The 121,896-nt window shown below is 42.6% G+C and overlaps 5 protein-coding genes across 14 annotated transcripts; 3 read left to right on the forward strand and 2 right to left on the reverse strand.

Annotated features, from left to right (window-relative positions):
• The first annotated feature begins 3,243 nt into the window (after positions 1–3,243).
• LOC112221746 (natural resistance-associated macrophage protein 2) lies at positions 3,244–12,425 on the forward strand. Its single transcript, XM_024384031.1, has 15 exons — positions 3,244–3,453; positions 3,931–4,014; positions 6,079–6,224; positions 6,454–6,576; positions 7,202–7,321; positions 7,518–7,624; positions 7,718–7,856; positions 8,052–8,207; positions 8,446–8,604; positions 8,742–8,828; positions 9,791–9,910; positions 10,193–10,342; positions 10,767–10,840; positions 10,993–11,146; positions 11,877–12,425. Exons 1-15 carry the CDS (start codon positions 3,408–3,410, stop codon positions 11,982–11,984), a joined length of 1,773 nt encoding a protein of 590 aa, XP_024239799.1. The 5' UTR covers positions 3,244–3,407; the 3' UTR covers positions 11,985–12,425.
• A 3,133-nt stretch (positions 12,426–15,558) lies between these two features.
• Positions 15,559–30,174, forward strand: LOC112221747 (carboxy-terminal domain RNA polymerase II polypeptide A small phosphatase 2). 2 transcript variants are annotated; one of them, XM_024384032.2, is made up of 7 exons: positions 15,576–16,195; positions 20,264–20,418; positions 22,025–22,129; positions 23,943–23,999; positions 24,782–24,874; positions 25,782–25,967; positions 28,077–30,174. In XM_024384032.2, exons 1-7 carry the CDS (start codon positions 16,135–16,137, stop codon positions 28,200–28,202), a joined length of 783 nt encoding a protein of 260 aa, XP_024239800.1. In that variant the 5' UTR covers positions 15,576–16,134; the 3' UTR covers positions 28,203–30,174. The 2 variants fall into 2 exon arrangements, with proteins under 2 accessions (XP_024239801.1, XP_024239800.1); XM_024384033.2 differs by lacking the exons at positions 25,782–25,967; positions 28,077–30,174 and adding an exon at positions 25,013–25,365 and having other exon boundaries at positions 15,559–16,195.
• Positions 30,175–30,327: 153 nt separating this feature from the next.
• Positions 30,328–38,487, forward strand: LOC112221749 (probable Bax inhibitor 1). 6 transcript variants are annotated; one of them, XM_024384041.2, is made up of 10 exons: positions 30,328–30,663; positions 34,961–35,048; positions 35,139–35,247; positions 35,367–35,487; positions 35,618–35,666; positions 35,763–35,860; positions 37,633–37,712; positions 37,854–37,954; positions 38,081–38,156; positions 38,273–38,487. In XM_024384041.2, the coding sequence occupies exons 2-10, from the start codon at positions 34,993–34,995 to the stop codon at positions 38,294–38,296; spliced, it is 714 nt and encodes a 237-aa protein (XP_024239809.1). In that variant the 5' UTR covers positions 30,328–30,663; positions 34,961–34,992; the 3' UTR covers positions 38,297–38,487. The 6 variants fall into 6 exon arrangements, with proteins under 6 accessions (XP_024239809.1, XP_024239808.1, XP_024239806.1 ...); XM_024384040.2 differs by having other exon boundaries at positions 30,328–30,632; XM_024384038.2 differs by lacking the exon at positions 30,328–30,663 and adding an exon at positions 30,673–31,478.
• A 656-nt stretch (positions 38,488–39,143) lies between these two features.
• On the reverse strand, positions 39,144–94,365 carry nckap5l (NCK-associated protein 5-like). Of its 2 annotated transcripts, none has more exons than XM_024384035.2 (13): positions 94,174–94,365; positions 72,700–72,792; positions 63,527–63,661; positions 63,245–63,352; positions 63,005–63,124; positions 62,110–62,208; positions 59,042–61,732; positions 58,516–58,928; positions 58,215–58,353; positions 43,779–43,854; positions 41,174–41,467; positions 40,795–40,943; positions 39,144–40,561 (listed from the first exon to the last, which is right to left on the reverse strand). In XM_024384035.2, exons 3-13 carry the CDS (start codon positions 63,659–63,661, stop codon positions 40,298–40,300), a joined length of 4,488 nt encoding a protein of 1,495 aa, XP_024239803.1. In that variant the 5' UTR covers positions 72,700–72,792; positions 94,174–94,365; the 3' UTR covers positions 39,144–40,297. The 2 variants fall into 2 exon arrangements, with proteins under 2 accessions (XP_024239803.1, XP_024239802.1); XM_024384034.2 differs by lacking the exon at positions 94,174–94,365 and adding an exon at positions 78,883–79,124.
• A 362-nt stretch (positions 94,366–94,727) lies between these two features.
• kansl2 (KAT8 regulatory NSL complex subunit 2) lies at positions 94,728–121,667 on the reverse strand. 3 transcript variants are annotated; one of them, XM_024384042.2, is made up of 10 exons: positions 121,605–121,667; positions 120,244–120,502; positions 119,867–120,039; positions 104,591–104,705; positions 102,334–102,497; positions 101,848–102,014; positions 100,283–100,379; positions 99,048–99,307; positions 97,573–97,767; positions 94,728–95,187 (listed from the first exon to the last, which is right to left on the reverse strand). In XM_024384042.2, the coding sequence occupies exons 2-10, from the start codon at positions 120,492–120,494 to the stop codon at positions 95,101–95,103; spliced, it is 1,509 nt and encodes a 502-aa protein (XP_024239810.1). In that variant the 5' UTR covers positions 120,495–120,502; positions 121,605–121,667; the 3' UTR covers positions 94,728–95,100. The 3 variants fall into 3 exon arrangements, with proteins under 3 accessions (XP_024239810.1, XP_042159644.1, XP_024239811.1); XM_042303710.1 differs by having other exon boundaries at positions 121,616–121,637; XM_024384043.1 differs by having other exon boundaries at positions 121,306–121,621.
• Positions 121,668–121,896: the final 229 nt, after the last annotated feature.

Genomic DNA, 121,896 nt, shown 5'->3' on the forward strand with positions numbered 1-121,896 from the left:
TCCTGACTGTCTTTTTTTTGCCATTAATGAATGTGTTATTAATGCATTTCTATTGGCTATAGTAGAAAAGGCCAGATCATTTATTTACCTAAAGTGGTCCTAAAATTGTAAATCAAATAGCTAAATGATCCAAGGTATGACCATCTTAAAACAATTCCATATGTCAGCTTAGAACAGAGAGAGGGTGTTTGTGTACTGTAGGATTCTTTAATTAGTTTGGTTCATTGGACAGTTCGGAGTCTATTTTTGAAGTGAGTGTTTTTGGCAATACACTGTATATATATTTGCTCCAGAGTAGAGAGTATGGTTCCATAGTAGAGAGCAGAGAGTTCCAGAGTAGAGAGTTCCAGAGTAGAGAGTGGAGAGTTCCAGAGTAGAGAGTTCCAGAGTAGAGAGTATGGTTCCATAGTAGAGAGTAGAGAGTTCCAGAGTAGAGAGTTCCAGAGTAGAGAGTAGAGAGTCCCAGAGTAAATAGTTCCAGAGTAGAGAGTCCCAGAGTAGAGAGTTCCAGAGTAGAGAGTCCCAGAGTAGAGAGTATGGTTCCATAGTAGAGAGTAGAGAGTTCCAGAGTAGAGAGTTCCAGAGTAGAGAGTAGAGAGTCCCAGAGTAAATAGTTCCAGAGTAGAGAGTTCCAGAGTAGAGAGTTCCAGAGTAGAGAGTGGAGAGTTCCAGAGTAGAGAGTTCCAGAGTAGAGAGTATGGTTCCATAGTAGAGAGTAGAGAGTTCCAGAGTAGAGAGTTCCAGAGTAGAGAGTAGAGAGTCCCAGAGTAAATAGTTCCAGAGTAGAGAGTCCCAGAGTAGAGAGTTCCAGAGTAGAGAGTCCCAGAGTAGAGAGTAGAGAGTTCCAGAGTAGAGAGTCCCAGAGTAGAGAGTTCCAGAGTAGCAACTGTAATTGAGTACTGGCAGTGTCTGCTGTGGCAGGTGGGCATGAGGCATTTATAAGTTATATTCTTCAAGATTTCAATGGGTACAATTTCATAAATTCAGAAGTCCAAAAATGGATGTAGCCCCTTTAACAATAACCCTTACCTAATCCTAACCTTAACCCAACTTCAATGGGGGGTGGGGACGTCCCAAGGATCCCATATTTGAAAGGCCATTTTAGGCTGTCAATGATTAGAATGGTTTTTGGGGGGGCCTCCCGAGTGGCGCAGTGGTCTAAGGCACTGCATCACAGTGTTAGCTGTGCCGCTAGAGATCCTGGTTTGAGTCCAGCCTCTGTCGCAGCCGGCCGCGACTGGCTTGGCCGGCCGCGACTGGCTTGGCCGGCCGCGACTGGCTTGGCCGGCCGCGACTGGCTTGGCCGGCAGGGATGTTCCTGTCCCATCGCACACTAGCGACTCCTGTGGCGGGCCAGTCGTGGCCGGCTGCGTAAGCGCAATGCACGACACGGTCCTCCTGGTGCAGCTGGCTTCCAAGGTTAAGCGGGCGTTGTGTCAAGAAGCAGTGCGGCTTGGCTGGGTTGTGTTTCAGTAGTGATGGGACAAGATTGTAAGTACAGTCGTGGCCAAAAGTTTTGAGAATGACACAAATATTAATTTCCACAAAGTTTGCTGCTTCAGTGACTTTAGATATTTTTGTTACTATGGAATACTGAAGTATAATTACAAGCATTTCATAAGTGTCAAAGGCTTTTAATGACAATTACATTAAGTTGATGCGAAGAGTCAATATTTGCTGTGTTGACCCTTCTTTTTCCAGACCTCTGCAATCCGCCCTGGCATGCTGTCAATAAACTTCTGGGCCACATCCTGACTGATGCCCATTCTTGCATAATCAATGCTTGGAGTTTGTCCAAATTTGTGGGTTTTTGTTTGTCCACCCGCCTCTTGAGGATTGACCACAAGTTCTCAATAGGATTAAGGTCTGGGGAGTTTCTTGGCTATGGACCCAAAATATAGATGTTTTGTTCCCTGAGCCACTTAGTTATCACTTTTGCCTTATGGCAAGGTGCTCCATCATAATGCAAAAGGCATTGTGCGTCACCAAACAGTTCCTGGATGGTTGGGAGAGGTTGCTCTCGGAGGATGTGTTGGTACCATTTTTTATTCATGGCTGTGTTCTTTGGCAAAATTGTGAGTAAGCCCACTCCCATGGCTGAGAAGCAACCCCACACATGAATGGTCTCAGGATGCTTTACTGTTGGCATGACACAGGACTGATGGTAGCGCTCACCTTGTCTTCTCCGGACAAGCTTTTTTCCGGATGCCCCAAACAATCGGAAAGGGGATTCATCAGAGAAAATGACTTTACCCCAGTCCTCAGCAGTCCAATCCCTGTACCTTTTGCAGAATATCAGTCTGTCCCTGATGTTTTTCCTGGAGAGAAGTGGCTTCTTTGCTGCCCTTCTTGACACCAGGCCATCCTACAAAAGTCCTCGCCTCACTGTGCGTGCAGATGCACTCACACCTGCCTGCTGCTATTCCTGAGCAAGCTCTGTACTGGTGGTGCCCAGATCCCACAGCTGAATCAACTTTAGGAGACAGTCCTGACGCTTGTTGGACTTTCTTGGGCGCCCTGAAGCCTTCTTCACAACAATTGAACCGCTCTCCTTGTGTTCATCGGATCTTGATGATCCGATGAATGGTTGATTTAGGTGCAATCTTACTGGCAGCAATATCCTTGCCTGTGAAGCCCTTTTTGTGCAAAGCAATGACCTGTGTTAACGAGAGAATCACTGACATGATGTCAGCTGGTCCTTTTGTGGCAGGGCTGAAATGCAGTGGAAATGTTTTTTGGGGATTCAGTTCATTTGCATGGCAAAGAGGGACTTTGCAATTAATTGCAATTCAGCTGATCACTCTTCATAACATTCAGGAGTATATGCAAATTGCCGTCATACAAACTGAGGCAGCGGACTTTGTGAAAATGAATATTTGTGTCATTCTCAAAACTTTTGGCCATGATTGTACCAATTGGATACCACGAAATTGGTGAGAAAAAGGGGTAAAAATTATATATATATAAATAAAATAAAATGTATATTATAAAATAAAATAAAATGGTTATTGTTTTCCTACCGAGCTCTTAGCACTTGTCGTGAACACTCCATGGGAGAAACCTCAATTGCATACTCTTTGGGTCCTCTCGCCTCGTTCTCAAAACCCATTGGAGGAGAAGGTTTGAGAACTAGGCGAGAAGAGAGAGAGGACGCGAGGAATATTCCATTGGGATCCTTCCCATTTCGTTCCTCCGAGGTAGATAAGTTGTTCCCTCCGATCACTCCGGGTCCGACATGATGTGAACGCAGCATCAACTGCCACACAAAGTAGGCTAATTCCAAAACAGGAAGTCATATTATTTACCTGAATACCTGACTGCACCTGCATGCTCATACCAATGTCGTCCACGAGGACCTATTAATTAATGGACAGGTAGCCTACATTTTTACTTTGAAGAAGACAAGGATGAAGCGCTTCAGTTCATCAAAATGTGTATCTTTTCTGACGACAGGTAAGGTGACAGTAGAGCTGAAATATCTCAGCGCTAGGGGGAAGAAATAAATAAATTCTGCTGCGAGGGTGACATGTGTCAGACCTTAGCGGCACTATTTGATATGTTACATAGATGGACTTTTAAAAAATATGTGAAGCGTATGGTTATGTTCAATGCATGCTTCTTTAGCTCTTTCCTTATTCAGTGCATGAAGTATAAAAACATATTTCCATTGTTATCATCATTTTATGAATTGTTGATCAAGTAAAAAAAGTTAATGGTTTTTATTTGACTAAGTCAGTCCAATTGTTTTGTGGGTGGCATTTTTCAGCTAAACCCTGTAATTTACAGTAGGCCTATGTGGGAAGTCCCAGTTCTCTTTGCATGGGTTGGATTAGTTTTGTGTACATAGGCTAGTATACTTTTTGTGAAAATGGTTTGCCTACCACACCATAATCTACCCTAAATTATAACTCTGTGTGTTACTGTTTTCAGAGAGAACCCCCCATCCAGAGAACATCCACATCTCCTCACTACCTCCTAGTATTCCTATAGACCAGGAGCCAACGCATGGAGAAGGTAAGGCAGCCATAGAATTCGAACAGTGTAAAGTGTATTCTATGGTAGGAGCAGCAGAGAAGAAACTACTTCATTTCTGTGACATTGACTTGTTGTGTCAATGGCAGTCCATTTGAAGTCAGGTTGCACAGAGGTTGGTTTGTCATGCACACACATCTCCGAAACCATACTGTGTAAGTAGGCTACATGTTACAGAAAATAAACTTGCTTTGCTTGCTTACAGTCCGGTTTTTGAGATGTACAGTACCAGTCAAAAGTTTGGACACACCTACTCATTCAAGGGTTTTTACTTTATTTTTTACTATTTTCTACATTGTAGAATAATAGTGAAGACATCAACACTATGAAATAACACATGGAATCATGTCGTAACCAAAAAAGTGTTGAACAAATCCAAATGTATTTTAAATGTGAGATTCTTCAAAGTAGCCACCCTTTGCCTTGATGACAGCTGTGCACATTTTTGGCATTCTCTCAACTAGCATCATGAGGTAGTTATCTGGAATACATTTCAATTAACAGGTGTGCCTTGTTAAATGTTAATTTGTGGATTTTCTTTCCTTCTTAATGCGTTTGAGCCAATTGGTTGTGTTGTGACAAGGTAGGGATGATATACAGAAGATAGACATATTTGGTAAAAGACCAAATCCATATTATGGCAAGAACAGCTAAAATAAGCAAAGAGAAACGACAGTCCATCATTACTTTAAGACATGAAGGTCTTTAAAATTTCAAGAACTTTGAACGTTTCTTCAAGTGCAGTTGCAAAAACCATCAAGCGCTGTGATGAAACTGGCTCTCATGAGGACCACCACAGGAAAGGAAGACCCAGAGTTACCTCTGCTGCAGAGAGTAAGTTCATTAGAGTTAATTGCACCTCAGATTGCAGCACAAATAAATGCTTCACAGAGTTCAAGTAACAGACACATGAGTCAGGCCTTCATGGTTGAATTGCTGCAAAGAGACCACTACTAAAAGACCCCAATAAGAAGAGACTTGCTTGGGCCAAGAAGGAGGTGTGTGGGTGCTTTGCTGGTGACAATGTCTGTGATTTATTTTGAATTCAAGGCACACTTAACCAGTATGGCAAGCACAGCATTCTGCAGCGATACGCATTCCATCTGGTTTGCACTTAGTGTGACTACCATTTGTTTTTCAACAGGACAATGACTCAAAACATCCCTCCAGGCTGTGTAAGGGCTATTTGACCAAGGAGAGTGTGGAGTGCTGCATCAGATGATCTGGCCTCCACAGTCACCCAACCTCAACATAATTGAGATGGTTTGGGATAAGTTTGACCGCGGAGTGAAAGAAAAGCAACCAACAAGTGCTCAGCATATGTGGGAACTCCTTCAGGACTGTTGGAAAAGCATTCATCATGAAGCTGGTTGAGAGAATGCCAAGAGTGTACAAAGCTGTCATCAAGGCAAAGGGTGGCTACTTTTGAAGAATCTAAAATATATTTTGGTTGGTTTTAACACTTTTTTGGGGTTACTACATGATTCCATATGTGTTATTTCATAGTTTTGATGTCTTCACTCTTATTCTACAATGTAAAAAATTAAGAAAAACCCATGAATGAGTAGGTGTGTCCAAACCTTTGACTGGTACTGTATATCACACAGCAAGCAAACATTTGAGTTGTGTCCTTTGGACTTCCACTGAAACAGCCAGTCAAAGTTGAGTGTTGTTATAAAAGTACTTTCTTGCTGCTGGCTTAAATAACTTTCAGATCGGCTTGTGCTTTTCAATGTTGCACGGTGTTTGTTCTTGCAATCAAATCTATATGACTGGATTATATTTATTGCAATCAGCATGGTTGGATTTCAGCCATGATAGTTTTACTATAGGCACCACTGAGTTCATACTTGCCTGCTCAGCTGTACTGACAGGAAGGAACCAAATGTAATACTTCCTTGATGACATTACTGCGCTGTAAAAGTTGCAGTTGTAAAAGTTGCACTTGTAAAACAAAATTGTGCACATTCTGTGACCTGATGTAATAGCCTGAACTGGTTTGACTGAGTTGTTCAGCTATGTTAATGAGTGTGTCTCTTATTTCAGGAGACATGGCACAGGGGAAAGCAGTTGAGACTACACAGACACAGCGAGGAGCCCCCTCTGTCTTTCCAGAGGGCCAGAATGGGGGAACTGATGTATCTAGTACCTATTTTCACCACAAGGTCCCCATTCCAGATGATGACAGTCAGGTATGAGAGAGAAAGGTCTCAGACTGGCTCTCTTGGAATCCCAATCGTACTATGATTTGCTGGTCTGTTCAAAGTGAATAGACTTGGCTTACTTGATTTTGATGTATTACTTTTAGCTCATACTGGAGCAAAGGGCCTCAAAAGTGCATCAGAATATATACTTTACATTTTGAAAATGTTGTTTTGGAGCAATAAATGTTTAAACCCTTATTCCTCCCTCCTGGTTTAGATGTGGTTCAGTTTCCGTAAGCTATGGGCCTTCACAGGACCTGGGTTCCTGATGAGCATCGCCTACCTAGACCCTGGAAATATAGAGTCAGACCTGCAGTCAGGTGCTAAAGCAGGATTCAAGGTACATGAAGGTTCAACGTTCTATTCAAACCCAAAAGGCTAGTTTCCCAGACCAGATTAAGCATTATTCCTGGACTAAAAAGCAAGCTCAATGGAAAATCTCTCTTCCAAAAGTGCAATTTACACTAGGCAAAATTAAATTAATTTAATAAAGCCTTTATTTTATTTTTTATTTTATTTAACCTTTTATTTAACTAGGCAAGTCAGTTAAGAACAAATTCTTATTTATAATGACAGCCTACCAAAAGGCCTACTGCGGGGACGGGGGCCTGGGATAAAAAACAACAACAATATAAATATAGGACAAAACACACATCACAACAAGAGAGATACAACTACATAAAGAGAGACCTAAGACGACAACATAGCAAGGCAGCAACACATGACAACACAGAGAGAGAGAGCTAGCACTGGAGTAATATGATCACTGGGGGGGGGTTCAGGTCAAGATTATAGCTGACATATTTGACTAGCTGTTCTGCATAATTTTTGGACAGAGGAGTAGACTTAATCTGGGTCAGGGAAATTTTAAAGAACAAATTTGTAAAAATGTTGCGTTGTGATTAGAAACGTTTGCGTGTGTATCATAGATGGATGACATCTCTGTTCTCCTCCAATGTATTCAGCTGTTGTGGGTTCTTCTGGGAGCCACCATCATTGGTCTGCTGTTGCAGAGGCTGGCAGCCAGACTGGGTGTGGTCACTGGGATGCACCTGGCAGAAGTCTGCAATCGCCAGTACCCCACCGTGAGTCTCCATTTTGTCGCTCACACTCTGAGAAACCCGACCAATATTGAATGAACTAAATCAAATTCTTCCACAGCCTTTAATACAGTTGCTCATCATAAATTACTTTTTTTGTACTAGTCTACAACTGTTGCTTTGTATTGGATGTCAAATGTTTCAGAATGTTGTTCAATTCATGTATTTCTCTTCTGCCTAGGTGCCACGCATTGTTCTGTGGTTGATGGTAGAGCTGGCCATCATAGGTTCAGACATGCAGGAGGTCATAGGTTGTGCCATTGCATTCAACCTCCTCTCCTCTGGCAGGTAGATGACAGTACTGGACTATAGCCTATTACAGAATAGGGAGTATAGTGATATTGGTTACCCTAAATGATTTGTTACGTCCTGTGTCTACAGGATACCTTTGTGGGGGGGTGTTCTCATCACCATCATTGACACATTTGTGTTCCTCTTCCTGGACAAGTATGGTCTGAGGAAACTTGAGGCCTTTTTTGGGGTCCTTATTACAATCATGGCCATCACCTTTGGATATGAGGTACACAAGGCTTGACTGTCATTTCGATTCTTTTGTGGAGGAATAGGGATTATGGATGTACCCTGTACATGTACGCTGCCTGCCTTGTAGCAGTGATACCTGTATTCTCTGAGTGGACGAGCATGGTCCCTCTCAGTATGTGATGGTCTAATGTAGATGAAGGTTGTGGTGACCTCTGACCTCTTTTCCTCCCAGTATGTGACTGTGCGTCCGGACCAGGGGGAACTGCTCAAGGGGATGTTTATGCCGTACTGTGAAGGCTGTGGTCCTGTGCAGCTGGAGCAGGCTGTGGGCATCGTAGGGGCTGTCATAATGCCCCACAACATCTACCTGCACTCTGCCCTCGTCAAGGTAGCCATGGAAGACCACAGTGGCTCTATTTTAGAATCATATTCAATATTTTTCCACTCAATCACAATTACACTATCACTGTTGTATAGTCTTGCAATGTTTTATTCTGTAATAATGATTTTGTGGAGATATTGACAGTCAAGAAACTGTTGTAGTGTGTCCGTTGATGATCGTAGAATGGTAGTGATTGTGGAATTCCTTTCTGTCTATAAGTGTGATTCTGTTGGACAATGCTCAGTCTCGACAGATTGACCGTTCCAGTAAGAAGGAGCTCAAGGAGGCCAACAAATACTTCTTCATTGAGTCGACCATTGCACTCTTCCTCTCTTTCCTCATCAACGTATTTGTGGTGGCTGTCTTCGCCGAGGCTGTCTATGGACGCACAAACATTGAAGTGGTGCGTATGTAGCTACTCTGTATGGTACTAAGGAACTAATCATTGGATTGTACAATACATGAACAATGAGTTGCTGCTAAGCCACTGTGTTGTTTTTGTCATTCTTAACAACATGTCTTTATTGCTCTTCATTTCAGCATGACATCTGTAATGCAACTGGTATTCTTCACCTAGATCTGTTCCCCTTGAACAATGAGACACTGCAGGTGGACATCTACAAAGGCGTAAGGCTGCACTTTCATCCTCAGGCTGAATGCCACCATTTTGTTTTTTCCCCTGTTATTCTAGCTTGGTCCCAGATCTGTTGTGCTGGGTGACAGTATTTGGCAAAACAATGATCATAGGAAATTATACTGAACAAAAATATAAACGCAGCTTGTAAAGTGTTGGTCCCATGTTTTATCAGCTGAAATAAAAGATCCTAGAAATGTTCCATATGCACAAAAAGCTTATTTCTCTCACATTTTGTGCACAAATTTGTTTACATCCCTGGTAGTGAGCATTTCTCCTTTGCCAAGATAATCTAGCCACCTGACCGGTGTGGCATATCATGAAACTGATTAAATAGCATGATCATTACACAGGTGCACCTTGTGCTGGGGACAATAAAAGGCTACTCTAAAATGTGCAGTTTTGTCACACAACACAATGCCACAGATGTATCAAGTTTTGAGGGAGTGTGCAATTGGCATGCTGACCTCAGGAATGTCCCATGTCGTTTTAGAGAATTTGTCAGTATGTCCAACCGGTTTCACAACCGCAGACCAAGTGTAACCACGCCAGCCCAGGACCTCCACATCTGGCTTCTTCACCTGCGGAATTGTTTGGAGGTGGGGTGCTGCTGAGGAGTATTTATGTCTGTAATAAAGCCCTTTTGTCGGGAAAACTCATTCTGATTGGTTAGGCCTGGCTCCCCAGTGGGTGGACCTGACTCCCAAGTGGGTGGGCCTATGCCCAGTCATGTGAAATCCTTATATTAGGGTCTAATAAATGTATTTGAATTGAATGATTTCCTTATATTAACTGTAACTCTGTAAAATCTTTTGAAGTTGTTGCATGTTGCGTTTATATTTTTGTTCAGTATACCTAGTCTTTCATTACCATACTCCCAGGTCTTGTTTATGACTCTGCTGTTGGGCTAGGTGTTTTCCTGACACAACACCGAATGTTACCCCTATCATTACAGGGAGTGGTTCTGGGCTGTATTTTCGGCCCTGCAGCACTATATATCTGGGCTGTGGGCATCCTGGCAGCAGGTCAGAGTTCAACCATGACCGGGACCTACTCAGGACAGTTTGTCATGGAGGTGTGTGCAAGAACTCATTCATTCATTCAAGGTCAATTGAATTGAGAGATAAGATCGACTTTGAGTCAACCCCTGGATCAATTCGATTTTTAAAAATTTGCTAATTGCTTTAGCTGTCTCTCTGACTAAAGGATATCAGACAGATAGGCTGTGGTGTGTTTGTGATGGCAAGAAGTTAAAAACGACAGTGGCTCAGCTCTGTCATCACACACCAGACATCATATAAAACCCTACATTAGCTCAATGAAAGTCACCGATCTTGAACCCATTCCGTCCCTACAGGGCTTTTTGAACCTGCGCTGGTCCCGTTTCTCCCGGGTGCTGCTGACCCGCTCCATCGCCATCACGCCCACCCTGCTGGTGGCCATCTTCCAGGACGTCACCCACCTGACTGGCATGAACGACTTCCTGAACGTGCTGCAGAGCATGCAGGTTATTTATTTGTTTCACCTTTTTTTTAACCGAGTGAGTCAGGTCAGACAGCAGTGCATGCAAATCCGCTAACCTTAACCCTAGTTTAATGTCCACATCCCGGTTCAACCCTAACACACAACCCTAACCATAACCCTAACCCTAGCTTCACATTGACATCCCGGTTCAACCCTAAACCTATCCACAACCCTAACCCCAACCCTAGCTTCATGTCCACATCCTGGTTCAACCGTAAACCTAGCCTCAACCACAATCCTAACCCTAAATCTAATCCTAACTTCATGTCCACACCCCAGGTTGACCCTAACTCCAACCCCAGGCATTTCAACAGAGTAGTTGGCTGATAGTTGAAACATCTATTGGGGATTGTCAACTTCAAGTGGGACCCCTTCTCATGGCTGCTTTCTTTCTCTCCCACTCACAGCTGCCGTTTGCTTTGATTCCCATCCTCACTTTCACCAGTTTATCCTCCCTCATGAGTGAATTTGCCAATGGATTGTAAGTATACCACAATTAGAGTGAAAACTATAACATTTGAGCTGCATTACATGTTACGTAACATACGATAATATGAGAAGATTTTACAAGTTTTTTTACAAGTTTTTTTTTTTAATGCAACTGACTTCTGTTACTATCCATTCTCCTTTCAGATTTTGGAAGATTGGGGGAGGAGTTGTGATCTTGTTGGTGTGCTGTATCAACATGTACTTTGTAGTCATCTATGTGACCTCTCTGAACAGTGTGTGGCTGTACGTGTTGGCTGCTTGTCTCTGCATAGCATATTTGGGATTTGTGGGTTACCTGGTAAGTATTTTTTACATTTGAAATAAATGCTGTTTTCTTTATTTAGCTTTTTGAGTGGTCATGTTTCCATGTCTTTGCGAAGCAAACCAAACCAAACGTGTTATTTAGAGGACCACTTTAATCTTCAACCACTGAGTCAGTTATTAAAGGTCCAATGCAGCTGTTTTTATCTCAACTTCAAATCATTTCTGGGTGCCAAGTAAGTATCTTACCGTGATTGTTTTCAATTGAAATTGTCAAAACTAAGCAAAAATAGCTTCTCAGCAGAGAGCAATTTCTTGAGCAAGAATTTTGCCATGACTGTCTGGGAGTGATCTGAGTGGGGAGGGGGAAATGGAAAACTAGCTGTTATTGGGAGAGGGGTTTGGATTTCTTTCTTATTGGTCTATTAACTATTTACCGCCTCATGAGGTCACCAGGCAGGCCAAAACTCCATCCAACTACAACAGGCTGAAATTTCAGGCATTCTTTTCATATACAGCTCTTACACTTACAAAGGGAAGCATCATCAATTTCACAGTATTATTCCAACCTTATAGTGTGAAAATATACATCAAACATAGGCAAATCACTTTTTTTTTTGACTCCACTGGGCCTTTAAACTTTTAACAAACTTTGTGTGATGACTGTATATGTGTAGGAATGCGGTCCTGGCAGTAGAATGATTATACGTTGTACTGGTTCTCTCACACCACTCTCCCCATCTCTCTCTCTTCCTCTCTCCCTCTAGACGTGGTTATGTCTGATAGCGCTGGGTGTGTCCTGTCTGGATGTCACCTGCCGGGTCAGGGACGACACCACGGTTCTGATAGAGCAGCAGCCAGAGTTTGACTCCTGAGCATGGTTCCTTCCTGAATGTGTGATTGTGTGTGAGGCTATGGGAGGAGCCTTGGGATATTTTGAAGGTGCTACTGTACAGATTGTAAGATTTGTTTACAATTTTGAAATGACTAATGTTCTGTAATGATATTTGCCTTTATGACAATTGTTATTTAAGGAATATGCTTGAATTAAATAACATTTAGTATGGTACATTTCATTAATTATTTCACTTTTGTATGTGTTGAATTTTAAGATAATTGCCATATTAATGATCATACTAGGACATTGATTTGTGAGGAATTTAGAAAAGGATTGTGAAATGGTACTGTACACTGTAAATGTCAATATCTATTTACTCTGAATTAATTACACCCTGAAATTGTTAAAAAATGCAAATAAATGCTCCCATTTTTTTATGTGGTCAATGAGATCTACCATGGAAAAAATGGTTTCATAATGTATGTGTCTAGCATTCCTCAACTCCGCCACAGGGAGACACTGTGGATTCAAACTGAGGGTAATGTTTGAAAAGTATCAGTACTCTAGTCTACAACAACAAACATGGAATGCCATGAACATTAACATATTTTAAAAATGTATCACCATAGTGTTTTTATCTGTAGGTCCACCATGATGATTTTATTTAACCTCATGTCTTCTTTATTGCTTCCATATGCAATTGCTACTCTTCTGTATGCATCAAGTTCCCATTCACAGCTAATGTTGTTGATTTTTGGAATTCTTATGCTGGCATGAACAATTGTGTCATTACATTTCCTGTAGCAATCACTGGTATAAAAGTTAAGCATATTCCAGACTGGAAGGTCTGTGACCTTTTTAAGAAAGAAGGCCAGAGCAGACAGACAGGTTTTCTTGACATTGTGGAGGCGGGAACTTTTTCCTGTCATGGCGCCAGCAGCCTTCTGTAAGGAGGGAGAGTCTTCCCACCTCCCCTCTGTGTTTTTGTTTTTCTCAATGAGCCGATCTCTCCCTGTGTAGGGCTCTCACAGCCTGTCCAGCAGGCCCCTTTCCTGGAAACATAGCCCAGCAGAGGCCACTAAGGGGCAGAGGAGGGAGGCCAGGGCGGCTCCTTCCAGGAAATCACATGATCCTGGACCTAAAGTCCCAGTCCTACATAAAACCTAAGAAGTGACCAATCTCCATGGTATCAGGATGCTATTGACAATGTTGCACAGTTCTGTAAGTAAGTATTGAGGCACACATGGGACATGTATGCTATATTTCCTGAGTGATTGGAGATATGTAATATGGTTAATTGCAGTTTTGTAGGAATAGAAACTACAACATCCAGTGTTTTTTATTTATTTTTTATTCTGAACAATATATTCTCATATCAATATTGTTATATAATTTAATTATTTTTTAACAGAATTTATTAAGATGAAGTTCGATGGTGAATAGATAATTATCTGCTAATGTTTGTTGTTTTGTACAAAGATTGATGTTTGATGTCATGAGAAACAGGTGAAGGAAGGACCGGTAGAAGCTATATTTGCCCCAGGATGCTTTAACCCTATCCTCTGCTGTTGACTAAGATTGGAACAAAATTAAATATTTGAAAATAACTCTGTCATTTATTAAGTCTAATTAAACATTTTAAAACACTTTGCTTGAAATGTGTGTGTGTATATATATATATATATATATATATATAATTATAGCAAACAATTTTCCTCAATTATCGTTCAATGATTATTCTGAAAAATCTTTGCTGTTATGAACCATCATGTAGGCTGTGTGTACATTAGTTGCAGTGCAATTGCAACACCATCATTTACTTTGTAATCTACTTCATTTGAGTTAATACTACTAATAAAAACTTTACATAATTTAAGGCAATGTTGCAGGATGATTTATGACCCATTCCTTAATCCTACACTTCTGTTCTTTTGCTTTTTGTTTGTGAATTTTAGTTTTTGTTGTGCATTTGTGTGCCACTTCGAAAGTCAGAATCAACACAGGGCCTCAGCACCAGCTGCCCAACTCTTCTCTCTTTCTCTGTCTTTATATTTCTCTCTTTCTCTGTCTCTCTGTCTCTCTCTCTCTCGTGTCTCTTTCCTTCCCATCTCGCTCTCGCTGTCTGTATGTCTCTCTTAGTTTGGAGGAATGCAAAGACAACATGACCAGGAGTTTGAAAGTTTCATTTGTGTAATCGGGTATCCAGTTCAACTTTGAACTTCATGACATTTTCCAGGTCATCCAGTTCATGCAAATGTTACATTAATTCACATTGCATCTGTGTTGCTGTCTAAAAACAGTCAACGCAGGAATGTAAACAGCTGTGCCATTGTTCACGACTTGGACTTGGTTATGTGGTTCGGGTTCTGTTCCCGGATTCACGATTCTGGCAGTAGAGCCACCAATTTTTTTATTTCTCTGCTTTAGTGTTGTTGTTTCTTTATGACTAACCTGACTAGCATATTTTGTCTTTTGCTTCCTGTCCTCACTTTTGCCTCCTTAGCTCAGTGCTCCTGTTAGGACACACAGGTTTGCTTCCAAAACATTCCACAACCACAAGAGATGCAGAATTCCCTGATTTATTTCCCTTTGTGTGCATGTCCATAAACATGTCATCTGGGGAGATCTTCTTTCCATTCATTCACAGGCACAGCATACACCTACCTCACATCCCATAGAGACATTCACAGCACCAATGCGCTCAGGACTGCACTAAAGGAGAGTGTTCTGAAATTCACTCACTGGTGCTGTTGAAGATGTTATTGTATAGTATATGGCCATTATTAGATGCTTTCATCCAAAGCAGTCATACAGTCATCCATGCATATATTTTACGTATTGGTGGTCCTGGGAATCAAACCCAAATTCTGGTGTTGCAAGCGCCATACTCTACCAGCTGATCTACAGAGGACCACACTGAGCTACAACACACACCGGTGGATGCTCAACATCTCATAGCATCAAAAGCAATTAAAAATGCATCAAGAAATACATTCATTCATCAATTTCAGTGGGTTGTGTAGTGCTGGTGTAATGTATTTTTTTTGTCAACAATCAAAAATAGAAACAACAGTGAAACTCACGAAGTATGTAATGCACTGCAATTCACAATTTAAAAAATGCTTGGCTACCTCTTCAATGATCTGCATATTAGGAAGTGTTGTCAGGTTGTAGTGCTGGCAAATTACAACAAATCAACCAAACAGATTATCATAGTTATGATGCACATACATATATTTAGCAAAAAAAAGGAAACAATCATATACTGTGCATAAACTTGAATGATTCTTATGACCAGTTAGAAGTCATGTTTTTTGTCATTACTGCAATTACTGAAGTACTGTGTATTTCAATGAATTAAAGATTGATAATATCAATGACAATATCAAATAAAACTATGTATTATTATTATTTATATTATAATTATATGTTGATCTTTTTTGCCTAATTGAATAATGCAATTGATTTCAATCATATTATATCGACTTGTGACAAAACCAACGCTGGAATGTTTTTGGTGTGGAGCGTGCAGAATAGCGAAGAATGCCTTTGCAACTCCCATTTTTCAAAGATCCAATCCGAAGCTAGCAACGGTTTCAAGGCACCCTTGAAGTCCCGCCGAAGAAAAACAAAGCACTGGGGAAAAAAACAAGTCTCACATTTAAAATAGAATTCTATTCATAACCATTTTTCATTTTCAGAAATATTACCGCCGGTGTAATCTGTTTTATTCTCCTCCTCTCAGTAATCATTCAATTTTGACGGTGTTGTTTATCTATTGTAAGGGGAACTTGAAACCGCCCCCTTGCCCCATTTCCTCGGTTGTTTTTCTTCTTTCGCCTGTATTCTCCATGTTGTTGGAGTGAAAATTGAGGACTTCGCAGAGACAGGAAGGGGCCGTTCGGGAAATATACTAGTGATAAAGTAAACCGAGAGGCGCAGCAGAGGGAATCGCAACGACGAAAACATATCCAAGCGCCCTGCCCCTCCCATGTGTGGACAACAGAAGAAGCGAGGAATAAAGAAACATTGTTGCTGATGAAATGTAGCCTCTTACAAATCCAACACAGACACACGGATGACAGTTATCAAGGCAATCCTTTAGTAACTTGTCAACATAACCTAATGAAGGCTGCTTATCTCTGTTTGGGGAACGGATTGGATTTTGAGGGCTCTGTGCTTGTCAGATGGAAAGTTCTATCATCACTCAAGTGCAGAAAGAAGACATTCAATTGTCGCCGAAAACAGGTAGGATATGCTCCCGTTTCTATTGTTTGTTCTGATTAAACATGGGTTGATTTGATATGGAGAAGGTTCGTTAAATTATGAAATATAAGGTTGATCTAAACATGTTTCCAGCACGTCCATTTGACAGTTCCAACGTCGCGGACATTGCGCGCGACATTCTAGCGCGCACTGCTCTTGACGGTCGGCTATGCAGCCTACTACACATTTGATTAATCTTGCATACAAATAGGCTATATTAAATGTCTATATTATATTTCATGGTGTTTCAAACCCACACATGCAACTGATGCTGAACATGGATTGATTTTCAGTTATTATGGAACACCTGTATAATTGGAAAGTGTTTCCCCTCTGGTTCAAGCACATTTTTTGACAATGCGAGAGTAAAGGCTGTTTGAAAAACTGCATTACATTTGGTATGTAATCACGAACTCAAACCTGCAAAGGATATTAAAACAGTGTTTGTTAGCCAAATCAATATTTCTTACCTATTTACGCACATTATTGGACTTTCAAGACAATCAAATGATTCCGTTTTGTTGATGTTATGGTATTTCTATGGATCAAAACAAGGTTATCTAATGCCATCTTACTAGACATTTAGGGATATGTTTATAGCTAATAATAATAATTTAATAAATTGACAGACTTATCTTTTCGCGCGTAAAATGGTAAACCAAACCACCCCAGCATTTAGCCTGCCCTGTGTTTATGATTTATGCTTTATCTTATTTTCTAGTTGTTGTATGGCACCTTTCCATATTACTGTCACATCTGTCTAGAGCCATACACACAGCACAGCCATGTCTTGTTTTTGTTCGCAGGCTCAGCCTGGAGACAAATACATCAAGGCAGATCAATGCGCGCCAGTGTGGTACACTATCCGAATCTCATTCGAAAAATACCGCATATATCAAAGGCCTGTACGATACAAAGATTGGGAAGTGTATGTGTTTTTTTTCCTTTAGCTATTGGAAATTAAACCTAAAACGGTTGCTGATGAAAGATGACAAGCATAACCGTAGAAATGCCAGGTACCGCAGTCGGTGTTGACAGTGGTATGCACAAACACATGCCCTTCTCCCTCCTCCGCCCATTGTAAGCGCGGTTTCAAAGATTCGTTGTTTTTATGCTTCTGGCACTTTGGTTTGAATTAAAAGGATAGGCCTGATACTCTAATAGCATTGGGCCCTATAGTTTTGGGGGCCCCCAACCCCCCCAAAATGCAGATAAACACGTCATAAACTATGGCAAAAAATATCGAATTATATGAAATTAGCTGTAAAACTGGCTAAATGTGTAGAATAGCGTGAGATTAGCTATAAAACTGTACATTTTTCTCTCGAGACCTTTGGCAATATGTGTAGAATTCCAGGAAATTCGTTTTCAAAATGCTAAATTCTCTCGTCCTCATTGCAAAATGTGGAGAATAGTATTAGCTATAAAACTGCAAATAAAAATGTGCTCAGACCTTGCGGGCCTGCGAAACTGTGGTACGCCACTGTGTACTGCTCTTTGATAATGGTACAATACCAGATTATGTGTGATAGGATAGCCCTTCTGCTCCTATGTTTGCTCAGCAGAGAAAAATATTATATATTATTATATATTGTTTTTTTTCTTCTCTTTTATTAGAATATTGTTTTCATATATTCAGCTATAGGCTTTTCTACCCTTTAAAATGGCTTTGGACCCCTATGCTCAGAGGTTCTTTCCCCCCTTTTGGCACTAGCATGTTATGTTTATGTTGATGAAGGATATCCACAACATCAATCATTTTTACTATTACATGTACACTGATTGGCAATATGCCTATACAGGTCAGTTCTAAACAATTTCGGTAACACTTTATTTGAACAGTACCTAAAATCCTTATAAGGACTTCATAACACACTCATAACTCCATACATAACACATTCATAAGCAGTACATGAGCATTTCATAAATGCTTAGCTATGCTAACGACTACACGAATACTGCAAATTTCCCCTTGTAGTTGTTTGACCAATTACATTTTAGAAATGCTAAAGCACTTCCATTATGAATCTGTCCTTATGTAGGTGCCCTTCAAATATTGTTACAACAACTATTTTATTTTATAGAGAAAATGTTGAAAATGGCACTGGGCCCTAGTGCTCTGTGGGCCCCCAGATGATAGCCTTATTTGGTAAAAGACCAAGTCCATATTATGGCAAGAACAGCTCAAATAAGCAAAGAGAAATGACTGTCCATCATTACTTTAAGACATGAAGGTCAGTCAATCCGGAAGACCCAGAGTTACCTCTGCTGCAGAGGATAAGTTCATTGGGGTTACCAGGCTCCGAAATTGCAGCCCAAATAAATGCTTCACAGAGTTCAAGTAACAGACACATCTCAACATCAACTGTTCAGAGGAGACTGCGTGAATCAGGCCTTCATGGTTGAATTGCGGCAAAGAAACCACTACTAAAGGACACCAATAATAGGAAGAGACCTGCTTGGGCCAAGAAACAAGAGCAATGGACATTAGACTGGTGGAATTTTGTCCTTTGGTCTGATGAGTCCAAATTTGAGATTTTTATTTCCAACAGCCATGTCTTTGTGAGATGCAGAGCAGGTGAACGGATGATCTCTGCATGTGTGGTTCACACCGTGAAGCATGGAGGAGGAGGTGTAATGGTGTGGGGGTGCTTTGCTGGTGACACTGTCTGTGATTTATTTAGAATTCAAGGCACACTTAACCAGCATGGCTACCCCAGCATTCTGCAGCAATACGCCATCCCATCTGGTCTGTGCTTAGTGGTACTAGCATTTGTTTTTCAACAAGACAATGACCCAACACACCTCAACGCAGTGTAACGGCTATTTGACCAAGAAGGAGAGTGATGGAGTGTTGCATCGATAACCTGGCCTCCACAAACACCTGACCACAACCCAATTGAGATGGTTTGGGATGAGTTGGACCATAGAGTGAAGGAAAAGCAGCCAACAAGTGCTCAGCATATGTGGCAACGCCTTCACAACTGTTGGAAAAGCATTCCAGGTGACCATCTCATGAATCTGGCTGAGAGAATGCCAAGAGTGTGCAAAGCTGTCATCAAGGCAAAGGGTGGCTACTTTTGAAGAATCTAAAATCAAAAATATATTTGGATTTGTTTAACACTTTTTTTGTTTACTCCATGATTCTATATGTGTTATTTCATAGTTTTGATGTCTTATTCTACAAAGTAGAAAATAATAAAACAAATTAAGAAAAACCCCTTGAACAAGTCAGTGTTTCCAAACTTTTGACTGGTACTGTATATTAACATAGGTGCTATGCATATCCAATCCAACCAAATAATAGATGCTAATTTCCCCCAGTAGTGGAACCTCTGTGAACTAGGACACATTTTTACAGTGACTGATCAAAGGGGGCTTGGAGCATTGAGGTGTGACTGACTTCGGCTTGCTCCGCTCCAGCCAGAGGTCTTGTTCCAGGAGAGTCAGTGAAATGGTTGGAATGTTTTCTGTCTGTGTTTTCTACAGCAGAAAGTACTGTCTGTGTCCCAAATGGCACCCTACTCCCTATGCACAACTTCTGACCAGTGCCACAGGGTCCTGGATACAAGTAATGCACTCAATAGGGAATAGGCTGCCATTTGAGACGCAGTCACTGCCTAGTGAAGAGTGTGGGTTTTCCCGCCCTCTCTGTGATTATATAACATGTACCAGCCCCTTCCAGCAGCAGCAACCTCATTAAACCCAGAGTGTGTGTGTGTGTGCGTGTATGTGTGTGTATGCGTGTGTGTCCTTGCTCCCTTTCGTAAAGGGGGCAAGGAGTTCATTCTACGTTATGTACAGCAACGATGTCTCTCAAAATGGGGGAAATCCTTCTTACTTCTTCATGGGAAAAGAAATGTACAACATCCATTTCCCTCACCCCATCCATCTACTTGGCTTATAAGAACCTTCATTGCCGTGTGAGAATGAGCATAATGTGTTTGTGAATATAATTTTCATATCACTCAGTTTGAATCAAAAGCTTGGTTATGTCACAGCTAATTTTCACACACATTAAAAGCATTCTTATTTTTGCCCTCATGACAGGCCAGGTGAGCAGGTCTTCTCCGAAGAAGCCTAGGAGTTGTAACCTCTTCAAAGCACTTTTCTGTTGCCTCAGAGGAGCACAGGCTGCCCCCAAACCACTGCAACCTTCCCAGGATGCATTGCTGGAGCCACAGGACAATGGGGACGTTGTCAAGGTAACATAATTTATTCCTCTCGGCATCACGGCAGCATTGTTGTTGTAATTATCCATATCAGAAATAGTGTATGGACTGTTGTTTGCTGTATTTCAACCACGTACGGGACTTTTATGTAGCCTAAAAGTGTCATTTTGCATTTTGTTTTGTTTGCAAAGCTTGTTTGGACACTTTAAGCAGAGTCGAAATAAATAAAAAATTGCCACAAAGTTTCACACATTTGTCTAGTTCGTTGTATGGAGGAGACCAAGGCGCAGCGTGATATGCATACATTCTTCTTTTAATGAAGAAAGAACACTGAACAAAATAACCGTGCCACTATACAAAACAAGTGCTGACAGGCAACTACACAGACAAGAACCCACGAAACCAAAAGGAAAAATGGCAACCTAAATAGGATCCCCAATTAGAAACAACGATAAACAGCTGCCTCTGATTGGGAACCAATTCAGGCCACCATAGACATACAATTACCTAGACTTACAAAACCCATAGATATACAAAAAACCTAGACAAGACAAAACAAGCATACCCTCCCTCGTCACACCCTGACCTAACCAAAATAATAACGAAAACAGAGATAACTAAGGTCAGGGCGTGACAACATTATAATTTGCCATGTTAGCCTTTATTATAGGATATGATACTCTTCTGTGTACAACTAAGTGTTTTTTGTCAAACCTTTTTATTTTACCACTGTCAAGTGCCTCATCACATGTTCTAACTACTCCAGCGTAATTGCAGGAAAAGCATAAAATAACTACTTTGGAAATTGATAGCTTTCCTCTGTTGAGCAATACCTATTGTCCCGTGAGAATGTGTGGGATTATTGCCCGTGGATGTTATAACAGCATGTTGCAATATGGAGTAGCTGCTGCACCTGTTGTGAACATCTTGAACACCACCATGACGGTTGGCGGCTACAGAGTTTTTAGGTCTGTTCACATAGATCTCCTACGATAAGACAGCTGAGTGAATTGCAATCCACTAAGGCAAAACAGAGGTGCAGAGGGCCTACAAAGAGTGGATAATGTGATGTGCATGTCAGTTCATGTGGGAGACATAAGATATGTTAGAGATGTACAGTATTTAGTACCCGGTGTGTCGTAACCAATGTGTACAGAAGCATGAAAAGTTGTTGTTGCCCACTGGCCACTTGTGAGGCTGTCAGGTGTAGATGGGCGTTAGCGCCATGTAACCAGGGGCTAATGAGCTTCATGTTTGTTAACATTACCTAGTGTCCTCCAGGCAGCACAGAAGCAGTGAGGCAGCAGTATCTGTTGTGAGGCCTGGGTATTGTTTGCGTCTCTGAATTGAATCTGATGTAACATGTATATGTACAGTATAGACCCTATAGCCTATCAAGTCCATCTGCTGTCAACAGCCCACAGGTGTTACACTGCGACACTGTTATTATAGTGTAGTTGCATTGGTTGGTGGAAATCTATAAATGTCATTTGATTTTTAATGGTAGTAGAGTGAGGAAGTGTTGATGAAGCACAAAGCCAGCCTAATAAAACGGGCAAGATGTGTTGTTGTCCCCAATGAGTGCTCTGTACAGATACAGTAGTGACCTTGGTCTGTACTCTTGTCTCCTCCACCACAGCTCTCATCTGGACCCAGCCTGCTGCCGGAGATGATAACTCAGGACCAGGGGAAGATATGTGTGGTCATAGACCTGGATGAAACACTGGTGCATAGCTCATTCAAGGTAGCTACTGACCTTTATTTAACTCTCACTGTAACTACTGCTGTTGTCAACTCACTGTTAAAGGGTTTTGTATGGGTATTTGTTTCAACAGTCGTTAAGAGGAAATATCATAAAGTTAATCATGTTTTTCTTTGTTATATGTACACTACCGTTAAAACGTTTGGGGTCATTTAGAAATATCCTTGTTTTTGAAAGAAAAGCACATTTTTTTTGTCCATTAAAATAACATCAAATCGATCACAAATACAGTGTAGACATTGTTAATGTTGTAAATGACTTTTGTAGCTGGAAACGGCTGATTTTTAAAATGGAATATCTACATAGGGGTACAGAGGCCCATTATCAGAAACCATCACTTCTGTGTTCCAATGGCACGTTGTGTTAGCTAATCCAAGTTTATCATTTTAAAAGACTAATTGATCATTACCCTTTTGCAATTATGTTGGCACAGCTGAAAACTATTGTTCTGATTAAAGAAGCAATAAAACTGGCCTTCTTTAGACTAGTTGAGTATCTAGAGCATCAGCATTTGTGGGTTCGATTACAGGCTCAAAATGGCCAGAAACAAAGAACTTTCTTATGAAACTTGTTCGGAGAAATTAAGGTTATTCCATGCGAGAACTTTCCAAGAAACTGAAGCTCTGGTACAACGCTGTGTACTACTCCCTTCACAGAACAGCGCAAACTGGCCCTAACCAGAATAGAAAGAGGAGTGTGAGGCCCATGTGCACAACTGAGCAAGAGGACAAGTATATTAGAGTGTCTAGTTTGAGAAACAGACGACTCACAAGTCCTCAACTGGCAGCTTCATTAAAAAGTACCCACAAAACACCAGTCTCAACGTCAACAGTGAAGAGGCGACTCTGGGATGCTGACCTTCTAGGCAGAGTTACAAAGAAAAATACATATCTCAGACTGGCCAATAAAAAGAAAATATTAAGATGGGCAAGAGAACACGGACACTGGACAGAGGAACTGTGCCTAGAAGGCCAGCATCCCGGAGTCGCCTCTTCACTGTTGACGCTGAGACTGGTGTTTTGCGGGTACTTTTTAATGAAGCTGTTCGTTGAGGACTTGTGAGTCTTCCGTTTCTCAAACTAGACACTCTAATGTACTTGTCCTCTTGCTCAGTTGTGCACAGGGGCCTCACACTCCTCTTTCTATTCTGGTTAGAGCCAGTTTGCACTGTTCTGTGAACAGAGTAGTACACAGCGTTGCACCAGATCTTCAGTTTCTTGGCAATTTCTCTCATGGAATAGCCTTCATTTCTCAGAACAAGAATAGACTGACGAGTTTCAGAAGAAAGTGAAAGTTATTTGTTTCTAGCCATTTTGAGCCTGTAATCGAACCCACAAATACTGATGCTCCAGATACTCAACTAGTCTAAAGAAGGCCAGTTTTGTTGCTTCTTTAATCAGAACAACCGTTTTCAGCTGTGCTAACATAATTGCAAAAGGGTTTTCTAATGATAAATATCCTTTTAAAATTATAAACTTAGATTAGCTAACACAACATGCCATTGGAACACAGGAGTGACGGTTGCTGATAATGGGCCTCTGTACGCCTATGTAAATATTTCATAAAAACATCAGCCGTTTCCAGCTACAATAGTCATTTACAACATTAACAATGTCTACACTGTATTTCTGATCAATTTGATGTTATTTGAACATGGACATTTCTAAGTGACTCCAAATTTTTGAACAATAGTGTATATTATATTTATGTGGTTATTATAGTCCAGGTCTTAGTGATTTTATCTTATGTAATTGCATTAGAATGTTCAACGGCTCCCTCTGTGTTCTTTCCTTAGCCTATTAGCAATGCAGACTTCATAGTGCCTGTGGAGATTGAGGGGACCACACACCAGGTAAAATATAATGAACTAAATGCAGTATGTGTGCGCTTGTCGAGTCGGGTAGCTTGGCGTTCATGTACTGTATGTTGATGTGTTCAGAGTTCAGTGTTTGCTGAGCTTAAAATAGGATGTGTTTTTAGGACAGATGAGGTTTGTTACGGGCGCTATGAGCCCTCTAGTGGAGAGATGTGAGGTTGACTGGGAAAGGAAGTGTAAAGCGTAAAAAAAAAAGAAGGAAGTCATTTCAGCATAGTTAGTTCACTTTTCATAAATAAGAGCACACAATATTAGAGCACACTTTTAGAGAAAATGTGGAACAGAATTCACTCATCAATGCACTGCACCGGGGATAATAATTCAACACTGTGTTGTGTCCTTTACATGCAGAACTTCATGCAAAAAATGCATATGCACAACTGCGCATGTGAGTACTGTCGTTTGGTTCGGGATTCTTCACCATGGGCCTCTGCCTGGTTCAAGTAATCCAGGATAGGCTGGTTAACACATGCACGGCCTGTTCTTGATTACTTGTTTCAGGAACTGTCCACCAGCAACTGGTAATGGACACAATGACAACAACAATTTCATGTCATGTGGAACAAATATAAGTATGACTACAGAGGAAGAGTGACTATAATAATAATATAATACTCCGTTACTATGTCATTTCAAAGCAATTAGTAAAGTAATAAGAATGTTGTTACTGTAGTAATTATAGTGTTATTACATAGCTAGGTATAAGGGCAACACAATGCAAAGTGTTACAAAACATTAATGCCAGGTGTTTGTTTCAGGTATACGTACTGAAGAGGCCGTATGTGGATGAGTTCCTACAGCGAATGGGAGAGCTGTTTGAGTGTATTCTGTTTACTGCCAGTCTTGCCAAGGTAAGCTAAAAAATAATAATTAAACATTTTGTTGTTATGACATTTCCCTATGATTTTTCTTGAGAAGATTACTCTTCATTTTGAATACTAGTTTAGGAAGTCTTACACGTTTTTTTCCTCTTTCCCAACCCTCTGTAGCCTTTTCCCCATGTGTTAGATGACCTTTGTAGTGCCAAAACCTGCTTTGTGAATTTGCATATAAAGGAGCTAGCATACATTTTCAATGTAACGTGTAGTTACTTTTGTGGTCAACTATATTGGCACCCTTGCACAATTCAATTTAAAAAAATAAAAATAAGTTTGTGTTCACACTTCAAAGTAAAAACAAAATGGCCTGGACTTAAATATAAATAATTTATTTGGTTGGAGGCAATTTATTCTCATTTATTGTGTTATTTATCTCACCTGTGGGAAGTTACATATTTTTAATTTCTTTAACCTTTATTCAACTAGGCAAGCCAATTAAGAACAAATTCTTGTTTACAATGACGGCCTACCCCGGCCAAACTCTAACCCAGATGACGCTGGGCCAATTGTGCGCTGCCCTATGGGACTCCCAATCACGGCCGGTTGTGATACAGCCTGGAATCAAACCACGGTCTGTAGTGGCTCCTCTAGCACTGAGATGCAGTGCCTTAGACTGCTGCGCCACTCGGGAGCCCAAAAGTTAAAGGTGCATACAGGGTAAAAATAGCCATTCAACCAGTTTTGAAAAGAGAAAATGGAACATTCAGCTCCATTTTAAAGTGCAAGGGTGCCCGAATATTTGACCGCAATTGTACATTATTAGTAGCTTGGGTAAACTTTGGTGACACCTTTCCCCCTACTCTCCATTCCCCACTTTTGGTCTTGCCCTTTCCTGCATTCCCTGACCCCCCTCTCCCCCCATTTCCTTGCCCTCCCCTAGTATGCAGACCCAGTGACTGACCTGTTGGATCAGTGTGGGGTGTTCCGGGCGCGGCTGTTCCGGGAGTCCTGTGTGTTCCATCAGGGTTTCTATGTCAAAGACCTCAGCCTACTGGGCAGAGAGCTCCATAAGACCCTCATCTTGGACAACTCTCCTGCTTCATACATCTTCCACCCTGAGAATGCTGTGAGTTTGGGTTTCATTCAACTTCTTTCAACTCAACTGTGACCGCTTTATGGATTCAAACTGATAATTAACATGATTTTATTTCACATTTTACTGCATTCTATTCTATTCACTTTTTAAAGGTTCAACCTTATATTCCACTTAAAATAACTGTCCAGTGTTCCCAGATTTCCATGTAATATGACCTCTTATTAATTACAATATGAGTGAAATAGTTTTTCTTAAAAATAATTGTAATAAAGTAGGTTAAAAAGCAGCTTTTCTGTGGAATGGTGTGGGCGTATACCCGTTATAAAAAATATTCAGGCGAGTAGTAGGATGACATCATCCTCTATGAGGAAATAGCAAGCATTTTTTAAACCGTCTGTTTTGAGATGTTAGTGTTTTCACTTCCATTTATCCTTTGGCCACATACAGAGCATTCGGAAAGTATTCAGACCCCTTCCCTTTTCCACATTTTGTTACGTTACAGCCTTATTCTCAAATGGATTACATGTATTTTTTTGCTCATCAATCTACACACAATACCCATAATGACAAAGCGAAAATTGGTTTTTAGAAATGTTTGCAAAGTTATTACAAATTTAAAAAAAGATTACAAATAAAAAAACAGAAATACCTTATTTACATAAGTATTCAGACCCTTTGCTATGAGACTCGAAATTGAGCTCAGGTGCATCCTGTTTCCATTTATCGTCCTTGAGATGTTTCTACAACTTGATTGGAATGCACCGGTGGTAAATTTAATTGATTGGACGTGACTTGGAAAGGCACACACCTGTCTATATAAGGTCCCACAGTTATAAGGTCCCAAGCCATGAGATCGAAGGAATTTTCCATAGAGCTTCGAGACAGGATTGTGTCGAGGCACAGATCTGGGGAAGGGTACCAAAACATTTCTGCAGCGTTGGAGGTCCCCAAGAACACAGTGACCTCCGTCATTCTTAAATGAAAAAAGTTTGGAACGACGAAGACTCTTCCTAGGGCTGGCCGCCCGGCCAAACTACGCATTCGGGCGTAGTTTGAAAGGCCTTGGTCAGGTGACGAAGAACCTAATGGTCGCTCTGACAGAGCTTCAGAAGTCCTCTGTGGAGATGGGAGAACCTTCCAAAAGGACAACCATCTCTGCAGCATTCTACCAATCAGGCCTTTATGGTAGAGTGGCCAGACGGAAGTCACTCCTCAGTAAAAGGCACATGACAGCCCACATAGAGTTTGGCCTGAATGCTAAGCTCCACGTCTGGAGGAGACCTGGAACCATCCCTATAGTGAAGCATGGTGGTGGCAACATCATGCTGTGGGGATGTTTTTCAGCGCCAGGGACTGGGAGACTAGTCAGATTTGAGGAAAGATGAATTGTGCAAAGTACAGAAAGATCCTTGATGAAACCCTGCTCTACAGCGCTGACTGGGGTGAAGGTTCACCTTCCAACAGGACAACAACCCTAAGCACACAGCCAAGACAACACAGGAGTGGCTTCGGGACAAGTCTCTGAATGTCCTTGAGTGGCCCAGCCAGAGCCAGGACTTGAACCCGATCTAACATCTCTGGAGAGACCTGAAAATAGCTGTGCAGCGACACTCCCCATCCAACCTGACAGAGCTTGAGAAGATCTGCAGAGAAGAATGGGAGAAACTCGCCAAATACAGGTGTGCCAAGCTTGTAGCGTCATACCCAAGAAGACTTGAGGCTGTAATTACTGCCAAAGGTGCTTCAACAAAGTACTGAGTAAAGGGTCTGAATTGAATTTAGCGCAGGTGTTCAAATTCATTTGCAAAAAAAAACAACTGTTTTTGCTTTGTCATTATGGGGTTTTGTGTGTAGATTATTGAGGGGGAAAACAATTTAATACATTTTTGAATAAGGCTGTAATGTAACAAAATGTGGAAAAAGTCAAGGGGTCTGAATACTTTCCGAATGCGCTGCATGAGTATAGGATGAGTCAACAACATTATTATTTGGGTTTGAGTTAACAGAATATGAACTTAAGATTTAGCACAGATATATACATTCTGATATATACAACAAGAATATACAATTTGTCAATACCCTAACACTGCAAACAAAGCATTAGTAAGTGAGTGAATGGTTTCTCTGTTGCCCCCTCAGGTTCCTGTGGTGTCCTGGTTTGATGATGTGGAGGATGCTGAGCTGCTCCACCTGCTGCCGGTGTTTGAAGACCTGAGTCAGGCTGAAGACATCTACATCAGACTGGGGGAGCTAAGAGTGCCATGATGGAGACGGGAGAGGACCCTGCTCTCACTGCCAGACTAGCCAGCACCTGGCCCAGAACATATGCACCAACATAGAAATAGAAAAATAACATTCTATTCATATAACATTGTATTTGTATGCTCACCAGCCAGAGACACATGCAGTGTATTTGTTTCAGACGAGCACTTCATGACATTCTAAGGCCTTTTCTCTGAGACTCTGAGCATCTGTCTGTCTGTCAATCACTGTCTGACAACTCTGAGCCAAAATACCGTAGAGTACTGCAATCACTCCAAATGAATATGAATAAAGTGTTGTTGTTTTTTTTGCCAAACCAGAGGCCTGAATGGCCTGATCTAACTCAGGACACTTGTATCATTGTGCCTTTTTTTTCCTTCTTAACAAACACAAAAACCAAGCAGCTCAAACTGTTTTAATGATTTATTTTCTTCTTCCAATCTCACTATGCAATCCTCTTCTGTAATCATGATGGACTACAGTGCTACTTGTTATATGGGTGGGTCACAATCATATCCAGAATGCCAACGGAATGTATTCTTTACATTTTCCTGAATATATGACCAGTCAGCATATGCTCATGTACTATACTGTTAACGGATGTTTAAGGATGTAAATATTTGTATTATTTACTGTAAAATGGCCAACAAAGAAAAATGCCTCTCCAATAAGTACTGAATACATTTGTAAGTAAATAATTTTGAAGAGCTTCAAATATTAGCAACATTATACATATATTTTTTATGATTAACATACAACGATGTTATTAAGTTTTATAAAGCTCTTTGAGTTTATCATTTGGGACGAACTTCTTTAATCTGGTCACTTGAATGCCAACACACTGGATGGACAAGGTTGTAGGCTTCTCAGCAGAAGTACAGGATAGTGTCGCTCTTGGAATATTTGGTCCAGTCTTTTAACACATTTATTTTTCTGTTTTTCTTGTAATACTAAATGACAGAAGTTGCACTATTTGTTTTGATAAGTAAGACTGCTTCAAGAAGTGACAACTGCATTTCCAATTCAGTCAGATATATGCACCCTTATGCCATGCTGAATGTGGTCAAATACTGTATTAACAAAACTAGATGTAATTGTGGTACTCCTAATGCTGAATTATTATTTTATTTTTTACAATTTGTGTTCATTTGCGTCATTATTTGCCCACTGCAAATGAGGTTATCAAAACAACAATATTCATAACCTCTGCCAAATTGTAATTTTTGGCTAGTATTTTTGGGTTGTGTGAAGTTAATCACATATTTTCCTCCCAACTGTGCCTTTCAAACATTACTCCTCGAATCATCGTAGATGATACCAACGACATTGTGTTATCAAAAAACAATAATCAAATTCAGGGGGTTTGTGTTAAATGTTAAATAGGTAAATGTTAAAATAAGTAAATGTTTGTTACTGTAGTATATTGCCATTCCACAAATAATGATGGAAACCAGGATTATTTTATGTGGGTACAATCAAGTTGTTTATTTAATGTTTTATGTCTGTTTTTATTGTGTACATTGATCACTTAAGATATTTGAATGAATGTTTACCAATCCTAATGATTAACCAAAGATATCTGGTTGTTGATATTGTGTAGATTTAGTTGTTCTCATTGACATTGTTGGTAATTAAACAAAATAAAGCTACATGTAAATTGTAAATCATGAATACACATGTAGGCCTATACATTGTTGTTCAGTGTAAGCTGGGTCATACTTTCCAATAGGGCGCCAGGTAGTCTAGCGGCGAAGAGCGTTGGGCTCGTAACCGAAAGGAATCACTGAGCCGACTAGGTGAAAAATCCGTCGATGTGCCCTTGAGCAAGGCACTTAACCCGGAATTGCTCCTGTAAATCACTCTGGATAAAAACAAATGTTAGGCCTACACTATAGCTTTTGGCAAGAAATAAGTGTATATTGGACGCAAACTGGGCAAAAGTTGCCAAAATAAAGTTGGATTGTATTTCCTTGTCTATTTTTTGTTTGTTTTTGTAGAGATTGTAAAATGTTTTGTATTACAAATTTAAAACATATGTCCATCGCATTGGATTTGAGGCATATAATATACAGAAATGTACATTCTTTTTTGCTACGAAATAAGCAAAGTCTTTGGGTGACGGCGAGAGAAAACAAGCATGTACGCTTGCTATTGCTATAGCTCCGGACGCCGAGGGAAACAGAGAGCGGACAGCTTCAAGGCTGGTGTCGAGATGAGTGTGGGCCGCAAGCAATATTGGGATGAGTGGAATATTGGGACGGACACAGAAAGGTCGATTTCTTAGGAGGAATGGGAGTTGGGAAATGAGGAAGAAGATGAAGAAGAGGTCGGAGCTGAATTCGAGGAAGATGGCGTCAAAAATGGAGATGGATTGTTGAAGAAGATTGGTGTCAAGTGCAAACAGCGAGCCGTGCGCCAGACCGAGTTCTGGAGGTGAAATGGAAGTGAATGAGGGCGAGTTAAGGTGTGGTGTGAAGGTGTGATGAAGAGCTCGGAGCCCGAGCATGATAAAGAAGTATCGGGTCCAGTAGGAAGGATTTTTTTTAGATAGTGGATCCTTGCCTTTTGGCGTATCCATTTTTGGTGGGAAATTAGTTGGGTGCAGTTGAATCAGTGAAGGCAACCTGTAGTAGACTTGTGATATTTGTTTGTGTTTCTTCTGACCAGAGGGAGTGGGCTCTCCGTGTCACGCAACTTGGGTCAATATATGTTATCTCGCTTTGCTCTTAGGAACATGGCACCATTGAAATGAGTGTTTTCGGGGGTAGCGTTAAGTGTGGAGGTGGAGCAATTGAAATCGAAGATTTCCTGGTGTTTGTGACGACCGCCGTATTTGGTGCGACACAGTTCCGGTGGTGAAACAGGAGTCGCTGTCAGTCCTTTTGAGTTTTGAGTCTTTACTCGACAAAGTCATTTTAGGATATCAGTTATCCTGTTAGGGCTTTTGTGTTAAATCCACTGCGCTGTTTCAGGTGCACCATTTATAGTCGTCACAGCAGTATGTAGGAGGACATTTTCAGGATGTGGGAAGTGTGCAGAAGTACACGGGACAGAGGATTGTGTAGTTTCGTTGGATGTGTCAACTGTAGGGGTGGGGAAGTGTCTGTCCGGTGCGAGAGAGACAGGTGGAGGTGGCCAGAGTCAAGAGTAGTGCAGGTGCGGTATGCTGAGGCAGTGAAGAAAGTAGAAGAGGATGGTTCAAGGGTCCCGAGAGGATGCCTGTGATTAGTGGATCTGTGCCAGCACAGAGGGATAGGTCAACGAGTGATATATGCTTCAGTAAGGTTGGCTTTTTAGCTATGGTTATCAACTGTACCGCATAAATTGAATGTAAATCAGAGAAAATAGATGTTGTGGTGCAGAGAAGCATTTGGGTATACGATATTTGACTTCAGAAGTATTACAGGGTGTGTTGAGTTGTGATGTCCTGTCCTCCCAGGCCGGTATCATGGTCAAAGTAGTGGAATGGGGTAGTGTTTTTAAAAAAAAAAACAGTGTAGCGTTAGTAGTAGGAACCATGAGCTATGTACCATGGCAATCAGGGGACAAATAACAACAACGGATTAGCGACGTTTTCGTCTTTTGTATGATGTTGATGATTATTATATTGTTATTTTAGTTTTTTTATTCGGTTCATTACCAGTACAGTTGGTGGCGGCGTGCACTATTGAAGAATTGTTGCTACGTGATGATGTCGCTACGTTGAGACTCTCAAATCGATTGACACGTAGCTACAATTAGTAAACAAGGAAGAAAATTAAAATTAGAGACAAATAAAATACAAGAAATAAAGCTATCTAGGTATGCATTTTCTTCGTTATAACGTTTAATTATGTATTAGTTAGTATTTGAGTTTAAATTCAAGCTAGCTAGAATAACATTAAATTAACGACGTAGCTGGACAATTCCATGGTAACGTTAACGGAAAAAATTACTAATAAAAACCATTGGTTTCAAAGTTTTTATCAAACCATACAACTTTATGCACGAAGACTACTTTTAACAATTTCCTCCGAACATTTTACAAAAACACATTTACAAGAAGAACTGTGCAGATACAAAGTTTGGTTACATAATCAAACTGGCAGAAATTGGCAACATAATTACGGTAAACTTAGCATCTGTATTTTTTTCCTGTAAATGTTTTTATTATTATTATTTATTCAGGGCTGCTAACTTTTGAAGAAAGCTTGTGTTGAGATTTGCTATATGAATTGAATTACCCATGGCACAACCCCTAGATGGGGAGTCTGGGGGTTCTCCCCCAGGAAAATTGTATTTTTTTAAAGCTAATTTCCTGCAATTATATTTATTTTGACATGACTTAGGCCTATGACCAGGGTGGCTAATAAAAACCACAGGTCAGGTGTATTCAGGATGCTTTGAACATTTGACAACTTTGTTACTTTGAGATTTTTGGGGGATGAAATTGAAAGTCTAATTTAAAAATTATAATTTTGAAGTGGTTTGACACTATTCAGACAGTAATATAATTTGATGGAGAGACTGGCAAATGGGAGAAACAGTGGGAAGCTTGGAAGCAGGGATTGATTCCTGTTGTGGAAAGTTGTATGGGGCACATGCTGGGGAGTGTTACCACTACTCAAAGGCTCTGCTCAGGAAATACTAATATTAATGCTTGATGGCAGTGGGTAACCAAATCATATATTGCAGTTTCCTTCTCCATATATTGTTTTCAAGGTAAGGACACAAACATTTTGTAATCTGGGTAAACCCTGCATGCAATTCAGGAGGGTTGGCCATCCTTGATCTATGTTTCCCAAGTGCTGAGTGTTTGAAAATGTTCTTGTTCTAACAATTAATTTCTCAATCACCCAACCTTCAAGCATAATCTAATGAATATTCAGGTAGTTTTTTAAAATTGTATTTTTTATTATTATTATTATTTTATTATTTTATTATAATTTTTTACCCCCTTTTCTCCCCAATTTTTTGGTATCCAATTGTTGTTAGTAATTACTATCTTGTCTCATCGCTACAACTCCCGTACCGGCTCGGGAGAGACGAAGGTTCGAAAGCCATGCGTCCTCCGAAACACAACCCAACCAAGCCGCACTGCTCCTTAACCCAGCGCGCCTGCAACCTGGAAGCCAGCCGCACCAATGTGTCGGAGGAAACACCGTGCATCTCTGGCGACCTTGGTTAGCGCGCACTGCGCCCGGCCCGCCACAGGAGTCGCTGGTGCGCGATGAGACCAGGATATCCCTACCGGCCAAACCCTCCCTAACCCGGACGACGCTAGGCCAATTGTGCGTCGCCCCACGGACCACCCGGTCGCGGCCGGCTGCGACAGAGCCTGGGCGCGAACCCAGAGTCTCTGGTGGCACAGCTAGTGCTGCGATGCAGTGATATTCAGGTAGTTTATGCAAACTAGTTGAAGATCCTTTCCATCATTTTACTCTACATAGACAAAGTATGATGTTTATGAGTTGTGAATCCCCCTACCATCTCTGCCTAGCATGTGCACAAATACTAAAATGTTAAAAAATTATATTTTAGGCCTGGAGCATTCAGTATTTGTATTACTTATTAAAAATGTCCATAAAGGGCTGCAAAAATACATAGCCTGATATAATACATTTTCAAAGACAATTAGGCATATCAGATTTCAAATATGTGATTACACTGGAAAAATAATGAAGAAGTAGAATAATAAAACCCGTGTGGGGAATAACAGTAGTGTTTTGCTGACAAGCACACTAATTACCCTATATTTTAGCCCATTGTTAAGCAGGAGAATTGTACCACTGATCAGACTAAATAAAGTAAATAGATAATAAAAACGCATGAAAACAAGGGCAGATTTCTGTAATCTTAACACCTAACCAAATTATTTTTCTATTTATTGTCCCCCTTCTAGAATCAAATGTACACTTTTGGGTTCACAATCTGTTTGACTAAATTATTTTCATAGTTCAGATCCCTCTACCAAACTTCCCTGCTAAAACATACTGTAGGTCTCTCTGCTGCCTTTTCGTTGTCACAGCCTAAAAAAAAAAATGCAAGTGTGGATTAAATCGATTTTAGTACATGCTGTCAAAAGGCTGCATTCTGCAATATGGACGGGAGTAACAGCAACCTAATTGTGTTGACAACATAAAACAGCGTACTGTGCTGCTCTATTTCCAGTTTTATAAAGTCACCCGATACCGTTCTCTCTCTCTCTCTCTCTCTCTCTCTCTCTCTCTCTCTCTCTCTCTCTCTCTCTCCATTCAGCGCCACTCTACGTTTCTTTAAAACGCGCACCCAATCCCCTTGATCCCTTGCATAACTAGACCAATCATATGCTTCATTGTGCAACGGTTAACAGTGCTGCGGTAAACCAGGACAATGATAACACCGCTCACGATGTTAAATTGCAGGCGCAGATGCTACGATTTCAAAACGATTTGGAGCACAATTGAAACGTATTCAATGGACTAATTAAGAAAATAAATGCAGTACTTTTCAATGCGTGAGATATGAGGTGTGGCGTGATGTGGGAGAGTTGGCTGCTCTGTTTACTGTGCAAATTGTTCAAAGTAGTCATTGTGCATATGGTTTGGTAAACTTTTTGAAATCAATTGTGTTTGTTTGGCATACATCTGAAAGTGAAAAAAATCGGAGTTTCAGTGTAATTCCCTTACTATGGAATTGCCCGGCTACAGCATGGATGCTACAGTCAAGAATCATTGGTAACGTCAGCTACATCAATCTATGTCATTTCCACCATCAACACAATAACTTTGACTTGTTTTTAGATCTGTCTCAGATCTCAGAATCCTGCCTCAATATGAACATATTTCACCACAGCATCAGATTTCATGCTCTCTTCAAGTTCTCCCAAATGTAAGCAGACCTAAATCAAGTTTCCAATGCAAATAATACTGCTCTGTTTGTAAGTTACTGACATGGTTAACTCAATGTTGTTTTCCCCAGTTCCCACTCTACCCAGTTACACCTGAAGAATGTCTACTCCTGCTTGGCAGTGTGCATGTTCGTGGCTGCAGCAGGCTCCTATGTCCATGTTGTCACACGGCTCTTTCAGGTAAACAGTAAGCACACCACCCCATAATAATAGACAAACATTGGCTAACAGATAGATGTTAGTCAATGGTGAAGCGATATCTCATCAAAAATACTACTGGCTTTATCATAATCCTTTAGGGTGGTTTGCTGTCACTTCTGTGTTCCCTGGGCATGATGGTTTGGTTGTCCATGACGCCACACAACTCGGAGACAGAGAAGAATAGACTGGCTATCCTTGCAGGGTTTGCTTTCTTCACAGGTAAACTCAGGGCAAACACTATTCTTGACTGTAATATCTCAGTATCATTAGAACAAAAACTCAATATTGATTGAAGAACACTATGGCCAATATGCCTAGTCAGTCAAATTGACTTTTTCTTTCTCACCAGGTGTTGGTCTTGGACCGGCAATGGATTTTGTCATTACCATTAACCCAAGGTGCTATTGAATATTGTTAGAAATCATTTCTTAAGTCTGTTTGTTTTTCAATTGAAGAGTCAAGGGAACGTGTCTTTGCCTATCTGGTCTCTCTAGCGTCATTGTGACAGCCTTCCTCGGAACCTCCATCATCTTCATCTGCTTCACTCTCAGTGCTCTGTATGCCAAGCGTAGGAGCTACCTCTACCTGGGAGGTACAAATATGTTCTACACTATTCAGTAGCCTAGTTAACTCACTGAACGTAAACCCTTTTGCTCTTCAGGAGCATAAGTCATTCACCTATTTCACAGAATTTATGTCAATTTAGTCAAGATATATACAGTTCATTCGGGAAGTATTCAGACACCTTTTTCCACATTTTGCTACGTTAGTCTTATTCTAAAATTGATTGAATTTTTCCCCTCAGTAATCTACACACAATAATGACAAAAGAAAACAGGTTTTTTGAAATGTTGAAAAAAACAAACAAAAAACAGAAATACCTTATTTACATAACTATTCAGAACCTTTGCTATGAGACTCAAAATTGAGCTCTGGTTCATCCTGTTTCCATTGATCATCCTTGATGTTTCTACAACTTGATTGGAGTCCACCTGTGGTAAATTAAATTGATTGGGCATGATTTGGAAAGGCACACACACCTGTCTAAGGTCCAGTTGACAGTGCTTGTCAGAGCAAAAAAACAAGCCATGAGGTCGAAGGAATTGTCCGTAGAGCTCCGAGACAGGATAATGTCAAAGCACAGATCTGGGGAAGGGTACCAAAAAATGTCTGCAGCATTGAAGGTCCCCAAGAACACAGTGGCCTCCATCATTCTTAAATGGAAGAAGTTTGGAACCACCAAGACTCTTCCTAGAGCTGGCCGCCCAGCCAAACTGAGCAATTGGGGGAGAAGGGCCTTGGTCATGGAGGTGACCAAGAACCTGATGGTCACTCTGACAGAGCTTCAGAGTTCCTCTGTGGAGATGGGAGAACCTTCCAGAAGGACAACCATCTCTGCAGCACTCCAGCAATCAGGCCTTAATGGTAGAGTGGCCAGACGGAAGCCACTCCTCAGTGAAAGGTACATGACAGCCCACTTGGAGTTTGCCAAAAGGCACCTAAAGGACTCTCAGATCATGATAAACAAGATTCTCAGGTCTGACGAAACCAAGATTGAACTCTTTGGCCTGAATGCCAAGTGTCACGTCTGAAGGAAACCTGGCACCATCCTTATGGTATAAGTATGGGTGGTGATAGCATCATGCTGTGGGGATGTTTTTCAGCGGCACAGACTGGGAGACTAGTCAGGATTAAGGTAAAGATGAACGGAGCAAAGTGCAGAGAGGTCCTTGATGAAAACCTGCTCCAGAGCACTCAGGACGTCAGACTGGGGCAAAGGTTTTACCTTCCAACAGGACAACGACCCTAAGCACACAGCCAAGATAAGGCAGGAATGGCTTCGGGACAAGTCTCTTAATGTGCTTGAGTGGCCCAGCCAGAGCCCGGACTTGAACCTGATCGAAAATCTCTGGAGAGACCTGAAAATAGCTATGCTGCGAGGTTCCCCATCCAACGTGACAGAGCTTGAGGAGAAATGGGATAAACTCCCCAAATACAGGGGTTCTAAGCTTGTCGTATCATACCAAAGAAGACTTGAAGCTGTAATTGGTGCCAAAGGTGCTTCAACAAAGTATTGAGTAAAGGGTCTTAATACTTATGTAAATGTGATATTTAAGTTTTTAAAATAAATTTGCAAAAATGTTTAGACATGTTTTTGCTTTGTCATTATGGGGTATTTTGTGTAGTTTGATGGGGAAAAAACAATTTAATCAATTTTAGAATAAGGCTGTAGCGTAACAAAATGTGTAAACATTCAAGGGGTCTGAATACTTTCAGAATGCACTGTACATAAACCCTATATACATATTTTTTTACCATGTGATTTACTACTTTGATGTGATGTGTTCTTTGTTGTCTTCTCAGGGACTCTGATGTCTGGATTGTCCATCTTGTTCCTTGTGTCTGTGTTGAACATGTGCTTTGGATCAGCAATACTCTTCAAGGTAGCCTAAATATTTATAGATCTATCTCTCTCGGGACTTGGATGTGAAGTGATTCCACTAATACATTGGAAGTGTGTAGTATAATTGTGAGGTCTCAGCAAGGTGACCCAGGTGTAACATAGCTCTTCTCTTCACTAACAGGCTCACATGTACATGGGGCTGGTCATTATGTGTGGCTTTGTTCTGTTCGACACTCAGCTCATCATTGAGAAAGCCGAGAACGGAGACAAGGACTACGTCTGGTGAGTCTTTTCAACATTTCACCAAATAATCAGTCATAAAGCTTTTTACTTTGCTGATGTATTAGAATGGAAAAATAATATGTAAAGTAATTGCAATGAAGTAAATGTTTTTCTGTCTTTTGAAAGGCATTGCGTGGACCTGTTCCTCGACTTTGTGACCATTTTCAGAAAACTCATGATTCTTCTTGCCATGAATGAGAAGGTCATTTTTGTATTATTTTTTTTTTACAGACAAAATATGAATCTATCATATAATTTACTTTTCCCTCATGTAAGCACATTTCACAATATGCAAATTGTGATATTTTATATTTTCAGGACAAGAATAAAGAAAAGAAGTAGATGGAAGAAATCCAATTGAAGTTTCAAATAAATTATCTGTGAGAAGGAACAGAACCAGCAACAAAGCCTCTGGTCTGCAATGCTGTTGGTGCTTTTACTATTTGTCGTTCTTTGTTAACTTATGGTATATTGTTTATTTTCTTTTGTTTTGAGCTTGCAAAAGAAGGTTACGATAAAAGGCTGTATTTTAAGCTACTGCTGCAGTGATGATGCTTGTCCTGTAGGGAGAGTGGTTGTTCTATGAAGGCCTACGTTCGCAGAACTGTGAATTCTTTTTGGCAAGATATTTCGGCAGACTGTTTTGAGCTTGGTTGTATTTTAAGTCATAATATTTTGGTTCGTTGTCAGTGCTATTCCCCGCAATCGTTTTTGTTTTGTTTAATTTATAGAAAGTTATGTGACGGACATCATGACCTGTGATAGTCTTGAGCACCACTCCTTGAGCTTTCTCTATTATTGTCTCCTGCTCCACTTATGTATGCTACCTTGAAGAATAACCTTATAAACAATCTCTTGGTACCGTTTTGGTAATTCAGATGACCTTTTCATGAAGATTTAGTGCACTTTATGGTCAGACTGGTGAGCTTTTGCGGCACAAAAAGGACTGGTCAAGGCTGTAGAATAGATGAACCAACTGCATACTCTCGCAAGATTTGTGCCAAATTTGTATTTTCTTTCAAGTTTTGATCATCTGTATACTGTGAAAAACACATTTTCTAAGTGTAATTATGATAATCTAATTTGATACATTTTATTTAAATACATTTAAAAATGCTTAACTAAATGCCTGTTTTTCATTGCAGTACATGCACGCAAACATGCTGATACACATTTCAATTGCAAGGTATATGGTGCAATTTTCTTGTATTTATTTGTGCTTCAGTGAGAACACAAGAAATAATCATAAAAACATTTTTAAAAGTATGTTGACATCCAGTGTGAAACAAGAATCTATTTTAGCCAGGTGACTGCATTTACACAATATTACAAAACAATGGACAATTACCCAAATTATGTGGAGTTGATTTAACATGAAAATAAATAATACAAATACATATTAATTGGACAATAATGTAGCCACATCTCTTTTTCACAATATTATTGCTGGCATCTATTACCTTCAAAGAATGGTGAGCTAAACTAAAAACATATTCTGACAAGCTTTCTTGGCAGTTACAGAGACATAATCTGAACGACACCATCAACAAATAATTTTATACTTCAAAATTGTAATGTATTTATTCAATAGCGAAAAATCACAAACATTAACATTCATTTTTTTTAAGAGCTCAAGATAACGGAATCAGTACATTGTCTGAACTGATAAAGAGAAGGACATATTGGTAAGTACTTGCATGGTCAGGGTGTTCAGCGCTCTGTAGTCTATAATAAATATAGTAAGATCTTTTGGTGAGGGTCAGAGTAAGATTGAACAAGGCATATTCAATTTCAACAAAGACTGAGAATGTTTGATATTGTCATCTTGTCTGGATATTTCATAATCCTAAAATGATTTAAATGACTATTTTGGTTAGCGGAGTGTGTTCTTTCCAATTACCTCCCATCATAAAACAGTGATATTCTGAATAGTCTATATCCTTTGGGTTGTAGTTATCCTGAGGAGAGGTTTTTCTTTCCAGTTAACCTTGCAACATAGCTGGTGAGAAAGCATACATGTAAGTCCTAAGGGGACCATCTTATCACAGGTCTTATCCATATTCTTCTAAAGGTGGTCAGTGCCACTTGTACCCTTTTCACAATACTGGGTCAAACCAAGTTGTATCTGGCTGGCTTGGTTACGCATCCACCATAGAAGCTGAAACCATTCTGGAAAGGACAATGTGAAAAGGAAATAGTCGAGCCAGTCCAATGTGAATAGGGTTGACACGATAGTGTGAAAAGGGTATATCTTAGCACAGTCCATATCCCATGTTCTATTAAGGTGGGTCAGTCAGCACCGCAGTAAGATCTGCAAAGCACCTGTCTCTCTGCCTCCCCCTGTCATCCCTGGCTACCACAGGAAGAGAGGCTGTCGTAGAGCGAGTCACTGAGTGACTCAGGGGTCTCTAGGACCTGGGGTCGGCTGGGGGAGAGGGCTTCCTCAGGCCTCTCCCTCACCAGCTCTAGGCCCGTCTCCCGGCCAAGGCCCATCTCTGGGGCACTGGGCGTACTGCGGATCTTCCCACGTCGGCTCAACCCTGTCTGGGCCGGCACCGGCAGACTGCTGGGGTCCATGTTACGAGAGACAGATGGACCACAGGCCTTCTATAAGGAGGAGGCGGAAGAGGAGTGGAGAGAGGAGAGGGAGAGGATGGGGGAGAGAAGGAGGGAGGGAAGAGAGAGACAGTCATTTGTAAAGAGTTCACAAATGTCACAAATCCACAATTCATTTTGAATAATCCTATTCTAAATGATTCATGAACACATCATTGTAAAGAATTCACATATTTCAAATGGAAAATAGTTAGTCTGACATTATTGTCATGTTTTCAACCCACCCCTCTGAATGGGGATCCATAGGGGGCAGTTTCAACCTCTTCCTCCATGGCCAGGTACACCTCAGTGGGCCCTGCAGCGGTCTTCAGGTTGGGGAATGTCCAGGTCTTTGAGTGGGGGGACAGCATGTGAGCTCCATAGGCTTCTTTGTCTGCAAAGGTTACAAAATACATTGGATTCTTAAATGAAACAGGGCATACATAAAGCACATTGATATTGTATAAAACTCATTAACATTTTTCCTATACCAAATCATCAGATTGCTATACCCTTATGATGATATGTTTGTTATTGAGTATTGAATATTTAATATAGTGTATTACATACTGTGATAATGTATTTGATATTATGAATTGTGATGTATATTTCTCACTACTGTACCTTCATGAATGACCCCAGCTGTCTGTCTGTTCATGCCTTTCCCCTCCAGCACAGACCCGTACAGTACCGGGGTGGTCATCTCTCTGTGAGGTTGATAGCACTGCTCCAGGGATGAGGGTTCTCTGTCCAGGGTCCTAGCCCTCCTTCCTACCCTCCCTGGGGAACCAGAGGAGCCATGCTCAGCTCCAGCCCCCCTCATCTTAGACAGGCTTCTTCCTGCTGCCCCACTACTGTAGTCAGGCAGAGGGAACGTTCCAATGCCACTGTCTAGTGTGTAAGTGGAGGCTCCAGAAGCTAGTAGGAGAGGGGAGACGGTAGAGAGAGAGAGGAGAGGAATTGTTACATTTTAATAAATGTCCATGTTGTCATTTTCGGTTAATAGCTCCTACAGTTGAAGTTGGTAGTTTACATACACCTTAGCCAAATACATTTAAACTCAATTTTCCACAATTCCTGACATTTAATTATAGTAAAAAATTCCCTGTCTTAGGATCACCACTTTATTTTAAGAATGTTAAACGTCAGAATAATAGTAGAGAGAATGATTTATTTCAGCTTTTATTTCTTTCATCACATTCCCAGTGGGTCAGAAGTTTACATACACTCAATTAGTATTTGGTAGCATTGCCTTTAAATTGTTTAACTTGGATCAAATGTTTCAGGTAGCCTTCCACAAGCTTTCCACAATAAGTTGGGTGAATTTTGGCCCATTCCTCCTGACAAAGCTGATGTAACAGTCAGGTTTGTAGGCCTCCTTGCTCGCACACACTTTTTCAGTTCTGCCCACACATTTTCTATGGGATTGAGGTCAGGGTTTTGTGATGGCCACTCCAATACCTTGACTTTGTTGTCCTTAAGCCATTTTGCCACAACTTTGGAAGTATGCTTGGGGTCATTGTCCATTTGGAAGACCCATTTGCAACTAAGCTTTAACTTCCTGACTGATGTCTTGAGATGTTGCTTCAATATATCCACATAATTTCCCTACCTCATGATGCCATCTAGTTTGTGAAGTGCACCAGTCCCTCCTGCAGCAAAGCACCCCCACAACATGATGCTGCCACCCCCGTGCTTCACGGTTGGGGTGGTGTTCTTCGGCTTGCAAGCCTCCCCCTTTATCCTCCAAACATAACGATGGACATTATGGCCAGACCAGAGGACATTTCTACAAAAAGTAGGATCTTTGTCCCCATGTGCAGTTGCAAACCGTAGTCTGGCTTTTTTATGGCGGTTTTGGAGCAGTGGATTCTTCCTTGCTGAGCGGCCTTTCAGGTTATGTCGATATAGGACTCGTTTTACTGTGGATATAGATACTTTTGCACCTGTTTCCTCCAGCATCTTCACAAGGTCCTTTGCTGATGTTCTGGGATTGATTTGCACTTTTCGCACTAAAGTATGTTAATCTCTAGGAGACAGAACGTGTCTCCTTCCTGAGCGGTATGACGGCTGCGTGGTCCCATGGTGTTAATACTTGCGTACTATTGTTTGTACAGATGAACGTGGTACCTTCAGGAGTTTGGAAATTGGAGGTTTACAATTTTTTTTCTAACCTCTTGGCTGATTTCTTTTGATTTTCCTATGATGTCAAGCAAAGAGGCATTGAGTTTGAAGGTAGGCCTTGAAATACATCCACAGGTACACTCAAATTACGTCAAGACATTACTCAAATTATGTCAATTAGCCTATCAGAAGCTTCTAAAGCCATGTCATCATTTTCTGGAATTTTCCAAGCTGTTTAAAGGCACAGTCAACTTAGTGTATGTAAACTTCTGAACCACTAGAATTGTGATGCAGTGAATTATAAGTGAAATAATCTGTCTGTAAACAATTGTTGGAAAAATGACTTTTGTCATGCACAAAGTAAATGTCCTAACCGACTTGTCAAAACTATAGTTTGTTAACAAGAAATTTGTGGAGTGGTTGAAAAACATTTATTTTTATTTTTTAAATTTAACCCCTTTTCCTCCCCAATTTCATGGTATCCAATTGTTTTTAGTAGCTACTATCTTGTCTCATCGCTACAACTCCCGTACGGGCTCGGGAGAGACGAAGGTTGAAAGTCATGCGTCCTCCGATACACCACCCAACCAAGCTGCACTGCTTCTTAACACAGCGCCATCCAACCCGGAAGCCAGCCGCACCAATGTGTCGGAGGAAACACCGTGCACCTGGCAACCTTGGTTAGCGCGCACTGCGCCCGGTCCGCCACAGGAGTCGCTGGTGCGCGATGAGACAAGGATTTCCCTACCGGCCAAACCCTCCCTATCCCGGACGACGCTAGGCCAATTGTGCGTCGCCCCACAGACCTCCCTGTCGCGGCCGGTTACGACAGAGCCTGGGCGCGAACCCAGAGTCTCTGGTGGCACAGCTGGCGCTGCAGTACAGCGCCCTTAAACCACTGTGCCACCCGGGAGGCCCGAAAAATGAGTTTTAATGACTCCAACCTAAGTGTATGTAAACTTCCGACTTCAACTGTATGTACCAAAGGCAATTATGAAATGGAAAATATTCTCTGTTTTGATTATGTAAAGTGTAAGGAAGAACTAAATACAAGCAAGACTGGATCCCTCCATCAACAAGGATTGTGAGCAGACCATTTTCCTACCTGCAAAGGGCGGGTAGTGAACTAGGTCCGCTAAATTCTCATCTGAGGGGACGTTGCTTATCAGATGTTCTGAACCCTGAGTAAAGAAAAAACAAAAACAGAGTTAATTAAGTGAAATAACAGCCAAAAAACACATAGTACACACAACAATAATCACATAATAACATAAGTCACACATAATAAAGTAAAAAATACAACCTTGAGCAACAATGAATGGGGTTCACAGGATCAAGATCAGTTTTTTGAGCATTAGCGTGACCTATGCAAGAATGAGTTGTTAATAGTTTCCTTGTTGTTTGAGATATCAATACCAAATTCAGTGTGTTTCATCTTAGGGACGACCATGATAGAGATGCCAAGTTTCAAGGTGATAGGCAACTGTGGAGTGGATTAACAGTGGTTTAAATGGACATGTAAAGTCAGATTTGACCAATCCCTTAGCTTTTCTCAAACTAAGTTCAAGTGGAACTGACAGCATTTTAGTAATATTAAATCTGATTAAAATCTGTTCATATACACCCCCAGGAAGAATGACAACTTAAAAAAAAAAATGTTTTGTAATTTTCACATTTTCATAAATTCATAGAATGTTTGGGAACGAGGTAGAGTAAGGTATTTGTGAAGATTCTGTAGCAATATAGAGTGGGAAAGTGGCCGTGTCGCTTGGAAAATTAATAGACACTGCAGTAAATAAAACCTAATAAAAACATCTGTCGTCCAGGACAGGAGTCTACGCAGACCGGTGCGTTATAGCCAATCAGAGCTACAGTAAGCCTTTATGCAAATAAGCCATTTTCAACAGCGCAGCTTTAGATCATTAGAACACATTCTTCAAAAGCCAAAAAATACACCTGAATGGATTTCTGAAAATATGTACAGTAAATACCAAGAGAGTCCTCTTACATTTGAGAATTTTACAGTCCTTTTGATCAAACAACCATGAAAAGATAGGCTCTCTCCCTCAGTTATGCACATCAACAACAACAATATCCACAACTAATGCTAGCCAGAGTGAGATGATCTTAAAATAAACAAGGGAATATTAGATAAACCCTCTCAAACGTTTTTCAGCTAGTTGGCCGTCAAAATTGCACTGATAAACGATGGAGAATAGTAGCCTACTCGTCCTTCTGCAGATTGCCTGCCAATGCATGCTTGTCCCAACCACTGATGTATATAAACCCTGGATTGCGAATGCTATGTATTGGCCATTGAGAGGCTTTGAAACTACCTGTAGGCCATATTGGCACTCTCCAGTAGGTGCAGTCATCCATAGGAATGAATGGAATTCAACAGTATTTAAATTACACTGAACAAAAATGTAAACACAACATGTAAGGTGCTGGTCCCATGTTTCATTAGCTGAAATAAAAGAGGAGAATGTATGTCTTTCAGCCACCCATGGCTGAACCCCTGCCCAGTCATGTGAAATCCATAGATTAGGGCCTGATGATTTTATTTAAATTGACTGATTTCCTTATATGAACTGTAACTCAGCAAAATCTTTGAAATTGTTGCATGTTGCGTTTCTATTTTTGTTCAGTATAAATGTTTCAAGGACAAAATGACACGTATTTAAGTATTTTTGTTGTTGTAGTGGGGACAGTAACATTAGTCATCTCAATGAATTATTACTTTAATAAGTATTTTTTTTAAATATATAAAAACATATGTTTGTATGTTTAGCTCACACAATAATTTAAAAGTATGCATTAAGGTGTCTGTAATAGAATACAGGTGGCAAAAACAAATGTAGACATTAATAAATGCATTTCTATATCTTTTAAAATACTTTTGAAGGAAAGGAGGCACAGTGGCTTTAACACAACACCCCCTACTGGTCACCTAGTGTATGTGTCACTCATTAATCCAGTGTTGAATTGCTAAATTGTCATTATTTCGCCACTATGGCCTATTTATTGCCTTACCTCCCTAATCTTCTACATTTGCACACACTGTATATTGACTTTTCTGTTGTGTTATTGACTGTACGTTTGTTTATTCCATGTGTAACTCTGTTGTTTGTGTTTGTGTTGTTTGTGTTCTTTATCTTAGCCAGGTCACAGTTGTAAATGAGAACTTGTTCTCAACTAGCCTACCTGGTTAAATAAAGGTGAAATAAAATGTAAAAAATAATAAAAAATACTAACCAATAATTTAAATGAACCCTAGATTGCAGATGCTATTTATTGGCCATTGAGAGTCTTTGAAGCCACCGGTCGGCCATATTGGCACTCCCTAGTAGGATCAGTCCTCCACGGGAATGAATGGAATTACATAATTTAATTTTGTTGTTGTGGGAACTGTAACATTCATACTCTAAAAAAAATGTTTTCAGGAAAATGAGTGTGCGTTTGTAAATTGCCTCCAGTGTGTCAGAGTGCGCTCTGGGTTGTTTGTAAACTCAGAGCGTTGTCAGATTGTGTGTTCGTAAGTTCAGAGAGTTTTGCTGGACACTGGACGCTCTGGCCAAGGAGTAGGGTTGATCCGAGCTTTCCTCACAACGGCAGTCAAGCACCCAAGCTAACTGGCTAAAGCTGGCTAGCTTGCTAGTTACTTCCAGAAACAAATTAGAGAACACTTCACTGACCATTTCACTCACCCTAGCAAAGTTGGTTAAGCTGTACATGTTATCTGGAGGATTAGTGACTAACTGTGCTGCCGGCAACAATTAAATCACTTTTTTTGCTGATGTTTACTGACACCTATGGAAGCCAATTCCCACCACCATTTTTTAATTTCAATACTATCTAAAAATGCCAAAATACTAAGTCAAAATTTCGACATACTATCTCTAAATTTCGACATGCTAGGTCAGAATTTCAAGATACTAAGTCCAAATTTTGAGATACCAACTTGAATTTTGAAAATAGTAGAACATAGGATATGTTTCTTCATTTGTAGCATTATGTGGCAATTTCCATCTATCCACGCTGCAGAGATCAGTACAGCAAGGCCACCGGCTGTGGCGAGCTGGAATTTTCCCCAACACTTTTGATTCAGTTTAATAAAAAAATATTGACACAAAAGCGTTGAAAAGAGGGAAAAGTACTATTGTTTAGACTGATTTGCCTCATGATTTGTCAACTTGTGCACAATTCATCTGTGCTTCAGTCTGATCAACTGTAGCTTACTGATAACAACCACAGTTGCAGGTAGCCTAGAGACGCCTATGCACGCTGATCCCCTCTGACCAAGGGAAAAGAAGAGGTAACGTCATTTACTTCTAGCCTAAGCTATGTAATGCATTTATAGCCTAAGCTATGTAATGTATGTATAGCCATTTGTGTTAAGAGAAAATGTGAGTGTGATCAAATTTGGTTTGCATTCAAACTTCAGGTGGCCTGGCTACCTAGACCTTATCAATTCAAAATTATTGACTGGAATTAATCAACACAATAGTGATGACATTTTTATTTATTTTATTTAACTAGGCAAGTCAGTTAAGAACAAATTCTCATTTACAATGACGGCCTACCCAGATGACGCTGGGCCAACTGTGCGCCGCCCTATGGGACTCCCAATCACAGCCGGTTGTGATACAGCCTGGAATCGAACCAGGATCTGTAGTGACGCCTCTAACACTGAGATGCAGTGCCTTAGACCACTGTGCAAGTAACTTTTTAATTACAGATGCAAAGGCCTACACGATGCAACCCTGCAGAAAGCAAACTCAGCCCTCTTAGTTCTATTGTCCATTCGCAGTTGTTGTCAATAACTATTATTATTTAAAAATAAAAAAAATCTTGTCCCAGAAAAAAAACGTTTTACAGCTGATTTATTACTTTGTTATACCCTTCAACTTGGGTCTGAAGTTTTACCTGGTTAGGTTAGCCCAGTGGTCCTCAAACCTCTCCTCGGGGAACCCCAGAGGTTTCACACAGAACTTGTTCACCTGATTCAGAGAGCGCTCTTCACAGACAAATCCCAATTTCAACTGTATCGGGCAGATGGCAGACAGCGTGTATGGCGTTTGTGAGCAAGCGGTTTGCTGATGTCAACGTTGTGAACAGAGTGCCCCATGGTGGCGGTGGGGTTATATGGGCAGGCATAAGCTACGGACCACAAACACAATTGCATTTTATCTATGGCAATTTGAATGCCCTGAGATACCGTGACGAGATCCTAAGGCCCATTCAGCACGATAATAATGGCGCAAGGATCTGTACACAATTCCTGGAAGCTGAAAATGTCACAGACATGTCACCACCCATTGAGCTAGAGCTGAGCGATATATCAAATTAATTCAAATGTATGTTTTTTTTGCGCAATATTCCAATTGCCTGTATCGCAAGAATGCAGGTTTTGTGTCCGCTTATTCTCATGTTGTATTTTTGGTCTTGTCTCCTTCGCTCCTCTGTGTGCACCTTCCTATTTACACCAGAGATCAATATAATGACGAGATTCACGTCTCCGCCCTAGCAATGGGAGTCATTGTCCCAAATGCGGGAAGGCTGTGACAACCTGTCTCACCCTGATCTTTTTCACCTGTCTTGTGCTTGTCTCCACCCCCCACCAGGTGTCTCCAATTTTCCCCATTATCCTCTGTGTATTTATACCTGCGTTTTCTGTTTGTCTGTTGCCAGTTCGTCTTGTCTTGCCAAGTTTTACCAGCGCTTTTTGCAGTTTTCCAGTCTTTGTAGTTTCTGTTTTCTAGTCCTCCTCGTTCTGATTATTCTGCCTGCCCTGACCCTGAGCCTGCCGTCCTGTACCTGTCGGACTCTGATCTGGTTGCAAACCTCTTTTTGTCCTTGACCTGCCCTTTGCCTGCTCCCCGTGTTATAATAAATTATCTGAGAACTGAATCATCTACCTCCTGTGTCTGTATCTGGGTCATATCCTGAGTCGTGAGAGTACGAACTGTCCATGACTTGCCCAGCAGAATCCTACCAGCCCGCAACGCTGTCTGCCTACAAGGAGCCACCATTGGAAGACACGAGGAGCTACTTCAGAACCTTATGGAAGGACTCCATACCTTGGCGGAATGCCATGACCAGGGTTTCAACTCAGTGCTGGAGCAATTCCGCGGGTTATCTACTAAGCAGCAAGCCACTACAGTAACTCCCCGCTACCAGTGGCGCTACTCCCCAATCTAGCCCGGCTTCCAGAGAACCCTGCTTACCTCCTCCGGAGTGCTACGTTGGAGATCCAGGATCCTGCCTGGTGTTTGTCTCCCAGTGTTCTCTCATCTTTGAGCTGGAGCCCTCTTCGTTTCCCTCATATCGCTCGAGAATAGCATACTTGATGACGCTGATGTCTGGGAGGGCTCTCGCCTGGGCTACGGCAGTGTGGGAGCAACAATCCACCATTTGCCTCAGTCTGGAGGAATTTGTGGCAGAGGTTAGAAAGGTGTTCGATTCTCTGTTGTCCGGGAGAGAGGCTGCTCGTAAGCATCTGCGCCAAGACTCCCATAGTGTGGCAGACTATGCAGTATTTTTTCGCACTTTGGCCGCTGAGAATGCCTGGAACCCGTAAGCTCTTTTCGGCACGTTCCTGAATGGATTATCAGAGGTAGTCAAAGACGAGCTCGCAGCCCGGGAGCTTCCCATGGACCTCGACTCTCTCATAGCCTTGACTGCAATAGTCTGCTCCCTGTCACACTCGCTCGTCCAAGGTGCCAACCTCACCTCAGAGGAATCCCGGAAGTACCCGGGAGAATCCGATGTCACCCGAGTTCCCACGGGAATCACCGAGGGCTATTGACTCGCTTCCTCCGGAGCCCATGCAACTGGCAGGGCCAGATTTTCTCCTGCTGAACACTTATGCAGACTGAACACCGAGAGCTGTCTGTATTGTGGAACTGCAGGACATTACATATCTACCTGTCCATTAAAAGACCAGGGTCATCAAGCAGGTATGAGTACGCTGGTGAGCCGTACAGGAAGTTTCCCTTCTTCCATTACTCGCACCCCTCTCCATGCTATTTTGTTGTGGGGTGACCAGTCCAAATCTCTCCGGGTGCTCATTGACTCTGGGGCCGACGAGAGCTTTTTGTTAAATCAGAAAAATGTGAATTCCATCTCCTTCCTAGGGTATGTCATTGCTGCTGGAAATATTCAGCTGGACTCTGACAGGGTGAGAGTGGTGATGGATTGGCCTCAACTCACATCCAGAGTACAACTGCAACATTTCCTGTGGTTTGTTCATTTCTACCGCCGCTTCATCCGGGGTTACAGCACCCTGGCTTCCCCCCTCTCAGCACTCACCTCTCCCAAAGTTCCATTCACGTGGTCTCCAGCAGCTGACTGGGTGTTCTCGGACCTCAAGCATTGGTTTATTACAGCTCCCATTTTAACCCATCCGGACCCGTCCCATCAGCTTGCCTCAGACTTCAGAGTGGGGGCTGTTCTGTCCCAGCCTTTTGCCAATGACCAAAAGTTGCATCCCTGCGTTTTCCTTTCCCATCGTCTTCACCCCGAAGAGATGAACTATGATGTGGGAAATCGAGAACTACTCGCGGCCAAGATGGTGTTGGAGGAGTGGAGGCACTGGTTAGAGGGGGTGGAACATCCATTCGTAGTGTGGACTGATCACAAGAACCTGGAATATCTCCGCACTGCCTCAACTCTAGGCAAGCTTGATGGGCCCTGCTTTTCACTCGGTTCAATTCACGATTTCCTACCGCCCGGGGTCCAAGAATGTGAAGCAGTCTCATGCTTCTCTAGCCCAGCTGCTACACCGTCGGACCCCGAGACCATCCTCCCTACCTCTTGTCTCATATATCCCTGGACTTCGTCACTGGTCTCCCTCCATCAGATGGCAACACCACGATCCTTACAGTGGTGTATAGGTTTTCCAAAGTTTCCCATTTCATTCCCCTTCCGAAGTTACCCTCAGCCAGGGAGATGGCGCAACTCATGGTGCAGCACATCTTCCATGGACTTCCGGTGGACATTGTCTGCGATCGTGGTCCTCAGTTTCTGGAAGGCGTTCTGCACCCTCATTGGGTGGAGACGGCTCTTCGGCCAGCCTGCCCTGGAATCTGGTTTTCACCTTTCCCCCCTGGCCTAACTGGGCCAGTCGGGCGAGGACCTGAGGAGACGGCTCTTGGCCCAGATGTTCGTCCGCCTCGTCTCCTCGTCTCCTCGGCTCTTTCAAGATCACCTCCAAGTATCGGCAACAGGCGGACCGCCACCGGACCCCTGCTACCCACTACCGTCTTGGGCAGAGGGTATGGCTGCCCACTTGGGATCTACCCCTCCAGATGGAGTCCCGTAAACCTTCCCCCCCGTTTTATTGGCCCTTTCCCCATCTCAAACATTCTTAGCCCCTCTGCTGTTTATCTTCTGTTGCCCCACACCCTCTGTATACATCCCACCTTTCATGTGTCTAGGATTAAACCTCTATCTCCTGTTTCTTGCCATTCTGTCCCTGATTGTGTCACGTTCTGACCTTTATTTCCTTTGTTTTGTATTCATTATTTAGTATGGTCAGGGCGTGAGTTGGGGTGGGCAGTCTATGTTTGATTTTCTATGATTTGGGGATTTCTATGTTTCGGCCTAGTATGGTTCTCAATCAGAGGCAGGTGTCATTAGTTGTCTCTGATTGAGAATCATACTTAGGTGGCCTGGGTTGCACTGTTTGTTTGTGGGTGATTGTCTATGTTAGTTGCTTGTGTCAGCACAGTCCTTATGATAGCTTCACGGTCTTTATTTGTTTATTGTTTTTGTATTCAGTGTTCAGTTCTTTCTTTAATTAAACATTCATCATGAACACATACCACGCCGCATTTTGGTCCTCTGATCCTTCTCGCCTTTCCTCTTCAGATGAAGAGGAGGAAGATCGTGACAGATTGACGCTGCCCTGTATTACTGACCCTCCAGCCTCTCACGCCAACAAAGATGATAGACCACATCTTCCTCTCTAACAATGCAGTTTCAACTCGCTATTTGTATTTAAGATTTGGTCCAACAGAATCGGTCATATGGACACAAACACATTGAGACATAATTTTACTGTAATAGAGGATACGTTCACTTTTCTAACAATACTCTTTTTATGTCTCAACTACTCAAATTGCACGCCGAGCAGACACTACTGAGAGTGTCAATGAACATTGATTCTGGAAAATGAATGCTCAGTTTGTCACACACAGCATTGGGGTACCACCTAATTCATTGTTATACTAGCTGTCTAGTCTGTGTTTGATAAATGTGCAACAAGCTTAAAACACAATTATTTAAGGAACTGGCAATTCATTCTGAGAAATAAGGTAGCCCACTTGATTTCAACATACGGACAGGCTAATATGCTTTTCAAACAGTTGGAGACAGACAGAACGGTATGTTCATAACAATTAAATGGTTCAACCTTGTTAGCATGCAAATACTGTAGATCCAAATCAGCTAAACTGTAAATATAAAGATTAGCCAGCTAATCACTAGCAAAAAAATGCATTTTTATATACAGACTTGAAAGCCAGATCATTTTTATTATCATTTTGATAGAATAATTAAATTATTAGTGGGTGTTATATATAGCATAGGTATTACTTCACAAGTCCTGAATTCATTAGATTATTGCTGACTGTTTAAATTGCAGTGTATTTGATCTTTAATTGTACAACCATGCTCATTTTAGGTAAAAAACATTTTTTAAATAGAGATAGACAGTGCATTCAGAAAGTATTCAGACCCCTTGACCTTTTCCACATTTTGTTACGTTACAGCCTTATTCTAAAATGGATTCAATAGTTTTTTCCCCTCATCAATCTACACACAATGACCCATAATGACAAAACAAAAAATGTTTTTTTAGAAAAGTTTGCAAATCTAAAAAAAATCATAAATATCACATTTACATAAGTATTCAGACCCTTTACTCAGTACTTTGTTGAAGAACCTTTGGCAGCGATTACAGCCTCCAGTCTTCTTGGGTATGACGTCACAAGCTTGGACCAACTGTATTTAGGGAGTTTCTCCCATTCTTCTCTACAGATCCTCTCAAGCTCTGTCAAGTTGGATGGGGAACGTCACTGCACAGCTATTTTCATGTCTCTCCAGAGATGTTCGATTGGGTTCAAGTCCGGGCTCTGTCTGGGCTACTCAAGGACATTCAGAGACTTGTCCCGAAGCCACTACTGTGTTTTCTTGGCTGTGTGCTTAGGGTTGTTGTCCTGTTGGAAGGTGAACCTTCGCCCCAGTCTGAGGTCCTGAGCGCTTTGGAGTAGGTTTTCATCAAGGATACTGAATGGCGCCGGCTGCCGTGTTAGGGGCTCTTAATCAATTGTGCTATTGCGTGGTTTTTTTCACGTTATTTCCAACTTATTCTGTACATAATGTTTCTGCCACCGTCTCTTATGACTGAAAAAGCTTCTGGATATCAGGACAGTGTTTACTCACCGCGTACTGGACGATGATTTTTTCTTTAACGAGTCGGACGCGAAGAATTGACTTCAGACACCCGACAAGGGCAACATCCCCGTCATTCGCAGGAGAAAGAGACGGAGATATCGGGGACGTAGGTCGGGGTGCCTTGTAAGGATCTGACGGCGAGTGAGTGATCTGCCTCTACCCTCAGTCCTATTAGCCAACATACAATCATTGGACACCAAAATAGACGAGCTACGATCACAAATATCCTACCAACAGGACATAAAAAACTGTAATATCTTATGTTTCAGAGTCGTGGCTGAACGACGACATGGATAAAATACAGCTGGCAGGGTTTGCGCTGCATCGGCAAGATAGAACTGCTGTCTCCGGTAAGACAAGGGGTGGCGGTCTGTGTATATTTGTAAACAACAGCTGGTGTATGAAATCTAATATTAAGGAAGTCTCAAAGTTTTATTCAACTGAGGTAGAGTATCTAATGATAAACTGTAGGCCACACTATTTGCCAAGAGAGTTTTTATCAATATTTTTCGTAGCTGTCTATTTACCACCACAAACCGATGCTGGCACTAAGTCCACATTCAATGAGCTGTATAAGGCCATAAGCAAAAAGGAAAACGCTCATCCAGAGGCGGCACTCCTAGTGGCCAGGAATTTTAATGCAGGGAAACTTAAATCCATTTTCCCTAATTTCTATCAGCATTTTAAATGTGCAACCAGAGGAAATTAAACTCTAGACCACCTTTACTCCACACATAGAGATGCATACAAAGCTCTCCCTCGCTGTCCGTATGGCCAACCTGACCATAATTATATCCTCCTGATTTCTGCTTACAAGCAAAAACTAAATCAGGAAGCACCAGTGACTCGGTCAATAAAGAAGTGGTCAGATGACACAGATGCTAAACTACAGGACTGTTTTGCTTGCACAGACTGGAATATGTTCCCGGGATTCTTCCTATGACATTGAGGAGTACACCACATCAGTCACTGGATTCATCAATAAGTGCATCGATGACGTCGTCCCCACTCTCACCGTAAGTACATACCACAACCAGAAGCCATGGATTATAGGCAACATCCGCACTGAGCTAAAGGGTAGAGCTGCCACCATCAAGGAGCGGAACTATAACCCGGACGCTTATAAGAAATCCAGCTATACCCTCAGATGAACTATCAAACAGGCAAAGAGTCAATACAGGACTAAGATTGAATCACACTACACCGGCTCCGACGTTGTCGTACGAGGGAAGCACAGCCTAGGGCTGGGAAGTACAGCTGCGAGCTGCCCAGTGAAACAAGCCTACCAGACAAGCTAAATAGCTTCTATGCTCACTTCGAGGCAAGCAACACTGAAGCATGCATGAGAGCATCAGCTGTTCCGGACGACTGTGTAATCACGCTCTCCGCAGCCGATGTGAGTAAGATCTTTAAATAGTTCAACATTTACAAGGCTGCAGGGCCAGACGGATTACCAGGATGTGTACTCTGAGCATGCGCTGACCAACTGGCAAGTGTCTTCACTGACATTTTCAACCTGTTCCTGACTGAGTCTGTAATACCAACATATTTCAAGCAGACCACCATAGTCCCTGTGCCCAAGAACACTAAGGTAACCTGCCTAAATGACTACCGACCTGTAGCATTCACGTCTGTAGCCATGAAGTGCTTTGAAAGGCTGGTCATGGCTCACATCAACACCATTATCCCAGAAACCCTACACCCACTCCAATTTGCATACTGCCCCAACAGATCCACAGATGATGCAATCTCTATTGCATTCCACACGGCCCTTCCCACCTGGGCAAAAGGAACACCTATGTGAGAACGCTATTCATTGACTATAGCTCAGCGTTCAACACCATAGTGCCCTCCAAGCTCATCACTAAGCTAAGGACCCTAGGACTAAACACCTCCCTCTGCAACTGGATCCTGGACTTCTTGATGGACCACATCCAGGTGGAAAGGGTAGGTAACAACACATCTTCCATGTTGATCCTCAGCACAGGGACCCTTAGGGGTGTGTGCTCAGTCCCCTCCTGTAATCCCTGTTCACCCATGACTGAATGGCCAGGCACGACTCCAACACCATCATTAAATTTGCTGACAACACAACAGCGGTAGCCTGATCACTGACAACAATGAGACAGCCTATATGGAGGTCAGAGACCTGGCCGTGTGGTGCCAGGATAACAACCTCTCCCTCAACGTGATCAAGACAAAGGAGATGATTGTGGACTACAGGAAAAGGAGGACCGATCACATCCCCATTCTCATCGACGGGGCTGTAGTGGAGCAGGTTGAGAGCTTCAAGTTCCTTGGTGTCCACATCACCAGCAAACTATCATGGCCCAAACACACCAAGACAGTTGTGAAGAGGGCGCGACAAAGCCATTTCCCCCACAGGAGACTGAAAAGATTTGGCATGGGTCCTCAGATCCTCAAAAGGTTTTACAGCTGCATCATCGAGAGTATCCTGACTGGTTGCATCACTGCCTGGTATGGCAACTACTTGGCCTCCGACCGCAAGGCACAACTTTGGGTAGTGCTGGCCAGTACATCACTGGGGCCAAGCTTCCTGCCATCCAGGACCTCTATACCAGGCGGTGTCAGAGGAAGGCCCTAAAAATTGTGAAAGACTCCAGCCACCCTAGTCATAGACTGTTCTCTCTGCTACCGCACGGCAAGCGGTACCAGAGCTCCAAGTCTCGGTTGAAAAGGCTTCTTCTAACAGCTTCTACCCCACGCCATAAGACTCTTGAACAGCTAATAAAATGGCTACCCAGACTATTTGCATTGTCCCCCTCAACCCCCTTATTTTAAGATGCTGCTACTCTCTGGTTATTATTTATTCATAGTCACTTTAACTCTACCTGTATGTACATATTACCTCAATTACCTTGACTAATCTGTGCCTCCTCACATTGACTCTGTACAGATACCCCCCGTAAATAGCCTCGCTACTGTCATTTTACTGTTGCTCTTTAACTTTTTTTATTTTTTTTATTTTTTACTTGTCTATTTTATACTTAACACTGCATTGTTGGTTAAGGGCTTGTAAGTAAGCATTTCACTGTAAGGTCTACTACACCTGTTGTATTTGGCACATGTGACAAATAAAATTGGATTTGATTTGACCTCTCTGTACTTTGCTCCGTTCATCTTTCCCTCAATCCTGACTAGTTTCCCAGTCCCTGCCTCTGAAAAACATCCCCAAAGAATGATGCTGCCACCCCCATGCTTCACCGTAGGGATGGTGCCAGGTTTCCTCCAGACTTGACATTTGGCATCCAGGCCAAAGTGTTCAATCTTAGTTTCATCAGAACAGAGAATCTTGTTTCTCATGGTCTGAGAGTCCTTTATGTGCCTTTTGGCAAACTCCAAACGGGCTGTCATGTGCCTTTTACTGAGGAGTGGCTTCCGTCTGGCCAATCTACCATTAAGGCCTGATTGGTGGAGTCCTGCAGAGTTGGTTGTCCTTCTGGAAGGTTTTCCCATCTCCACAGAGGAACTCTGGAGCTCTGTCAGAGTTACCATCGGGTTCCTGGTCACCTCCTTGACCAAGGCCCTTCTCCCCCAATTGCTTGGCTGGTTGGCCAGCTATAGAAAAAGTATCAAACTTCTTCCATTTAAGAATGATGGAGGCCACTGTCTTCTTGGGGTCCTTCAATGCTGCAGAATCGGTTTGTACTCTTCCCCAGATCTGTGCCTCGACACAATCCTGTCTCGGAGCTCTACAGACAATTCCTCCTTTCTGCTCTTACATGCACTGTCAACTGTGGGCCTTATATAGACAGGTGTGTGCCTTTCCAAATCACGTCCAATCAATTGAATTTGCAAAAAAAATCCTAAAAACCTGTTCTCGCCTTGTCATTATGGGGTGTAGATTGATGAGGGAAAAAAATATTTAATCCATTTTAGAATAAGGCTGTAACGTACCAACATGTGGAAAAAGTCAAGGGGTCTGAATACTTTCCCGAATGCACTGTACATTGTGAATCGGCCATAAGTATGAAAGAAATGTAGATATGATTTTTAGGCCATATCACCCAGCCCTACATTGAGCATGTTTGGGATGCTCTGGATCTAAGAATACGACGGCATGTTCCAGGTCCCGCCAATATTTGCACAGCCATTGAACAGGAGTGGGACAATATTCCACAGGCCGCAATCAACAACCTGATCAACTCTATGCGAAAGAGATGTGTTGCGCTGATGTGTTGCGCTGCATGAGCCAAATGGTGGTCCCACCAGATGCATATCTGTATTCCTAGTCATGTGAAATCCATAGATTAGGGCCAAATGGATATATTTCAATGGACTGATTTCCTGTATATTAACTGTAACTCAGTAAAATCTTTGAAAAGGTTGCATGTTATGTTGCGTTTATATTTTTGTTCATATTCAGTGGGTGTTCATATTCAGTGGGTGTTCACATTCAGTGGGTGTTCACATTCAGTGGGTGTTCACATTCAGCGGGTGTTCATATTCAGCGGGTGTTCATATTCAGCGGGTGTTCATATTCAGCGGGTGTTCATATTCAGCGGGTGTTCATATTCAGCGGGTGTTCATATTCAGCGGGTGTTCACATTCAGCGGGTGTTCACATTCAGCGGGTGTTCACATTCAGCGGGTGATCATATTCAGCGGGTGACTAAATGAATCAGTTATTCATGCTTGAACTGCATTCACCCATCTGCCTTAATGTACGTCATGGAATTTTGGTCAAATAGAAGCTATTTTTAAAACTATTGAATTATCAATGACTTAGCCATCTCTTAACCAATCCCTTAGGTTTTCCTCAAACTAAGTTAAGAGCTGTCCCATGGGCCTACACATCGTGTTATTATGGTTCATGGGAATGGGAATAGGTTTTTCAAAAGGTTTTCCCAATTTCCAGAATGATGAAGCAAAGTTGTTCGGCATGAAGAAAGACGCCTACACGCAAAGTGGGCTCCAGTTTTTGTGTATCAAATTATCTATCTATTTTTTTAAATGCTTGAGTTATTTGACCATGTCAAGGAAAAAATAAGAAAAAGAATTCAGACAATAACAATAACTTTGAACCCCTAATGAATACTCATTGTAACTCAGCTGCAGCCTACCTTCTGCATGTCCTCTCTGTTGGCGGTGTGGCTGATGATGCTGTCAGTGTGGTGGCTGCTGAACGGTCTGGAAGTCTTACAGTCAAAGGAGAGGCGTCTCTGAGCCACACTGATGCCACTGAAGTCCTTCCCATCCACCCTACAGTCACACCAGATAACGGAATTGGTTTATTAAAGGAAAGGCAACACAAAACAACTGATATTTTCACCTAAGCACAAAATTGACTTTTTACAAAATCAGATCAATCTTAACTGGCTTATACATAGAATCCAACAGTGCTTGCTTCTATCATTTCCTCACCTGTTCAGTAACTGCTGCATGAAATTGTCTGAGCGCGCTCCCCTGTACATAACAGCCAGCTGGCCCTGTGATTGGTCCATCACCACCTCACAGGAGTGACCCCTCCCAGAGCGGTCTATCCCAACCCCCTCGACCCCGTTCATGTAGGCTCTCTCCTCCTCCAGAGCTCTCCTCAGACCCTCCGCCTTCTCCATCAGCATAGAGATATTCAGGCTCTCCACCCCCACCCCATCTCCTTTAGACTTAGACCCCGCCATCTTGGAAGGGATGTTCAGCCTCCACTCTCCACCCTTCTTTTCGTCTTTGACTTTAGGGGGTATGTCTGGTTTGCGGCTCAGAGCTGGGAGTTTGCTCTTCTTCAGGCCGAACCAGCTTGCGATGCCATTGGAGCCTTTCTGTTTCACCTCGGTGACCTGTTCAAAGTGTTTATTTATCAAATTGATGACAGCAAACACTCTGAAATACTTGATAATATCAAATTACGACTCAACACTACAACACAGTTAGAGAAAACAACCATCAATACCTGTCCTCTGTCTCGGTCCTGCTCTGCCAGTTTCAGCATGTTCTCCTCAATACCCTTCATCACCTTCTCTTCCATGGCTGACGTCGGGCCGGGGGTGGGGCCGGGGACAATAGGGACAAGGTGCCTCTCCTCCTCCTGCTGCGTGCCTGACGTTGGCCTTGGGGGAGGAAAGCTGTCTCCGTGCGCCGTGGTGTTTCTCTTCCTGTTTGCGTTGAGCTTGCTCCTGTCCTCGGACTTGGATGAGTAGCGTGGCGTCAGCGCCGGGGCATCCAGAGTGGGTTTCCCAGCTCCACCTCTACTGACAGCTGAGGGTGAGGGAGCCGGGGCCTGGCAGGGTTTAGACGGGGACTTAGGCAGGACTTTGTTGGGGCTGCTGCTGCTCTGAGGGATACAGGGTGCAGGTTGTTTACCCTGGTAAGACAGGTTCAGAGAAGCTGGGCATTTCACGTTGTGTGGAACCATGGGAGAGTCCGTGTTTGGGGATGGGAGGCCCAGTTTACCTTTGGGGCTGTCTGTATTAGTCACACCCACTCTGGATGAGAGCGTCTCCAGCTCTGCCTTAGCGACTGAAGAGCCAGAGAGAAGAGACTTAGCTGCTGGATCATAGGACTGACAAGCACCAGGGAACATCAAAGCAACACTACCAAGAATACCTTTAGGCTTACCATCCAAAGAGTCTGTATATTTTGAGTGCCTCTGCTCCTCTAAATTATGATCCACAGGCCTCTCTGCTGTCTTACTCCTGTCATCGTTAAAAGTGACTATACTCTCATCACTATGAGGGTCTGGCTTGTCTACTGGCAGCAGCACATTGACTTGTAAATCCTCAGAGCTCCTCAGCTTGCCAAGTGCAGCCAACCTGTCTTTGAATGTGTGACTAGACTCGGCTGGCTGCCTCCCTGGCCCTGCTACCCGAGAAGGCCTCTTGGGAATGGATGAGGGATCATGTCTCTTGGCTGGGAGAGCTGGAGGCTGGGACTGGGAGAGATCAGAGTTCTGCATGGTGGTTTCTCTAGTGTCCTGGTCCTGCGATCCTCTGTCTTTCATGCTGGCGTAGTGAGCAGGGCTCCCCTGAAACTGAGCTGCTCTGAGGGCAGAGGGGTTGGGCAGACTGTGGTGGCCGTGCCAGACTGGGCTCTCTGTGTTCACATCCTGATCGGACGAGGATGAAGAAGATGAGGAAGATGAGGAGGAGGAGGAGTCCGAGGCAGGGGAGAAATGCTGCAGCTGGAGACTACGGACATTCTCTTTCTGTAGTAGTGGATTCACTAGCTTCCTGTCACTATCTGTGTTGGTATGAGAGGAAGATGATGTGTTTACGTTCTCTGGGACTAAGGATTCTTCCAGCTGAGCCGAGGTGGAGAGTTCCAAAACATTCTCATAGTACGGGACCTTCTGAGGAGAGGCCCTGGGTGTCTGTGATGTGCCAGGGGCCAGTGGCTTGGGGACCACACAGCTTGCCTTGGGGACCGAGAGGCTGCTGTAGCAAAGTTCCTTGGCTGGAGGGGAGCTGGCATCCTCAGGCTGTGGCGGGGAGGTGGGGGCTGAGGCTGAGTGTGTGGTGGCTGGGTAGGACTCTGACCTAGCGGGTGGAGGAGGGTGCCTGGTCCTCTCTGTGGTGGTGGCTCTGCGTGAGGGGACGGGGGAGTGGTACACCTCATAGTTATTGGTACGGCAGGGGATCTTGGAGGTGCGGGTGAGCTGTGGGCTCAGACGGATAGGACTGGCCGCTGCCTGGGTCCTCTCTGCCATCGTGGGGATCTTTATAAACTTTAGGATCCTGGACGGGGAGTTGATCGCAGCAGCTTTGACGTCGATGAGGCAGGAGGAGGGGATGGGGCTGAAGGCCACATTGGCTCTCCCTGAGAGAGCTCCCTCCTCTGCTGGGCCACTGTCTTTCTCTGGAATAACTACATCACTCAAAACATTATCACTGTCATTGGAGGAGAGGAGAAACCCATTGGTTTCCAGCTCACAGTATGCAATCTGAGGGTTGTCCTTCACTCCAGGGACAGGCAGCTGGGAGGTAAACAAACTACTGCTGTCTTCAGATTTTCCTTTAAGACATTCCTCTTCATCTGTGCCCTGGACCTGCCCTGTCTTTATCGCTGCCTCTGGGCACCGATTGGCTGGACTAGTCTGATCTACGCTTGTGACTGACAAGTAAGAGTTGGGACCCGCTGGTTGCTGGTGGTCATTCATTGTCTGGTGTTTCTCCACTGATGTGCTCTTGATGTGGAACTCACTTAGAGCAGCTGCGGTGGGTGTGCCTTTGACGTGGTTCGGCGTTGAATTAGGCTTCGGAGTGCAAATATGGTTACATTTGACCGGACTGTCTGTGCTCCTCTTGCAGTGAGTAGGACATAACCGCCCTTCACCATCGACACACTGTTGGTGTTGCGTGCTGTCAGAGTCTGAGCAGGAGCAGCGGCAGCGTGCCTGGTGCTTCTGACACAGGTCTCCAGCAGCCAGCACAGCCTCCGTGGACATCAGAACCTGGCTGTAGTCACAGAAGGAAACGCTGCCTGCCGAGGGGTGGAACTTGAGGGGGTCGGTCTCCTCCATCTTGCGGAGGACCTCCAGGATGTGTGCTTTCTTCTTGAAGAATGGGGACAGGGCATCCATGGATGCGGCTGGGCCTCGGGGGGGAGTCGCTGGGGCCTGTGGCAGTGTGCGGTGGAACCCATTTCCCTGTCGAGAGAAATATTGTCAGGTTGTTATTATAGGTGTGAACGTGTTCTCAATAACTAAATTGGTTAAACAAAGGTTATAAACAAGATTCAAATAATTTCTTTCAATATCACTTCCACCAGACTGCAGCCTTATACTGTGTATGAAATATCGACAGAACAAACCACTGTTGGCATAAGTGAAGGAAATCAGTTTAACAGAGAAAGTCCAGGTCTCTTGAATACAATAGAGAAATAGAAAGGATATCCATTTCACATGAGAAACCATAGACCCAACAGTATACGTCATTACTGCTGCCGTAACCCAGACAGTGTTTATCCCCATAGGAGTCTACAGCCATGTCTCAGGATTAAGTGTTGACCGTGCTTTGTCCTCACCTTGGCTTGTGCTTGACTCTGTGACTGTGACTCCACCTGTTTGTCAGAGACATTGTGCAGCAGCTGTGTATTGTACACTGGGAGGGGTCCTGGCTGCACCTGTAACAGTAAATTCAATGCAATTAGGATATCATGTACACCACTTTAAGCAAAAAATAGTTATAGGGCTCTATACAATAGGCTACATCACTACACAGCAGATTATGACAGATTATGACGTTGCCCTGAGACATGGCTGTATACTCCTATGGCGCGCACAAAAGTGTTCTTCAGGCTGTCCAGATTAGAAAACCTATTTTTGGTTCAAGGTAGAACCCTTTCGGGTTCCATGTAAACCCTCTGTAGAAAGGGTTCACATGGAACCCAAAATGGTTGTACCTGGAACCAGAAAGGGTTCTTTAAAGGGTTCTCCTATGGGGTTAGCCTGGAGAAACCTTTAAGGTTCTAGAGAGCACCTTTTTTTCTCTAAGAGTGTTTAACATGGCTCTAGACTCAGTTGGTGTCACGGCCGTCGTTGGAAGTAGACCAAAGTGCAGCGTGGTGAGCGTACATTTCTCTTTTTATTTAAAATGTCGCCAACAAAACAAGAAACGAAAAACAACCATGAAGCTTACAGGGCTCTAGTACCACTAACAAAGATAACTACCCACACTGAAAGGAGGGAAAAAGGGGCTACCTAAGTATGATCAGAGACAACGATAGACAGCTATCCCTGATTGAGGTCCATACCTGGCCAAAACATAGAAATAAAGAAACCTAGAAAACAAAAAATAGAATGCCCACCCCACATCACACCCTGACCTAACCAAATAGAGAAATAAAACGTCTCTCTAAGGTCAGGGCGTGACAGTTGGTGTAATGTTGCCGTGTCTCAGGGCAGATTGTTACTTTATACCTGGTCGTGAGGGCTTGAATGGTTGGGTAGTTTCTGTTGGAAGAGCTCACAGAGCACTCTGTTCTGTCTCTCCAGGTCAAACACATGCATCTTCAGCTTGATGCACTCCTCTCGCAGATCCTGCGTATATGTATACACAAAAGCGTATCATTAAAACCACAACCCATGTCTTACCGGTTGTGATTCAAAATGGGCTTTCAAAAAAAATGATGGATTGTTGAGAATGACTTGTCAGTTTGCCTTTTGGTTGAGTAGAGCTTGGACCACATGGTTGGCCACCTCGTCCAGACATCTCTCATATGCCTCTCTTTGACTCTCATTTGCCAACACGAGAGCTGAATTCTCTGCCTGTTAAAAGAAGCCAATAGATTATTCACAACTGTAAATGTTTAGCATGACAATAACTTTCATAAATTTGAAAATTGAAATGAAAGCAAATGAATATGTGGTGAAACTATATTTTAAAAATGACATAATTTGAGACGCTTTATATTCAGTTCATTAAGATTGGGGTTGACTCACCTCCAGCTCTCTGAGTCGGTCCATGAGTTCTCCGCTGTTCTCCTCTTCCTCCAGGTAGTCCTCAACGTCCCCCTCGTCTGACTCCAGGTCTTCATCACACATCCTCGGTTCTGTAGCATCAGACATCGTTCTCATCTGGAACACAAGGAGGTTCATAATGTTACAATCGTCTCACTTTTACACCCAAAACATCAATGTACTATGTAATCACCAACATACAGTAAGTCATCTATACCCTTGCGTTGAGACATGGCCCTAGGACCATGCCTCAGGACAACCTGGCTTGATGACTCCTTGCTGTCCCCAGTCCACCTGGCCATGCTGCTGCACCAGTTTCAACCGTTCTGCCTGCGGCTATGGAACCCTGACCTGTTCACCGGACATGCTACCTGTCCCAGACTGGCTGTTTTCAACTCTTTAGAGACAGCAGGAGCAGTAGAGATACTCTGAATGATCGGCTATGAAAAGCCAACTGACATTTACTCCTGAGGTGCTGACCAGTTGCACCCTCGACAACCACCGTGATTACTTGGCCATGTTCTGTTATAATCTCCACCCGGCACAGCCAGAAGAGGACTGGCCACCCCTCATAGCCTGGTTCCTTTCTAGGGAGTTTTTCCTAGCCACCGTGCTTCTACACCTGCATTGCTTGCTGTTTGGGGTTTTAGGCTGGGTTTCTGTACAGCACTTTGTGATATCAGCTGATGTAAGAAGAGCTTTATAAATACATTTGATGATTTTGATTTGTAGAGATATCAAAGTATATCTGACCAAATTAGGAAAGACAAACATTGTAATTTTGAATTCCGTAAAGTGAGTGTGGAAGAGGTAAAAAAAAAATAAGATCGTTGTCTATCAACAATGACAAGCCACCGGGGTGTGACAACATGGATGGAAAATTACTGAGGATAATAGCTGATGATATTTCCACTCCTATTTGCCATATTTTCAATTTAAGCCTACTAGAAAGTGTGTGCCCCCAGGCCTGGAGGGAAGCAAAAGTCATTCCACTATCCCCTTTACTGGCTCAAATAGCCGACCAATCAGCCTGTTACCAACCCTTAGTAAACTTTTTTTAAATGGAGTTTGACCAGATACAATGCTATTTTACAGTAAACAAATTGACAACAGACTTTCAGCACACTTATAGGGAAGGACATTCAACAAACACAGCACTTACACAAATGACTGTCACGCCCTGACCTTAGAGAGCCTTTTTATGTCTCTATTTGGTTTGGTCAGGGTGTGATTTGGGTGGGCATTCTATGTTCTGTTTTCTATGTTTTTGTATTTCTATGTTTTGGCAGGGTATGGTTCTCAATCAGGGACAGCTGTCTATCGTTGTCTCTGATTGGGAATCATAGATAGGCAGCCTTTTCTCCTTTTGTCATTGTGGGAAGTTGTCTTTGTTAGGGGTACGATAGCCCTTGTAAGCTTCACGGTCATTTTTTGTCATTTCTTGTTTTTGTTGGCGACATTTTACTAAATAAAAGAAAATGTACGCTCACAACGCTGCACCTTGGTCTTCCTTTAACGACGGTCATGACAGAACTTCCCACCACAAACGGACCAAGCAGCGTGGTAAGGGAGAGCAGCGTCTTCAGGAGGACTGGACATGGGAGGACATCCTGGACGGCAAAGGATCCTGGACTTGGGAGGAGATCCTGGCATGGATCTCCAGCCTGGTGAGTCTTGTGCCTGCTCCCAGATCCAGGCCTCCTGTATGTCTCCCCAGCCTGGTGAGCCCTGTGGCAGCTCCACACACCAGGCTGCCCATACGTCTCCTCACTCCAGTGATGATCCATGGCAAGAAGCCTCCAGTGATGATCCATGGCACGAAGCCTCCAGTGATGATCCATGGCAAGAAGCCTCCAGTGATGATCCATGGCCCGAAGCCTCCAGTGATGATCCATGGCAAGAAGCCTCCAGTGATGATCCATGGCCCGAAGCCTCCAGTGATGATCCATGGCAAGAAGCCTCCAGTGATGATCCATGGCCCGAAGCCTCCAGTGATGATCCATGGCACGAAGCCTCCAGTGATGATCCATGGCACGAAGCCTCCAGCGATGATCCCCAGTCCGGAGCCTCCAGCGACGATACCCAGTCCAGAGCCTCCAGCGACGGTCTCCAGTCCGGAGCCTCCGGCGGCAGTCTCCAGTCCGGAGCCTCCGGCGGCATTCTCCAGTCTGGAGCCTCCGGCGGCATTCTCCAGTCTGGAGCCTCCGGCGAGGGTCCCCATTCCGGGGCCCGCGGCGAGGGTCCCCGAACCAGAGGCGGCACTAAAGTGGGGTGAGCTAGAGGTGGAGCGGGGTCTACGTCCCGTACCCTATAGGTTCAGGTTTTGCGGCCGGAGTCCGCACCTTTGGGGTGGGGGTGGGGGGTGTATTGTCACGCCCTGACCTTAGAGAGACTTTTTATGTCTCTATGATGATAGGCTGAGAGAAATTTATGATAAAAAGATTGTGGGGGCTGTTTTGTTAGACTTCAGTGCTGTTTTTGACATTATCGATCATAGTCTGGTAATGGAAAAACGTATGTGTTATAGCTTTACACCCCCTGCTATACTGTGGATAAAGACTTACCTGTCTAACAGAACACAGAGGGTATTCTTTAATTGAAGCCTCTCCAACATAATCCAGGTAGAATCAGGAATTCCCCATGTCAATCTTTACTAATGACTTGCCACTGGCTTTGAGTAAAGCAAGTGTGTCTATGCATGTGGATGACTCAACACTATACACGTCAGCTACTACAGCGGCTGAAATGACTGCAACACTTAACAAAGAGCTGCAGTTAGTTTCAGAGTGGGTGGCAAGGAATACATGAATCCTACATATTTCTAAAACTAAAAGCATTGTATTTAACTAAATCTTGTAATAAATCATGTGGAAATTGAGCAAGTTGAGGCGACTAAACTGCTTGGAGTTACCATGGATTGTAAACTGTCAAAACATATTGATACAACAGAAGCTAAGATGGGGAGCAGTCTGTCCATAATAAAGCACTGCTCTGCCTTCTTGACAGCACTGTCAACAAGGCAGGTCCTACAGGCCCTAGTTTTGTCGCACCTGGACTCATGTGGTCAGGTGCCACAAAAAGGAACTTAAGAAAATTGCAATTGGTTCAGAACAGGGCAGCACGGCTGGCCCTTGGATGTACACAGAGAGCTAATACTAATAATATGCATGTCAATCTCTTCTGCCTCAAAGTGGAGGAGAGATTGACTTCATCACTACTTGTATTTATGAGAGGTATTGACATGTTGAATGCTGGCGCACAGCTTGGACACCCATGCCTACCTCACAGTCCCCGAGTCCAGAACAGACTATGGGAGGCGCACAGTACTACATAGAGCCATGACTACATGGAACTCTATTCCACATCAAGTAACTGATATACAAGCAGTAAAATACGATTTAACAAATAAAAATACACCTTATGGAACAGCGGGGACGGTGAAGCAACGCAAACACAGACACATGCATACACACACACACACACACACACACACACACACACACACACACACACACACACACACGATAACATACGCACTATGCACACACGTACACATGGATTTTTTTTTGTAGATATGTGGTAGTGGTATAGGGGCCTGAAGGCAGTGTGTTGTAGATATGTGGTAGTGGTGGAGTAGGGGCCTGAAGGCAGTGTGTTGTAGATATGTGGTAGTGGTGGAGTAGGGGCCTGAAGGCAGTGTGTTGTAGATATGTGGTAGTGGTGGAGTAGGGGCCTGAAGGCAGTGTGTTGTAGATATGTGGTAGTGGTGGAGTAGGGGCCTGAAGGCACACAGTGTGTTGTAGATATGTGGTAGTGGTGGAGTAGGGGCCTGAAGGCAGTGTGTTGTAGATATGTGGTAGTGGTGGAGTAGGGGCCTGAAGGCAGTGTGTTGTAGATATGTGGTAGTAGTGGAGTAAGGGCCTGAAGGCAGTGTGTTGTAGATATGTGGTAGTGGTGGAGTAGGGGCCTGAAGGCACACAGTGTGTTGTAGATATGTGGTAGTGGTTGAGTAGGGGCCTGAAGGCAGTGTGTTGTAGATATGTGGTAGTGGTGGAGTAGGGGCCTGAAGGCAGTGTGTTGTAGATATGTGGTAGTGGTGGAGTAGGGGCCTGAAGGCAGTGTGTTGTAGATATGTGGTAGTGGTGGAGAGGGGCCTGAAGGCAGTGTGTTGTAGATATGTGGTAGTGGTGGAGTAGGGGCCTGAAGGCAGTGTGTTGTAGATATGTGGTAGTGGTGGAGTAGGGGCCTGAAGGCAGTGTGTTGTAGATATGTGGTAGTGGTGGAGTAGGGGCCTGAAGGCAGTGTGTTGTAGATATGTGGTAGTGGTGGAGTAGGGGCCTGAGGGCACAGTGTGTTGTGAAATCTGTGAATGTATTGTAACGTTTTTTAAAATGGTTTAACTGCCTTAATTGTACTGGACCCCAGGAAGAGTACAGTATCCATAATAAATACAAATACAAATATCAGGACTTTCTCTGGTGAGAACGGAACCGTAACAAATCCCTCTAGTGTTAGGTTCTTGGCGATGGAGAGATCTAACGCTACTCTGCCATGTTAAGACTGGGTGTGTTTGGTCGGATGAATGCATAACTGATGTATCAACCTGTTGGTTGGCTTTAGCTAGATTACTGAGTAATCTATAGTAATGTAGAGCATACTGAAGAGTTTTTTGTTGTTGGACAAAGCCCATAGGAGCAGAACATAATGGTGGGAGTGCTGGTGGTAGGGTTCTGTGACAGCTGTGATTGGAGGGGAAGGTCTGGAGATATATCCCTGGGTTTCTCAGGAGCATTAAACAGTGTCGGGGATAAGACTGATCTAACACCAGTACTGAAATCCTGCCAAGTCATCCCCTTCACCCCGGAGCTAAACAGACAGGTCATGTACAGTACAGTTAACCCCCTGTTCTCAAACACAAACCGACCGTGGGGATGAGCGCATTGTAAGTCTAAGAGGTGAGTGCTGCGGAGTGCAAAGTGCGCATACGTTTACGGGAAACCTCGACACCCCCAGAGGACGCATCTGAACAGGTCTAATATTACTGGCCCATCCTCGCCCTCGCCGCCAGTCTGAGAACTCAGCAGCACCATCTAAACTGACGGATTGAGCTGTATTCAACTGAGAAAAGGCCAATTGGGCCTGTAATGGAGGGCTGATCAACGTGTCTCCTATAAAGGCATAAGGAAGACGATATTAGCTGCATGTTTAACCTGCCAGAGTGTTAAGGAGGAGTTATAAATATCAGCTATTCTTCGCTTAATGCACGTTACAGCTCCAGGCAAGCTACAGTACAATATACACCTGGTTTGTTTATTCATAACAAATGAACAGGACAAAACGACAAAACTCCTCTTCCGCATAACAGCATCTGCGTGTTCTCGGGAACGTTCACAACGTCCAACTGGGCAAAAAACTTGTTGGATCAACATCGTTTCAGCGTCATTTAAATCCTGTCTAGGGATGTGATGACATTGAATCAACATGGAAAACTGATTGGATTTTTCAACAAAAAAAGTCATCAACATCAGGGCATTTGTCTAAATCCAATGACATGTTGCTAATTCTGTTTTTGAGCTCGCTGTGTGGACAACTCAACCAAACGTAAAGTAAAACTCCGCGTTGAAATGACGTCCGTGCCCAGTGGGATGGAACTCCATGTGAACTCCACGTTAACCAAAACATAAAAGTGAGACTAAATATAACATGGTAGATGATGCTGTTGCTAGGTACTGTACTCTGTGGGGCAGAACCTTGAATCGCGACCAAAACAAAGAGATAAAGGAGAATGCCTCTTTTCTGAATTTAATCCAGACAATTCCAAAGTGACACAATTTATTGATTGCAGCTTGATCAAAGCTGATTCACCCACCCTCATGCTCTCTCCCCCATCCTTAACCTCATCCTCTTCCCCCGCCCCCCCATCAGACCAATTCAACTGATATTGATTATACAACAGATCCTACATCCGATCATGGCGGATACAATGAAATTCTAGGCAGGGGTCACAGAGAACTGTAGGGGTCAACTGTAGTGTGGTGAAGGACAGCATTGTCATTGTGGGGGTGGTGCTTAGGCCACTGACTAGCTTCAGCGTGCCCAAACAGATAACCATTCACAGGGAGAGGAGATCAGTGTGTCTGCCCAGAGACTGCTGTGCCAGGCAGGGAGCAAGGGGTGGGGAGGGAGAGAGCGTGGGAGGGGGGGAGAGAGCGTGGGAGGGGGGGAGGGAGAGAGTGAGAGAGCGGGAGAAGAGAGAGGGCTCGTGAAGAGAGAGAGAGAGCGAGGGAGAGAAAAGAGAGAGAGAGATGCCCTGCTACAGAAATGTGCTGATATGAGACTGAGACCCATGGAGAAGCACTGCATGCAAAAGGAGTTTGTGTACAAGGAGGGCGGCCATATTGCTTGCTACCTTATTTTCCCATTCTAAAATTATAAACAGGGGAGACTCCCAAACAATTTATGATATACCCGGATAAAAACAAGACGTGCTTTATTACAATCTGCAGTCCGTGATAAGAAGTATGAAATATATACGGTACATACTTCCATCATCTCCTTCTTCTCTTCTGCATTGTGTGATAAAGAGAACACTGACTATAATTCAAATGTTTACTATCTACTGTAGATAAGGACTGTCTGCCCGTGAGATACATAGAACAGAGGCTTCACCCTCATCCCTTGAGTGCCTGATCATTACTAATATCCCAGATATTTCCTCTGTTGACTGACACACAGGAGGATCTAAAAAGAGGAACCTCTAAAAAAGCAAATACGATTTTTCACCACCATCAATGACATATCTAACCACAGTGACAGAGAAGCTGCCCCTGTTTCCTGTTCAAATGCCACAAAAGGACACTGACACTGTGACATGCACTAAAAAGGACATGAAGAGAAAACAGAGAGTGAAGTACAGAGATAACAAAGGACATGAAGAGAAAACAGAGAGTGAAGTACAGAGATAACAAAGGACATGAAGAGAAAACAGAGAGTGAAGTAAAGAGATAACAAAGGACGTGAGGAGAAAACAGAGAGTGAAGTACAGAGATATAACAAAGGACAGGAAGAGAAAACAGAGAGTGAAGTAAAGAGATAACAAAGGACGTGAGGAGAAAACAGAGAGTGAAGTACAGAGATAACAAAGGATATGAAGAGAAAACAGAGAGTGAAGTACAGAGATAACAAAGGACATGAAGAGAAAACAGAGAGTGAAGTACAGAGATACAAAAGGACATGAAGAGAAAACAGAGAGTGAAGTAAAGAGATAACAAAGGACAGGAAGAGAAAACAGAGAGTGAAGTAAAGAGATAACAAAGGACGTGAGGAGAAAACAGAGAGTGAAGTACAGAGATAACAAAGGACATGAAGAGAAAACAGAGAGAGAAGTACAGAGATAACAAAGGACATGAAGAGAAAACAGAGTGAAGTACAGAGATAACAAAGGATATGACGAGAAAACAGAGAGTGAAGTAAAGAGGTAACAAAGGATATGAAGAGAAAACAGAGAGTGAAGTACAGAGATAACAAAGGACATGAAGAGAAAACAGAGAGTGAAGTACAGAGATACAAAAGGACATGAAGAGAAAACAGAGAGTGAAGTAAAGAGATAACAAAGGACGTGCGGAGAAAACAGAGAGTGAAGTACAGAGATAACAAAGGACATGAAGAGAAAACAGAGAGTGAAGTACAGAGGTAACAAAGGGTATGAAGAGAAAACAGAGAGTGAAGTACAGAGATAACAAAGGACATGAAGAGAAAAAAGAGAGTGAAGTACAGAGATAAAAAAGGACAATAAGAGAAAACAGAGAGTGAAGTACAGAGATAACAAAGGATATGAAGAGAAAACAGAGAGTGAAGTACAGAGATAACAAAGGATATGAAGAGAAAACAGAGAGTGAAGTACAGAGATAACAAAGGGGAACCCTGAACACCATGAAGTACGCGTTGCTTTTGGAGCAGCACTGCTCTTTTCAATGATGCTTCCACATCCACTGCTCTTTTCAATGATGCTTCCACCCCCACTGCTCTTTTTCAATGATGCTTCCACCTCCACTGCTCTTTTTCAATGATGCTTCCACCTCCACTGCTCTTTTTCAATGATGCTTCCACCTCCACTGCTCTTTTTCAATGATGCTTCCACCTCCACTGCTCTTTTTCAATGATGCTTCCACCTCCACTGCTCTTTTTCAATGATGCTTCCATCCCCACTGCTCTTTTTCAATGATGCTTCCACCTCCACTGCTCTTTTTCAATGATGCTTCCACCTCCACTGCTCTTTTTCAATGATGCTTCCATCCCCACTGCTCTTTTTCAATTATGCTTCCACCTCCACTGCTCTTTTTCAATGATGCTTCCACCTCCACTGCTCTTTTTCAATGATGCTTCCACCCCCACTGCTCTTTTCAATGATGCTTCCACCTCCACTGCTCTTTTTCAATGATGCTTCCACCTCCACTGCTCTTTTTCAATGATGCTTCCACCCCCACTGCTCTTTTCAATGATGCTTCCACCTCCACTGCTCTTTTTCAATGATGCTTCCACCCCCACTGCTCTTTTTCAATGATGCTTCCACCCCACTGCTCTTTTTCAATGATGCTTCCACCCCCACTGCTCTTTTTCAATGATGCTTCCACCCCCACTGCTCTTTTTCAATGATGCTTCCACCCCCACTGCTCTTTTTCAATGATGCTTCCACCCCCCTGCTCTTTTTCAATGATGCTTCCACCCCCACTGCTCTTTCATCAAATAGATCCACGAAATACAGACTAAACCAGGTGAAACGGCGCACAATTTTCAGTTTAAAGGGAACAGCAAGAGAACAAAACAAGATATATCATATGTCATCACTGAGCTGGAATGCATATAACACTTTCCCCCCCTCTAAAATGAGTGTAAAATGGATATCTGCTCTAAAAAAAAGTCATCCTGAGGACATTTTAGGAGCTTTTATAAGGAGAAGAAAATGTGTAACACTATAGGCCTGCAAAACAAATGTGTCACGCGCCAGAAATAAATAGCCAAGCATGCTGTCTCCTGAAGGTATAATACCCAGAAAATATTGCTAGGAAGGTCCATATTCATAGTTGGAAACATACAGAAAGCCAAAGAACATACAACAGTAGAGTAGAATAGAGTCTTCCAGAACAGACACTCACCTGTGATGCCAGCTCTCCTTAGAGCAGAGTACTCAGTCTTACTCCTGTGCGTGTAAGCCACTTCTCTACTCTCCCCACGTCAGAGCCAAGGAGCTGGGGAAAAAAACGAAATGACACATCTTGTTATTATCATCCTCTCAACTCTTCCTCTCCCCCCTCCCTTTTCCAGTCAGAGCATTTTTCAGTCAGGGGATTTAGTGCGGTTTGCAGATATCAAGCGTTATTTTTATACAAATCAAATCAAATTTTATTGGTCACATACACATGGTTAGCAGATGTTAATGCAAGTGTAGCGAAATGCTTGTGCTTTTAGTTCCGACCGTGTAGTAGTATCTAACAAGTAATGTAACAATTTCACAACATCTACCTTATGCATACAAGTGTAAAGGAATTAATAAGAATATGTACAATAAATATATTGATGTGCGATGGCCATGTGGCATAGGCAAGATGCAGTAGATGGTATAGAACAGTATATACATATGAGATGAGTAATGTAGGGTATGTAAACATTATATAAAGTGCCATTGTTTAAAGTGACTAGTGATACATTTATTACATCCAATTTTTTATTATTAAAGTAGCTTGAGATTTGAGTCAGTATGAAGGCAGCAGTCACTCAATGTTAGTGATGGCTGTTTAACAGTCTGATGGCCTTGAGATAGAAGCTGTTTTTCAGTCTCTCGGTCCCAGCTTTGATGCACCTGTACTGACCTCGCCTTCTGGATGATAACGTGGTGAACAGGCAGTGGGTCAGGTGGTTGTTGTCCTTGATGATCTTTTTGGCCTTCCTGTGATATCAGGTGCTGTAGGTGTCCTGGAGGGCAGGTAGTTTGCCCCCGGTGATGCGTTGTGCAGACCTCACTAGCCTCTGGTGAGCCTTATGGTTGTGGGCGTAGCAGTTGCCATACCAGGCGGTGATACAGCCCGACAGGATGCTCTCGGTTGTGCATCTGTAAAAGTTTGTGAGTGTTTTCAGTGATAAGCCAAATTTCTTCAGCCTCCTGAGGTTGAAGAGGCAGTGTTGCACCTCCTTCTCCACGCTGTCTGTGTGGGTGGACCATTTCAGTTTGTCTGTGATGTGTACGCTGAGGAACTTAAAACTTTCCACCTTCTCCACTACTGTCAAGTCGATGTGGATGGGGGGTGCTCCCTCTGCTGTTTCCTGAAGTCCACAATAATCTCCTTTGTTTGTTGACGTTGAGTGTGAGGTTATTTTCCAGACACCACACTCCGAGGGCCCTCACCTCCTCCCTGTAGGCCATCTCGTCATTGTTGGTAATCAAGCCTACCACTGTAGTGTCGTCTGCAAACTTGATGATTGAGTTGGAGGCGTGCATGGCCACGCAGTCATGGGTGAACAGGGAGTACAGGAGAGGGCTGAGAACGCACCCTTGTGAGGCCCCAGTGTTGAGGATCAGCGGGGTGGAGATGTTGTTTCCTACCCTCACCACCTGGGGGCGGCCTGTCAGAAAGTCCAGGACCCAGTTGCACAGGGCGGGGTCGAGACCCAGGGTCTTGAGCTTGATGACGAGCTTGGAGGGTACTATGGTGTTAAATGCTGCGCTGTAGCTGATGAACAGCATTCTTACATAGGTATTCCTCTTGTCCAGATGGGTTAGGGCAGTGTGCAGTGTGATTGTGTTGTCTGTGGACCTATTGGGGCGGTAAGCAAACTGGAGTGGGTCTAGGGTGTCAGGTAGGGTGGAGGCAATACGATCTTTGACTAGTCTCTCAAAGCACTTCATGATGACGGAAGTGAGTGCCACGGGGCGATAGACATATATCTCAGTTACTTTCGCTTTCTTGGGAACAGGAACAATGGTGGCCCTCTTGAAGCATGTGGGAACAGCAGACTGGGATAGGGATTGATTGAATATGTCCGTAAACACACCAGCCAGCTGGTCTGCACATGCTCGGGAGACGTGGCTAGGGATGCGTCTGGGCCGGCAGCCCTGCGAGGTTTAACAAGTTTAAATGTTTTACTCACGTTGGCTGTGGTGAAGGAGAGCCAGCAGGTTTTGGTAGCAGGACGTGTCAGTGCACTGTATTGTTCTCAAAGCGAGCAAAGAAGTTGTTTAGTTTGTCTGGGAGCAATAGGTGGGTGTCCACGACGTGGCTGGTTTTCTTTTTGTAATTCGTGTTTGACTGTAGACCCTGCCAGATACGTCTCGTGTATGAGCCGTTGAATTGCGACTCTACTTAGCTTGTTTGATTGCCTTGCGGAGGGAATAGCTGCACTGTTTGTATTCGGTCATGTTTCCGGTCGCCTTGCCATGATTAAAATCAGTGGTTCGTGCTTTCAGTTTTGCGCAAATGCTGCCATCAATCCACGGCTACTGGTTGGGGAAGGTTTTAAAAGTCACCGTGGGTACAACATCACCGATGCACTTGCTAATAAACTCGCTCCCCGAATCAGCATATACATCAATGTTGGTGTCTGAGGCTATCCAGAACATATCCCAGTCCACGTGATCGAAGCGATCTTGAAGTGTGGAATCAGATTGGTCGGACCAGCGTTGAACAGACCGGAGCACGGGCGTTTCCTGTTCAAGTTTCTGTCTATAGGCTGGAAGCAATAAAATGGAGTCGTGGTCAGATTTGCTGAAAGGAGGGCGAGGGAGGGCTTTGAATGTGTCGCGGAAGTTAGAGTAGCAATGCTGCCAGCCCGGGTCACGCATTCTATATGCTGATAAAATTTAGGAAGCCTTGTTTTCAGATAAGCTTTGTTAAAATCCCCAGCTACAATAAATGCAGCCTCAGTATATGCAGTTTCCAGTTTACATAGAGTCCAACGAAGTTCTTTCAGGGCCGTCGAGGTGTCTGCTTGGGGGGGATATACACGGCTGTGATTATAATCGAAGAGAATTCTCTTGGCAGATAATGCGGTCGGCATTTGATTGTAAGGAATTCTAGGTCAGGTGAGCAAAAGGACTTGAGTTCCTGTATGTTGTTATGATCACACCACGACTCGTTAATCATAAGGCATACACCCCCGCCATTCTTCTTACTAGAGAGATGTTTGTTTCTGTTGGCGCGATGCGTGAAGAAACTGGGTGGCTGTACCGACTCTGATAACGTATCCTAAGTGAGCCATATTTCCGTGAAACAGAATGTTACAATCTCTGATGTCTCTCTGGAAGGCAACCCTTGCTCGAATATCATCTACCTTGTTGTCGAGAGACTGGACATTGGAGTAGAATACTCGGGAGCGGTGGGCGATGTGCCCGTCTACGGAGCCTGACCAGAATACTTGCTCCGTCTGCCCCTTCTGCGGCGCCATTGTTTTAGGTTGTCTACTGGGATCCGATCCATTGTCCTAGGTGGTGAACCAAACAGAGGATCCGCTTCTGGAAAGTCGTATTCCTGGTCGTAATGTTGGTAAGTTGACGTTGCTCTTGTATCCAATAGTTCTTCCTGGCTGTATGTAATAAGACTTAAGATTTCCTGGGGTAACAGTGTAACCGTCGCGCCATGTTTATGACATCAAGGCCATATTTCTCTTGCTCCATTTTGATTTCCCCAGATGGACACTCAAACATCACATCCCTGTCATCTCCAGAGAGGAGAGCAGCTTCATACTGTTTTTTTTTTGGTATTGACCAAACGCAATGAATGTGACTGTCACCATCAGAATAGGCAGCCAGTCCGAATTCTGCAACTCTCCCTCCTCATTGGCCCTAACCCTTTGATGATTGAATATCGGAAGGGTCTGGAGCTTCCACCATATTTTCTCCACTTTACAGATCTGCACACATCGAAGGGTTAGGGCTAAGGGGAAGTGGTAGGAAGCAAATTGGGACAGGCTATGGAACTGGAATGGTCTTCCTGTCCTGTCAGACAGACCAGGAATTTGAGAGGAATCTCCATGCCCTGCAGGGGACAATGTCTGCAGATGGCAGCCCGCCAAAACCACAACCCCGCCCCCTCCCTCTCATCTTCCCTTCTTTTCATCTCAAGTCATTGTAAAATGTAATGAAAGAAAGATGGATGAATAATTCAGCAGAGAGACCCAGTAGTGTTTAGAAGTCCCCTTTCATGTTCCAGTGATAACACTATGGCATGCAGGCTACAGACACCCGGTATTACAATCACTGTATTGAACCTCTATGTCGTCTAGTCGGTAATCTGGGATTTCCCATTACTGTACTCTCATTGGTAATTATGTTTGGTTTCCACAAGACTTGCCCTCATTGATAAATGGGAGCACGGTCAGATGCTCGCTGCCAAAGGTTAACTCCCAAATGGCACCCTATTCCCTAAGTAGTGCACTACTAGGCACTACATAGGGAATATGGTGTCATTTAGGATGCAGTCTTGTCCTCATACTGTAACTTGCTAAATGGGAGCATGTTCAGTCACTGCCATTGGCTTCAGATTCAGTCTAGTCTGGCCGCGCTCCTTCAGACAAGATGAGTTTAGACTGAGCTACAGCGTTAACTCTTCACTCCCAAGCAGCCCACATGGGAACCACGGCTGATCCCTTTTAGATCTCATCAACTCCAAATGGGTTTAGCAGTATTTAGCATCTGCCTTTTCCACTCTGGGTTTCAGCTGCAGATTAACTAGAGCAGAGGAGTCTGCACGCCTGTCTCTGAGTCAGGAGAACACACCTGCTCCATGTGTGAAAATCCTGATCTGTGATCTTGGCTATCTGTTGTTGAGCGACGCGAAACAAGTGTAATAGATGATTGTTGTGATTCACTTGCCATAGCCATATTGTGTTATTAGCTGCTCACCTGATCACATCCAAGAGACCAGACAAAATGGCTGATCACATCCAAGAGACCAGACAAAATGGCACTTGAGAATGGGTTTTGCCATTGGCATATAATGTTACTGGGTGCACACACCTGATCACATCCAAGAGACCGCGGAAAAAATAGCACTTCTTCATAATGATTTTCTTGAGAATGTGTTTTGCCTGTGGAGGCTGGCAACATTGATATTGATATTATGCTGTGTTGTGTGAGGTCATCTGAATGGAGCTCAGAGTTCAAAGTGGCAAGTCTGGTGTGATGCATGCCACGAGGAATAAGCCAAGCGCAGACTTATACTCTATATTCATGGAATATAGTTACAGTACAAATCAAAGACAACTCAGCAGAACCAAAAACCTTCACGCTCCTTTAATCATGTCAGGCACACACTTGGGGATTTGGCTGCTGCCGCCAAGCGGAGGCTGTCTCAGGTTATATCAAATGCCACCCTTCCCTTTTGGCAATTTGGGATGGCACAGATTGGAGTTCTCTCGGTGTGAACAAACAAGTGTGTAGGCAGGAGGGGTAAACAACATCATCGCACAGAAGACCCCTTCAGACAAATTAGGAACCACACCTCACAGGAACAACAATGCAACTATAACCATGATTTCTAAAATATGCCACTGTAGGCATACATCTAAGCATAGTGAGATGGTACATAGACTAGATTCATACTAATCGGATTCCTTTGTTACTATGGCTTCTGATGTTTAGCCAAAATAACAGTGGGCCTGATAATCCAATAACAACGTTTTGACTGAAGGTGGAGGGGAGAGATAGAGGAGAGAGGGAATAACGGATTTGGGGAAGGGAGGGACGATTCCCAAAAGAATCCAGAGGTTGGACCCATGCCATGTCTGAGAGTAATCCAACAGAATGGCGCAGGCCTCTCTGTGATATTTCAAAATCTTTGCCAGGCAACCCCGAAAACCCCACCCTCCACCATCCGTCCTCCCCACTGGAACAGAATTACAAGGCTGCCAGTCCTGATACAGCGAGACAAGGGAGATTCTGTCCTAATTGGGCACACTGAACAACAAACAAGAATTCATGAACACATGTCCCTCCTCTTCTATGATCTTCTAATACTAATATGCTTATGGAAACTGTTTACTTAGTGCTGCCCCAAAATGTAGGCTAGTACACTGATCACTATGACACAGAAAGTAAGGGACCTGGCGGTGGGCATCTGAGCTCTGCTTCCCATGTCCATCTGTCCTCTCAGACCACAGCTTATACATCATCTGTTATGGTTCTGTCACATCACCTGTCACAACCAGCCTTACAAGTCCAAATCTACGCAGACAATAGCATCAGAATACCACCCTAAAATCACCATAACAGCGCAAAATCAGTTTTAACAGTGATATATTTGTCTGATTTTCAACGTGCGTGTCCAAAAATGACCACCCAGGCTCACCTTGCTCTGTTTCCTAGCATCCGCTTAAAGCATCCGAAAGAGCCCTTCCGATTGAAGAAGGGTTTTATCCTCAAGGTGATGTCTTCCAGTTTATACTACTGATAGAAAAGGCCAGTCCTTGGGCATGTGCATTGTGCATCTCTCTCTGCTTGCCCTGTGCTGTCTGCCTGCAGTGGCTGCCATATCTCCCATTGTTCCAGGGCGAGTGGGGAGGCAGGCTTCCTGCCCCAATAGACCCTGCCTACTACAACAGCTGTGGACTAGCCCCCACCTCTCCTCTCTCCTCCTCCTAAAACTACTGCCTCTGCTGCTGCTGCTAAACATTAACCCCGCAGCTGCTGGTCAGGCCATAAAGGAGATAGAGAGAAAGAAAGGGGTTAGGTTTCAAATGAAATCCCACCACGTAACCGACAACGGTATGGAGCCGTGGACACAGAGAGGATATCCGACAGTCTGGCTGGCTGGCTAGTTGAGTAATGGAATTATCCATCCAGGGCTATTCAACTGCTTGGTATAAAGAACATGGGTTCTGCGTTAAGAGGATCTTCATACCGATTCAGACAACTAATGAGGAGAGGATAGCCTCCCCCATGACCATGCAAAAGAGGGAAAGACGTTATTGAATGAATAACCTATACATAAACAACCAATACATGAGCTAATCATTCAAATAATCTGTTTGCTTTGTAATAGCATTTTTCCTCTGTGATTTGACCAAGCACTATGCAGCTAATACTGCTTTTAAATAACACCTTTAATAAATGCCTTCTACCAGTCAGCCGAATTGTTTCATATTTTCCAGTAAATGACCCTAATTGACATGGCAGAGGCCTGACCTGAATGTGCTTGATTCCAGAGAGGACTTCCGGAACTCAAATAACAAAGCCCTGGGGTTATCTCCATGTCAGTGTTCTCAGCTTCTCTCTCTCTCTCTTGGAATCTAGATTTGACCGAAGCAGCTTGCCAATGGTGCCGCATTCCTATAAAATCATGTAAACCTCTGCCAATTTAACCATGGAATTGGATAAATATCACTGTATTGCCACATGTTGTATTGGGGGAAAAGGTGGCATTACCTATGCCTAAAGTAGCACTAGGTTGAGGTGCATCCTCCTTCCTGCTGTCAAAGAAACAGAATCACTGTAGGGCAACCATAGAGGCAGAAATCTGTCTGTCCACCTAGTGGTTGGGAGAGAGAATACACTTCCACCTCCATCCAGTGTCATATAAATTGTGAATGAATCTGGCTGGATACCATTATTACATCCCAAATGGCACCCTAGTCCCTACATGGTGCACCACTTTTGACCAGGGCCCATAGAGCTCTTGTAAAAGTAGTGCACTATATAGGGAACAGGGTGCCGTTTGGGACTTTGTCAATGCCTCTGCTCTGTCAGACCTTAATCCACACGGGCATCTAACTCTATGGGATGGATGTAGTGAACGGAACATTCACAGAAACAGTCTCCTCAAAGAGGGACAGATAAGCTGCACAGAGGCTGCCATGACCTGGATGAGAGAGAGCAGGTCACATGGTACCCTGGAACTAACAGAGGGAATGCGAACATATTTCACATAAAAGGCCTATTGTTACCCTTTTAAAGATACACTTTCACTTCTCTGAGGATCACGACTCACAAATAGAACAGTCAATATTAATCGAATGCTCAATATTGACATTATGTTATAGCGCTATTTATAGGAGTTGGTGATTGTAGGCTAGACACGTAATTGGTTGATGATAGGTAAAAACAGGTAGAGTACTGGTAGCTAAGGGGCTCACATTTCATAACATAGATACTAGTAAGCACTAATAAAAAAAACGTTATTTTTATTTTTAATGCAGCTACAGTATATCATCAGATTCAGTCACTAGTAGTGACATTCTGACATACCCGGCCACCACTGAGCACCGTTCCACCTGGACCCTTACAGATTTGCCAAGACACGGCAAGACATTTGAGTAAAACACAATGCAAACCTATGAAAGCCAAGTTCATTCCATAAGACTGGCGTCCTCTGTCAATTTCCATAAAAAAACACCAAAGCCTCCACGGTTCAACCTGCCATCCATGCGCCAAAAAAACACAAGCACCAAACGTTCACAAGCACCAAATTAATACAGCACAGCAGCCTAGCAAAATAAAGAAATGCAACTATGCATTGACAGATGGTCCATCTATCTCAACCATTCTTCTTCCTCGTCGAGCGGGTGGGTAGTTGTTGTGCAAAGCGAACCTCACTACTGTGAAAGGGGGTTGTAAATAAGACTAATGGGGTAAAACCCTATTGAGAGGTGACAGTTTAATGGCCTGTAGTGTGTACAGCTCCATGTGAGATGGAGCTAATTCACCTAGTAGAAATGTGACACTGGCTGCCTCTGCTCTGCTGGGAGATGCACACACATACACACACACACCCACACATATGCACACCCACGCACTCTCTCTATCTCTCTCTACTGGGCAATGGGAGATGGGCAGGGTGTGTCCACAGCTGGGTAGATAAAATGAGAATGGTAGCCTTTATGGTAATTTGTATGGAACTGCTCAGTTATGCCTTAGCCTGGGGCTAATTACGAAGTCAAAATCTTACTATCCATTCCAGAGACATCACCAAGAAGTACTGTCGCTTTTGCATTGCTGATTTAAACTGTGCATATTCATGGAGCGTACACAGACACTGACATTGTTTTGAATGCATAAAAGGATCAGGCCTAATCTCGGCAAACTGCAAATGGGTAGTTGACATTATGGCCAAACCAAAAGTGAAAAAATAATTTATTCTAAAATTCAAGTTTAAAAATATATAGTTGCAATAAACTGTCTAAACAATTCAAAATGTTATGTGGCCACATTCGATACATGTTTTAATCCAATTTTATTAACAATTTCATGCATTAGTTCCTTGAATTGAATTTGTCCTCTGGTGTGACATCATAATTAATGCTAATATAATGGTTTAATGAATAGACAATACAAATATTTTGTTACCTCTGTCTTTAAATCAGTAATCATATTCTGGAATTTCAGTTGAAAAAACACGTAATTTCCTTCTATAATGACGGTAACAAAGTGTCTCCCCATTACATTTTGAGTAAGATTCAGTAATTTTACTAAACCTAGATTACGTTTACATGTATAATTTAGTCATTTAGCAGATGCTCTTATCCAGAAAGACTTACATTAGTGCATTCATCTTAAGATAGCTAGGTGAGACAACATTTCACAATCGCAGCAAGTAGATTTTCCCTCAACAAAGTAGTTATCAGCAAAGTCAGTGTAAGTAGGAAAAGAAAAGTGCTTTTCCACCACTGGGGTGCCAATTTGTCCAATTGTGTATTATGATGATGTTAACCTGCCTCATGCTTAACAGTTATTTCTACATTTTGTTCAAGACAACACCTTTTTTTCCTTTCATTTATTGGCGTCACCCCATTGGACATTATGTCACACCGATGGACAATTGACAACAGGCAGTCAAATTTGACTTAAAAATAACAATACATTTCTATAAATAAATTACACCATTACTGACGTTTAGAAGTGTCTGAATCCTCATTAAAAGATTTAAAGTGTACTCATTCCAATTGAAGGGCTTCGAAAGAGTCCTGTATTGTTATTTTTCATCACTACCTCTCCGAGTCAGGAGTGGTTCATTTAGGCACCTGCTGCCTTCCTTGGATTTTGGTTGCCGTGTCTTGGGCTCCCTCCCCAAAATCAAACCCTGACTCCCTGTTACCCGTGGTCAGCATGGTAGGCACAGAAAGTACGATCGAAAAGTGTTCGTGGTGCCCGAGACTACCCTGCATGGGTTTTGAGTCTGATTGAATGCACGCATCCCCAAAGGTCAGCACTTGTTGGTTTGATTTAGCTCTAGAATTGTTGTAGTCATCCAAGTAATGTTGGAGCAATCAAAGGAAATACAACTGATTTAATTATCCATTCGCAGTTTCACTGTACCGGCCATGTGTACCAATACTTGCATGGCTTCAGTTTTGAGACAAGAATAATGCTAATGGTAAGGTCACTCAGGTAGGCCGCCAAAACATTGAGGTGTACCTGGCCTCAAGGCGACCCCAGAACCCGACCTACCCACAGCCACAGCGTGGACGACATCGGTCCCGACATAGGTCTCGTTATGTCTGGCAAAAACCAAACACCGCATTCCACACACAGTAAGAATCTCAAACCAGCGCTCAAGCATGGTGGTGGTAGTGTGATGATTTGGGGATTCTTTGCTGCCTTAGGACCTACGAATTCTGCTTCGTATCAGATCATTCTAAAGGAGAATGTCAGGCCATCCATCCATGAGCTGAAGGACAGCTGGGTCATGCAGCATTACAATGATCCAAGACACACAAGCAGGTCTACATCAGAAAGGCTGATAAGCAACACATTTTACATTTTGGAATGGTCTAGTCAAAGTCGAGACCTAAACTCGATTGAGATGCTGTGACGGGACCTGAAAGGAGCCGTTCATGCTCAAAACCCCACAAACGTTGCGGAGTTAAAGCAGTTCTGCATGAAACAGTGGGCCAAAATTCCTTCACAGAGATGTGAGACTGATCAATCCGATGTCACTAGTTTGTGTTGTCTTTATGTAAGGGAGCATGATGTTTTACTTCACACACACACCACACACATTGCTGCATGTACTCACACACACATCCACTGTTTGTTTGCTGTTGTATTTGTGCTGTTGCGAGTGTCTTCTCTCTGTGTTGTTCGTTTTGTATTACATTGTTTTTATGTTTAATACCAGCCCCTATCCCCACAGGAGGCCTTTTGCTTCTTGGCAGGCCGTCATCGTTAATAAGAATTGATTTGCCTGGTTTAAATAAAAGGTCAAATAAAATCAAATGTTCCATTTATATAATATTAGGTTTTTGTTGAAGATCTGATAATGTTCAGTGTAAAAAAATATGCAAAAATAGAGAAAATCAGAAATGGGGGCAAATACTTTTTTCACGGCACTGTACATTCCATTCTCAGCATCAACAAAACTCCCTCTGTCCTCTATCTTGTTAAGTGTGTTCAGGTGTGTTGGCCACACCCACTAGCTCCGGCGCCGACAGAGATGGCCGCCTCGCTTCGCGTTCCTAGGAAACTATGCAGTTTTTTTTTTTTTTTACGTGTTATTTCTTACATTGGTACCCCAGGTCATTTTAGGTTTCATTACATACAGTCGAGAAGAACTACTGAATATAAGATCAGCGTCAACTCACCATCAGTACGACCAAGAATATGATTTTCACAAAGCGGATCCTGTGTTCTGCCTTTCAACCAGGACAATGGAATGGATCCCAGCCGGTGACCCCAAAAACGACGCCGTAAAAGAGGGAAACGAGGCGGTCTTCTGGTCAGACTCCGGAGACGGGCACATCGTGCACCACTCCCTAGCATTCTTCTCGCCAATGTCCAGTCTCTTGACAACAAGGTTGATGAAATCCGAGCAAGGGTAGCATTCCAGAGGGACATCAGAGACTGTAACGTTCTTTGCTTCACGGAAACATGGCTCACTGGAGAGACGCTATCGGAGGCGGTGCAGCCTGCGGGTTTCTCCACGCATCGCGCCGACAGAAACAAACATCTTTCTGGTAAGAAGAGGGGCGGGGGCGTATGCCTTATGGCTAACGAGACGTGGTGTGATCACAGAAATATACAGGAAGTCAAATCCTTCTGTTCACCTGATTTAGAATTCCTCACAATCAAATGTCGACCGCATTATCTACCAAGAGAATTCTCTTCGATTATAATCACAGCCGTATATATTCCCCCAAGCAGACACATCGATGGCTCTGAACGAACTTTATTTGACTCTTTGCAAACTGGAATCTCTACATCCCGAGGCTGCATTCATTGTAGCTGGGGATTTTAACAAGGCTAATCTGAAAACAAGACTCCCTAAATTGTATCAGCATATCGATTGCGCAACTAGGGCTGAAAAAACCTTGGATCATTGTTACTCTAACTTCCGCGATGCATATAAGGCCCTGCCCCGCCCTCCTTTCGGAAAAGCTGACCACGACTCCATTTTGCTGATCCCTGCCTACAGACAGAAACTAAAACAAGAAGCTCCCACGCTGAGGTCTGTCCAACGCTGGTCCGACCAAGCTGATTCCACACTTCAAGACTGCTTCCATCACGTGGACTGGGATATGTTTCGTATTGCGTCAGATAACAACATTGACGAATACGCTGATTCGGTGTGCGAGTTCATTAGAACGTGCGTTGAAGATGTCGTTCCCATAGCAACGATTAAAACATTCCCTAACCAGAAACCGTGGATTGATGGCAGCATTCGCATGAAACTGAAAGCGCGAACCACTGCTTTTAATCAGGGCAAGGTGACTGGTAACATGACCGAATACAAACAGTGCAGCTATTCCCTCCGCAAGGCTATCAAACAAGCTAAGCGTCAGTATAGAGACAAAGTAGAATCTCAATTCAACGGCTCAGACGCAAGAGGTATGTGGCAGGGTCTACAGTCAATCACGGACTACAAGAAGAAAACCAGCCCAGTCACGGACCAGGATGTCTTGCTCCCAGGCAGACTAAATAACTTTTTGCCCGCTTTGAGGACAATACAGTGCCACTGACACGGCCTGCAACGAAAACATGCGAACTCTCCTTCACTGCAGCCGAGGTGAGTAAAACATTTAAACGTGTTAACCCTCGCAAGGCTGCAGGCCCAGACGGCATCCCCAGCCGCGCCCTCAGAGCATGCGCAGACCAGCTGGCCGGTGTGTTCACGGACATATTCAATCAATCCCTATACCAGTCTGCTGTTCCCACATGCTTCAAGAGGGCCACCATTGTTCCTGTTCCCAAGAAAGCTAAGGTAACTGAGCTAAACGACTACCGCCCGTAGCACTCACTTCCGTCATCATGAAGTGCTTTGAGAGACTAGTCAAGGACCATATCACCTCCACCCTACCTGACACCCTAGACCCACTCCAATTTGCTTACCGCCCAAATAGGTCCACAGACGATGCAATCTCAACCACACTGCACACTGCCCTAACCCATCTGGACAAGAGGAATACCTATGTGAGAATGCTGTTCATTGACTACAGCTCGGCATTCAACACCATAGTACCCTCCAAACTCGTCATCAAGCTCGAGACCCTGGGTCTCGACCCCACCCTGTGCAACTGGGTACTGGACTTCCTGACGGGCCGCCCCCAGGTGGTGAGGGTAGGCAACAACATCTCCTCCCCGCTGATCCTCAACACTGGGGCCCCACAAGGGTGCGTTCTGAGCCCTCTCCTGTACTCCCTGTTCACCCACGACTGCGTGGCCACGCACGCTCCAACTCAATCATCAAGTTAGCGGACGACACAACAGTGGTAGGCTTGATTACCAACAACGACGAGACGGCCTACAGGGAGGAGGTGAGGGCCCTCGGAGTGTGGTGTCAGGAAAATAACCTCACACTCAACGTCAACAAAACTAAGGAGATGATTGTGGACTTCAGGAAACAGCAGAGGGAACACCCCCTATCCACATCGATGGAACAGTAGTGAGAGGGTAGTAAGTTTTAAGTTCCTCGGCATACACATCACAGACAAACTGAATTGGTCCACTCACACAGACAGCATCGTGAAGAAGGCGCAGCAGCGCCTCTTCAACCTCAGGAGGCTGAAGAAATTTGGCTTGTCACCAAAAGCACTCACAAACTTCTACAGATGCACAATCGAGAGCATCATGGCGGGCTGTATCACCGCCTGGTACGGCAACTGCTCCGCCCACAACCGTAAGGCTCTCCAGAGGGTAGTGAGGTCTGCACAACGCATCACCGGGGGCAAACTACCTGCCCTCCAGGACACCTACACCACCCGATGTTACAGGAAGGCCATAAAGATCATCAAGGACAACAACCACCCGAGCCACTGCCTGTTCACCCCGCTATCATCCAGAAGGCGAGGTCAGTACAGGTGCATCAAAGCTGGGACTGAGAGACTGAAAAGTTAACCCAGGGCCCAGCGGTCTAAGGCCATCAGACTGTTAAACAGCCACCACTAACATTGAGTGGCTGCTGCCAACACACTGACTCAACTCCAGCCACTTTAATAATGGGAATTGATGGGAAATGATGTAAAATATATCACTAGCCACTTTAAACAATGCTACCTAATATAATGTTTACATACCCTACATTATTCATCTCATATGTATACGTATATACTGTACTCGATATCATCTACTGCATCCTTATGTAATACATGTATCACTAGCCACTTTAACTATGCCACTTTGTTTACATACTCATCTCATATGTATATACTGTACTCGATACCATCTACTTGCCTAAGCTGCTCTGTACCATCACTCATTCATATATCTTTATGTACATATTCTTTATCCCCTTACACTGTGTATAAGACAGTAGGTTTTTTTTTTGAATTGTTAGTTAGATTACTTGTTGGATTATTACTGCATTGTCGGAACTAGAAGCACAAGCATTTCGCTACACTCGCATTAACATCTGCTAACCATGTGTATGTGACAAATAACATTTGATTTGATTTGTTTTTAATTGGGCACACCTGATCTTAATGAGCGCTTGTTCCCTTTGAATTGCGGTCTGTTTGAATAGACTAAAATGAACAGCTTTGCATGTGTAAAGAAAACATGGCATGCTACCTCCCTCATGGTGACGCAGTGGACTAATTCCATGGATAAAGAACAGATGATTATAGGTTGAAATCTTACTGATGGCTTGTCACAATAAAACATAAATGTGTTTGCACGATTAATGCCTAAGGAAATTAATTTCCATGTATACTATCTGTGCTTGGAGTTCAAAAAAGTTAACCCAGGGCCCAGCGGTCTAAGGAACTGCATCCGTGTCCGATCCCAGGCTGCGTCACAGCTGGCCGCGACCAGGAGACGGCGCACAATTGTCCCAGCATCGTCTGGGATAGGGGAGGGTCTGTCCCATCGTGCTCTTGCGACTCCGTGTGGTGGGCTGGATGCATGCACACTGACTTCGGTCTCCTCCGACACATTGGTGTGGCTGGCTTCCGGGTTAAGCAAGCAGTGTGTCAAGAAGCACTGCGGCTCAGCAGTGTTGGGTTTTGGAGGACGCATGACTCTCGACCTTCGCCTCTCCCGAGCCCATACTGGAGTTGCAGCGATGGGACAAGACTGTAACTACCAATTGGATATCACGAAATTGGGGAGAAAAAGGGGTAAAAGATAAATAAAATGGTAACCCAAAATAATTTAGCAGTGTTATTAAATGTCTAATTGAAACATGCAGTGAACATTTTAAGGAAGTTATTCAAAAACCTCCAAATGGTCTACAATTTCCATTCTCAGAGCATTAACAAAACATCCCAGGAAAACTTTAGGAACCAGAGCAAAACATTTTCAGAACCTCCCTGCAACCTAAAAACAAATGTCCCCAGAACAGGCAACATTTTCACTTCTGTTCTCAAAACATTTAAGAAACGTTCAAATCAAATCCAATTTTATTTGCCACATACACATGGTTAGCAGATGTTAATGTGAGTGTAGCAAAATGCTTGTGCTTCTAGTTCCGACAATGCAGTAATAACCAACGAGTAATCTAACCTAACAATTCCACAACTACTACCTTATACACACAAGTGTAAAGGGATAAAGAATATGTACATAAAGATATATGAATGAGTGATGGTACAGAACGGCATAGGCAAGATACAGTAGATGGTATCGAGTACAGTATATACATATGAGATTAGTAATGTAGGGTATGTAAACATAAAAGTGGCATAGTTTAAAGTGGCTAGTGATACATGTATTACATAAATATGGAAAGATGCAGTAGATGGTATCGAGTACAGTATATACATATGAGATGAGTAATGTAGGGTATATAAACATAAGTGGCATAGTTTAAAGTGGCTAGTGATACATGTATTACATAAAGATGCAGTAGATGATATAGAGTACAGTATATACATATACATATGAGATGAGTAATGTAGGAAATGTAAACATTATATTAAGTTCAGTTTTAACTGTCAGGAAACATATGGCTTTGTTCCCACAACCAATGTGAAACCAAAAACATACGTTCCCATTACTTCCAAGGAACCAAATGTGGTAGCTGGGCTAACCATTTCATTTAACCACAACATATTTTAATAGCTTTTTCTATCGTTAAATTGTCAAAAGATTATACTTTTTTAAATTGTACTTTTAAAAGGCGTCACACCAAAGGACTAAGAAATGTACCCCTTTTTTGGCAATGGCAAAAAAGTACAATATTTTGATAAACAATTCTGATAAAGCTTACAATCTGTTCAGACCATGTGCTCCAGCTCTCTCGCCCCGAACAATGGTACCCAAATGCTGGCTCACTGTTAAATCACACCATGTGGACATTGATTACATTTTGTCACCAAAACCATGAATTGACTTGGGGAAAGGAATTGTATCATTTTTTTTCATTCATTTACTTAAGTTAAAAGTTCAAAACCTTTACCTGTAACAGTCACAGCTTTGAACATTTATCCAAGGCCTGTCTGCTCATTGGGCAGCCGCCTATAGCGCCAGATTGAAAGGGCGCCATTTTCTGAGCTAAACTGACCAAGACGCACCTCCAACAACAACACATACAACCTCACATAATACTGCCCAAAAACAATGACAATTTATCTCAACCAGTGACATATGGGCTTTTTAGGTGAGCACTGATGGTGCCCTGTGATAAGCAGTGTCCATTTTGTCAAAGTCAGGGGCGCAAAATATTTTGCTTGTCCATTCCCAACACGCCTCTCCATTGTGCTGTTGGAGAGACGCATCGCTGCAGTTCTCCACCAACGTTGTCAAAAAACAGACACTTTTTTACATCATGCAGGTTTCTCCGATCAAATAGCCTAACCTAAATGACGCTCAATCAAAGACAACAGGTCAAAGTCAAATGGATGCTACGGAATGGACAATCACAACTGTTGTCCAGGAGTTTCACCCCATTGTCATGATCAGTGGTTTCAAGTTTGTATCCGTCAATTTTTGACAAGCTGATCATGGAGAAAAAGAAAGTACTTCTGCATTTCCCGTTGTGTAAACACACTGCGAATAGGCTCTCGATAACTGCTGATAAAGTTGGGTAGCTGATATTCAGAGCTTGAATTGACAAAACTGATTAGTCACATAAATCGGGACTAATAAAGCCAATGCAAACAGCCTGTTTTACAAAAGGTAGGCCAACAACATAAATTCCATTGTGGGCGACAAGGTAGGCTTACACCCCAGTCAGCACGAGCCGATGTCTTTTGGACGTCTTTTATTGGTCCTGCCCGGATCGGATTGTCTTTTTTTTTGGTGTTTTACAAACATTAGGCTTACCACAGTTAGGCATTTATGAAATTCACTATAGGATATACCTCAGTAAGCAGTAAGCACGGACCGATGCAGACACCTTTTGGACCTCTTTTTTTGGTGCAGCCCGGCCTTGATTTCCACATCCACGGACATTGGTGTTTGGTCCGGACCAAATCTGAACCAATCATGTTTAGTTCACATTTGGTGCGGTTCCGACCGGCCTTGATTTCAATGGTCATTTATTTATGGTCCGGTCCAAATCTTAACCAATCATAGACGTCGATGTTTGGTTCAGATTTTGTCTGGTATGGACCAGGCTTGATTTGGCCCAAACATATACATCTGGAAAATACTTATTTTCAACTAATTCAGAACTGAAAATGAACCTGATTTCAATGTCCGGAAAATATGTATTTTTCAACGTTCCAGAGAATATGTATTTTTCAACATCCGAAAAATACTTTTTCACCTTTCATTCAGAACCTAAATTGAACCGAACTTCAACGTCTGGAAAATATGTATTTCTGACATCTTTTCAACGACATTTTGCTTACTGTGACTATTCTAGTTTCGCCCGGGTGGTATTTTTTGGTCTTGGCTAGGGCGGCAGAACCGCAAGGACCGGCCCTACATTTATCACCATTGATTCAAAATGGTAAGAAAATGAATTATACAGTGCATGAATTTACTTATGATCCAAGTTTTTTTTAAACAAAGCTTTAATAAAATGACATTATATATTTGTTTGCCATTACGAACTAAAAGGGTTATAAAACCCAATATGTTTTATAACTGAACCCAGTAACCCCACAAAACCCTTATAAATACCTTTCAGGTAAAAATGTTGATGTTCTTAATAAAAAGTTGATGTATTGTTCCTCTTTACATTCTACTAAACATTAAACTCCGTAAGGAAAAACATTTGTCTCACCTGTTTACAGACAGGTTTTTACACAGCTGTAAATACTTCAGTGATAACAGGAATCCCCTTGCCAACAACTGGAGTTCTCGTGCCAGCACATGGACAGGCAATGAAGTCTGGGTAATGCTCAGTAGGGCAAAACATACCAATGAATATGAGCTTTTCTTATTGAACAAATTCAAGTAGTACCTCACTGTTTCACCAGCTTCAAAAAGTTATCTACTGTGTAGTACCTATTGGACACAACCCTGGACCTCTGCAATGTTCCGCTACATTTTTCGACTGAATGTGGCCCTGACTACAGGCTGGTAATAGAACAGCAGTGTTGCACTCAAGGCCAGAGTGGAGCAGGAACCATTAACATATGGGCATGGACATAGCCAGCCAGCAGCAGCTAACATCTGGACGCCAGGCACCGTGGACGCATCTCAAATGACACTCTATTCCCTATAAAGTGCACTACTTTTGACCAGGGCCCATAGAGCTTTGGTCAAAAGTTGCGCACTATGTAGGAAATAGGGTGCTATTTGGGACGTAGCCGTGTCAGTCAGTACAAACACCCACAGAACCATCGCAGCTGAGCCAAGCCTGTTCTCACATCTCAACATCCACATCCTTTGTTCTCATGTCTGGCCAGACCCAGAAAGACTTATTCATAGAATAAAATATATATAATTGAAGTAAAGTTATGGAATGGTTACTATATGGTTGGAAAGTGGAAACAGAACTAAGTTTATCTTCGGTCTCTCCAAAATGACCAATAACATTGTCCGTTATCAAATAAATGTATCATACCAGAGGATACTAGCTTTATAATGTTCATGGTTTGTCCAAGTATCTCCATGTTTTTCAGACCATACAGTCCATGTCAGCTAACGTTTTTTTTGCCCATTGATTTTGTTGTAATGTTTCAGTCATTCAGATATCACATGAACACACATAAGACATGGCAAAATGTGTAGAATTGCAGGAAATTAGCTTTAACGCTTATTTAAGTGTTGGGAACCCCTGCATTAGAGGAATTAATTGGGGTAGCCATAGGCCTATCTAAGCCCAAAAGGCTATTGTTATCATTCAATAACAAATGATTGTATATAGTTTATATTAGGAGAGAAATAGAAGAGGAAGAGTTTAAACTGTCCTTATAATGACCCCTAAATTATGTTCGGCCTTTAGTCGAGACACACACACACACACAGTTCTATCCTCGTTTAGACCTAAAACATATTTCCATTCAAAATCCTATTTTCCCTAACCCCTACATTTCAAATATACTTTAGCCTCACGGGGACGTGGGGAATGTCAGTTAGCTGACTCTTCCTCTATTTCTCTCCTAATATAAACTATATAAAACCTCCCCACAGGGGAGAACATCACTTGTTTTACTATCCTAGAAGAACAAACGGCTGCAGGACATGGGGGGGGGGTCTTCCAAATATCTGCGGGGGGCAACATCGACATATCTGCAGTGTGGAAACGGTAGTGATGTTACCGGGAGATATTCGTGATTCCTCCTGCTTTGAGCTCTGCCATATCGTTCCAGCTCCACGTGGTAATTTATGAATATTTCTACATGCTAATGTGTGGCTCCAGAGACACACACACACGCTAACATGCTGCTCCAGAAGCGTCTCTACTCGGCTGCATAACAATGGTAACTACCAGCATGCAGCAAAAAGGCGGGGTGCAGAGGGCGATAGCGTGAACATGTATTTATAACAGACGAGAGGGGGATAATGCAAGAGGGGGATAATGCAAATGCACAGAGGGGAAGCAGTACGTTTAAGAAAGATACACCTCTTACAGCCCAATGACACTGACCTGTCTGCGAAAAGGCATTCAATAACAGCATTGTCGAAGTGTGTTAATATAAGTCTCAATGCAGCTCTGTACAGACATGTTTCCATTGCTCTAATTCCTTATACTGGAGCAGTGAACAGTCATCACAACCAGGAACGTTGAAACAAATACTCTAGGGAATGAATGACCTTGATTTTAGAGGTTATAATCTCAACAAAAACACTAATTAGGCCTACTCCATGCATAGGAGCACAAGGACTTGTCAAACACTACGTCTAGACGTCTCGTGTAGTGCTATGCCATCATGTTATGGCTGATGTATTAGAAGAGAAGTATTTCTTTGTCAGCATCATTCTGTCACAAAACAATACATCGAAGCATGTCAATATGATCAAATGGCAAATAAATATGTTTTGATCATATGTTCCATCGTATGACTGAAAATTATCTGCGTGTTTGAAACAATCTTGTAACAATTCACTTGGGAAAAATATTCCATGTTTCTCTCAATGGATCCAAACGCCATCACGTTTTAGGGTTTGTAAATCATTCTAAATCCACTGCAAAATTTCCTTTTATAACATATCGTTCAACGGTCTCTAGGCAGACATGTGGGACACAAAAGGCCTGCAACACATTATTTAAAAAATGTTTTTGAACTAAATTATCCAGGGTGAGGGAATACTTTTACTGCCCATTATACTTGAATTAGTCACTGCTGTTTATGGTGTAAGTGAGCACACCAAATATACCTTATAACCTAATAGCCTACATTCCAAAAGTGGCCAGAAATTGTTTGGGGTTTTCCCTTAAATCAAATCCATGTTTTGGATTCATGTCCGCCAGGCAACAGACCAACCTAGACAATGTTATTAGTAGCCTAGCCTACATTGCCATTATGTAGACTTTGAGGGCAACAGCATATATTCCTAGATGTATAATTTCCCGGTTTTATCTGGAGGGAGACCACATCGATCACAGCCACCGGCATGTTATTTTGGTATGGTTGTTTTTAGAAACTAACCCTTAACCGATTGTTGACAGGTGTATAAATCGAGCACAAAGCCATGCAATCTCCATAGACAAACATTGTCAGTAGAATGGCCTTACCGAAGAGATCAGTGACTTTCAACGTGGCAGTCACAGGATGCCACCTTTTAAAATCAGTTCGTCACATTTAGCTCTTATCCAGAGCAATTTAGAGTAAGTAGCCTAGTGAGTGCAGACATTTACGCTTGCAATGAAACTCACCTCATTTGTTGATTAGGCTACCGCAGAAAACGTACCATAAAACGTATAAATAGCTCCTTTATTAGATAGCTAGCCTAGATTTAAATAATTGTATGAAACAGATCCAGTTTTAGGACGATGTCTTCTCGGTTGCATTTAGCCTTGCAGGCAGCGTTGTGTCCGAGACTGGTTTAGAGAATAGTGACGTAAAACAGCCCCACATTGCCAAGTATGACCAACCTCACGGAAGGAGATATTTATATATATACACACATCAATAATAAAACAGCCACCATTGAACTCACCTGCAGCCTCAAAAGGTCCATGTTTAGCGGATGATGCTTTGGAGAATAATACTTTCTTAGCATTTGGCAAACAAAAATATTGGCATTCTCAGAAACAATTTAGTGGTGCTGCAGAATTAAAATGGATCCAATGGACACGGTTACATACTGGTGAAAATAGTCAGTCATTTGTTTCAAGAATAGGCTATTATGTTCAAACTACTTGCAATAACTACGTTTCACCCATTTCGAGAACCTTATAATAAAGTGTAATAAGGTAAAATCAATAAATGCATTTGTGGAGTGTTTATTGAACAGTAACAAACCAGTTACAAGTGGTGTTTCATCTCTTCACTACACCAACACTGACTTTGTATACAAGATATACATATGTTTAAGGAGAAACCAGGATTTATTAAATTACACAGGTAAAGTTGAGAAAGGCAACGGTGCACAAGACCAGACAGACATTGAACCGACTCAGAGAGTATCAGCAAAAGTTAGTAATATGACAACTGATTAAACAATGACTTAACAGTAGTCATTTGGCAATGGTGTGCAAAGGCTTCGTTATGATCTACCACCTTGAAGATCCATCCTGGCTTTGAATTGGTCAACTCAACATTAGTCTCTGGAATTCAACACAAGTCTGGAGGCAAAGCTCTCATCTGGAGGTGTCTGCAGCAACATGGTCCAGTTCTGTTGATGAATTTTCCGTGGTGTCCCCTCCTCCTATTACCTCTGATACAATCTGGAGGGGAAGATGAGCAGTTTAGCTAAACCTAGATTAATTTATAGCACGCATTAGCCATCAATGTACAGTGCCTTCAGAAAGTATTCATACAGTGTGTGTGTGTAACAGCCTGACTTCTAAATGGATTAAATAGATCTGTTTCTCCACATAATGACAAAGTGAAAACGTGTAGACATTTTTGTAAATGTATTGAAAATGAAATATCTAATTTACACAAGTATACACACTCCAAAATAGAGCTCAGGTGCATCCAACTTTCTTTGATTATCTTTGAGAGATCACTACAACTTGGAGTTCACCTTGTTGCCAATTAAATTGTTTGGACATTTAAACTACAGAGTTCCTTGGCTGAGATGGGAGAACCTGCCAGAAGGACAAAGGTCTCTACAGAACTTCACCAATCTGGGCTTTATGGGAGAAGTGGCCAGACAGAGGCCACTCCTGAGAGAGGCACGACACCACGCCTGGAGTTTGCAAAAAGGCATGTGAAAGACTGAGTATAAGGCAAAAGATTCTGTGGTGTGATGAGACAAATTGAACTCTTTGGCCTGAATGCAAAGTGCCATTTCTGGAGAAAACCAGGCACAGCTCAACCTTGTAACGCCATCCCTACCGTGAAACATGGCGGTGACAGCATCACGCTATGGGGATGCTTTTCAAAAGGCAGGGGGAATAATGAATGGAGCCAAATCTTTGATGAGAACATGCTTCAGAGTGCAAACGACCTTGGAACGCAAAATCTTTGCCCCAGTCTAACAGGACAACGACGCCAAGCGTACAGTGTCACTAATGGCTTCAGAACAAGTACGTGAAAGTCCTTGAGCGACCCAGCCAAACTCTAGGCATGAATTCCATTGAAAATCTGTAGAAAGTTTCACCGCCACTCCCCATCTAACTTAACAGATTGTGAGAAAATCCCCAAATAGATGTACAGCTGATACAGACATACCCTAGATGACTCAAAGCTGTAATCACCACCAAAGGTGCTTCTATGTGAATACCTACATAAATGATACATTTCTGCATTTAATTTTCAATACATCTGCAAAAATTACATTTTTCTCCACACTTTGTCATTATGGGGTATTGTGTGTAGATTAAATTCAGGCTGTAACAACTACATGTGGAATAACTCAAGGGGTATGAATACTTTTGAAGGCACCGTACATTTTCAATCTACTCAACTTTATAAGAATGTATTTCTGTTGGTTAGTCATTCTTTTCAGAAATGCTACAACTACTATGCTGAATAATAATAAATAATCACATACACACATGTGGGAAAACTCTACATATTGCTGATACCCAACCATGTTTAAAATTAGAGTCAAAGACATTGGGGAGCTGGGGTGCTAAACTGACATATGGAATTGTTTTAAGACTGTCATACATTTGGTTTCCCATCTCTTCATTCAAACTCATTCATGGACACAATTACTGAGTTGTGGCTGCTTTGCGTGATATATTGTTCTCTACTTTCTTGCCCTTTGTGATGGTGTCTGAGCCCAATCATTTTTCTACCATGTTTTGTGCTGCTGCCATGTGTTGCTACCATGCAATGTCGTCTTAGGCCTCTTTATGTAGTATTGAGGTGTCTTGTCATACTGTGTGTTTTGTCCTATATCTTTTGCCTTCTGGTAGGCCGTCATTGTAAAGAAGAATTTGTTCTTAACCTGCCTAGTTAAATAAAAACTATGGTTCATTTAGCCATTTGATTTGGAATTTTAGGACCATTCCAAAGTTGACACCTACTCATTCCAGGTTTTTTATTATGACTGTAATTTCGCTTTGCTTATCAGAGCTGTTCTTGTCATAATATGGACTTGGTCTGTTACCAAAAAGGGCTATCTTCTGTATACCACCCCTACCTTGTCACAACACAACTGATTGGCTCAAATGCATTAAGGAAAGAAATTCCACAAATTAACTTTTAACAAGGCACACCTGTTAATTGAAATGTACACACTTTTTTACTGGTACCGATTACCTTCATACGAATCCTGTGACACTTGTGGGGGTCCTAGACCAAAACGGAGAACACACACGAGTCTCCCCTTTCCATAATGGTAATAGTTTGTAGGCCAAAAGGTTCGGACGCTACAGATGTTTACATGAGAAGACCGATTTCCGGGATGTCTCATGGTCTTACAAACATTGCTCTAATTCAGCCACCTGTCACCGCAGATGCAGAAGTGTGACACTGGCGGATGTGGTGGATCGAGACGCATCCGAACAAAAAAAAAAAAAAAAAACAGATCCCTAGCCTAAAACGATGGATTTTGACAGGGATTTTTTTTGTTATGCAACTTATGTAATGTATGTATCTTAGACCAGCGCTTCAATCGACTCTCGGGGGTTAAGAAATCAAGGGCGACAACTCACTTGGTCCTCTATAGACTGCAGAACTCTCTCAGAGAGCTCCATGTCAGCAGAGTCATCGTGTCCCGAAGCATCCAGCTCGACCCCGGTCAGGATGTCCATAGGACCCTCAGCGATGGCCCTGATAGTCTGGTCCTCCAGAGCCAGGGCCGTGTCAAACATCAGAGGGGACGGAGGACACCCCACTACATCCAGGTCCTACAGGAGATGAACAGGAGAGGGGCGGGGAAGACATTAGTGGGTAAGTGTTACAAGGTGTTTCTATTCCTCAGCCGAGTAGATTAATACAGCTACATTACAGGGGAAGTAAAAGGCAGTTTTGTGACGGATAAACAAACACTAATGCTATGGTTGAGCACATACAGCAAGCCAGTGAAATCCAAACCTTTTCAATGGGGACCCCATTTTTTGCGCCAGATTTCTGCCTACCCTATCCCACCAAATCTAATGAAACTTTAAAATCTATAAATGGATTTATTACAATCTCTTAAAACGAATAAACCAATAAATACATTTTTCAAAACATTTGTATATTGCCCCATATAATAATCTGTTTAAATAAAAATACATTTTTTAATGGGCCTGTCGACTTTGAATAATACTGCTGTGAGCCCTGTTAAAAGGGATTACGTCGGGAATGTGGAAATGAAGCCCATAATCTACTTCCGAGGAATCAGATGAACTCGTGGATACCATTTGTCTACATGCAGTTTGAAAGAAGTTGCAAAAGAGGATTACCTCAATTGCTAACTAGAATTTGTGGTAGTGAGCATTGGCTTGCCAAACTACCTCTAACTTCCTTCATACTGCACACAGAGACAATTGTATCCACGAGTTCATAGACTGGAGAAGAAACACAAAATCCCGACGTATCAGGTTAAGGCCATTCTAGAAGGTATGAAATCAAAGTATTTTAGACACTATTTTGGTATCAAAGACTCATGAAACCAACACTTTAAATGTTTATATTTTTGTTCAGTATACATGCAACATGTTTAGACATTCTGGGGGGTGAAAAAAAAAATGGTTTTGGAGGAATAAACGTGTTTGTTGCTTCCAACTGAATTGACTATCCCCTTTGTTAATATGGGGGAAACCAACAGACCATGGGAAGATGTTAATGTTAGCCCGGTTTGGATCTGGACAGCTACAAGCTGTCAGACTTGATTAGGGCACCTTTAGCAATAATGGTAAGCAGAAAGAGTGAAAGTAAATCTTGGTGGGTGAAGAAATTAAAAAATAAAATACAAAATCAGTGAGATACACACCTGACTCCCAGCAAGTTTCCTGTTCTTATGACACTCATAGCCTGAAATCCAGACACGTTGTGTGGTAACATTCCACCCCATGTACGGTGTCATATGCCAGAGTACAAGGAGTGGAATGTTAGAACAAAACATCTGTTCTCAACTAGCCTACCTGGTTAAATAAAGGTGATAAAAAAATAAGAGCAGGAAACTTGGTTAGACCTCACGTACGTCACTGAACTCTAGCGGCAGGCTCTCCGTGGGCTGTAGCTCTGCAGCACTCAGGTACATGTCTTTGGGCAGTACTGCATCCAGCTGCTCTGGGGTCAGGGCCGTCTCCTGTTCAGGCTGGTACATGGGAGGAGGCAGGGAGAGGTGCAGGGGGCAGCGAGGCTCCTCTGACTGGCCCATGTGAACGGGCCGGTCACAGGGAACATCCTTCAGCCCCGGACACATCTTGAACAGTACCTGGTTACTGTCCTGGTAGATGTCTGGATGTCTTATGGTAAAGAATAATAACTGACATCCACAATGGCAATTACATCAGTTATAGTCTCCCATTAAGATACTTCAGAGTATTGTGTATTACTCTGCTATAGGAACCAATGTGAGGTAGCCTAGATCAGCTCATCTTCCTTCGGTGTTGGGCATCTATAGGAATCATAGGCATGCATTAAAACGACTTCTGTTAGTTAGGTAGTTTTTACTAGCATTACATCACAAGTTTACTACAATAACAGTATTTGGGTATTTGTTGTGTGAGACGCTGCAAGGTACAAATAAATGGCTTAAAAAGGCTTGGTTGGTTTTGTACAGCAATATTTTGCAACACGTTGACAAACGCTTTGCTCGGAATTAACTAGGTTTTATTGATTCTTGGAATAACATTTTAAGCAGAATTACTTGCTATGTCAACCACTTGATTACGAGCAGACCAACAGCGTAATGAAACTGGCGTACGCACGTTTGTAAAAAAAATAAAAATGAAGTAAAAAATAAAATAATAATGGACTTGTAAAGGAGGCGTTTGTTCCTTCCAACTGAATTGACTATTCCCTTTGTTAATATAGAGAAAACCAACAGACCAAGGGGAGATGTTAATGTTGGCCCTGTTAGGATCTGGACAGCTACCACAAACTGTCAGACTTGATTTGGGCCCTTTTCGCAAATCGTGTGTAGTAAAGGGAGAGTGAAATTAGTCCATGAATATTCTGCAGGTCAAGCACATGTAAGTTAGGGTTCAAATGGGAAATACGTTATTGTGCAGACTGGTTATCAAGCTTGGACCACCTAACTAATGCTCCAGTTAACTAATGCCCCCCGCTTTCAGCACAACAAGCATTAGTATGTGTAGGGTAACACCTTCACAAAAGTCCACGAAAAAGATGAATGCAAATTTGAAAACGAACTTTAGATAAACACATGACTGATCATAGAGGACACCAGAAGAACAGTATGAAGGATACGAGAGACGCAATGTCGTGTCATTGGGAGACACTGGTTAGAACAGCGGGTCCCTTCCACATAGGAGATACACCTCTGGCTAGACCGCATCGTATGCACCTGTAGAGAGAACACACACAACAACAGGAATCAGGTTTAAGATCCTCAACCAAACGCATATGGTGACCAGTTAATGCAACGTCTTAGTCCGGATACACCAAATCCGGCATTACTGTCTGCGTTCCCACAAAACACAGTTTTCCCTCTGCAGGCACTATTGTACTGAGACGATATATCAAATTGGTGTTTTAGCACAATGTTCCAAATACCTGTATCGCAAGAATCACATTTCTGAGTGTGCTGCCTTTTTGGTCTGGCCTCAGTTACGCCTTCTGTGCACCTTCCCACTCAGACACCAAGCCCGTCACTCACAATGAAATAACTTCCTCTGACAAAAAGCAGTTTAAAACTCGCTATTTGCATTAGAGGTTTAGTCCAACAGAACTGATTATATGGACACCGAAACGCTTCGATACTTTATTGGAATAGACATTTCTAACGATACCCTTATGTCTCAAATCCCAAAAGGTAGAACAGACCCTACTAAAACGAAAGTATCAATGAACATGATTGTCGAAAATTAAATGCTAAGTTTGTCGTGCGCGGCATCACATACCGCTAGCAGCATTCTATCCACAGACTCCTGTGCTATAGCTGTCTGTTTTATAAAATGTGCAATGAGCATAAAATTACTAATTTATAAAATCAGAAAATTGGCAAATTGTTCTCATTCTGAGAAATAAGCATCTTCTTACGCAGGTAGGACACTTGATTTCAATATTTTAACGTGAACAGGCTGTTTAAACCATTTGAGACAGATAAGAGGGTGTATTCATAACAGTTAAACAGTTCTACCTTGTTAGCAAGCAAATAGAGCCAAGTTGGCTTGAAATAAAGATTAGATGGCTACTCGCTAGCATGTGGCCTTGTGCTTGAGAGATTGTTTATGAGACCAGTGTTAATTTTCACCTGCTACAAGAAGTTTGTAATTAGAGAATGTGCATGGTTCTGGTTAAATGTATAACAAAATGGCATTTTCAAAACAGACTTGAACGCCAGATCAGTGATTATAGCAAAAAAAAGCTTGTTAAAATAATAATTTCAATTATTAGTGTCGTAAGGTTGTGGAAGAATTATAGTTGGCCAAGGTATAATTTTACATTGACCTTTCTCAAGATGACGGTGCCACGTTGGAAGTCACTGAGCTCTTCAGTAATGCCATGCATTCTACTGCCAATGTTTGCTATAGAGATTGCATTGTTTGATTTTATACACCCGTCAGCAACAGGTGTGGATGAAATAGCTGAACCCACTCGTTTGAAGGAGAGTCCAAATACTCTCATATCGTGACTCTAGATATGATTTTTAGGCCATATCACCCAGCCCCTCTGGGCTGCTAGGCATTTCCACATTCAATCTTGAGACTCAAACAACCTGGAACATAACTATTTACTTCTGCCAGGCCACGGACAGTCGTTGGAGTCCCCGGGATTTAGAGTCCATCCCTACAAACAGTTAAGCCACAGACCTGAAGAGGAGCTCCTTCAGTGACAGCCTGTCTCCTCTCTCGGAGCTGACGGTGAAGCAGAGCCTCCACGCCGTACCGGCGGCGATACCGCCGCAGAGCCTTCAGCTTTCTCAGGTTCTCCCTCTCCTTCATGGAGAGACCCTCCGGGCCAGTCAGCAAACTACTCCCTGTTGGACAGAAAACACAAGAGGTCAGAGACTGTATTCAAAAAGCATGTCAAAGTAGGTGTGATGATCTAGGGTCAGGTTCCCTGTCACAAACACACCCATTACGCAGGTGGTCAGACAGCTACTGGAATAACCATAATGATCTCATCAGAAAAACCCACGATCACATCTGGACAAGTACTATATGAAGCTGTCCAATTGGAGAAATTATTTTTATTTTCCGTTGCAAAATGTTGCACTACAGTGAAACCTATTGGTCGCAAACCTGACCAACTACAGGACAGAACAGGCTGGGTTAGTGCAGCACCATGGCTTTTACCTAGGGTCTCATGCTCCACCTTGCGGCTGTGCAGGTATCGGCGCTTCTTCTCCTTGAGGAGGTGCTGCAGGCGTTTGAACTGGTCGATGTAGAGCGACTGGAGTCTGATGAGCTTCTCCCGTGTGATCAGAGCAACCTCCTCTGCCGTGTACACCCCTGCATGTCTGTAGGTCAAACAATCCATGCAAACAGTTACAACAGTCCACAGCAAATGTGTCATATCTAGGGCTGTTAAGCTGACCGTATATAATGATCACTGACATCAATGCAAATGTATTCAAAAAACAAATCAAAAACAGAGCCCATGAGCTCATGTTGCATACTATCTCTACAGGCTATGCAATTGCGTGAGAAAACAGGGTGTGGGCCTCTTATTTAGGCCTACTATATTTACCTAAACTTTCCTAATATTAAGCACAATGCCTTTCTTTACAACAGGAGTAAAGCCTACCTGGCTGGCATGAAAATGAACCACGTGAAAAGCATTCTCCATTTATGTATATGTAAAGACAAGATTAAATCAATAAGTGTGATGTGACAATTAGCTTATCACTTGTTTATATAATAACTTGTGAATGACGCCCAGCTTAAGGCAAACAGCGCATTTTTTTGCAACTTCTTCAAATCATAGTTGCATGCTTCATGTAGCCTAGCCCATACCTTAAAATAAAGCACATTCATCCACTTTACAACAGGTGTAGAGCCTAACTGGCATACATACACACCACGTGAGTTTCAGGCTTGGGGAAGATCATTTTCACCATAAAAATGCACCTTCATAATAAAAGCAATACATGCATAATCACATTTGTCGACACTTGAGAACGGTGTTTCCCTGCTAACGGAACATCCGTGCTTATAACCTACTGCCATGTACGCTTATGTGGAGAAATAGCCTAATAGTTAAACATATTAAGCTAAAAATGTTCATCTGATGCGTCAGGCTCATTGCTTAAAACAGTTTTTTTTAATGCTAGTGGTTGTATTAATTGGGGATCTATCACATCCCACAACTGTTAGAAATATTTCTCGGATAGAAGGACCAGTTGTCCAATATATTAGGTCAACTTTTAGACATGGGGGATATTAGATTGACATAGGCATAGTGCTTTTGCTGTTCGGTAGGCCTACTCCTCTTATTGGCGGATGAAAATTGAAATGTGGATTGTCGTTCCACGATACGAGCCTCGGAATTGGATAAGGACGCACGCAGTTGTGTCCCCGATGTCTTCACTTGTAGCCGGTGAGAAAACCCCGATCACATGACGGAGAGTCATGTGAATGAGGGGTGCTTCAGGCACGCAGCCCGGAGAAGGGAATTCTAATGATTATTTTCAGCCCAAGGGCACAACGGATTTTGTTGTTGGTATGCGGCATTACGGCCACACGAAGGGGAAGCAGCCGGGGGAAAAAAAGAGGCATTATTAAGTGCGTGTCAAATTGTGAATGAGAGATTAATGAAGTGTGTACAGCCTGCCCAAAGCGGGGGGAAAAGGAGCGCATGGCTTAATGAAACTTTTCAAATCATTCGAGTCGCATCATGCAGCCTTTATTAAAAATGAAAACATATAGCCCAATATTTATCACAAGTTACATAGCTCTAAATTAAGCATATAAGAGTCCCCTTTTCTTTGTTAACTGCTCAATACAGAATAGCCCCATGTGCGCACTCAAATCGTTTGGAGGAAATAGCCTTTTATTCAGCTATGTTCAATTGGATTCTTCATACTATAAAATAATGTCATGGAAATTTAAGCAACGCTTGTCTGATAAATGAACTAGTGTAGCACACAGCCATAGCAGGCCCTAACATAAGGACAACTCAGTATGCCATTCTGTTCTTCTGAAAGACAACATATCATGTTTTAGACCAGTCTAAAATAAATTGATTTATTGTGATGTGTAGGCTAGAATACATGGATTTATTAGAATGTAGATGTTTCAAAGGTCTGCATCAGTGGCTTGCAGGCTATGATTGGAAGCCAGGAGATGCTAAATGGGTTTGTTAATTACGGTGAGACTGGCAGTTATTTGCTTGACAATCACCGGCTGACAATTTCATGACCTTTCATGATATGATCTTGCTTTTATATATATTTTTTTACAAGTTGAGCTAAAATGTGATATCAATACCTTGAAGTTAAAGCATTTTTACAGAGTACATAAAACACTGAAAATATCACAATTAATCTCATGACATTACAAGACCCATGTAATGTGAGCACTAGCAAGCACACAACACCAAAAGGTGTCTTACTTGAGAGGATCCTCATGGTCACTGTCGACACTGTCAGCTTCACTGTCTGGATCTCCTCTCCATGTCTGGTCCAGCACCAGTGGTCCCTGCTCCTCCTCACTCCAGCTGTCCACATCTGACAGACAAGCACCCATCAATTCCTCTGCTCTAGTGCATGGCTCAATGCAAACATGAAAGTACTGACACTAGCTAGAAAGTATAGAATGCATTCTGAAAGTATTAAGACCCCTTGACTTTTTCCACATTGTTACAGCCTTATTCTAAAATGGATGAAATAGTTCTACACGCAAATAATCTACACACAATACCCCATAATGAAAAAGAAAAATGGTTCAGAAATGTTTGCAAAAATTTATTAAAAAAACAGAAACATTGCATTTACATAAGTATTCAGACCCTTTACTCAGTACTTTGTTAAAGTACCTTTAGCAGCGTTTACAGTCTTCGTGGGTATGAAGTGACAAGCTTGGCACATCTGTATTTGGAGAATTTCTCCCATTCTTCTCTGCAGATCCTCTCAAGCTGTCAGGTTGGATGGGGAGCGTCGCTGCACAGCTATTTTCAGGTGTCTCCAGAAATGTTTGATTGGGTTCAAGTTCGACCTCTGGCTGGGCCACTAAAGGACATCGAGACTTGTTCCGAAGCCACTCTTGCGTAGGGTTGCAAACTTTCCAGGAAATTTCCCTGAAACTTTCCATGGGAAGTTAAGCCCGGGAATTTTGCTAAATTCATCAAGAAAAGTTAGCTTATAACAGTGAACCTTTGGGATTCACAAGGCAAGTCCAGGTATTGTGGCATATTTTGGTTAAACTATCCCCAATTCAATTGAATGTCCATGTACAGCTGATTAAAGCTATTGAGCCCACACTACTACACTGTCTGACCCAAGGACTACATGCTTTCTGGTAAGTTTTGATTACAATACTGGGTGGGGTGAATATATTGTATATCATACATGAGTTTTTGTTAAATAGTAACCTACAGCAAAGTGTTCAAATCATTTCTAAATTGTTCATTTCTGCTACCATGTGGGTTTTAGCTTGCTTGAGCCTGCTAACTGAGTGTTAATTCACCTGTTTCCATACACGTTTCAATTTTAAACAACTCTTTTGTAAGATAAAACATTTCTGTACATGGCATTGTATTTGTTTTTACTCATTTTTTCCTAATCTTCACAGGAAAATGCCATGGGCACTATCTGATGCATTGAGACATTTCACTGCAGCCAATGTAGAAGGAAAAGCGGTGTACATTTGCAAATACTGTGCCAAATCATGCGAGAAATGCAACAAAGATGCAGAATCAGATGCAGAATCATCTGGCATAAAGTTCCCTCAGTGCTCATAACCTGACAAAAGTCCCTCTACTTCTAATCGAGGTGAAAATTACGAAGACACCTTTTCGATAGCAACGGCTCATGGTCCTGACTTCTGAAGGCAGTCAATGACTTTGGACCACAGAAGGTATTTGCACTGCTGACAGACAATGCTGTGAACATGAAGGCTGATTGGTCTAAAGTGGAGGAGTCCTACCCTCCCATCACACCCATTGGCTGTGCTGCTCATGCATTGAATCTGCTCCTCAAGGACATCATGGCACTGAAAACAAAGGATACACTCTACAAGAGAGTCAAGGAAATTGTTAATTATGTGAAGGGCCATCAAGTTATAGCAGCAATCTACCTCACCAAGCAAAGTGGAGAATAAGAGCACCACATTGAAGCTGCCCAGCAACACCCGTTGGGGTGGTGTTGTCACCATGTTTGACAGTCTCCTGGAAGGGAAGGAGTCTCTTCAAGAAATGTCCATATAACAGTCTGCCGATATGGACAGCCCCATCAAGAGGATCCTCCTGGATGATGTATTTTGGGAGAGTGGTAAGCAGCCTGAAACCTATAACAGTAGCCAATGCACTGCCATCCTGCCTGATGTTCAGACTCTGCTTGCAGATGTAAGAGAAGAAACCCGTACTGCCCTGCCCACTTCACTGTTGCGCCAAGCAGAGGAAACTGCAGTTTTGAAATGCATCAAAAAGCGTGAAGGCTTCTGCCTGAAGTCCATACACTTTCCACAGTGTACATGTTGGACCCAAAGTATGCTGGCAACAGCATCCTGCCTGGTGCAGAGATCAACAAGACCTACGGTGTCATGACTACCTTGTCTTGCCACCTTGGCCTGGACTATGGCAAGGTTCTTTGCAGTCTGGCGAAGTACACTTCCAAGCTAAGGCTTTGGGATGGAGAAGCAATATGGCAGTCGTGGCAACAACTCATCAGCCGCCTGGTAAAAAGGACTTTGTGGATCTGAGGCTCTTTCCCCTGTTGCCTCCATCCTCCAAAACCCACCAACATCACCCGCCTCAGAGCACAACTGATCCTTGTTTGGGAACACACACACACACACACACACACCAAAACACAACAGGCTGACCAATATAAAAAGGGTTGAAAAACTGGTGGCCATCCAGGCAAATTTGAGGTTGAAAAGTGACAGTGAAGACAAGGTCTCAGAGTCTGGATGTTCAAGATGTGGACATTGAGGGGGTCCAGGGAGAACACATGGAGGCCTGAGGGGAAGATAACTATCATTTCACAGATGTTGAAAATGTTTTTTTTGGAGATGAATCATTGAATATTCCCTTTTGTTATTCAGTGAAATCATCCCATGTGATGAGTCAACTGATTTAATTAAAGTTCAATTCATAACTATTTTATTTCTATTTTAAGGATTTAATACATTTACAAATATTTCTACTTATGATAAGGTAAAAGGTTAAGGTTCGTCTCCATATGATAAATACATCAAAAGCAAAAAACATCTACATTTAAATAGTATTATTTTGCATTTATTTCCATGGAAAGTTTCCACCTCTGAATATTCCCCAAAATGTGCAACACCACTCTTGCGTTGTCTTGGCTGTGTGCTTAGGGTCGTTGTCCTGTTGGAAGGTGAACCTTCACCCCAGTCTGAGGTCTTCTTCCATTTAAGAATGATGAGGCCACCGTTCTTAGGGACCTTCAATGTGCAGAATGTTTTGGTACCCTTCCCCAGATCTGTGCCAACACAATCCTGTCTCGGCGCTCTAAGAACAATTCCTTCGACCTCATGGCTTGGTTTTTGCTCTGACATGCACTGTCAACTGTGGGACCTTATATAGACAGGTGTTTGCCTTTCCAAATCATGTCCAATCAATTGAATTTACCACTGGTGAACTCCAAGTTGTAGAAACATCAACGATAATCTATAGTACCAGGATGCACCGGAGATCAATTTCAAGTCTCATTGTAAAGAGTCTGAGAATACTTAAGTAAATTAAGAAATCTAAACACCTGTCTTCACTTTGTCATTAAGGGGTATTGTGTGTAGATTGAGGATTTGTATTTAATACATTTTAGAATAAGGCAGTAACGTAACAAAATGTGGATCTTACCCGTTGATTACGAGCAGACCAACAGCAACAAAACTGGTGTATGTATATAGAGCGATTTAAATTGAATATTTTGAATTTGCATTTAAATAGATCATTAATTTTGTTCTAATGCACAAATTCAATCATTGAAATCATAAATTGAACTTGTATTTCATGTTTCAAAACTGAATTGAAAGAGGTGTGTGTGTATTGTTACACACACACCACTTTCAATATGGTAAATATTGCATTTGTCTGCATAGCAACTTAATAATTTAAAGCTTACCTAAGTTATGCTCAACTTCTCAGATGCATGCAGATTTAAAATGTTCAAATTCAGTTCTCTAAAATCAGAATCAAAACCGGACACAAGATTGCTACTTTACCAGCAGGGAATGGTAGAAGAGAACAGATAGTCAAATGCTGTGTGTTAAACAGGTTTCTGAAGCCAATGCGGCATGTTGAATTTATTTCCTTCTTATGAATTTGGCTCTAGCGTTTGGGCTGTAAGCCATTCTGGCCCCATTCCTGAAAGCCAAGACTCTCTGGAGCGTGGTTGGGTCTTCCGTTCCCCTCTATGGTGCTCATAGGACATGCAATACACATTAGAAGGGAGGGTGATAGAGAAAACTCGCAACCACCCTCCTGTAGCATACCAACTCATCGCACTATTAAAAAAGGCCTTCAATTGCTCAGTTCAGGCTGATCAGATCTGCGACAGTAATACAAGTATTTTATTACAACTCATCAAGAGTGTGGTTTGGTGACGCAGGCTTATGTGATGAGACCTGAACACGAGTGTGTTAGACATGTTTCATGTCACCGGCAAGGGTATACATTACAAGGGTGACATGTGACTGGGTTAAGACTTTTCTAGCCTGCCGAGTTAAAGCCTTGACATTGGTTGTGTGACTTGGATGCATCTCGTCGAGGAAGGGCTGGGTGAATTGGCCTAAAAAATATTTTTTTCCTCAAACTTACAGGCGAGTCACGAGATGTGTAATATATATATATATATATACACATACACAGCTCAAAAGAATAAAGGGAACACTTAAACACAATGTAAATCCAAGTCAATCACACTTCTGTGAAATCAAACTGTCCACTTAGGAAGCAACACTGAATGACAATAAATTTCACATGCTGTTGTGCAAACGGAATAGACAACAGGTCAACATTATAGGCGATTAGCAAGACACCCCAATAAAGGAGTGGTTCTGCAGGTGGTGACCACAGACCACTTCTCAGTTCCTATGCTTCCTGGCTGATGTTTTGGTCACTTTTGAATGCTGGCGGTGCTTTCACTCTAGTGGTAGCATGAGACGGAGTCTACAACCCACACAAGTGGCTCAGGTAGTGCAGCTCATCCAGGATGGCACATCAATGCGAGCTGTGACAAGAAGGTTTGCTGTGTGTCAGCATAGTGTCCAGAGCATGGAGGCGCTACCAGGAGACAGGCCAGTACATCAGGAGACGTGGAGGAGGCCGTAGGAGAGCAACAACCCAGCAGCAGGACCGCTACCTCCGCCTTTGTGCAAGGAGGAGCAGGAGGACCACTGCAAGAGCCCTGCAAAATGACCTCCAGCAGGCCGTGCATGCGTCTCCTCAAACGGTCAGAAACAGACTCCATGGAGGGCCCGACGTCCACAGTTGGGGGTTGTGCTTACAGCCCAACACCATGCAGGACGTTTGGCATTTGCCAGAGAACACCAAGATTGGCAAATTTGCCACTGGCGCCCTGTGCTCTTTACAGATGAAAGCAGGTTCACACTGAGCACATGTGACAGAGTCTGGAGACGCCGTGGAGAACGTTCTGCTGCCTGCAACATCCTCCAGCATGACCGGTTTGGCGGTGGGTCAGTCATGGTGTGGCATTTCTTTGGGGGGGCCGCACAGCCCTCCATGTGCTCGCCAGAGGTAGCCTGACTGCCATTAGGTACCGAGATGAGATCCTCAGACCCCTTGTAAGACCATATGCTGGTGTGGTTGGCCCTGGGTTCCTCCTAATGCAAGACAATGCTAGACCTCATGTGGCTGGAGTGTGTCAGCAGTTCCTGCAAGAGGAAGGCATTGATGCTATGGACTGGCCTACCCATTCCCCAGACCTGTATCCAATTGAGCACATCTGGGACATCATGTCTCGCTCCATCCACCAACGCCACGTTGCACCACAGACTGTCCAGGAGTTAGTGGATGCTTTAGTCCAGGTCTGGGAGGAGATCCCTCAGGAGACCATCCGCCACCTCATCAGGAGCATGCCCAGGCGTTGTAGGGAGGTCATACAGGCACGTGGAGGCCACACACACACACACACACTATGGAGCCTCATTTTGACTTGTTTTAAGGACATTACATCAAAGTTGGATCAGCCTGTAGTATGGTTTTCCACTCATTGAGTGTGACTCCAAATCCAGACCTCCATGGGTTGATACATTTGATTTCCACTGATAATTTGTGTGATTTTGTTGTCAGCACATTCAACTATGTAAAGAAAAGTATTTAATAAGAATATTTCATTCAGATCAAGGATATGTTATTTTAGTGTTCCCTTTATTTTCTTGAGCAGTGTATATCTTGTTTCTCGGTTTCCTCTAAATAAGTTGTACAATAAAAAACATTAAGTGTAACACTCCATTTCAGATAGTCAGCAATAAATCAAACGAACTCAGGGCATGTGAAATTATACCTAGGCTAAATATAAGCCTCCCATAAGACCCACTAATAATTGTATATCATCAAAATAGGTTACCTGCTTTTTTGCAATAATCCCTGAAAATTGCCTTTAATTTAACTAGAACCATGCATAATGCACATTCACTAATAACGACTAACCTCAGGTTTCTATAATACCTGCTACACAACAGGTCTCAATCCCATGTGATAGCGAGTACCAAGCTAATCTTAATATTCCAAGTTTGAAAAAAAGGAAAAAAAATAATCTATTTGCTAGCTAACATGGTAGAATAGTTTAATTGTTATGAGCACACCCTTCTATCCATCGCCAACTGTTTGGACAGCATGCTAGCCTGTTCACTGTCATTTGGAAATCAAGTGGCCTACCTTATTTATCCGAATGAGAACGAGTTGCCAATTCCTTATACAATTGAGTTATGCTTATTGCACATTTACAAAACAAACTATAACGGTCTGGTTAAAATGCTGTGCACGACAAATCTTAGGAGTTAAGTGTATCTTTAGAAACAGTGGGGAACCCGGCTTAAGGATTAATACAATACTTATACATCCATTTAATATTTTCAATAACTTATGATCTTCTGATTTTATTTATTCAGTTTGTGTTGGAAAAAGGGTTAATACTGAAGAGAAAATATAGCCAATCAGGATCTCGTGGTGTCTGGGTAGAAAAATCTAGCCTTGAAAAGCTGGACAGAAGGCCTCTGCATTAGAGCAGAATTTTGGAATGAACCAATCACATTCACTTCTGGAAGGCCTAGACATCACTACTGACTGATAGCGAAGTGAGAAGTAGCATAGTTTTCCCCATGCTTGTTGTAGTAGTGGTGGCAGCTGTAAAATGGTGGCAGCTGTAGCAGATGTTAGAGGATGTGTTTGATTTGTAAGCGTCACTTTCAACGAGAAGTTAAAGGTTGTGCAGAGGTGGGGACAACACCAGCACTACCAGGATTGGTGCAACGAGGAGAGCTATGAACGACATTTTCAAGCTAACAATTATGAGCGCCATCTGTGGAAGCCCTGGGTGTGAGCAAACAAAGAAGCTGTACTGCTGGAATTGTATACTCTTCAGCACCGACAAGACGTCAACCTTGGCCTGTACTGGTTGGTTTCAGACCTTTACCAAGTTAGCTCTGCGACACCAAGAGTCAACTTCACACCCAAGAGCTACGAGAATTCAAAAAACATTTGGACACAAGAGTAGCCCTTCAGCTTAACGAGCAGCAGGGCAGAGAGACTCACAACGATGAAACACTGCATTCAAGTTGAGGAAAGCCATGGGCCCAACTTAGATCTATGCGGCTCATGTCTGACTGAGGGTAGGAGCCCGGCCAACCACCTCCACTTTCTCTGGCAGAAGAGGCTGAATGATAGTACGTACTAACTGCATCTGCTTGCCTGTCTGGTCTTGACCATTCCTGTGTCCACTGCCTCAGTTGAAAGGACATCTGCCCTGAAATGGATCAAGACTTACTCCAGGACCACCACCATACAGGCCCGACTGTCAGCCTTGCCTTTGATCTCAAGTCGAGAAAGTAGGCTACTTCTTGGATAGAAAATCTGACAAACTATATGAACCTGCCATTGCCCATTTCATAAATGACTGGAGGACAGACTTGATTTTCAAATGATCTGGTGAGTGGCAGCTTCTTTTTTTTTTTTTACTGCAGTTCGCTTGCTGTTGCTATTAAATTGCTGATGTGTGAAATTTGCAACTTCAGATCACCGGTTATTTTGTGAGCTGAACGTGACAAAATGTTTGCAATGCGAAGTAATAGCTGGCTTGTTCATTTCGTGTTTTAAAACTAAATGGTGGCTTTTCTATTGTTATGATTGGGCTTTATAGGCTCATTGAGTGAATGGGCTGCTTATTATTTAACATTATTTGATGCTGTGTGTGACTGCTGTGTCAAATAGGCACAACCTTTCAGCATGCTGAAATAGCAAAAGCTGCACTGCCATTTTTTTTCTCCGATTCATAGTAACTGTCCCTGGTCCTGAATGAATAGTTAGTCCTATGAATTATGTCTAATGGAACGGCTTTTTGGACTTAGAGTTGAAGTCGGAAATTTACATAGCCAAATACATTTAAACAATTACTGACATTTAATCCTAGTAAAAATTCCCTGTCTTAAGTCAGTTAGGATCACTATTTTAAGAAAGTGAAATGTCAGAATGATTTCAGCTTTTATTTCTTTCACCACATTCCCAGTGGGTCAGAAGTTTACATACTCAATTAGTATTTGGTAGCATTGCCTTTAAATTGTTTAACTTGGGTCAAAGGTTCCAGGTAGCCTTCCACAAGCTTCCTACAATAAGTTGGGTCAATTGTGTCCCATTCCTCCTGACAGAACTGGTGTAACTGAGTCAGGTTTGTACAGTCGTACTCCTTGCTCGCACACGCTTTTTCAGTTCTGCCCACAAATTTTCTACAGGATTGACATCAGGGCTCTGATGGCCACTCCAATACCTTGACTGTGTTGTTCCTTAAGCCATTTTGCCACAACTTTGGAAGTATGCTTTGGGTCCTTGTCCATTTGCGACCAAGCTTTAACTTCCTGGCTGGTGTCTTGAGATGTTGCTTCACTATATCCACACCATTTTCCTCCCTCGTGATGCCATCTATTTTGTGAAGTGCACCAGTCCCTCCTGCAACAAAGCACCCCCACAACATCATGGCACATGGTTGGGACGGTGTTCTTCGGCTTGCAAGCATCCCACTTTTTCTTCCAAACATGATGGTCATTATGGCCAAACAGTTCTATTTTTGTTTCATCAGACCAGAGGACATTTCTCCAAAAAGTACGATCTTTGTCCCCATGTGCAGTTGCAACCCGTAGTCTGACTTTTTTGGAAAAGTGGCTTCTTCCTTGCTGAGCGGCCTTCCAGGTTATGTTGATATAGATATTTTTGTACCCATTTCCTCCAGCATCTTCACAAGGTCCTTTGCTGATGTTCTGGGATTGATTTGCATTCATCTCTAGGAGACAGAACGCGTCTCCTTCCTGAGCGGGATGACGGCTGCGTGGTCCCATGGTGTTTATACTTGCGTACTATTGTTTGTACAGATAAATGTGGTACCTTCAGGCATTTGGAAATTGCTCCCAAGGATGAACCAGACTTGTGGAGGTCTACAGTTTCCGAGGTCTTGGCTGATTTCTTTTGATTTTCCTATGATGACAAGCAAAGAGGCACTGAGTTTGAAGGTAGGCCTTGAAATACATCCACAGGTACACCTCCAATTGACTCAAATTGTCAATTAGCCTATCAGAAGCTTCTAAAGCCATGACATCATTTTCTGGAATTTTCCAAGCTGTTAAAGGCACAGTCAACTTAGTGTATGTAAACCTCTGACCCACTGGAATTGTGATAGTGACTTAAGTGAAATAATCTGTCTGTAAACAATTGTTGGAAAAATGACTTGTGTCATGCAAAGTAGATGTCCTAACCGACTTGCCAAAACTATAGTTTGTTAACAAGAAATTTGTGGAGTGGTTGAAAAATGACTTAATGCCACCAACATAAGTGTCTGTATACACACACACACACACAAGTATTTGGACACCGCTTCAAATTAGTGTATTGGGCTATTTCAGCCACACTAGTCGCTGACAGGTGTATTACAAAAAAAAAGCCATACAATCTCTATAGACAGACATTGACAATAGAACGGCCTTACTGATGAGCAGTGACTTTTTATGTAGAACCGTCATATGATGGCACCTTTTCAACAAGTCATTCCGTCAAATTTCAACCCTGCTTGAGCTGCCCCGGTCAAATGTAAGTGCTGCTATTGTGAAGTGGAAACTTCTAGGAGTAACGGCTCAGTTGCAAAGTGGTAGGCCACAAGCTCACAGAACGGGACCGCCAAATGCTGAACTGTGCATGGTTGCAACACTCACTACAGAGTTCCAAACTGCCTCCGGAAGCAGCACAACTGTTCGTTGTGAGCTTCATGAAATGGCCGAGCAGCTGCACACAGGCCTAAGATCACCATGTGCAATGCCAAGCATCAGCTGGAGTGGTGTAAAGCTCGCTGCCAGTGGACTCTGGAGCAGTGGAAACATGTTCTCTGGAGTGATGAATCACGTGTTACCGTCTGGCAGTCCGACAAACTAATCTGGGTTTGGCGGATGCCAGGAGAACGCTACCTCCCCAAATGCATGGTGCCCACTGTAAAGTTTGGTGGAGGAGGAATAACGACCTGGGCTGTTTTTCATGGTTCGAGCTAGCCCCAGTGAAGGGAAATCATGAACGCTGCAGCATACAAAGACTGTCTAGACGGTTATGCTTCAGACTTTGGCAACAGTTTGGGGAAGGCCCTTTCCTGTTTCAGCATGACAATGCCCCCATGCACTAAGCGAGATCCATACAGAAATGGTTTGTCAAGATCGGTGTGGAAGAAATTGAATGGCCTGCAAAGAGCCCTGACCTCAACCCCGTCAAACTAGGGCTGGGTGATATGGCCTAAAAATAAATCCTTCCTCAAAATAATGAGTGAGTCACAATATACATCTTAATAAGCACAATTAAATAAGGTCAAATACACTGCATTTCACACAGACTGCAATTATTAATTCAGGGCTATTAGTTATACCTAGGCGAAATATAAGCCTTCCAGTCATAAAACCCACTAATAAACAATTTGATTAAATTAACTTGCTTTTTTGCAATAATCACCAATCTGGCTTTCAAGTCTATGAAAATACCCTTGATACAAATTCAACTAGAACCATGTATAAAGCACATGCACTAATAATGACTAAAATTAAAGTGGGTCACATTAACACACCCACATGCTGGTGATAAGCCAGTTCATCTTTACATTTCAAGTTTAGGCAACTTGGATCCATTTGCTAGCTAACAAGGTTGAACTTCTATGAACACAACCTTCTGCCGCCAACTGTTTGAAAAGCATGTTACCATGTCCACTTTGTTCAGAATGAAAAGTTGCCAATTCCTTATAAAATAAAAATTTGGGTTTTATGCTTACTGCACATTCACAAAACAGACTAGACAGCTAGTATAGTAGTATTTTGCTAAAATGCTGCTAACCTAACAATTCCACGCACGACAAACCGTATTCATTTTCCAGAATCAACGTTCATTGATACTCTCGTGTAAGATCAAATCCCCGAGCTGACAAGGTAAAAATCTGTCGTTCTGCCACTGAACAAGGTAGTTATTAACCCACTGTTCCTAGGCAGTCATTGAAAATAAGAATTTGCTCTTAAATGACTTGCCTAGTTAAATAAAAGGTCAAATAAAAAAGTAGTCTTCTCTGCACACAATGAGTAGTTGAGGCAAATTGTTTGAAAAGTGAACTACTCTATTACAGTAAAATAATGCCTCAATGTGTGTCCATATTACCAATTATTTTGAACCCAACCTCAAATGCAAATAGCGAATTGAAACCGCTTGCCAGAGGAAATGTCATCTATCAACATTGTTGGAGTGAGAGGCAGGGGCTGGGTGTGTAAACCATAGAGGAAGAGTAAAATCTGTCCAAAATAAGGCCAATGCGTTTCTATGGGCTTACTTTGGACCTAAGCTTGTTGCCTGCCTTCGGGACAACGACACCCAGCCTCACTACTGTATATAGCCTCACTGTTATTATTCACTGTCTTTATTTCCTTACCTAACAATTTTTCATCTAATAGCTATTTTTTTAACTTAAATTGCACTGTTGGTTAGGGTCTGTCAGTAAGCATTTCACTGTAAGGACTACTACACCCGACATACATCTCGTCATAATGTACAGATCTCTGGTGTAAATGGTGAGGTACACAGGAGCGAAGAAAAAATAAAGCACGAGAACATGCGGACATAAACACTCAAACAACCTAAATTCTTACAGGCATATGTAATATTGTGCAAAAACAAATTCAATATAGTCGCCCAGCCTTATATCGAACACCTTTGGGATGAACTGGACCGCCAACTGCAAGCCAGGCCTAATTCCCCAATTACAGCGCCCGTCCTCACTAATGCTCGTGGCTGAATGGAAGCAAGTCCCTTCAGCAATGTTCCAACATCTAGTGGAAAGCCTTCCCAGAAGCGTGGAGGTTGTCATAGCAAAAAGGGGGGTTACATTAGCCATATTCTAAAATGTATTACATTTTTATAAAGTAATCTACAAACAATACCCCATAATGACAAAGCGAAAACAGGTTCAGTAATTTTCGCAAATGTATTAAACAAAAATGCCATATTTACATAAGTATTCAGAACCTTTGCTATGAGCTCAGGTGCATCCTGTTTCCATTGATAATTCTTGAGATGTTTCTACAACTTGATTGGAGTCCACATGTGGTAAGTTCAATAGATTGGACATGATCTGGAAAGGCACACCTGTTTATATAAGGTCCCGCAGTTCTCTGGTCTGATGAAACCAAGATGAAACATTTTAGCTTGAATGCCTAGTGTTATGTCTGGAGGAAACATGGCACCACCCCTAAAAGTTAAGCATGGTGGTGGCAGCATCATGCTTTTGGGATGTTTTGCAGCAGAAAAACATACCAAAAGCAAATTTGCAAACATTTCTAGAAAACTGTTTAACTTTGTCATTATGAGGTATTGTTTGTAGATGGATTAAATAGTTTCCCCCCTCATCAATTTTAATAAGGCTGGACAAAGTGGAATTACTGTTTAATGAATACCCCGCCTCACTTTCCTCCACAACGCAGGGGTTAGACTAAACAATGTAATTTAACCAACTGACTTACCAGCCATCAGGGCATTCATCAGTAAAGTCACGGTGCAAGCTGATAAATTTGGTTGTCCAAAATACTAAGTCAAACTTATTGATGAAATTGAAGCGTGTCAGGTGATTTGCAATTCATAACTTACATTACCGGTACTACCAGTAGTAGTAGGCCAACCGATAATGCCACAACGGAATGCGTTTGAAGTGATGATGCGCCGCCGAGAACAGCTAGCATGTCAAGCAAAGTACATCGCCAGTGGCATGCACACACTTCATGCAGATCAGCAGGTGGGGGCTTTGTGGCAGCCAGACAATCGAAGGAGGATGCGGTGAGCAAAGTTACTGGGCTCGAATTTAGTCACGCTTGCTCTATATAGATTGATGCTTCTAGTTGTGCATGTTATAACCTAGTCATCAAAAAAGTTTTTTATACTCCATGTCTGGATTTACGCATTTTTTCCCCCAGTGCTACATTCATTTTGGCAGACCTAACTTGATTGACCCTCTTTCTACAAGGCCTGGTCTATGAGAGGCCTAATCATTTGAATTAATATTTTGTTAATGCCTAGGCTATTAACTCATTCAGGTAATGAACTCATTATGCATCAACATTTTAAATTTGATTACAAATATTTATTGTCAATCATTCTCATTTTTTTGGCTTTATAAGTACCGTAATTGCTGGACTATTAAGCGCACCCGAATATAAACCGCACCCACTGAATTATAAAAAAATATGTATTTTGTACATAAATAAGCCGCACATGTCTATAAGCCGCAGGTGCCTACAGGTACATTGAAACAAATGAACGAAACACTGCTTGTAACAAATATTAAACAGTAGCCTACCAGTAAAGTCATTGGTCACCATCTTCCTCCTCCTGTGCACTGAAACCAATGAAGTCATCTCCTTCGGTGTCGGAGTTGAATAGCATCAGAATTGCTTCATCCGATGTTGGATCGTTTTCATTGTCGCTCTCGTCACTTTCATCCGGAGGCAAATACCCCGCTGAGCTCATGCTGCCCCTTCAACACGCAGCAGTCCAGGCTTTCGAAACCCGTTGATGAGTGGATTTTTTGACAATGCTCCACGCTGTCAGGACCCACTGGCAGATTTGACCATAATTTGCTCTTCGCATGCGGCCCGTTTTAGTGAAGGATTTCGCCCCACTTGTCATCCAAGCCTCCCACTGAACACGGAGCGCCACCTTAAATGCACGATTTACACTGATGTCGAGTGGCTGCAAATACTTTGGGCCATCTGCTTTTCTTCCCTCTGAAAGGTTTGTTGTCTTTTCGCACTGAGTCATTTCCTCACGCTGCTGTTTACAAAGTCTTATAATCGACTCATTAAGGCCAAGCTCCCATGCAGCAGCTCTATTTCCTTTTCCAACAGCCAGATCGATCTCCTTCAACTTGTAAGCTGCATCATATGCATTTCTCCGTGTCTTTGCCATGATGAGGGTGACAAAATTACTACCGTAATCAGAATGATGGGAAGTTTGAGCGCGCTTGATTTACGTCACATTATGTGACGGTGCTCAGTTTTTTGGCGGCATGAATCTTGTGAAAGCGGGAAAAATCCATAAATTAGCCACGTCATTGTATAAACCGCGAGGTTCAAAGTGTGGGAATAAAGTAGTGGCTTATAGTCCGGAAATTACGGTGGATTAACCGATAATACATTAATACATTTTTTCTAAAATAATTTTTGAATATGATAGGATGTATAATAGAATGCAAAATAGAATGCAATTTGTGAATAATGTTTAATGCTAATTTGTGTATTAATAATAATCTGAAAATCAGTCTAAGACAATGTGGTTCCTTCTAAGTACTGCCATTCCTCATCCACTAAAATGGTGTAAAATTCTTGTATGTTTGAGGAATTTTAATTATGAGATCTGTTTGAATTTGGCGTCCTGCACTTTCACTGCTGTTGTCATATCAATCCCGTTAACGGGATCTCGGCCGTAAGAAGATAAACGGCGAATCAATTGTCTGGCCTAATGTAAAAACATAGAAAAAGTCAAGGCGGTCTGAATACTCTCCAAATGCACTGGATGTTTTGGCTTGAAAAACATGCTGAAATAATGATTTAGAAAGTTATTATGATTTGTAAAGGAGGCGTTTGTTCCTTCCAACTGAATTGACTATTCTCTTTGTTAATATAGAGAAAACCAACAGACCATGGGAAGATGTTAATGTTGGCCCTGTTAGGATCTGGACAGCTACCACAAGCTGTCAGACTTGATTTGGGCCCTTTTAGCAATAGTGTGTAGTAAAGGGAGAGTGAAATTAGTCCATGAATATTCAAGGTCAAGCACATGTAAGAAATTAGGGTTCAAATGGGAAATAATTATTGTGCAGACTGGTTAACTGAAGTTCACTCTAGGAAAAATATGGTTATTCTAAAACATGTTGCCATTGCACATGGCTTTAGAGGGAAAAGAAATATTATTCACCGAGGATGCGGGTGGCTTCACTGCGGCCACTGTCCAGGCCATGCGTCTCGGGGCGGTTGTAGCCACTGAGCTGAGATAGGAGGGCTTCAGGGGAGGGTCCGGATGAAGCCTTTCTCAGCTGGGCCTGGAGAGCCATGGCATTCCTTCTGGCGTGCTCCGCACAGAAGGTCACCCTGAATGTAGACATAAGAATCACAAGCAAGATAAGAACTAAGGTCACAGAGAATTCAAGATTGTGCAGATATTTCTGAAGAACTGACTTGGAAAGTAAAAGACTCAGTATTCATTGATACACTAAGGGATTTCCCAGATTCAAGCCCACATACATCAAAAAGCAGTTTTGAGAGTTTGATAAACATGCAAGTTGCTTCATTCACCCTTCTTTCTTTTCCACCTTAGGGGCTGCGTTCGGGCAGCGCTTGCCATTCTTGTTGGAGACATAGCTACACTGTCTGTAAGGGGCGTTCTTGTCCTCCAGGACATGTTTGATGCAGAACTCCAGGCCCTCCAGGCGCGGCTGGGAGCAGGGTCGCTGGGTGAAGGAGCAGGCCTGGGGCTCCTGGGTACGGGCGGTCTGGGCCACACGTCCTCTGCTCGATGGCAACACATGGATCCTTATCCTGTTCATCACTGGTCCTGGAAGGGAAATACATGTTCCGGTGAGTACCAGGGGCTGAATTAGCAACCCTACAGTTATAAATTGACATAACTACTTAGGTGAGACCAGGCCAATATTGACATTTTAATCATTCAAGCAAAGGCTCTTATCCAGTGTGACTTACAGTAGTGAGTGTACACATTTTTAATGCCGGTCTCCCATGTGAATGAAACAACCCTGGCGTTGAAAGCACCATGCTCTACCAACTGAGCCCAACGGGATACCACAATATGGTAGCAAACAAAGAATACGGGGGGATTTACAATAGAATATTGATACTACAATACAACAAACATGGGCCACGATCAAATAAAAGATGGTAACGTTCACGTGTGTATCCGTTGACGGACCGGACCCATGTCACATGAACTTAATCTGTAATTCAAGCCTTCCTCAATTCTTTCATCAAGCATTGCCACAACCTCAGCAATCAATAAATAGTTATACGAAAACATGTGCATCAGATCAGCATAACCAGTGACAATAAACAGAAATAAAATTATGAAAATGTCAAGAAAAGTACAGGGCACTACTCATGACATCTGTCCAGCCAACATGCCACATGGTTTCAGATCTGACATTTGCACATGCTGTCGATTGATACAATGTCTAGTAAAAAAAATATAAAAAAAACATAAATTATGCAGAACAGTAGACACGGACCTTTTCATTGCAAAAATGTTCATAACAAATGTTGTTTGTTAATTGCTACGTTATCAAGCTATTTGTTGTAGCTAGCTGCCAAACAAGTATGTTGAGGTTAAAACAAACAGTACTCTACCATCTGTGCCAAACACTTGTGCTGTGACGATCCTGCATAAAACCCAATCACGCGCCACATGGAACAGGTCCGCCTCCTTTTAGCTCAACGACATCAAATTGTAGCTTTTGTGTTAGCTTGTTAGCCAGTTAGCTTTAGCAGCCATGTTTGTTTAGCGTTCCTTAGTCTCTGTAGCAACATATACTGGTTTATTCGCTGTCGTGGATGTACAGATGTACTCTGATATAATCAAAATATTTTAATAATCCAAAAAGGAGTTTCATATAACAGTTTGGTTAATATAACGGCGAGGAGCTTACCGTGTCCGTACCTAGACAGATCTCGAAGCACAATGCCACTGCGTCGTTTTTCCCGCACTCTCCTATCAGTGCCTAGACAAGATGGGCCCGCCCCATTTGAGTTTTGATTGGTCCAGACTAGTGGGTGGGAAATACACGATAGGTTGAAAGACCTGTCTCTCAATTTACAAAACCCACATCTGAGCAAGTAGATATTCAATTGAGCTTGCGACCTTAGTATATTATTATTTACGGAAACAAGGATTGTTGCATGATCATAAAATACAAAATAAAAGGGATGTTTTTTCTTAAA

Source organism: Oncorhynchus tshawytscha, linkage group LG22 (genome assembly GCF_018296145.1).
Source record: "Oncorhynchus tshawytscha isolate Ot180627B linkage group LG22, Otsh_v2.0, whole genome shotgun sequence".
Taxonomy (NCBI): domain Eukaryota; kingdom Metazoa; phylum Chordata; class Actinopteri; order Salmoniformes; family Salmonidae; genus Oncorhynchus; species Oncorhynchus tshawytscha.

What these genes read in the sequence shown, in the direction of transcription:
- LOC112221746 (XM_024384031.1), top strand. Translation starts at nt 3,408, where the DNA reads ATGAAGCGCTTCAGTTCATCAAAATGTGTATCTTTTCTGACGACAG. An exon ending in GTGCTAAAGCAGGATTCAAG is followed by an intron (nt 6,577 to 7,201) that starts GTACATGAAGGT and finishes CAATGTATTCAG; the next exon opens with CTGTTGTGGGTTCTTCTGGG. An exon ending in TGGGATTTGTGGGTTACCTG is followed by an intron (nt 11,147 to 11,876) that starts GTAAGTATTTTT and finishes CTCTCCCTCTAG; the next exon opens with ACGTGGTTATGTCTGATAGC.
- kansl2 (XM_024384042.2), bottom strand. Translation starts at nt 120,494, where the DNA reads ATGAACAGGATAAGGATCCATGTGTTGCCATCGAGCAGAGGACGTGTG. An exon ending in GACCATGAGGATCCTCTCAA is followed by an intron (nt 102,498 to 104,590) that starts GTAAGACACCTT and finishes TTTGACCTACAG; the next exon opens with ACATGCAGGGGTGTACACGG. An exon ending in GGTGGAGCATGAGACCCTAG is followed by an intron (nt 102,015 to 102,333) that starts GTAAAAGCCATG and finishes TCTGTCCAACAG; the next exon opens with GGAGTAGTTTGCTGACTGGC.
- LOC112221747 (XM_024384032.2), top strand. Translation starts at nt 16,135, where the DNA reads ATGGAAAGTTCTATCATCACTCAAGTGCAGAAAGAAGACATTCAATTG. An exon ending in TCAATTGTCGCCGAAAACAG is followed by an intron (nt 16,196 to 20,263) that starts GTAGGATATGCT and finishes CCCTCATGACAG; the next exon opens with GCCAGGTGAGCAGGTCTTCT. An exon ending in TTACTGCCAGTCTTGCCAAG is followed by an intron (nt 24,875 to 25,781) that starts GTAAGCTAAAAA and finishes GCCCTCCCCTAG; the next exon opens with TATGCAGACCCAGTGACTGA.
- LOC112221749 (XM_024384036.2), top strand. Translation starts at nt 32,109, where the DNA reads ATGGTAACGTTAACGGAAAAAATTACTAATAAAAACCATTGGTTTCAA. An exon ending in AAATTGGCAACATAATTACG is followed by an intron (nt 32,308 to 34,960) that starts GTAAACTTAGCA and finishes ACTTGTTTTTAG; the next exon opens with ATCTGTCTCAGATCTCAGAA. An exon ending in GGAGACAAGGACTACGTCTG is followed by an intron (nt 37,955 to 38,080) that starts GTGAGTCTTTTC and finishes GTCTTTTGAAAG; the next exon opens with GCATTGCGTGGACCTGTTCC.
- nckap5l (XM_024384035.2), bottom strand. Translation starts at nt 63,661, where the DNA reads ATGAGAACGATGTCTGATGCTACAGAACCGAGGATGTGTGATGAAGAC. An exon ending in ATTCAAGCCCTCACGACCAG is followed by an intron (nt 62,209 to 63,004) that starts GTATAAAGTAAC and finishes TTACTGTTACAG; the next exon opens with GTGCAGCCAGGACCCCTCCC. An exon ending in ACAGAGAGGACATGCAGAAG is followed by an intron (nt 43,855 to 58,214) that starts GTAGGCTGCAGC and finishes TTCTTTACTCAG; the next exon opens with GGTTCAGAACATCTGATAAG.